Here is a 144179-nt window from a genome sequence, read left to right on the forward strand (position 1 = left end):
AGCTCATCAGCAGTAAAGATATTATAATAAAACCTACTGCAAACTTTATTAGTTTGATCAATTTATATTGATTTATACAGTCAGGTCCATAAATATTGGGACATCGACACAATTCTAATCTTTTTGGCTCTATACACCATAACATTGGATTTGAAATGAAACGAACAAGATGTGCTTTAACTGAAGCTTCAATTTGAGGGTATTTACATCCAAATCAGGTGAACGGTGTAGGAATTACAACAGTTTGTATATGTGCCTCCCACTTTTTAAGGGACCAAAAGTAATGGGACAGATTAACAATCATAAATCAAACTTTCACTTTTTAATACTTGGTTGCAAATCATTTGCAGTCAATTACAGCCTGAAACGCATAGACATCACCAGACGCTGGGTTTCATCCCTGGTGATGCTGTGCCAGGCCTCTACTGCAACTGTCTTCAGTTCCTGCTTGTTCTTGGGGCATTTTTCCTTCAGTTTTGTCTTCAGCAAGTGAAATGCATGCTCAATTGGATTCAGGTCAGGTGATTGACTTGGCCATTGCATAACATTCCACTTCTTTCCCTTAAAAAAACTCTTTGGTTGCTTTCACAGTATGCTTCGGTTCATTGTCCATCTGTACTGTGAAGCGCCGTCCAATGAGTTCTGAAGCGTTTGACTGAATATGAGCAGATAATATTGCCCGAAACACTTCAGAATTCATCCTGCTGCTTTTGTCAGCAGTCACATCATCAATAAATACAAGAGAACCAGTTCCATTGGCAGCCATACATGCCCACACCATTACACTACTACCACCATGCTTCACTGATGAGGTGGTATGCTTTGGATCATGAGCAGTTCCTTTCCTTCTCCATACTCTTCTCTTCCCATCACTCTGGTACAAGTTGATCTTTGTCTCATATGTCCATAGGATGTTGTTCCAGAACTGTGAAGGCTTTTTTAGATGTTGTTTGGCAAACTCTAATCTGGCCTTCCTGTTTTTGAGGCTCACCAATGGTTTACATCTTGTGGTGAACCCTCTGTATTCACTCTGGTGAAGTCTTCTCTTGATTGTTGACTTTGACACACATACACCTACCTCCTGGAGAGTGTTCTTGATCTGGCCAACTGTTGTGAAGGGTGATTTCTTCACCAGGGAAATAATTATTTGGTCATCCACCACAGTTGTTTTCTGTGGTATTCCAGGTCTTTTGGTGTTGCTGAGCTCACCGGTGCGTTCTTTCTTTTTAAGAATGTTCCAAACAGTTGATTTGGCCACACCTATGTTTTTGCTATCTCTCTGATGGGTTTGTTTTGATTTTTCAGCCTAATGATGGCTTGCTTCACTGATAGTGACAGCTCTTTGGATCTCATATTGAGAGTTGACCGCATCAGATTCCAAATGCAAATAGCACACTTGAAATGAACTCTGGACCTTTTATCTGCTCCTTGTAAATGGGATAATGAGGGAATAACACACACCTGGCCATGGAACAGCTGAGCAGCCAATTGTCCCATTACTTTTGGTCCCTTAAAAAGTGGGAGGCACATATACAAACTGTTGAAATTCCTACACCGTTCACCTGATTTGGATGTAAATACCCTCAAATTAAAGCTGAAAGTCTGCAGTTAAAGCACATCTTGTTTGTTTCATTTCAAATCCATTGTGGTGGTGTATAGAGCCAAAAAGATTAGAATTGTGTCGATGTCCCAATATTTATGGACCTGACTGTAGGTATGAGCATCCCCTGAAAATTCACTCACAAACCACCACTAGTATATTTATCTGTATATCTGTATATCAGTTTAAGTTTTCTGAATGATTTTTTGCTTTATTTTATTCGAGTTTATACCAGATATAATGTTGAAGGTTTGGCATGTTTTTAGGGTTATTCAAGTCATTTTGTTCCTTAGACAGTGACAACAGGACAAAACCACTCATTTTAGAAGCGTTACATAGGGTAAAGTGACAAATGTGTGAACCGTTTTGTGAGTTTTTACTGTAATCTAACAGCGCTAGAATGCAATAAAACATGTGCATGTGTTTTTGAATCTATATGTGAAATCTTGCTGAATTCAGTCTCATTTGAATTCTACCCATTATTTTGTGTGAGAATTTTTTTTTCTCACATAATAGTGTGCATTCAAATAATGCTCTGATTTGAATAACAAACACTGAATGGGTCTTATACTGCTTTGGGGCTGCTCAAATTTAACTGCTTATATTTTCCCATGCTAAAAGCATGAGATTGCTTATTAGGTTATTTTTGCATTAACCCTTGTGCATCAATTAAAAAAAGTTACACATAGGTTCATTATGGACAAAAATGGCCATGTCCAAAAACTGTCATAAAAATATTATAGATTTATATTTTTTTCCACTTTCACTGACATAATTTTTTTTAACCAGCATCAGCTCTAATCATAATGACCAAACATTCATTCATTTTTAGAATTTTAACCCTTTAAACGCTGGTTTGTTTACATAATGCCACTGTTGTTGTTTTTTTAGGAAAAAATGAAAAATAGTAACTATTTTCAATTTAATAGATGCTAAGCAGAATTTTTTTTTCTTTGATTATTAGAGCCTCGGATATGTCAATGATTAACAACAACATTCATTTTGATGCTTTCATATTTTTTATGCAGTATCAGATTTAAAAAAAAAAGCTACCACTTAGGTCCATAATGGACAAAAAATGGCCATGTCAAAAAAGTGTCATAAAAATATTATAGAATAATATTTTTTTCTACTTTCACTGACTTATATTTTAACCAGCATCAGTTCTAATCATAATTACCAAACATTCATTTATTTTAAGAATTTTAACACTTTAAACGCCGGTTTGTTTACATAATGCCACTGTTGTTTTTTATAAAAAATATAATAATTATAATTATTTTCAATTTAATAAATGCTAAACAGAATTTTTATTATTATTATTAGAGCCTCAGACACATACAAACCACACTCTGAAATCCATACCAACACACTCACACAATTATATATTCATAATGTATCTAATTGGCTCTATAATATGCATAAGCCAAAAACAGCAGAAAACAATAACAAAAGCGATGATATGCCAAACCTGAAAAAATGGCACGATCTGGTAAAAAATATTTAAAATGTAAATTTTGAAGCCTTGCCAACATAATGAAAGCATGTTAAACAAGATTGCATAATTTTATAGTTAAATGGCACTGGGATTAAAAATCGCAGTTTTAATGGGTTTCAATGTGCCATTTTTGTCCAAAACGACGCTAAGAGGGACTATTTTGTGTAACTAGTGCAAAAAATATTTTTTTAAAGAAAATAGGGTGAAATATTAAAATTCAAATAAAAATTCACACTTGTGGAAAATTTTATGCAGTAAGCATTAACACAGACAAAGTTATCAAAAAAACAAAACTGAAAAAGCCAAAAATGTCCACAAGGATGCACAAGGGTTAAGTTTAAATTATGCATAACTATTGTAACATATATATAATTGACATACTAAATGCAATGTAGTTCCATTCTGTAACCTCTTCAATATGACTCATTAGAAGCGCAGTACATTTTCTAATCACTTTTCACAAAACCAATCCTTTTGGCGAGAAATATGCTGGAGAAGACGTCAGACAGTCCTAGTTAAAAGAACAATCTGAAACAGACAGCACTCTCCATGTGGTTACTGCATAAACACACAAATCAGCAGCATGTTCTTTTTAGTTTTGTGCTTCAAGTCTCACAAAGGAAAGCAAGCAGTAATGGGGGGGGGGGGGGCAAGAGTGGAGAGAAAAGAAGGAAAAACAACACTAGTGGTGGGATCTGATGTGTTCGATCTGGGGCAGTAAACACAAGACTCACCTTTAGGACTGAGCTCATTTAAAGCTGACATTAAGGGCCGAGAATAGAGAGCGAGAGAGGGAGGGGTGTAAGATGAGAGCATGCAGGGCTGAGCCGACTCTACCGCATTCTCTGTCTGGTTAATGTGGGTAGGCTGTAATAAAAAGCAACCATTTTGAGCTTCCACAATTAACAGATTAGGGTGATAAAGAGGTGCATGACTGCAAGGCAGGGCTGCCCCCTTAGGCCTCAGGGCGTCATGGGGAGGGAGTGGGCTGCTCTCCTGATGAGGGGGCCAGATAATCTCCTTCTCTCTCCCATTCTTAACCTCACACTCTCCCCCTCACAACATCGTGCCCTGGAGCACCTCGTCAAATACCTGCTCAATATTCAAGCGAAAAGAGAGTCAAGCGACATGTCTGCAGAGGAAAGATACAAAAGCCGGGCGGAAACAAAAAATGTGACATCTGCGAAAATGATTGCGAGTAAATATGTTTGAAAATTATTGTTTACAGTGACAGTGGTAACAGTTTACAAGATCTGAGCACATTTCTGTTTGCATTGAGGCAGATGGGCCTACAGCGATTCATTAGCAGCCTGTCAAAAGCTTAATTCCCAACTTACTTGTATTAAGTGGATCTGTTCAACAATGGGAGGAAGGCGTTTATTTGGGATAATGATCACGATCAATTTGCTTGGGATAAATCGCTCATTTTATGTCATTCTGTCCTTTTTTCAATCTTTTGTATTTATTTTTTTCTTTATCCTGCTCTTTCTAGTCCGTGACTGTAAATATTTACCACACATTGATGGTTCCTTGATTTTGTGTCTTTGGGCTGTAAGTTTGAATTTGCTTTTGTGTGACTGAATGATGATTTTAACCTTCGAAAAAGCTTGGAGAGTCATGATGATGTCATGGTGATGTCCTGAGGGAAGCAACAGAATCTTTCTGCAGCCAGAAGAATTTTCCAGAATCAACCAAAGTTCTGGCTTTCATTGGAACCCAATGAAGACCCTCTCCTGAAGATTCTTTCAGACTCAAAAGAGCGCAACAGTCTGGTTCCGGAAGTAAACATCCCATAAATTTTTTTTTTTCAAAGGTGAATTGATTTCTAACGAGAACTTATAAACCTTTAAAGGACAGACCTACCGGGAGCTCCGAGGTTGTTAATTGATTTCATATGCTTCTGCTGAGGCCATCAGTCCAGTTTATTTCTTTTCATTTTTATGAACAGTATAATAGCATGAGTAATAGCAGAAAAGTGCACCAAAAGAGCTCTGCAGTGACCGCTCACACACATTTAGCACTCAAACTACATCTACAGTTGTATACGGTATATCTGAATATTTTGCAATTTAATCAAATATATATTTCTCCTAATCATCAACTTTAAATCAACAGTTTTATATTTTTCCATTGTTTTTAATGTCATTTGCAATGCTTCATGGGATTGTAGTTCATTCTCTCATTAAAGACTTTAAGTACACAGTCTTGAATCTTTGTCTTTTTGTCTGATTTTCAAATATTTTTGTGTTTCAAAGTTTGCAATGCGATTCACCTCGTTGGTTTGGTACATGGCTTACAATTCTTTTATGAAGGATTTTACAAAATCCATATGAAAAACAATGAATGGGAAAAATACTTCCAGAATCAAGACAAAGGCACTGTTGTGCTCTATACAATTCTGTTGACGACATAGGCTCTTCATACCTGCATACATATTGTTATGTTGGTCTGCATATGTTTTCCTGTTTATATCCAGTGACCTTATTGACAGTCAATACTGGCAGGTGCGTGCAGTTATGGGCATGCAAAGTGAATGGTTTGAATGCGACATGCAAATGTGGCTGACACAAGGCTTTGAGAGGTGATATTTAGCCACCGTCTTTAACACTGTGAAAAAAGGACACAAATAGAGGCTAATAAATGAGTCCCTCTCCCCTTGAGTCTCCATCGCCACTGATCTGATCCACTCAATCAAATGTGTTAAGTCATAATTAACCCCAGCTCCCAATACTCTAATTGAACCCTATTAGACGGAGCGTGTGGTAGCGGCACAAACACAGGAGGAGACCGACTGACAGCCGTTGGATTGGTAAGCAAAGTACAGCAACACCCTACACAGTGAGAAACCAACACTTACTTATCAATGAGATTTTCCAGTGCTCTTTCTCTCTCTCTGTTGTCTCTCTCTCTCTCTCTCTCTCTCTCTCTCTCTCTCTCTCTCTCTCTCTCTCTCTCCTGCTGCTGCTCTGGGGCCTCAGGCTCCTTCCCGCCATAAAAGTAATGGACTCTTTTAATGAAATTTGTGTTAAACACAGTGCTTGTGTTTTGTGATAGGCCACCAAAAATAAAGGATGAGATATTTATTTTGCGTTTGATTGCAAACACTGAGCTAATGCAGCTCTTAGTAAGTGAGGTCAAAAAGAGACTCAATGGCTTCTTTTCCACCATTGGGCCAGTGCAAGACAGGACTATCAACTGATCAGCCGAGGCCAATAGCTTCGTCAAGCCATGAAACCAAAATCGGGCCAATGGACCCGCAGCGTTGTCCTAAAACCTCCATCAATACGCCACCCTTGTACCAATGACACACACCCTGCCCATTTCACAAGCAAGAGGGAAACTCAAGCTGATTTAACAGATTTTGTAGACAAAACCCTCGAAATGAACACAGATTTGTTCTGGGCCCGCAACTGAATTACATTTTTTCAAACCGGTACTATTGTGCGCTGGGTACACAACTTGACAATTTGGCAACGATACACTTAATCACGTCTTCATTTGGCAGATGCCGCATCGATCTGACATTGCAAATTTTCAGCAGCCCAAATATTCAAAAGAGTCCTAATTTTGTCTGCTGACCAGTACTGACCATTCTCCATTCTTCTTTGATCTGTTGAGGTAAGCTGGTAGCTAGATATGGAAAAATGGGAAATGAGTATCTTGGTGCTGAAACCTCTGATCTGACTCAGCGAATCTCTGCCTTTGACTATTACCCTGCCTCAATCCCCAGTTTGCCATCTTTGGCTCAAGGGTAATCGGCAGGCCAGGGTGCTTGGCCTTTGGCCCCGAGGAAGCCCAGAGGAGTCACAATGAAACCTCGTAAGTGAACATGGGAATGCAACTGGCCCTGGCACGCACTAGCACACCGTTTTTTGTGGATTTTGACACAAATTATTTCTCCTAGAAAGCAATTAGATAATATGGAGAGTAAATGGAAACTTTTATATAAACTTCATAACTTATATCAACTATAGTCTACTGCTTCTCTGACCCCAGAGCAGTTTCAGAAAAAATCTCAATAATTTCTCAAACTGTGCTCCTATTTTCCAGGATACCAAAGTCTGCAAGCAAAAGTTAGAAATATCAATAAGGCAAACATTTCTCACCAAACCGTTTGTGTATATTTTAATTTCTCTTAAAGATTACATTTTTTTTTTTGGTAGAAAAAAATCTGTTCCTGATATTTTATACACAGCTGATACATAAATGAAATCTGACTGAAAACTCTTTTAATTCTCTTTAGCTATAAAAGAGTAACCAGTTGTCATTAATTATGGTATACAGCATATTAGAGGTTCTCAACCTTTTTGACTCCAAGGCCCCCATTGTCCAGGACAATATTCAAAGGGCCCCCTGATGTGCTTCTTCTGTAACAATGACAATGACAAAGCTGCTTGTTTTAAAACTTTAACAAAAACTAGATCGGTACATAATAATAATTCATCGATTCTCATTAGATTGATTCATGATTCCAGAAGATTCAAGAACTGTAAGTTCTTCAATAAAACAGTTGTTGAATAAAGTATGAAATATGATATCAGTATTTTATTTTTAGATGTATTATAGCAAGCTAGATTATTATAGTTTAGTTTATTAACTTATTTTAAATCACTGTGTCATTTTGAGACCCCTTTGGAAGAATGCTGAGGCTCACTAAAATGTGTCTGCAGGTTTTAACAAGTGACATACAGGTATGTTGAATCATGCATTGCAAGTAACCAAGCCATCTCCCTTAGACAAACCAATCTTACAATATAATTTGATCAAATAAACCAAAGCAAGGTCTGCCTGCTCTTATATTAAGAATTATTCTCCACACATACTGATGTCCTGAACTTCCCTGAGACGCCTGTGTTTCTTTTAGCGATTGTGTTTCCGGACAGGTTTGGTGTTTCATGCTGCTGATATGATGCAATAAACGAGGTGTGGGTTCAATGGGAACTGTTGGGAAATACCTTCATTGACTCATTGATATCATCATTGACCTAACATTGATAATTTCATATAAACGTCTTCTGCTCATGCCCTACAAGAGTTCTGAAGCAAGGCAAGAATGAGAAGAAGCAAGTTGACACATAAGATTAATCTTAAATTGCTTAGTACAAAATTTTGCAATAATAACGCATCATAAGCCTTAATGTGATATGTTATTACCACAATGCAGTAGCTTGAATGCTATGTTCCTCTAATGAGTGATCCTAAATGTCTCAAAATCCAATGTCTCAGAATCACTATAGGCCTATCTATCCACAATATTCTCAGTGAGTCCACTATATTTCGCAAAGTGGACGGAATTTCCGGTTGGCAGCGGAAGTGGGATTGGTTGGCATTTTGTGTGTAGCTGGTCACTGCTTGCTTGCATTATGTGAATAGATTCTTGCTTTTTACATTTTGTTAAATGTCTCAAAAATGTCTCACACAGTAAAGCGCTCCTGTATTGGATTGACTTAGGAACATCTGTTTTTGGAATAATTGGAATAATTTGTTTGTGTGCTCTTTTCACTTTATTGGCAAGAATTCAACAGCGGGGATTTCTTATGTTATCCACCATTACAGTCCGACTGCGGTAGATGTCCTGAAACGGAGCACAATGAATTACATATAAACGATAGCATTATTGTGCTAACAGGTGTGTGGACTGTACATGTGCTGAAAGTTCATTAGACATTTTGAGAGTTTGTTAATTTCTATTTAGCATCTTTTTTTTTGTGAATGCTTCACATGTTTTGAAATGGCATTATTACTGAGGATAAAAAGGAACTGTGTTTTTTCTGAACTGTCTGTGAGTAGTGATGATGTTTTCATGCTGTGATGCTAAATGAATACATTCTACAGTGGAAGACCATAATTATTAGATGAGACATGCAGTGAGATGTTTTATCATGTTTGAAATTATTTGTATTATGAATTTCCTCTTTCCTGCATTTTTCCTGCCTGCAATTCACTTTCTTTTGAGTGTCATTGCAGAATGTGCATGTCTTCCCTTAAAGGGACAATGTGATTTGGAAAACAGTGTGGACATTTCAGGTTTGTCTGTTCAGTTTCTTCCATCAATGGATAAAGACAAAATAATTAAAATGCCTCTATTTGTGATTTTTTTGGCCATCATCCTGAAACCCATAATCATTGAGAGATAGGCAAGGAAGAACAATATCACCTCGCTATAATTCTGTGATCATTTGTTCTCAAGTTTCTGTCATTTTTGATGCTGCATTAGTACATAACATAATGATTGTTTACACTTAACCGGAAGTTCCGCCCACATCACCCATAAAATATCATGGAACTCATAAATACTGTGGATAGAAAAGACAAGAAAATCACCATTCCAGGTTGTCTCTCCAAATGCAGCTAGGACAAATAAAAGAGGAAGCGAAAAGGTTTGAGTTTCTGGAACTCTCTGGAAATTTTCAAAACATCTCTTGAAAACCTTGACTTTTTCCAAATGTAAAATCTAAAATATTTACAAAATAATCTGTCCTGCAAATCAATGAGAAATAGCAAAGCACATCAAAACAAAAGATTGGGAATTAATGCTTTCAATCAAATGATTAATGCTGAGCTGCAGGAAGTCTTGTTGATGTGCTTGGCAAATTGTTTCAGATGTCTCAAGTCCTGTAAGCAGGTTGGAAATCTTCTCTAAATGCACAAGTTTGCGTTCAAATGAATGTATTTTACCAGAGAAAGGTTTACATTTTGATCATGACCTCTAATTGAATTATTCCCAGCTGCTATTATACTGATACCAAAATTATACCAATAAGTGTAAAACAGACTTGTGCATATTCCAAACAATTGGTGGTTAAGTGTCTGGGTTGAATTTTAATTTAAACTAAAAATGTCATCTAGAAATCTCATGAAAACATTTAGCATAAAACAAAAAAAATAATAAGTACATGCATACAAATAAACTAAATGTCAATTTCCAATTCAAACACATGGTTGAGATGACATGAAAAAATAAACTCATTTCAAATATACCTATGACATGGTTAATTTTAGGGGTTTAAACTATGATGAGCTGGACAAAATTAACCTGCTGAGCAAAATGTCTTAATACTTTTTCCAATTCTATGTAAACATTTTATTTGATATATAAGTTGTGGCCAGGAAAACGATGCTTTTGTGCACAAAATTGTTTTGGCCCTTTTAATTCCAGTTTCAGATGTATGACGTTTGAAGCCGTGAGCTGAGCTTTTTCTGTAAATAACTGTCACATTTAAATAATTAGGTGATTGCTCATAACTGCCTGATATTTATTTTCTTCTGGCTTGCCTGAACAGTGGGAAAATAAAGTTGCTCTACTCAATTTTAATAATAAAATAAATCGCTCATAAATACTGCGTAAATAGAAATATATAAAACCAAAAAAAAGTTAGGATATATATATATATATATATATATATATATATATATATATATATATATATATATATATATATATATATATATATATATATGCCTAACTGCATCAATTAATTTTAACAGTATTCTTCTGAGCTTTCCTATATCGGAAGTATCCTTTAAACGCATATAGCTACACACATTTTATTGAACATACTGCAATCCAGCATTCTGATCAGAAATATACGACTGCCTTTCTTTTTTCTTTCACCACAAACTTTTATTAAAAATAGCGATTTCTATTCGGTTGTGTGCAATACAACCCCTGTGATGTTTGTTTAAATAAATATATCCGGTCGAGGTGCAATAAGCCCAAGTGGATGTTGTGTGTATTGTGAAAAATGAAGAGAGGAGCACAAGTGATCTGGCGAGCCCGTGTGTTTAAGTCGTTTATCAGGGTCGGGCGGCGCCGCCTGCAGCTATGAGTCGCCTGGAGGAAGATTCAGACCATCGTCATCAAACTTCATCATAACAGCACAGCTGCGCTCTGATGGAACAGATAGAGCCACATGAAATCGTGCTCTTCTTTAGTGTGAAATTATCACGTCTATTAATTCTTCTCTCTCTCTCTCTCTCTCTCTCTCTCTCTCTGTCTCTCTCTCTCTCTCTCTCTCTCTTCGTTATCCGCTCTGCACGATTTCCAAGCAAATGGCAATTTTACTGAAGTCATTTTTCATTGTTGACTCACAGGAAAATAAGGTTAAGACAAGGTAAAATACACAAAACAACAAATCTTTACTGTATTCACAAAAAACAATCCGCTAAATTGAGGGTTCACAGTCTAGATTTGAACTAGTTATAATTTCATGAGAAATAACTTACAAATTTTTTTATTATTATTAATTTGTAAGTTATTTCTCATGAAATTATAACTAGTTCAACATTGCCGCAGGGCTACAAATGTCTGATACGTGGAAATAACTGTGGAGGATGTTTGCATGTTTTTATTCTGACATTTCAAATGTTTATTAGACGTGTCTTCTGGTTCTCAGGTCGTATAATTGTTGATAAATTAGTCATAAAATTTATTTGAAAACTTTCGTGAAAGATAATTCAAGCGGTCATTTTTCTATTCTATATCTGTTGATAATATAATAATGTATGTTGAGGATGCGTTGTTGATTGTTTACTATTAATACTGATGATTGAGTGACCTGCCATGTGTGACCTGCAAGTACATCTGAACTATTTACGTCATTTTTGTAACTCTGTAACCCTAATAAGAGCAAGCATATAAAGGTACCTCTGAAAATGAATTGCCATTTCTCAACACGATAGGGCCCATATAATACACTTTTTTCTAAAATTTTACTTTTATTTTCTATATAATAACATGAAGAAATCATGAAAATAACACTGAAAATATGCACAGATGTTGATGCCAGACTGTACACTGTACACCATTGCATATCCTCAGATTTGCAGGGACCACCTTTTCAATACTTTTCACACAAATTTGACCACTGATTGCTCCTCTCCCCAGCCTCTTGAATGTTTGTATATCCCAGGATACACAATCTAGGGTTAAAATAATTTTAATGGCTTCTGATTCAATTGTTAATAATTTAGTCTTCAAGCTTTCCTGAAAACTTTTGGGAAATATGTTTTCCAAGCAGTTCTCTTCACTTTATTTCAGCTCTGACACTCATCTAACCTTTGGCACTTTTGATAGTCACTCACATCACCCAACATTATTTAATTTGGTGAAGTCCACACCCCTCGTGTTTCTATCCGTGGCCTTGACGGTCCACGTTTCGATTTCTGACGAACAATATTGCGTTGAAATGAGATTATTTACATTTGCATTCATGATCTGAGCTGTTTTGTGCAAATTACCAGAAGTAGCTATGCCAATTCACGTCACATATAAAGATCATGCCTAAACACAGAGGAAAATATGACGAAAACGGAACAAGAGACCCACAGTAATTATAACTGAACGGAATAAGAAGAGAAAAAAAGAAAAGAAAAGAAAATCATGCCTAATATGCCCCACTCACTCTGAAGGAAAGAGCTCTTTGTGTGGGCACACGGTAGCATGACATTATAGTTTGGATGTACTACCCCTCGCTAACAGTCTTGTGGGAAAAAATCATGTTATTTATCTCTAAAACCCATTGGGAATATATTTGGAGGTAAATTGCATGCAGTAAATGAGTATTTAAAATCGAATTCCAACCTGATGTTGAATTTAACAGTTTGTATCAACATTGTTTCATTCGATTAGTTGGGGACAATTCAGGATATAGGCTAATCCAGATGTCCTTTATTCAGTGTCGGCATTTGGCAAATATCACAAGATTTGACTTTTGATAATTGCATAGTGATTATTTTACTAGTAAATGAAATCGACCCCATGAGGCATCGGTTTGATGGGGGGTTGGTTATAAGGTCGGATGAGCACCGCGACGAACACACAATTCCAACCAATGAGCAAATTCACAAAACAACACATGAATAATAAAACGCAATACTGAGCTGCGAGTCCTTTCGGACGCAATGGATATGCTCTCAATGAAGCGTGAAGCGGTTTGTTAAATCTTCACATCACTGGCGAGGTTGTTCTGAGGTTTGATAAAAAGAGACAGCCCTCAAAAGCGGTTGATTGAAATGGCGTGTGCCTGGTTGACGGGAGCCAGAGCGGGACAAAGCCCTGCAAAAGCACGGCCACTCCAGCAATTATTCCTGCACGCTGAATTTGGATTAGTGCAATGGAAAGAAGCATATGTTTTGCCCGCGGCGACACTCCCCCCGGCTGGCTTCAGAGAGAGAGAGAGAGAGAGAGAGAGAGAGAGAGAGAGAGAGAGAGAGAGAGAGAGAGAGAGAGAGAGAGAGAGAGAGAGAGAGAGAGAGAGAGAGAGAGAGAGAGAGAGAGAGAGTAACAAACCGTCTAGGACGCTTTATTTTTAGGTGCACACGAACATGTTTGAAGACCTTGGATGGAGGAGGTCAGGGTTTTACATTTTAGTTTGATTTACTTTCTGTGTGTTCTATAACTTTAAACGCTTTTGGAATGTTGTAAATTATAAAGTAGCAGTAAAGCTCAAGACTTAGGCTGCATCTAAACCCCAAATGTATGTAGGCGTCCACTTATTTTGGATAATTGGTTTATTCAAAGTCGCTTAAAGTCATCTAATCGATTACCTGAAGTCTCAAGTAATCACGAGTGATTTGATGAAGCTTCTGACCTCTTTTGACATTAAGGAGGCCCGCTCTGTTTAGTGGGTTGGGGTCAGTTGTGGGGGTGATGGGGGCTGAGGTTACAAGACCTGCGCAATTAACCATTTTGCGCTCCATTGAACACGTAGGCTATATAATCGCGTCATTCGATTGGGGACGTGTTTCATTTGTCCAGAAGCTTGCAGTATTTCCTTCCTTAAACATTCATGTGTATTATTGATGGATGTGCAGTCAGTCTATATTATGAGTTAATATTGGTCATAATAACTTGCAATGACAATCAAATTTCACAGGTTTTCTACGATATGTTTGCCTTTGCTCTTGTCATTTTTCCATGATTCATAGTTTTGGGTTATTAGAGTAAACAGATACACTTTGACATGTCACGTCCATTCAATCCATGTTTTCTTAGCGGAAATGAATAAAGGAATAGTTTTGTTTTAGGACGGAACAACGCCTGTTTGGCAAACCAGCGGGTTAATCGCTTGGTATTAATTAGTCTATCACGACTAATGTAGCTAAAAACCTTTAAAACTAGAAAATACTGCCAAACTTGGAAATGGCAATGTATCGTGTCGAGGCACTGAAAGTAATTAAACATTAGCCTACTGAAAGGCTATAACAAAAGAAACTGGCCTAAATACGGCATTGAACACGTGGTGTCTTGTTAATGCCCAACTATATCTTGAAATGAAAGAAAGTGGTCCAAGACCAATACGCATGTGATTACACGCAATATGGCGCATTAGAAGGGGCTCTGTGATCACCTAGTCAATAGTGGTTCTCCTTTGGTTGAAAACTTCAACATATCGCATATTAGAGAAACGTCCTCATAGATCATATGGCTTAAGGACACTCACTGTGCCACAACTTCAATCTGCCATTATGAAACATGCTACAGACTTGTCTAACCTGCCATTGGAGGGAAAAGAAAACGATGAGAAGGAAGAGAGAGTGGTGGGTCCATACAGAAATCTGACATATGGCCAAATTAACACCAAATATACATTTAGAGTTCATATATTTGGCATATACAGTAGCCTATGTACACATTCAAATTGTATATGTGTGTGTGTGTGTGTGTGTGTGTGTGTGTGTGTGTGTGTGTGTGTGTGTGTGTGTGTGTGTGTGTGTGTGTGAGCGTGTATTTATCACTTTGTGGGGACCAAATGTCCCCATAAGGATAGTAAAACCCGAAATGTTTGACCTTGTGGGGACATTTTGTCGGTCCCCATGAGGAATACAGCTTATAAATCATACTAAATTATGTTTTTTGAAAATGTAAAAATGCAGAAAGTTTTCTGTGAGGGTTAGGTTTAGGGGTAGGGTTAGGTTTAGGGGATAGAATATAAAGTTTGTACAGTATAAAAACCATTATGTCTATGGAAAGTCCCCATAAAACATGGAAACACTACATGAATGTGTGTGTGTGTGTGTGTGTGTGTGTGTGCGTGTGCGTGTGCGTGTGTGTGTGTGTGTTATACGTGACACACTAATTTTGTATTGTGTTCCATTAATGTACAAGTATGTGACTTTTATATCAGTGACAACCATAGCCAATGAACATGTATTGCCACATATCAGATTTCTGTATGAGGGCGTTAATTTATCAAACGATCAGCCAAATATCCTTGGTTAAAGTAACCATATGTATTTAATAATTCAGTCATTTATAAGTGTAAACTATAGTACAGGGTCGTGTGAAATTAATATAATTGATATTTCATAATCTTTCTATTGCAATTCATGTGTCAAGCTCAAAATGCATTGGCCTATTCGTTTAAAGTTGAATTATCAGATGAGGTAATGAGGTAAAACGCATTAATTGCGTTTCTTTTGTGTCCCTTCATCTGTAATAAACTGTGCAAGCAATGAGAAAATCAGTTAAAGTTACATGTATTTACGAGTGGTCCGAAGCTCTCGTTTATTTACAAACACTATGCGCACTACTTTGATATCAATGCTTGTGGGAAAGAGATTAAGGACATTTTATTGTTTTCTGATGTTTCACTTTTCTGACAGCGGTTTTCAAACCAAAACGAGAGTTAAGTGCTCATCAAATCCAATCGCGCCTGCGTAAACGTCCCTCATTTTCAACTAACCCTTCTCTGTCACACAGTCTGTTGTGCATCATTGCATGAGCTGCAGTGTGTGTGTGTGTGTGTGTGTGTGTGTGTGTGTGTGTGTGTGTGTGTGTGTGTGTGTGTGTGTGTGTGTGTGTAACCTATATTTACACGCGCTCATTCAAGACAAATCATTCTAATGTAATGTTGGAAAATTCTGTACAATTCAAGCCAGTAAATTAATAATGATTTGGGGGAAACGACACGAAAGGACACATGTGCTAATTATTACACCGAAATGAAATGTAATTGATATAGCTGTTGCGGGATGTTCAAATAGTCTCATTGCATGAGAATTATTCACAACCCGAATTCAGCCGAATATTGCAGAGAACTTCAGTTTCACCTCTCGGTGTTTTATATAGGCTATTTAAATTTTGCTGAATCGATGTATCGTTGTATTCAACTAGTTCAACCAAAAAATACATTGAAGTAAAATACAAAATGCACAAAACAACGAACGCTGTGTGTTTTAATTAAACGCGATACGGATGTTGGTGTTTATAAATGAATGTGAATGAGTAGGCTACTAACGTGCTTTTGTGATATAGCTGCTGTTTCAAATGCTTTCGTTGCGCTCAAAAACAAAATATCATTGGACCTCTAATACATTTAATAAATGACATTAACGTTAATGACACACATGCACGTTAAGAAATTCCTAATTCCAAATGAATACTGTTTAACATGATTGTTTTCCCTTAAAATTACTATTCATGCGCTTTTTTTCTGCGCCTGCATCAGGAGGAGCAGCCGGGTATCCTCCTTTCTGAGAGAGCTATTGTGCCCGAGGTTAGAATCCCACACACAATCTGAGAAGCAGCCAACAAAAACAGTCTTGACAGACAATGCCTCGCCTCACCTGCTGCTGCACTGTGCATTACAATTATGCCAAGGACATGTACAGTTAGGCTTCGTTCGTGTTATTTGAAAACAACTGCATCTCAATCGAACTGACTGTATGAGCAAAGTAAAAAATATATGGGAAAAGAAAAAGTCATTATGGTGAAAATATTGCGCATGCAGATCTTTCCTCAGTTCCGCGACAGACGTTGAATGGGCATGCTGCTTAGATGTAGCAGCGAATCTAACACGCTCCAGTGAAGATTGATTTCCAGGCAAATGCTATCAATAAGCAATCAAACTCAACACATTTGAGTTATGCAATGCACAGAAGAACCATACGTGTCCAGACACGACATTATCTGCATGTATACCCAATGACTGAACTAAATTGGATCAGTGTAAATATATATATGCATTGCTCTTGGATGTTGCTTTTTGTTTTAACACTGACATGCAATGCCACAATTTCGTTCAAATGAACTGTAAACTGTAAATTACAACCAGTGATTTGCATTGTAATGATATGAATGAGTGTATCAGAAAAAGTAAGGTGGCGTCTACAAATAAAAGCATGGAAATGGCAACTGCACTAACCTTCAGCTGGATTCCACATCTGACTGGTTTTAAAGAGCGCTCTCGCTCGAGGGCTAAAACTACACACATTCACTTCAAACACGATTGAGAATTCATTGTTTTCTGTGTCATTTGGCTTGGCAAAAAGAGCTCCCTGCCATATTTGAATGATCCTTTGCTCTAAACTTGTTGAAAGTGTATTAGTATTATTATTATTGTTGTTATTATTATTATTATTAAAATACATGAAGGAAACAATGGGTTCAACTGCTTATTGCATGGAGCAATCGTCAAGGGAGAGTTAAACTCAATTACAGTAACCGTGCTGAAAGAGAGAGAGAGAGAGAGAGAGAGAGAGAGAGAGAGAGAGAGAGAGAGAGAGAGAGAGAGAGAGAGAGAGAGAGGAATACACCCCTGCGCAGCAAGCAGTGAATTACAAAAAAAAAAAAAAAAGAAGTAATGATTAAAATCGACATGAAGTGTATCAAATATTTATTTTTTTCTGGGCAACAAAGAACTAGAATACATTGACAGGCATGGGAGCTATTGCCAGCACATGGGTTATGCAATACAGATTAAATCCAATCCAATTTAGACAGTGGACATACAAGATATCATATGGTCCCAAATGTTGTGAATTTATTCAAAAGAAAAATGGAAAGAATTCATAAGACAATATCCATTTATTGCTCTTGTGGTGCTTGAGAGAATAACAAGAGGTGATTGGCACAACACATAAAAAGCTGGTATAAAAACAAGAAGATAGAAACACAAAACTAGCATCGTAAGGGTCTCCGTAATGACAGTTTTCGAATTAAACTGAATGACATAATGATAATATATAGAGAAATGGATGTTTATTTCTTTTCAATTTGTTCACTTGCTTCAATGTCGCCTCAACATGCTACAAGAGGGCTGAACTGAAATGTCCCAGAGAAGAATACCCCAAACTTCTGTTTTCTAAGAACCATAAAACCACATGAAGGACTAAGCGAATATTCAAACCCACTAAAACAGGAGGTACCAGATAAATAAAAAAAGAAGTTTGAACAGACGTACCATATTTACAATTCCCATTAAATTACACATAAATAAATATATACATACATGAACACAGATTCCCTCTTATAACCGCGAATCGTGTTGAAATTCAAAGTTCAAGTTGGTCGCTCGGAGTGAAAAGTCAATAACTTGAATTCATGGTATGGAACTGTAGATTTTTTTTGTTGTTGTTTTCTTTTTTCAAGTTTATTATTCACAATACTGATAGAAAATCATCCTCTTTCAGCTTCTTGTTGTCACATGGCTACAATCGTAAATGGAGAAATTGAAGAGAAATCGCTGGATTTCAGTCCATTGAACTCATAAAAAAGGAGTTCATAAAAAAGTCTTGCTGTGACAGATCTGTACTCCTCTTATTGCCACTTTCTGCTTTTATTTTCATTTAGAGAAATGCCTTTTCCACAATTTCCAAGGTCAATTGTGTTTTTTATTTTATTTAAAAAAAAAAAGGGGGGGGGTGGGGAACAAAAAATCAGACGTGTTTCTAAATGTCAAGATCAGGAGGTGGCGCGTCAATCTTGATCACTAGTGTGTTTTGTCATAATGAAATTGGGATGTGGTGGGTGGACATCACTTTCTGTGTTTCTCATCTTTGTCTCCTTTCGAGCCCGTCTCGTTGTGGTTGTTGGGATTGTTGTTCAGGTACATTTTGTCCATGGCTTTAATGGCCTCCGTCAGATAGTTCTGCAGCGCCGTGAGGGCCGCGCACATGGCTGGAGTCCCGAATCCGTGCGAAATAAGACTGAAGTGGGTCAAACAGCTCTGAATCCCGGGCTCGAGAATGGGCTGTGGACGTGAATTCCCCAAGGGTGAGCGATCTTGCGAGAGCAGGTCCGTGAACTCTTTGCAGATTTGTCTAGAAGGAGACACAATGTAGGATGCGTGTCAGGATGAAGCTAATTACAGCTGAAGGTATGAAGTCACAAATGTATTAGTAACACTATGTGCTCCTTATGTGGCCCTTAATCAATGAGAAGCGTAGCTATTCCATTTGACAGCAGCTCGCTTGGTCAGTGCAGGATCGGAGGGACAAATGGAAAACTCAAGTTGAGTTTCAAACGAGAATCGTATACCTCAGTGAAACGTGTGTATTAGATTATTAGCCTCCAAAACTGCCTAAGGTCCTTTTGTTATTTTTGTGTTATATGTGTTTATCCTTGTGTATCCTTATGTGTAAATGAGTTGATCCTGTTGAGTTGTTTCATTTTGCTCAAAATCTAAAAGAATCTTGTAAAGAATTTGGGAACATACAAATAATATAGGCCTAATGTCAGTCTTATGAATTCACTGATAACTTTGTGCAATTCCGTATTTTTGTATTTCACGTAACCAATCTAGGATATCAGCTCCATGATGTAGGCTAGTAATTTAATTCTTCCCTATTTTTTAGCACATCTAGATACATCTGACAGCAGTCTATTGCAAATTTATTTCAAAGTCCAGTGCGGCAGTAAAAAAAACTCGAAGCAGCCTCACGCAGTGAAATAATCGTTGTCATTTGAATAGTGAGAATAGCACTTACTTCGAAGCCAATAACATGTTTTTTCTTTGGACTTGTTCATTTGGGTCGGAATGCTGTCGGTTCACATATTCAGCTACCGCCTTGGCTGGAAACTCAGTCTCGCATACATAACCAAAATCTCTGGCCAGATGCACAGCTTCACCTGGGAGAAAATGAGAGTCAGTGTGTAACATATTACTTAAATATACTGCAATCAAATGTAGAGCAATTAACCTTCTTTCACGTTTGTCATCTAATTAACGTCCGCGACCGATGAGCGGGACATCACTCTATATCAATCATTAATGCACCTTTAGTTTCATTTCCAAAAAGAAATTGGATTCTGTCAATTCATGCGTCAGAAGAAATGCTTCTTTATGATATGAACAGAACATCTTATAACTGCAAATGATAATGACAGCACGTCATTGATTCGTGATTCTTCTATCAATATATAAAAAAATAAAATAAATACAAAATAAAAAAACATTGTATTTAAGAAAGCAATTTCGAACGGCTAAACGTAAACCATCATCTTATACTTCAGCCATGAAAATTAGGTTACTTCCATTAGGTTACCCCCCAAGACTTTGTTTTAATTTCCTGAAACAGTTGGGTTTTTACTGTGGGCCTTCCTGTCATTAGCCCAGAGTCCGGAAGAACGCATGCGCCAATTAGCATCAAAGCTCAACTCCACTAAACTGCTTTCCATAAAATGGAGCAGATCATAAACAATAACAGCACTTCTGAAAGCCAGTGTCCTCCAACGAAATCAGCGTGTGCGTGCGTGTCCCCCAAACCCCCCTCCTCCCTTATCTCGCAGGAATCGTACATTTCTTCAGGCTCATTACCATACAAGAGCAAATTTCATTGAAGCACGATACATATTACAGTCAGTCTTCAACGGCAATGATTAACAGGAACCAATGAACCGTCTCCAGCTTTCACCTTTAAAACCCACGACACACCAAATACCACTGCACGGAATAATCACCTCCAACTTTGCAAGCAAAATGGATTTATTCAGCAGCAATGGCATCTTCTCAGCGTTACATAATTAACTCATTTATATTTCATAATAGGCTTTCAACCTACAGGTCAACTGCATTAAGCTAGCAAGGGTAAAATTCATATGCAATAATAATAATAATAAGGTTGTTAACCATATACACTTCAGCAACTGCATACAACTACAAAACACACGCACACACACACAAAACTCAAATAATGTTGCAAAAATTAGGCCTCCTGAAACCTGAAGACACTCGATTCGTGGATTTAAAAACAAATGGTGGTGCTCACAGTTAAAAAAAATAATAATAAAATCAAATAAAAAAGTTCCTGTAATCACACAAAATTATTTCACAATTGTAACTCCTGTTTCGTTTCTACGAAAACAGCCTTTTTCTCATATCCTTCATGCATTGTTGCTTGCAAGACAAACTCTCCATTTCACGGATGAATGCAAATGCTGATTTGGAATGGCTCCCATGTAGCCGCATTAAACACCTGCTTTATCATACATATATTCATCAGGAAACTTACCTTCCACCAGTGACGTCAGAAGGGTAACATTGGCGGCCTTGCGTCTTCCTGCTGGTAGATTTAATCCGATTTTATCCAATTTCTCTCGTAAGGATCTTCCGCCGTTCTTAGATTTGGCCCTTTGAAGCAAATGAGAAAAATGTGTCATAATATGTAATTGATTCTATTATTGTTGATTATCTTTATGTCGTCCCATAATACAATGCCGTAGGCCAATTATTATTATTTTTTATATATATTATGTTAATAGCACTGACAACATCCCCTCTATGACCGGAGCACGTATGAACTTGCAGAGGCCTAATAAAAAAATTAAAACAATGAAGCAGTCCTGTGTCCCCAAGAGCCCTGTTTATGTAACAGCTTTTCGAGTGACTTTTCATGCTAGACGCAAGAGCGCTCTTTTGAAAGACTTTTGCATTACGGAGATGTGAAGGAATGTTTAATTTATTTTATTTTTTTCATATTTAGATATTTGTTATTTTTCTACTGTACATTTGTTATTATTCTACGTGATATTTAATTACTCCACTAAGGATACAGTTTTCCATTCAATTGTAGGCCTACTGTGTTATGTATGATGTGGCAGCATGTGCTGTTTGTAATTTGGTAGGCCACTACAGTATAGTAACTTGCGAATCGAGGTTCAATATTTTGTCTATGCTGTGTGAGTCTGATAAAAAAAACATGTTGGTGTGTTTGGCGACTGCAATCGCTTAATAACATGTAATTATTAGTGTATAATGGAAGTCCAGCTCACCTCCTCAAGACCCCGCCGAGCAGAGAGGCGTTCAGGCACTCGGGCGGAGAGAGGCGTCTCTGCACCTCCGCTACTGTGACCTTGTACTTTGATGTTGAGCTGAGCAGAGACAGACGACCCGGAACCGAACAGAACACTTCGTTTGGATTTACCACACCACCAAAAAGTCCGTCCTTATTAATCGGTATGGCAGAGACATTGCTGTTCTTGGATATGGAAACGGGACCTGAAAAATGGAACACGATTAGCCTCCCCTCATTCCAGTATACAGAAGCAACCAAATGGGGGGAAAAGATTAATTTCCATGCAGCAGACAGCTATTGAGTAAGATTAGACATATGCGTTTATATGCACATCATCCCGCACGCCTATGTGAAATCAAAGGCAATATGCTCTTATCAGAGAGGAAGGGAAATAGATAACACAGCAATAGATTTTCATTCAGCTCGTGAATGTAACTGCTGGAATATGCCCCGAGTAATGAAGTGGCCAAGCCATCAAACTATTTCATATTATCGCAATGGTTACTCCAGACCGAGCTCAACGAATATGACAGTGGAACATGCGTTGCACTGCCTCTAGTTTGGCCCTGACTGCACAGTGCAAATGTAAATTATATTTGAGCCTCATGTCAAATTTGGTGGAACATCATAAAACAGAAACTGAAAAAGGAGAAAGACGACAAGACGGGTAAATTTAGATTTATGGTTAATAATAATAGTTATTGTTATTATTGTATTATTTTTATTATACTTAACTATTATAGATTTTAAAAGCCGATGCATAGACAACAATATGTAGAAATCCAATAAAATATATTAAAACAATTATCGTAATTCAACACCAATTTCGGACCCTGAACACTCACTAATTTTCTAGCTCACAAATCCACACATACACACATTTGACTCACACAACGCTCTTACAAATAAGTGTTCAGGCCTAAATCCTGCCACAGTGCCCGCTGTTTCTTCATGTGCTAACCGGAAACAAAAGCACAGGCACTTTTGGATAGATCACTTGTGACATTAATAGCTCATGGGAGACTAATAGAGACGAGAGGAGTTAAACGAACGTGTTTGTGGAATGAGTATCTCTGCAGATTTATATACGGTGCATCAAATTTAAGCTGTCAAATATTTCACGTGGTTAAAACGAAGAAAACCCCATCTCACTGCAGCGCATTTGAAAATGAGAAAACAGTTAATTCCCTTCTTCTTTGGTCAAATGAACCCAAACGAAACAATTAGCGATTTAGGTGCAAAAAATGACCAATCGTGCGGTATAATAATCAGTTTATGTTAACAACGAAGTCTCGATTTCGTTCGTTTCTCACATCATATCTATGTAACATTTAGCAAATAGCATTAAATACTTTCATTTTAGTCACAGAACAAACCAAGATTAAACAAGCACCATAATATCAACACACATATAAGGCCCGTTATGAAACACTTGGTTAAAATGGTTAGTGCGTTATCTCCAGGCAACCTCAAGGCCTACAAATTAACCCGATCCGTCTCCCAGCAAGCACGGGTAGATTTTACAAGCGGAGGGGTGCCAGTGGAAGCACGTTCGGTATTTCAGAGGAAATTGCTTACCTTTCTTGATTACTGTTTGGTCTGGGATGTGAATTCCTTGATCATCAACATGCTGCAAAGATCAAACAGCAAATTAATACAGATTTAAAGAATGAATATATTCTAACCCTAAACTATAATCTGTATATAATTTGCAAACGAAATAAAATGAAGCTCAAAGGGAGAAAAAAATACAAACCCTTAACGTAGATATTTATGTCTGTGAACACCATTACTTGTACGTCAGTTGGCATAAGCCTCTGTTAATTTAATTATAAAAGCTTGAGCGATGTGAAATTAATAAATTATAATACAAATAAAATGTATTTAATTTCAAATCAGTAAACCCAGGGAATAAAACAACGGAAACATAAATAAACATGCAATTGTGATTAAACAGTGCATTTTGTCTATGTATTGCTCTCACAGCTATGTAATTCGCCAAGATCTCTTCAGCAGGCAGACTACAATTAAATTACTGGTGAAAAGGGGGACAGCCAGGAATCACGTCCAAAAATGACAGACAATATTAATCAAAAAGCTCAGTACACCGTTCACTTTGTGTTGCTGGGGGGAACAACAGTGAAGATAAAAAATAAAAAAAAACAATCATTAATTAGTGAAAAAGTGGCTATCATAAACCTTGAAATTAATTTTTGAAAACCCGTTGTTAAAAACGTAAACTTATTTTAGTTTCTACATTCCCTTAAAATAACACAAGACGCTCAACATAGGCCATAGAGAGGCTAACTCTGCAGCCTACATAAATAATGCTTTTGAAAGTATAAAATTAAAGCTGAAATAATTGTATTGTTTTCGCGCGGTATTGTAAAAGTTTACATTTCTAAAAAAAAAAACGTCTTTAATAGATATTTGACTGCTTAAGACTCTTCTAACTCTATTTTTAAATAATAGCTGCAGCAAAAGTATGGTGATGATAATGCAATGATTGCATGTCGTTTTATAGACATTTCCTCACCTGAACATCTTCTAAAGAGTGAGGTATTCCATGGATTTGGATTGAATCCGTGAGTCCGGTATCGATGCCGTGACCCGACGGCAGCAGCACTTCTCTGCGGTACTCTCGGCACAGCTGATGCGGAAGCCCGCGGTGCTGGTGCAGCAGGCTGCTCTCCTGACTCTGCCGCTGGCCGGGCCAGCCCGGGTGCTGCGGCTGCGGCTGGGCGTGCAGAGAGTTGATGGAGTACGGGTCGTTAACGTGAGAGTAAGGGTCCTGAGACTGCGGGTAAATGGGCTGGTAGGGTGGCGGAAAGTATGGCGGCTGGAAGTCTGAGTTGGGCGTGTGAGAGAGCGGAGGAGCGCTGCCGTACGGAGACTGACCCACGCTGCCCAGCTGAGGTAACCGGCCAGTGCCGTTGCTGGTCCCGTCGTGGCGATCCTTGGGAGAGAAAACGATAAACCACCGTTATAGAGCACGGTTTTAATTTCCTTTCTTTCTTTCTATCTATCTATCTATCTATCTATCTATCTATCTATCTATCTATCTATCTATCTATCTATCTATCTATCTATCTATCTATCTATCTATCTATCTATCTATCTATCTATCTATCTATCTATCTATCTATCTATCTATCTATCTATCTTTCTTTCTTTTTAAGAAAAAAACATTAGGTGATTTGTAATCGCACTTATGCAGTAAATAGTCATTTAAATAGAAAGCAGAATATGACATTTTTTGAGCAATAATAATAATAATACGCCTATTATTATTATAGTATAATAACAATAATAATAATTATTATTATTATAGACCCATGGTTCTCAATTTAAAAGTTATTTTGGATTAAAATTGTACATCAATAATTTGTTACTGATTTAGCATTTCAAGATTGAAAGGCGAACAAATAAAATACCCAGAGCTCACATCAAGTATAAAGTCTTTGTAATAGCATTTGATGCTACCAAGAAAAGCTTGCATGATGGTACAGACAAAACGATAGGATAAATGCAAACAATCGGAGAGTAAATGTTGAGCGCGATCTTCAGAGCTTTACCCTCGACAGTCACTCACCATCGCGGAAAAACTGTGCACTAACATCTGCGAAGATTTCCGAGGATTCACAAGACAAGAATTTCGGAGGGACGAAACGAAAAAGAATGCGCAAATGAAATCAAGCCAATAACAAATGCAGGACGAAGTAACGGTGATCGGCGTTCACATAAAGCGATAATCCATCAGAATCTGGGTAAATTCCCACTTTTCTTCTTGTGCTCTTTAAATGCACAGTTTTTCTCTAAAGTTTCTTAGATCCCTTTGGCGTCTCCCGGCTCTGTCAGTGAGCTGTTCCCTCGCTTGAGCTCATGTTAGCACATTCTGTCTCTTCCCATGCACTCCTAATAGTAGATATTCATGATTATTAATATTACACGAATACTTAATAAGGGAAGAATGGTCGGAAATCGAGCGTGAAGCGAGGAAGCAACTCAAGGCAGACTGCACTAAATGACGTCCATTGAATGAGGAATCAGTATATCTAATCAGAGATGGGGAGAGAGAGGGAGTAAGTGAGTGAGAGAGAGAGAGAGAGAGAGAGAGAGAGAGAGAGAGAGAGAGAGAGAGAGAGAGAGAGAAAGAGGGACATTCTCCTGCCTCTGACGAATCAGAAAGAGGGGGGTACATTTTAAAAGGTTCGAGGGCAAGCAAACGTGAAAGAAAGAGAGAACGAAGGGGGAAGAACGCAAGGAAGTAAACAATGAGCACCTCTGATTCTGGTGAAAATCCAGCAAACGCCGAGGGCATCTGGCATGGCATATTTTAAGCTCACTGGACTAGAATCCCTCACCGCCACGAATTTAGCAAGGGCCACGACACATACGACACATCTCACAGCCGTAGCAAATATTCACAAAACGTTCCACATGTATGATCTCTCACAATTCCCTCTCAATCACACAGGCGAATATTCTAAAACTGAATGTAGTTTTTTATTTTATCAGTGCGAAATAAAAAATAAGGGCATGCGTCCAGAGGTTCTTTCCAGCTCATCCAGAAACCAGCGAAAACACGTTTTACTGGCTTCTCCGAAACTACTCCCATATACTGTATTACTGCATTTACTACAAACAAATCAGACGAAATAAGACATGAAGAACCTTCATAGGGAAAATAATTTCACTAAATATTTCGTAATTTTAATCGTTGTTTTATTGTGTTTATAACCAAGCAATCCTACGTTTGGTAAGTTTATTATGTATTGTCTTTATATATATATATATATATATATATATATATATATATATATATATATATATATATATATATATATACATATTACGATGTTTCGATATTTATTTATTTTTCTGGTGAAAATCTATGCGAAATTAACTTGTAATTATTAATAATAATAATAATAATAATATTACGCTATTATCTATTTATAAAATTTAACAAGGCTATTAACATGATGATCTGGAGCTTGCAATATTGCAGATGTATTTATATTTAGCATTTTTTTCTTTTAAATGCACACAAAGCAAGACTAAAAATGAAAATAAAATCTTATTGCATGAAAAGTAAAAGCACTCAGAATTTGGGTAAATATGCTGCAAAATATTGTATTGAAAGCCTGCTTAAGCCGCTTACCTCGCAGTCTTCATATTTAATATTATCAGTTAATTTCCAAAGCATTTTCATTGGTTGTGGATAGAGTGAAGTGTGCCTTGGCTTGAGTTTGACACAGTGCACACTGCACAGGGCTCGAGCTGCGCGCTCAGATCTCCCTCTAATGGTGGAAGAGAGAGACTCGCGCGCTACTGTAATAATGCTCATTAGCATATCAAGAGACCAAAGCCAATGAATATACACAGGTAGAAACTGCAACGCGTATTTCCAGTAACATTGCTTTTACTGGGGTTATTGTGTATTTCAAAAAGTGACAGTAAATACATGGGTTGATATTAATGGGGAATGAGGACGGTTGTCACCATTTAATTTAATTGAACTATCGGATTCATTCTTGCAAGCGATGCTGCAAGAAATACACTGAACCATGTGACAAATATTGATCTTTTTCATGGGCCACGCGCTTCACTGTGAGCAAAGTGTTAGAATCCATAACCGAAGAACAGTTTGTAAAAGCATATTTAACTATATTAAACTACTGCGACAAGAAGTGTTTTTTCAGCAGGCAAAACCACACTGCTTCCATCCTGAAAATTATAAATTGTTGTTTTAGTCCTATAGTGAGCCCGGCCTGTAAACCCTCTCAAAATTGTTATGCAAAAGTGGTCGATTCTGTAGCTCTATTTAGAACATGTAACAGTGCAATTTAATAAATGTAAATAATTAACACAACAACATGGCTTGTTAAATGTGAATGAGGCCGAGAGACAGTTCGCCGGTCTAAGGCGTCGTCTCTCTCTCTTATCTCCATTACCATTTTTGGTGGGGTGATCCAGTTGTCATTAATGAGAGGCCGAAAGAAACTAAGACACAATGACGATTAAGAGAGGCAGAGAAACGAGCAATAGAAATGGATGGTAGTGCTGCTTTGTTGTGTGGGGGTCCACATCATTGAAACTAATCGCACAAAAGAATGGCAAATCTTGGTTTCATCCCCAACCCTGAGAAATGTGCTTTTAATTGTGCAATATTCACATTAACATTTTCTATAGCATATTTACTTAAGCGCTATTTTCAGAAATCAAATGATTAATCATATGGTTAATATTTCATTTCGAACTTTTTATTTATTTTTACATTGATGTACATAAAAATTAAAAAGCTTTATTATTACTCTATTAAAAATAGGCTTAACAGAGAAATCCCGTCTTTACATTTAACGTAACAAGGGAAATGCTTTTATGCATGCAAGTACACAATTTATCACATTGCAATAATATGTAAAGTCGTTTGTCTATAAATAAATAAATTACATTAAATCTTACAGAAAATGCGTTTCACAGTCACGGTCTCAAACTCAAATCTGCCTGAACGAACTACTACTAACGATTTGTTTGAATCAGTTTCTTTGCAATTATTAAGACTGGACCATTGGTGTCTGGAAAACTTTGTTGAAAAGCTACCTTGGTCAAGACGTACTTCAAAAGCAACATGCAAAAGTAAAAGCGTGTAGCCTACTTTCATCACCCTTATATACTGTACCTTATAAGGAAAATAGCCTACCTGCCAGTCTCCAATTTTGCCCATAAGTGACATTCTTGTGTCTTCTTGGTACATCACACGGTGTTATCTCATTGGGTCTTCTGTCCTTAAGCAAAATTCCACTTTAGCTGAACAAAATCTACTCACCTGGCCATAAAAACAGAGAACCACCTAACGGCGCATGCGCACTGCTACTGGCACGTGTAAGGTAACGACACCTGGAAAGGGTAAAGGCAGTGTTGAGATTTCTGTTGCAGGAACACGAACAGAAAGAAGCAAAAGAAAGCCCTTCTGCTGTTCAGTCTGATTCACCTGCTGTTTTTAGAGTCAATATGTTATAATTGACATTCTTAGCCAGTCAGCACGCAAATAAACATGCAAGTTTATCTATTTATACGTTTAGTTGAAAAACTACACTGTAAAAAAATACAGTAGAATGTAAACAACTTTACAAAATAACCTGTACATTTACAGTAAAAAAAATCATTCATAAACTTAATATTAACCTTTTGAAACTGTAAAAATCTGCTTTTCACTTTAATGTTGTTAATCATGTAGTGATTAGAGCACATGATAACATGAAGTTCATCAATAGTGACTCTTCCAGGAGTAATGATCAATAAACATGTATAGACAGTGCTCAGTGTCACTCACACAAACAATAAACACCATCAGGACATGTGAAACTAAAATAATGCTGTAAACCTGAACTAAACTATCTCAAACATAACTCAGAACACCCCAATGCACATAACTGATATTAAAAATAAGAGGAAACTATTCCCATAAAATATAATGAAATGTGATGGGTCATGCAGGAAATTCTGGGAACAACTGATTACAGTTTTTTTTACTGTAATTTTAACAATAATTTACTGTAAAAAGTACATTTATCTCTTGTTAAACATAATGTACATTTTTAACATTAACTGTACAAGAAAATCATACTTTTACATGTAAAAAATATTTTATTGTAAAAACGACTGTATTTTGTTTTAAAATATTGTAAAAAAAAAAAAAAAAATCATGTAAATTTTACTAATAATCATTAATCAATTTACGTTTTTTTTTATGTAGCATATTTACAGTCTCTTATCCTTAAAATGACAGACATTTTTACAGTGCAACTTTTTTTCTGGAATAATTTGACCATCCATTTTTATTTTCACAGAAGGCGCACAAAATTAGGACAGATGACAATTATTAAACCACGTTTCACCCATACAATCCAGGATGGGAAGATTATGCTTTATTTATTTCTATAGACCTACAGAAATTATTTTTAAACACAGATCTTCTGGTTTGTCAGTGTGTTCGTTTTTGTATGTGAATGACCAAAATGTAAAAGATTTAAATGACCACGTGCGTGTCTCCAGGTGAATCTGGGTCAGATAAGGAATGAGTAAACAGATTACAGCTTTATAAGAGAGGCTTTAAATTGCATTTGACTAATTTGAATCACTAATCATTTTCAATAAGGAAACAGAGAAAGTGAACTACAAGTCAAATTAGCGCTACACCGACAAACTTCATTGTTGCTTAATAAAAAACATGCAGAAATGCTTTTTCTTATGAAACAGAATTCTCAGTCTGGCTATAATTTACACGACACATACGTAAATCTAAACACAAACAACTGCTTAATTTAGTTATGTTCTCTAGAGACTTGACGACAAGAAGACGACAGATTTGAATAATAAATAATCCGTCATTTCTATTCTAAGAGTAGGCTAATGAAGAGTAGGCTATGAAGAGTGCTTCGTTATAATATTATAGCATTATTATTAGGCTACTGCACGACACTTATACGTAACAAAACCAGCACCCGGTCAAAAGAAACGAGATGTCTCATACAGAGCCGTTTGATGCAGCTCCGTCAAAAAGCTTTATTTTTATTTTTGTATTTTAGTGTATAGGCTTGGAGGTTTGCTGTAGCTATTGATGTAGTTTTCTTTTACTCAACCAAGACACCTATTAGTTCTTGACTAGTATCATAACTAACAAGACTACTTTATTTTTCATTAACTTCAAACCAGCTTCGCTTTTTGTGCCAAGCTTGAAATGGGAAAGACGCGTCAAGTGAATGTTCGCTCTGAGAATCAGCTGCTGTTGTCTGGCGCCCTCTATTGGACAAGAGAAGACACCCTGCTGTGCATGATTACCATGGCTATGGTGATGTAATGTGGATATATGAGCAATAGTTATGGATACAATATTGTAAACTAAATACAAATACTTTGAGGTTGTTTGATTAACAAATTTAGATTAAGAACAACCACTTAACCAAATAACCAAAAGGGTACACCTCATAGTATCTAAATTATTGATATATATATATATATATATATATATATATATATATATATATATATATATATATATATATATATATATATGTCTATAAACGTGTATCCATTGTGGTTGAATCAGTCAGTCAGTGTGAGAGCACTTTGAACATTATTCGTAGCAAATCTCTCTCGCTAAATATGTGTTTTATAGGGGCTTTTAGTCCTTACAACAAGGGGGTTTATTACCCCAAATACTACCCTATCAATTATTGGAATTTTACTGAAAAACGTTTGATTTAATCACCATGAACAAATCTGAAAATGACAAATAAGTAATTTGCCTCGAAATAAATGTGATAATTTCAGGGATTTGCATTATTTGCAACACGATAAAAGCGATAAAATTTTAGATCAAATGACCTCAAAATCAACCTTTACACGATGACCTCGTGGGTCAGGAAAAGTTTGCAGTGTGACAAACAGGAAAGTGCTCTGCTAGTTTCTGTTGCTGTTTAGTGTTTTGGGAGAAAATCTAAATTAGCCTAAATTTAGCCCCGGGGAGCCTTTAGCCCCGTTGTAGACCCTTCTTAGATGATTTTACACATGTATAAAATCACAGTTGAAAAAACAAACAATTGGTCATCTATTATTCTCATAATGACAGACACTTATACACCTTTATACCTTTATCAAAAACATATGTTACTGAGCGAGATATTATAAAAGTATTTAACTAACTGAAATATAAAAATAGAACATGAGGGGACTGAGAGCAGCGAGCGGGATGTTTCACGTGTGAGTGTCTGGCTCCATCTAGCGATGATAGTGATATCACGTGCTTCAGAAGTATACGCCACATCCTGATGCCTTCCTTTAGCGTTTCCTCTGATGTTTTCAGATACCTCCCGTTTAAAGGTTAAACTGGGCAAAAACATTAGTAAGAAAATAACATGAATGGAATTTGTTGTATGCTTTAGACTTGATTCTGTTTGCAAATCTGTTTTCTAAAATAGAACCAAAGGATAAAGAATCCTACACTCGCCCAGTGTTGTGTGCGAAGGAAGAGCATGAGGCCACATGTGTGAGCAGTGGCCTCCGATTCTGCTGTGATGTAGTTACATGGAGAGCAGGTGTTTGTTCAGTGGGTGATTGGTGTTTGGAAATTAGAGAAAAGGAATTGTCAGGCTCCTAGGTTTGGGAAAGATCAGCTTTCCTGGAGTCTGGACTGCTTCCAGCTAGGCTGTATTTTACCATGGCAACGACAATGTCCCATCTCAGCTACCAGAGAGTGTATTGACGCCACAATGTGCTGAAAGTTTATCAGAAACTTTTAGTGTATGTTCATGTATACTCATCGCCTGCCTTTGCGAATGTTTCACGTTTTGAAGTGATGATGTTTTCAACTGTTTCATGCTGTAATGCTCAATAGATGAACACTAAACTGGAAGACCATAATTATTTATGTGTAATAAAATGTTTTATGATGTTTGAAATTAATTGACATATGATAATCCTCTGCCCAGCATTTTTCCTGTCTGAAATCCACTTTCTTTTGAATGTCTTTGCAGGATGTCCATGTCTTCCCTTAACGGGAAAAAAGTGATTAAGAAAATAATGTGGACATAAATTCAGTTTCAATTACAATTATTTGTACAGAGCTTTTCATAATACATATTGTTTTAATTGCTTAACAGAGAACATTTAACTTTTGTGTACAATTTGTCCAAAGTATGTACAAATACATTTTTTATTTGTGTTTTTTGTTGTTGTACGGTACAGTTTAATGTGCGGCTGCTAATGCACCTTGATTTGCTACACAATAACAATACATATAATCCATCAGTTCTTAGTGAATAACAGACAGGTGAGGCTGAGAACTGTAAAGTGGTATTGGCACTCAAGAAGTCACAGTTGGTGTCCATGTAGGTTCAATGTGTGGGTAGCATTATTTGCCTGCTATTTGCACATTATAACGTGTAGGAGTTCCAAGGTTATCATAAGTAAACCTCTTTGGTGGTCGTCAGTGTCTTGCAGAGAACTGTTAGCTTCTCTGTCCTTCCTCAGCTCTACTATCTGATTCCAGCTTGGAATGGTTTCTCATCAGCTAAGTCTTGTTATCCATCTGTTAAGGTCACTGATTCTTCAGTGTTATCAGGAGGGTCATGTATATTTAGTTCAGGAGGATGTAATGAATTTTCAAGACGAGTTGACTGTTTTTAAAGAGTGCCATCTTTTAAAGGGTTATGACTGAATTTGGTAGGGTTCCTGTTGGTAATAGTACTCATCCTCACACTCGCTGGCATCCTCTGACTCAATTTCTCTCCTTTCAGCAGACAGAGCTCCCTTGATTTTTTGTTGATGTCCTCGCTTTGGTTTAGTTCTTTGCGTTGGATCAATGTCAAGAGGTAAGTGATCACATGGTAAGAGAAGATTGTGATGCAACACCTTTGATTTTCCTTTTGCCCTGCTCAGGCGTCGCAGGTCTGTACATCCCACTTTGTTGTCATAATACCTTTTTTTTCTTTCACTGTAATTTTCTATTATTAGTTCTCTGGCATCTTCCCACCAGACCATTCCCCTGGGGGTGGTAAGGGATTGTGCCACTGTACAATTGAAGTTGTGTGATGAGCTGATTTTCAAATTCTCCACCTTGGTCATGGTGTAGTCTTGATGGGAATCAAAAATTCAGTGCAGAATCATTGAACAGATTTTTATGTTGTTGCGTGGTTGTTCTTTTGAAGTGATCGATGATGACAAGTATATATTTATATCCTCCGATGCATTTGTCCAAGTGAAGTCAGTCAATTGACACAAGTTCAAATGGAAGAGTTGTTGTGATGCTCTTGAGAGATGCCCTTGTCTCTCAGCTTGGTTTCTTTTGTTTAATGCAGGAACATGTTCATAGGACATTGTGTTCTATGTCTTTATTTATGTGTGGCCAGAATAAGCAGTTTCTTATCAGACTTGGTGTGCAGTCAACACCCTGATGTCCAATCTCTTGCAGTTCCTTCAGAACAGTTCCCTTATATTTTGCTGGCAATACAAGCTGCGTTCAAGATGTTTTTTTCTGTAGAATATCATACTAATTTAGTATCAGTTTGGCGCATTCTCGCAAAAGGTTTTTGGATAGTGTACTTGCTGACCACCATTGCTGAGAAGAATGCCTGGATCTCTTTGTCTCTATCCTCCCTCTGAGCTTGTCGGATTTCTTCTTTTGACAGGGGTTTGAAGGATGCAGTGCTGATCTCCACACATGCTGGCACACTCTGACAGGATACAGCGAAAGACCATGCCAAGTTGGAGTCATTCTGGGATTCCACTGCTTGTATCATGGCTCTTATGGAGTCTGATGAGAGCTCCTCAGTACATTCTTTCATGGTTGTTTACAGGAAAGAGTCAGCATCAACATTTTATTTACCTGGTCGATAGCGAATGGTAATGTGAAAGTCTGCGAGTACAGCAACACATCGACATCCATTGGCATTCAACTTTGTCATGAACAACATGTGGGTTAGGGGGTTTGTTATCTCTGAACACAGTGAAGGTTGGTGCATAATAGAGATAGTCTCTAAACGTTTCTGTTATAGCTCATTTGAGGGATAGAAGCTCAAACTTTCCACTATGCAAGTGGTCATTTTTCTCAGGAGCCATCAAATCCTTGAGCCATAGGCTGAGGCACACTTAGATTGCCATTCTGGCTTTAGTACATAATATCAACCAGACATTTATTGGACACATCTGCATGGAGGACAAATGGGTGTGAAAAGTCTGGGAATCCCAACACAGGAGGCTGGACCAGGCAATCAGCAATTCCCTTCAGGAGATCGTAGGAGGATTTGCAATCCTGGAGATGTCAAGTCTAGTAATTGTTATTTGTATATCGCTTTTCACAACACACATCATTTCAAAACAGCTTTACAGAAAATTATGCTTTAACAGAAAAATGTGTAATATATTAATGTCTTTGAGTTATAATAGAGTGGTTTAATAAAAAAACATGTAAACTGCACCTTAAAACAAATAATTGAAAATAATTATATTAATATTTAGACCTCCAAAGAGCAAGCTTAAGGTGACTGTGGCAAGGGACTCAAAACTCTATAAGATGTTGGTTAATGGAGAAAACTAGCCTTGGGCGAAACCAGGGTCACATTGGGGGCCATTTCCCCACTGGCTAAACAGCATGAATATAATGCTAATATTAGTTATTTACAGTATGTGCAGTACCAGTCAAGATTTAAAATTAGTAAACTGTTAAGTTTAAAAGTGTTAGGGGCCAATGTTTAAACAAAAAAAAAATTGATTAACTGTAAGATCGTTGACTAAAGTCTTCAAATTTACATTCTTATTTAACTGTGGAAGCGCAAACAGATGCATTGTCCTTTGTTATTTTGCTGATGAAGGCTGCCAAATAATTGATTGCATAATGTATCCCATCTATGTATTTTTAAGAGTGAAGTCCATCCTTTAACCAAGGTGATGCAGTCAGAGTTGGACATCAGGCAGGACCAGAGCTGGATCTTAGTAGGATCTGGTATCCTCAGGATATGTATCCCGAGGATATGCATCCCGAGGGAAACGAATAGAATAATTTTAGCGCTGATGCCATTCAATTTAAAACAGGGTTATAGAATATGAGAAGTGTTTCTGGTTCCGGCAGACCTAATTAATGCAGCATAACTATGAGCTGATAGATAAATTAGGTATATGTCTGGCTGGAAAGATGAGTCTTTAGACTAGACTTAAACTGAGAGAGTGTGTCTGAGTCCCGAACCATCTTTGGAAGACTATTCCATAGTTTAGGAGCCAAGTCCTTAATATATTAGTGGTAATAACTTAGCAGGCCTAAAATTTTCCTCATCTATCCCACAGTGCTTGTTTCTTCTCCTTGAGTGCTGTGATAGTGACTGTGTTTGTAGGATCCATATGCTACCTTCCGCTGAAGTGATTCTACCCAGGTAATGAACCTAGTTCTTGAACAGCTCACACTTACATGGTTTTCACTCCATGAGCTTGTAACCATTGCAGCTCCTTTCTCACTGCACTGATGTTCATCGGAGGACTTTGTGAAACCCAGTACAACGTCTAAGTAAGGCACACATATTTCATCCCTGAGTCTTTCAAGACATTCCTCTATGAAATGCGTAAATTCAGGAGGTGCATTCACAAGACTGATGAGAATTCAAGGTGTGCTGAATGCTATCAGTGGTCTACACTCTGACACAAAAGACACCAATTCAAGAATGTGATGTAGCCTCGTGTGATTGGTGTAGCCAAGATCAGCTGGTCTTTAAAAGATGCGCCAATCTGCTGTGCTGCAAACTACTATCTTAATTTGTGTGTGTTAAATATTGTTACTGTGATCAATTGTTTTGACCCTTCTGCTAACACGGTTTACAATTTTGGATTTTTTATTGGATTTGTTTGCTGATGTGTAAATATAACTTGACCCTAGACAGGCTGTCAGGGTGATACTGAGCTAAAGACTTTTATTGTTGTCTTGTGATAAAAGTCATGCTCAGCAGCTCACAAATTGTAGGCAAATTATAGATTTGCTTTGTTCTTATAATGTTTAAAACCTCTTCTAAAGTGTCTTTTTTAGGTCTTTAGACACACATAGCCTATTAAATGATAAAAAATGTATTTTCATCGCTGATTCAGTGACTCATTTCACACAAGAAGCTCATTTGTCATCACCTTCTGGCATCACTAGAAATAGTCACTGAATCATTAAATTGATCTGAACAAATTTTTGTGAACGTAGTCAAAACATTTGAGCCACTTTCAAATATTGCATAGAGTAAAAAATAAAACTGTGTACATGCACAATTGTTAATATTGTAATTGATTAAATAATTAATTCTGGACCAGCTTGTGCTCAGTCTTTTATTGTCATGTGTGAAATAGAAGCAAATGTTCCCTGTCAAAAAGCTACACTTTGATGCTGCTCTGATTTATCACTTTGGGAACAACTTTATGTGTAACCAGCTGTGAATATGTGTGCAACACGTCAATTAAATTTATAGCCTCTGCTGGTGACATCATTGGATGCAACTGTAGCAGGGCTATAAATAGATGCGTCTCAGGTACATCGTCAGAGCTTTTGTCTTCAGATCATTCTGTGAGTGTTGTGCTTCTTGACTGTCAGAACTTTCTATTTTCCTCTGTTAGGAGTTAGAATATTTAGGCTGTGCGCAGAAACCTTTCGCTTTCTCTTTTCTTTAAAAAAAAAAGAAGAAAAAGAATGACTGATAAACAAAGCAAGTGGTGTGTGTTCCCATGTTTACACTAAGGCTGAAACGGACACACACCAGTTTTGTTTTGTGTGTTTGGGGGAAGAGCATGCTGCTCTTGCGTTGGGGCGGGTGTGAGCATTGCAATCTGTTTACAGTCAAAATGCTTCGCAATCATCTTGCTTACTTCCAAGGGCCAGCGCCCACTCTTTCATCTTGGGGCTCTTGCATAGATCTGGCTGAGGAGCGAGACGGGTCTGTCCCTATCGCTCGCTCTCTCCCCAGATCGATCTGATCCTTCTCATAAGCCTGAAGCGCGCTTCACCGCCTCTTTGGTTCATGGGGGGGACGCTGAACCTCTGAACATTCTATGCACAAGGACAAAGTTTTCCCTCTTGATGCCCGGTTTCACCTTCTGGCTTATTTGGTGATGCTATGAATGTAGTTATCACCAGGTTTCAGGAGACAAAGAGTCACGAGGAAGCCTTTGGGCAGTTCCTTCCTTGCCACACTCGGGGGAGGTGCCGTCGGCCACACAGCCCCGCCCCGGTCTTCTAGAAGGGAGGCTCAAAAACAAAGCGTGGCAAGTCGCGCTTCCCCTCCTAGAGACTGGGGGTCGGCTCGTCGCCCTCAGAAGCCCCCAAAGCAAGACTTCAGGGCAGTAATTTCTTAGAAGAAAAAAACCATGACAGTCTTGCAACCAGCCTTCTGGGGGTAGCCCACCTCGTGTAGGGGCGCGTGAAGCATTCACCTGTACCTTCCCGATACTCCCACACAACCTCTCCATTCCCGTCGCCTCTGGTGTTTCGGGAGTTAGAGGTTTCCAGCAAAATGTTGGGTGTTCCGTTGCTTCCTGCCTTAGTCCAGGACATGGAATACTCGACATCCCCTCAACAGGAAGTGTCAAAATCGATACCCTTCTCAGAGAACCTGAGCACGAAAGCTACTGCCAGGTATTTCTATGTGGGTTCTAAGAACACTAGAAAGAGGCTACAGAATTATATTTGATCGCCGTCTTCCACGTTTCAATGGCGTGGTCTCCACTACCGTGAAACCGGAACAAGCATGTCTACTGTGGAAAGAACTGAAAAATAAATCTCTTGGTCTAAGGGGCCATAGAACATGTTCCCCTTCCAGAGAAAGAGTCAGGTTACTACAGCAGATACTTCCTGGTTCCCAAGAAGTGTGGGGGGTTGCGTCCCATTTTAGACCTTCGAGGCTTGAATTGCTCAATCAGGGCGTTCAAGTTCAAGATGCTAACTGTTATGACAGTCGTGTCTCAAATCCAACATCACGATTGGTTGGTCACGATCGTTCTCATGGACGCATATTTTCATATAGAAATTCTGCCACAACACAGGAAGTTCCTGAGATTCGCTTTCGGGGGCGAAGCTTTCCAATATCGGGTTCTTCCATTCGGCCTAGCCCTATCACCCCGCACATTCACGAAATGCAAGGATGCAGTACTGGCTGCTTTGCGACTCCGGGGAATCCGCATTCTGAATTACATAGACGAATGGCTGATACAAGCACAGTCACAAGAACTGGCAATTCAGCACAGGTATATCATCTTAGCTCATCTGGTTTCTCTGGGTCTGAGACTCAACGTCAAAAAGAGTATTCTCTCTCCCACTCAGGAAATTACCTATCTGGGCGTTGTATGGAATTCGATCATGATGCAGGCACAATTGTCTCCCGCTCCAATCGTGTCCATTCAGAACACCCTGAGCAAAGTCAAGCTAGGCCAAGGTTGCACTGTTCATCAGTATCAATGAATACTAGGTCTCATGGCATCTGCGTCCTCGGTGATCCCTTTGGGCCTTCTGCACATGAGACCGTTTCAGTTGTGCCTTAAAGCCAGGGGATTTCATCCAAGGGCCAGTTCAACAGACTGGCACGGCAGATTCTCCTTTGGGCCCAGGGCAAGCTCCTGTCAGTCAGGGCAGTTTATATCTCTGGATGCCTGAATGTGGGAGCAGATTCACTGTCCAGACAGAAAATACCGACGGGGGAGTGGAAACTCCACCCCGAGGTAGTGGAACAAATCTGGGTGAGATTTTACAGGGCAGAAAAGGACCTCTTTGCCTGTCAACAGACAATGCAATGTCCCCTCTACTACTCTCTGAGTCACCCAGCCCCCCTGGGTCTGGACACGATGGCGCATACATGGCCCAGAATGTGCCTGTATGCATTTTCCCTGGTTTCTCTGCTCCCAGGACTCTTGCCCAGAGATCACCAGCAAGGGTCCTGCCTCTTACTGATAGCGCCTTGCTGGCCGAACAGGGTATGGTTCTCGGAGATAATGCCTCTCCTTGACGGCTCGCCTTGGGTAATTCCGGACAGGAGGGACCTTATGTCTCAGGTGCAGGGGACAATATTTCATCCCCGGCCCGAGCTGTGGAACCTTCATGTTTGGCCCAACTGGGTACCAACTGAGGGACACTGGGCTTTCACCTGAAGTTATCGATACCATTCTAAGTGCTAGGGCTCCCTCTACTAGAAGAAGTTACGCCAATAAATGTGGTGTCTTTGAAAGATGGTGAAGTGCACATAATGCAGATCCAGTTAACTGCCAGATTGCTTCAGTTCTGGACTTTCTGCAGGAAAAATTGTCAGCAGGCACATGCCCTGCCACTCTCAGGGTTTACGTGGCCGCTCTATCATCTTGCCACACATTGATTGACGGGGTGCCGTTGGGGAGACATCCTCTGCTCGCTCGCTTCGTTCGTGGAGCCATGAGATTGAAACCTCCTGCTAGAACCAGGATCCCTTCATGGGACTTAGCAATAGTCCTTGAGGGTCTGGTTGAGATCCCCTTCGAACCTCTAGAATCTGCGTCTGATAAACTTCTGACCATCAAGATGGTTTTTCTTATGGCAATTACTTCTCTAAAAAGAATTGGGGATCAGCCTGCTTAGATTTTGCCACAGGAATGGCTAAAGCAATTTTGCACCCTGATCCTGACTACCTGCCAAAGGTTCCTTTCTCGACTGTACATCCGGTCACTCTCGAAGCCTTCTGCTCCCCGGCGTTGTAAACGACAGAGCAGGAAAGATTTCACAGACTTTGTCCAGTCCGTGCCCTTCAGACTTATCTCCACCGCACTAGTAAGTCAGGGCAACTATTTGTTTGCCATGGGGGCCGCAACAGGGGGGCGGCCACCACCAAGCAGACTATGTCGCATTGGGTAAGGGACGCAATTGTCCTGGCCTATGAGGCGTGGTCAAGCTTCGCCAGTAGTTATCAGGGCTCACTCTACCAGAGGGGTGGCCTCCTCTAAAGCCTTGGCTAGAGGTATCCCTCTGCAACGTTTGTGATGCAGCAGGCTGGTCCTCTCCACACATTCATAAGATTTTATAGTTTGGATGCTCATGCCACTCAATCACTCACTCTTGAGTCAACATCACAAGCTCATGTCTGAGACCTCTCGCACTCTTGTGAGCACAACTATACAACCGTAAGGGGTCCGGACATCCACAGTGTGGCGGCATGGGTATTCTCGTTCCCAAAGCGCTAAATCAGCGCAGCATAAAAGTGTAGCTTTTTGACAGGGAACGCCTCGGGTTACTTAACTGTAACTGAGTCATTCCAGGATTGGAGAACAATTTAGGCATCAGCACTTATGAAACATTTACCCCTTATTTGATACTTTTCTGTTATGTATTAAACAAAAACAGGTAATAAACCATCAAATAATTTGATTCATCAAGCTCAGGAATCAAAGGTACACTTTTAATGACATGTTTTGATTATTGTGTGATATGCTTGCCGCAACCCTGTTACTCTGGAACCTGAAAATGTGTATTTTAAAATATTGTTTGTAATAAATTATTGGCCATTAAGTAAAAAAAAAGTAATATTCACACTGTATACTCATTTAATTTCAGATAAGACTTGACTTATATCAATTTAAGCAACTTTTGAAATCTATATTTTCCAACTTTCAATAATCACATGTTTATTTTTACTAAATTTAGTATTTATTTTCAAATATTTGCTCAAATACATTATGCATATAATAATTCAAAGTTTTAAAATGACAATAGGCTAAACCCTTGTGAGCTAAAAAAAAACATTTAAGATTATTTTAATAAAAATTATATGGTAACAGGGTTGAAATTAGATTACAGGGTTGCACAAAAGTAACAGGGTTGAATGGATACATTACTTTTGATTGTAGATCATTGCATAATTATGACAAATACATACTCAGGACCACAGGAATGTTGTCTAATAATATTTCATATTTTTAAAGAAAGATAACAGAATGTTAACCACCAATTCAACCCACCCAACAACCTGGAACTAAAATGAATAAGCATGTCAAAATGAACTAATTACTCCCGTTATGGCCCATTCTCCATTTTTTCCTCTGGGCACACTGCTCTCTCACACTATGAGAGAGCAGTGTGCCTTTTTTTGCCTTTTCCTCTTGCCTGTTTCTACATCTTTCCATCTTTCCAAGTACTGCTGTCAACTCTGTTCATCAGCATCACGCCTGGTACGATAGTGCCTCTGCTTTTCAGCAGCACTCAATGGTTTTGAAGAACTCTATAGAAATCAATTAAAAAAATTGTAAATGTGTATTAATCTATTGAACATTTTCTGAACATGATTTAAACCCAGTTGAGTTAATAATCTCATCCAAGTAATTGATGAGACCTTAACATTTTTAGCCTACCAGGCGAAAATAAAAGATAACAAAAAGGCACACATAAAGACAATAATATTTTTAAAACATGTAGATTATGCTAAATTAAACACACATTTAATTTTGCTATAGATAATAGATTCAACCCTGCTACTGTAGTGCAACCCTGTTACTCTAATTATGGTAACAGTGTTGCAAGTAACAGTGTTGCAAATCAATGCTAATTTTAGCTATTTCTCAGGATTAGCTAGCTAGCAATGTAATGTTTCTGTCAATGCCGAGGACAAACATATTTATATAAATAAAGAAAGAAAACTTTTAAATGAATTTGTCTTATTATGATAACATGAGTAACAGTGTTGCATTGGTTAGAGTGACACACTCAAACAAGGCTGAAAAGATGGGAAAAATGTGAACAATAGAGCAGAGAACTTACATTGGGTCTACCCATGGTGTTGGCTAATGGTTGGATGATGTAATCTTCTCTGTGTCATGTGACTTACTATTTTTTCTCTTCCTGTGCCAGGCTAAATGGGTTTCTGTAACAGGGTTGCACGCATGTTGTGGGACACAAGTTCAGTGCATAATTACTATTATTTGAAATTTGTTGGCAATTAAACAAATTGTTTTAATAATTACAAGAGACATATATCAACAAAATTATACCAAAAAAAGTAGATTTAAAACATATTTTAACAGTTATATTTGACATGAAAGTTGGTCATCAAGAAGGTGGGACAAGAGAAAAATGCTTTTTTAGGTGGTCCTGGAGAGTTATTTCATATTTTAAATCATATTTTGTAACCACTTTTTCTAAAACTATTTTTACATTTTGTACCAGGAAAAGTATAATTTACACCACAAGTGTAAATTTGTATATTTTGTGCATGAATTATTTGAAATTTCATGGGTGGGACAGAAAATGTCCTCCAATTCTGGAATGTTCTAACCCCTGTTCCCTGATAAAAGCTGATATATATATATATATATATATATATATATATATATATATATATATATATATATATATATATATATATATATATTGTTATATATTAATACTGCACTGACAGCTGTGTCCCTCCAATTTAAAATTACTGCTACACCCCTGAGTGTAGTAACTATTTTTAAAAGGGTAGCTTCACCTCAAAATTGGTCATTAACAGAATAAGTAAATATGTAGAATTTGTACATTTTAACATTATTGATATTATTTTTTAAATTAATTATATTCTGTTCATGTTCATTTCTATGACGTTTAGCTTATTTTCCTGTCTATTCGCCAGTGTACTGGCCATAGAATGTCTATGTGACCACCACATTATGCTATTTTATGCTAAGGTTGTAGGGTCAACTATGTAGAAGGGCTCTGATACTTGTTGAGCGCAAGTGCGTGGTGCGTGAGGTTTCATTGGTGTTTCCGCTTTTAACGTTGTGACATCAGGAGGAACTAAACGCTGCACGAGCCAAGAGCACGCTCAACAGCAAGGACATCAGACTACAAACAGAGACTTTCAGTCAGCGAGTATGGACGATAATATTCATATTTAATTGATTAATATTGTGTATTTTCAAAGCTTACGAGGATCGCCATGCATTGTGTTGAATATACATCGTTGCAGCCTTTACCATCTTACACATCTAGTAGACTATGGCCAACTGCGCGCGCTCTCTGTGTCATTCAAACTGTCATTGAATATTCAGCGTGTGTTCTGTCAATGAATACAACTGCATTCTGCGTCTGTAAACTATCAGTATGTGTGTTCAGGTGTTGATGATGGCAGTAGATTGGGCTGGTTATGGATATGCCGCTCTGGTGGCATCTGGAGGAATTATTGGATATGTCAAAGCAGGTAATGAGACCTCAAAAGATAAAACTTTCATCATTAAGAGCAATTACATTTTTAAAGATTCCCACAATATGATCATTTAAAAAATTAAACAAATTGTAACAGAAATCTTAAAAAAAAAAAGAAAAAAAAGTCAAGTTGGTAGAAATGTAATCTCTGTGTTTGTTTGTTTTTCGTAAAAAAAAAAAAAAATGTTTTATCGATTTAACGACTTTAAAAATGTCACGTGGTGTAACCAAGGAAAATATCAAATACTTTCATTGCACTTTGAAAACTTGTACACCAAAAAGTTGTATTTTTTTTTTCAAATGTCATGAATTTCAAATATGTTGAGTCATGAATATCAAGAGGTTTTCTTAGGGTTACTACAGACGACCTGAAGAAAATGTGCCCTTTCAAAAACAAACAAAGTCAGAATATAGAGGATTTAAAGGAATCCTGGACTGTTACTGCAAATTACATTTTATACTTTAATACTTCATATTTCTTTTGTCCTGTAGGCAGTGTTCCGTCCCTGGGCGCAGGGTTGCTTTTTGGGAGTTTGGCTGGTTTTGGAGCCTACCAGACATCACAAGATTCTAAAAACATTTGGCTGTCTTTAGGTTGTGATTTTCTACATATTGTAGATTTGTTTTAGCAGTCAAAAATTTAGTAATTTGTTTGATGTTTTTTTAAAAAAAATGAATGGCAAATAAAATCACATTTACCATGTCATGAATTGTTCTTTTTCAGGCACATCTGGGACTCTTGCTGCTATCATGGGAATGAGATTCTATAACTCACGGAAGATCATGCCGGCTGGTCTCATTGCTGGAGCAAGGTACCTTACAGATTCACTTGTTTAATACTTAAGTTATGAATCACATGAATAAGTTCATTCAAACATTTTCAATTCTTTCATTTACTCACCGATATTGTTTCAAAACGTATGATGTTCTTCCCTGGAAGAGAAAAGGTGAAACTTTTAATTAAATGTTTCTTATTCAATTAAAGTTTATGAATTTTTCTGTCAAGCTAAAAAAATAAAAGTATCATACAGTTGAAGTCAGAAGTTTACATACTCCAAATACATTTAAATTCAGTTTTTCACAATTTCTGACATTTAATCGTAGAAAACATTTCCTGTCTTAGGTTCACTACTTTATTTTAAGAAAGAATGATTTATTTCAGCTTTTATTACTTTCATCACATGCCCAGTGGGTCAGAAGTTTACATACACTTTGTTAGTATTTGGTAGCATTGCCTTTAAATTGTTTAACTTGGGTCAAACATTTTGGGTAGCCTTCCACAGGCTTCTCACAATAAGCTGCTGGAATTTTGGCCCATTCCTCCAGACAGAACTTGTGTAACTGAGACAGGTTTGTAGGCCTCCTGGCTAAAGTTTTTTCAGTTCTGTCCACACATTTTCTACCAGATTGAGGTCAGGGCTTTGTGATGGCCACTCCAATACCTTGACTTTGTTGTCCTTGTTTTTTTTTTTTTGAAAGACCCATTTGCAACCAAGCTTTAAATTCCTGGCTGATATCTTGAGATGTTGCTTCAATATAGCCACATAATTTTCCTTCCTCATGATGCCATCTATTTTGTGAAGTGCACAGTCCCTCCTGCAGCAAAGCACCCCCACAGCATGATTCTGTCACCCCCATGCTTCACGGTTGGGATGGTGTTCTTTGGTTTGCAAGCTTCACCCTTTTTCCTTTAAACATAACGATGGTCATAATTGCCAAACAGTTACGTTTTTGTTTCAGCAACTCAGAGGAAATTTCTCCAAAAACTAAGATCTTTTTCCCCCATGTGCACTTGCAATCTGGCTTTTTTTATGGTGGTTTTTGAGAAGTGTCTTCTTCCTTGCTGAGCAGCCTTTCAGGTTATGGTGATATAGGACTCGTTTTACTGTGGATATATAAATGCTTGTCTACCCGTTTCCTCCAGCATCTTCACAAGGTCCTTTGCTGTTGTTCTGGGATTGATTGGCACTTTTCACACAAAACTACATTCATCTCTAGGAGATAAAATATGTCTCCATCCTGAGAGGTATGATGGCTGAGTGATCCCATGGTGTTTATACTTTGTGTACTATTGTTTGTACAGATGAACGTGGTACCATTTGGATATTGCTCCCTAAGATGAACCAGATTTATTGAGGTCCACAATTGTTTTTCTGAGGTCTTGGCTGATTTCTTTAGATTTTTCCATGATGTCAAGCAAAGAGGCACTGATTTTAAAGTTAGGCCTTAAAATACATCCACAGGTACACCTCCTATCAGAAGCTAATTGTCTAAAGGCTTGGCATAATTTTCCAAGCTGCTTAAAGGCACAGTTAACATGTATGTACATTTCTGACCCACTGGAATTGTGATAGTCAATTAAAAGTGAAAAAAATCTGTAAACAAAATTACTATTAATTGGCAAAATTACTCATGTCATGCACAAAGTAGATGTCCTAAATAACTTGCCAAAACTATAGTTTGCTAATATGAAATATGTGGAGTGGTTAAAATGTTTTAATAACAATAACCTAAGTGTATGTAAACTTCCGACTTCAACTGTAAATGTAGTCCATAAGACTTGTGCGCTACACTGCAAGTTGTATTAGCCTTCTTTTTCAAATATGCACAAGGGAGTATGTGATCTCTGGCAGAGGTGGTTTAAATTTGGGTCCGTTCTTCACACAAATGTATTGTATGACTTCAGAAGACTTGGAATATAGACCGTGGTCCCATTTGGAACTTGACACACGGTCATTAAATTTTATATGAAAAAAAAAATAAATGTAACGAAGATTCTTCAAATATCCTTTGTTTTCTGGAAGAAAAAAGACTAGAGTAAAAAATGACAATATAAATTGAGTGAACTAAAGGATTACATGTTTGTTTTGCAGTCTCCTGATGCTGGCTAAACTTGGAGCCGGTATGCTACAGAAACCTCAGCAATCATGATACACAAATTATGTGATTTCCTTAAAACTTGCCTACTTTTCTTGTCATTAAAGACATGTCATGGGTATTTTGTATAATCTGTTCAATAAAAATGTAGTTTAAGGTTCATTTGTGTGTGAACATGAGTCTTCACCCATTTCATGCATATAAAATAGTATTTATTGATTGGAGCTTGGTTCAACCAAATCACTGTTGCTATCTACATTATACTATGTTCATGTTATAGTTCTCCATACTACTAACAGAAAAAATATGTTGACATTTGATACAAGGAAATAAAAATAACATTACCTTGCAGAACGAATCACAAGTACACATACGAAAAAAAGGAATATACATTTAACAAATGCATACTATAAAAAAGTCAAGAGTTGATAAAAAAAAAAAGAGATATGTGGAATAAATCTTTTCATTCCATTGTAAATGGACATGCTTGCATTAGGAATACATTCATAAACTGAACAAGAATGGATAATAAAATGGATTGACAGCTGATATTTTATGTTTATTTAACAGATTTAAGCAGCCGTTGGCCTGGTATTTAAAGGTGGTGTTGATCAGTTGCAGCTGCTCATACACAAAGCTATGACGTTAGCCGCAGATGTGTTTATACAGTTTTCTTGAGTGTTGAAACAGGCCTCAGTGTAAACTTATTAGGAAGCTCTTGCTCGCATGACATGCACTATCGATGACTTCCATATTTTGAGGCCCAGTCGACTCGTCCATGCACGGGCTGAACTGGTGGCGCACGAGTGAGGAGATTGGCAGAGTTTTTGCTCAGCGCTGAGTAACTGCTTCCTTTGAGTTGGGTTCTGTCACCTCTCCTTTTCCATCCATCATAATCTGAAAAGAGAAAAACAGCATTTCACACTCTTAAAAATCACCAAACCAAAGTGTAAAGCTGCTTTTTAAAGGAACGACAGATGACAAAGAAAAGGCAGGGTCCGAAATCAACACTCGCCAAGCCATGTGAGTAAATATTGGCTTTATGTAAATAAAAACGACTCCGCAGTTCACCAATAATTTTATTTGGAACTGTAACAATAAATGGTTTAAATCAGTGGTGCTCAGATGGTGGGTGGCAAACAAAAAATGGGTTTTGGACATTAGGGGAAAATAAATGCAAATAATAAAATCTCACTAACTATATAATCTTTTAAAAGGGAGGAGAAATCCCTTCCCATATTTTTGGTTGATGTCAAATGCACCACAAATTCATCTCGTCACTTGATAATATGGCTAATAATTATGGAAGCCAATTTTAACAACATGAAAAATGTTCTTAAAGATATGACTTTCATAATTATGCCTTTTTATCTACAAATTATGACTTGGTCAACCCTCTATAGACATGGAGAAATAATCACCGTTGGCTAGTAAATTTGAGTTTTTACTCGCCAGACTTTTGAAGACGTAATACAACTGAAAAAAGATATTAAGCATTCTGAGAAGTTGCAAGTTCACATACAGTATATAGTATTCATATACATGACTATACATGCACTATATTATGTGATAGTGACAATTGTATTTAATATTTAGCTTTTCATCATCATATTAGCCTTTTATTCCACATTATATCAATTGATATGATGTCATCATGTTAACAAAATATTCACAAGGTTGGAATCTAATAATGAAAATAAAATTCCAAATCTAATATACAAAAGGTGCATTCAGTCATTTTTTTCCTTTTTTAAAAAAAGTTTTAAAATGTGTTAAATTCTTCAATATTTACAGTGATTATTGAAGATAAAATATTTTATAATGACATTAAATATTGATACATTTACACATTAATTACACTTACTGCATAACTACATTTTGTTAGGAGAGAGAAGTTACATGGTTGTTTTAACCTTTGTCTTTGAAATGTGTGATTAGAATGAATTTTTACTTTTTGATTAACAACTGACTGTAAATAACAAAGGATATTAAGAGACATGAAGTGCGTGGATCAGACCTTTGGACATACATTACACAGAATGAGTCAATGCAAATTTTACTCGCATAACGCGTAGAAATAATTAATGTACAAGTTCTCAAACTCAAATCTTCAAGTTTTTCAACACTTTTAACTTCCAGCAGACATGCTACACTGGTCTGTGGCCCATGCTGTAAAACAAAGAATGTTGTGAAAACGGAAAAGGTTTAAGTAAAATCAGAGTTGACGTGATTAAATGCAATAAAAATGTACATAACATATCTCATATCTGCAACCAAATAAGGTCACCAAATATGAGACTATATTTTTTTAAAAGGTGCTGTAAGCGATTTCAGCCATTCAAGAATTTTTACAAACTGAGCAGTTGGATTAGCCATGCCCCCTTTCCCCAAAACCTTACACTCCAAATATACCTAATGAGCTTTATTGAGACCAACACGAGCAGAAATGGTTGTCAAAAACAACAGAAGAAAAATAGTGCCCTCAACTGACAACTGTTATGAGCAACATGGTATAGAAATGGCATTAAGCCTCAATAATTTGCTACAACTACAATACTATGGGAACTTACTAAACGATTGACAGGCAGAAAGCGACATTGTCCGCAGATTGCGGACACATTTTATTTTTATTGCGGTTTACTGAGTTGTCACAGAGATTGTTGAGATATCTCAAAATACTTCATTAATATTTGTAATATTTTTCAGGGAGTAGGAAATGTTTTTGCATTCCTTTCAATGAAATTGAAATTGCTTCCAGCACCTTTAAATGTTTAGGCTTAAAGTAACACTTTCAAGTCATTTTAATAAGGAACACAGAAAATTTGACCAAACAATTTTGGCCAAAATTAGCTTCAGAAAAGATGACTTGAAATTTCACTCTATTCGACTAAAAAATATCTGATGCAAAATAATCTCACATATACAAGTGAATAACTAGCAATATATAGAGGGCTGTTAGTATCTTTTGACTTTTAATCTCCATAATTTTGACATCTCAAAATTATGACTTTGAATCACAATTACGAATTAGTCAAAAATATACTTAGTCATTGCAAGATAAAAAGCCATAATTATTAGATTCAAAGTCAAAATTAGGAGATTTACTTATGAGATACTTTTAGCTCATAATTATGACTTTAAAACTAATAAATGTATTTTATTTCAAAATTATGACTTAGTATTTCATATGACTTTCGATTTCATAATTGTGACTTATCTTGCAATTATGATTTTTTATCTAATAATTGACTTTTTATCTCATAATTATGACATTTTATGTCAAATATAACTTTGAATCTAATAATTTATCTAACAGTTATGAAATAGTATCTCATAATTATTACTTTTTATCTCATAATTATGTCTTTTTATCTCAAAGTTATTACTTTTAATCTAATAATTATGTATTTTTATCTCATAAATATTAGTATCTCAAATGAACTTTTATTTATTTTGTATGTGGCAGAAATGGGCTTCCATAAATACTAATACAACACTCCTATATCATGTTAAAGGTGCACTCAGTAACTTTTGCGTTTGTGTCATCTTGGACCTACAGTGACACTTAGTGGTGTGGATGCAGCATCAAATCAATAGTTTTCAATTTCAGATGCCATTGCAGAAATGCATTATTCACAGTCAGTCATGATTACTTTAATCAATGAGAGTGAAAGTGTCCAATAACAGGACGGTTACTGAGATTAAGCAAGTAGTATTCGGCTGGTCATGTGATTCTAAAATGGCAGCCCCCATGTGCGGACCCTCTCCATGTAGAATAAAACGGCTTTTATAAGGTTGCTGATATGACTGCAGTCTTCATTTTAATGTGATTGTTCATGATTTCATATCTATGTTTCAGACCCATGTTTTTGCATTTTGTTTGGCTTTTGAACTTCATGGTAATAACAAAAATGTCTCTAAAATCCAATGTTGAAATGTATTTATAAATTTTGTAAGATAAATAATTTTGGTACGGTGTTCAGTCTCCATATTAATATCTTGGTTTTTAAGTAAAACCAGCTGAGAACCACTGCTTAACTTTAAAGACATACAAACAGTTTACTAAAGAAAACATGTCACAATACACACACATCTTTTTACCTCTGTGGTAAATTTTAAATCGTAAATTTGATCTAATGGTTTTATTTCCTCCATGTGGTGACACATTATTAGAGTATAGTCTTCACACAAAGCCATCAAAATGAAAATATGAGTGAGAAAATCTTGATGTACATTTAGTTTTTGTGACACGTGCAGTTCCACTGATAGACAGAGACTGACCTGCAGTGTTTGTAGCTAACAGCAAAAATAACTGTCATCAGAGAAAAATATTTTTTAAATAAAATAATGCAAAATACAGTTTGATGGCAAGTAAGAAATATTTATGGATGGTAAGTTTTCAAAATTCATCCCCCATTGGCAAGTGTGGCAAAAAGTGAATTTGGACCCTGTAAAGAGGTGTTGATTGACCCATAACCCATAACTGTTAATTATCTGAGCTTTACCTTCAGAGCTCTCATTGACTGAAACAGTAGAGGAGGGTTTGGATTTTGAAGCTTTAACTTTGCCAGCTTTAGAGTCAGCAGTGGCTGAGAGATCAACTAAGAGCAGATATAAATGAAGATCACAGACACACACAGAGAGAAAGAGAATGAATGAACAGATAGACAGATCTCTAATTAAATAAAGAGCTATGAGACATTCTGGAATACAGAATATATGTAATGTAGAAAATTGAGAAAATGTGAATTTAAGAAAACTGTTAGTCACAAAGAGTCAGAGCACACAGTAGAGCAGCTAGAGAACTGTGCTCTGTTTCAAAACAGCAAGCTGCTTACATAAACAGCAATATAATGCATCACTGGCTCCAGATGTAAAAAGGGTCTTCGAAAATGGAAGCAGTATAATTAAGCTGCCTTCTAAGATGTCATTTTTGGCAGCACTGAATGTATCCTTCATGGAGAAGGCCATCCCAGAATGCATTACGATGGGCTTATTTAAAGAATCCAAGATGGCGGACAGAGGGAGTGAAATGAGAATTATAAATATACTTATTTCATTAAATTCAGAATATATATATATATATATATATATATATATATATATATATATATATATATATATATATATATATAAAACATTTGTAAAATATAATGGAAAATATTTGTGTGTACTGTATATTTTTATGCTTACTAGAGTATCGTGTTGTTGGCAATATACCAATGTAAAACTCTATTGGAATCCATTTTGAGTAGAGTCTCTTGTGTGCTTCATGTGAGGAGTTGCTGACAATGTAGAGTGTAACTAATTAGTCATGTATGAGGTTCTGTGATGGTTAACATGCTGCCTTAGAAGGTACCTGCCTATGTGGACAGCTCACTAGATTTTGGAACAGAGCTGTAAATTCTTATATGTTCAATAGTAAATTTGAACTCTTACGTGCATGCTGGTTTCCGAGAGGGCCAAGCTGAATCCTTTGTCCTATAGATCCCACTTCCTTCTTATGGAATGATGGGATGTATCCTCCAGACAGATTGTATGTGGTGGTTACAAAGTTTCCTATAAGCAGAGGTCACAATTTACTTAATAAAAAAAAAGACAAGAAACATAAAAGCAAATAAACAGGACACAATGACTATTCTGTCTTATATCAGTATTAAGTCGTCCTCAATGATTGGACCTCTTTTTCCTCGCAATGTCTTCCAGAAATTTGAACACAAGAACAAAACCCATATAAAACAGATAGTTCAGGCTCAATAATTTGGATGAGCTACATTCAAAGCCATCAATGACTACTGAGGACTATAGAGGCTGTGCAATACAGTGATTTTACCATGATTAAGGGGTGTCTTTAAAACCCCCTTCCATGTGGTAAAACCACATTACCATATGGGAAATAGAACAGCACTACTGGGATGTCAATGGCATGTGTACCTTTGACCTGTTCACTTTTCTCTTGTGTCCTTTCTTTAGGTTTATCTGTGGCTTTACATCCGCTTTCCGCTGAGTCCATGAAAACAAAAGTGTGAACGAAAGCATGCAAGGAGAAATGATGGAAATACAGCAAAAATGAAATGTAGATTAGACATGAAATGATCAAGAAGAGTGATCAGGAATTTTACCAGAATGGGGAAAAAATGAATGGCCACTTGATCCTAAGATAGCCAGATATGAAAGACTAACACCAGCCTACCACTTCCCTAATATAGTCCATAGTAGGTTTATATACAACAAATATTTTACATACAACTAGAGGTTGACCTATATGGGTTTTTCTAATGGCAGATACTGATTTCCAGAGAACAGGTTGGCCGATAGGCAGGGTTCGAGTTGAGGGGGGATGCCATCCCCCTTGTTGAAAGAAATCACAAAAACCATCCCCCTAGTAAAACCATCATCTCCACTAACTATCCCCTTAAATCAATTGTGTCACATTATTGAGCTAATCATGATAATAAATAATTTAAATTCTCAACGTTTGATAAATAACAGAATTTAAAGAATGGCTAGTATTGTCGTATATCTAAAAGGTATCGCCAGATGCAGATTGTTTAATAATACCCAAAAATCGACCTCTGCGCTATATCGGTCGACCATTACCTACAACAAAAATAATCCAAGGTTTAGTTTCAAGAATGGCTCATTCAAAGGGATATCTGACCCAAAAATAAAAATTCTACCATCATTTCCGCACCCTAATGTCATTCCAAACCTGTAAGACTTTCTTCCGTGAAAAACAAAAGATGTTTATCAGAATGTTAATGTTGCTCTTTATCATACAATAGTGAATGAGGGTGTATGCTGTCAAGCTCCAAAAAGTACTATAAAATATGTGAATAACGACTTCAATTTCAGTCTGTTCCAAACACAAAGCAATCATATGGCTTCAGAAGACATGGAATATAACACAAATCATATGGATGATTTTATGATACGTTTATGATGCTTGTCATTGTGCCATTACATACAGTACCATTCACTTTCATTGTATGGTAAAGAGCAGCTTGAAAAATCAAGCTGGATTAGAACATTCGAGTAAGTAATGACAGAACATTCATTTCTGATTGAACTATTCCTTTAAGTGATTGAACCACTGTGTTCTAAGAATGGATGAAAATGTACTAAGTCAGAATGAGGAAAATTACATTCATACTATAGAAAGAATGTCAGTTTCAATTGAGGTTTGAGCTCACCTGGGCTGATTCTGGACAATGGAACTCCTCCAATGGGAGCGAGAGGTTTGGTCATGAGTTCTGATGTGTCCCATAAGTCTTTATCAGACTCCTTGTTGCTCACAGATGGTGTGTTCTTACTTATTAACCCTGAGATTCATAAAATTGACATGTCCTCATATTAGAATGATTGATAACACTTTACAATAAGGTTCCATTTGTTGTTAAAATTAGTTAACATGAACTAACAATGAGCAATACATTTACAGCATTAATCTTTGTTATTGTTAATTTGAACATATATTATTATTTTACACACCCTACCCAACATAAAGACAGGTCTGAATCAATGGGACATGAAAACAGCACACTTGTGAAAAGTATTTACACCAGTGAAGTTACATAATCCAGCAGATCTTCTGCACATGTTTCTCTAAGCAACACACAGCTGAAGTGAAACAGAGAGGGCTCTTGCCTGGCAGGTATCTGGACTGGCGCAGGTAATGCTGTCTGGCTGAGGAGGTGCTCTGGTGAAAAGAGTCAGGCTGGTTCAGTCGGCTGGGGTTTGGTAATTTGGTTACGGTGCTAAACTTATAAAGGGGTTTCTGGTCCTTGGGCCTACAAAGATTTTCGTAATAGAAAAGGAAAGAGTGAAATTTCAATTGGAACAACTGATATGAAAAGTGCAATAATGTAACAAAAGACTCCGTTCCCAAACCTTGTGAGGTGCCTAAATAGGCAGCATTTTTAGACATCATTGGCATGATCCCAACATGAAAGCTGTTTCAAACAGCAGATAGCAGCTTTATGCTGCCTTCTAAGATACCTCATTTTGGCCAAATTTCGTCACTGATCACGTTCAGTCTATATAGTCTAGAGAAATTGTATTTTATCAACTCCTCTCTGTAAGCATTCAATCTTATTAAAATGGACAACTTTACACAATATTTGTTTGTGCTGTGTATTTTTATGCTTTTACGAGTGTCACCTCATTAGCTTAGCAACATGCTCTTTAGAGGAGTTATGTTAAAACTTTTACAATAGGAAACCAGTGTTGGGGGCCGTAAAAAAACAGTATTTAAAAATCGGACAAAAAGACAAAGGCAGAAGACTGTACTTAACGTCTTTAAAGAGGGAAAGAACTTCAATACAATGAAGCATTGCAAATGATGAAATTGAATGAAATACTACAGAAATATTCAAAAATTGATTTTAAGTTGTGGATTATAAGTACAGAAACAATATTTTTAAATTGTATTGCAGATATAAGTAGTTTGAGAGTGTAAAGAAACCGACTTGACTGCGTCATTCACTGTGGGTCATAGGAGTGGGCGGTCACTGCAGGGCTCTTTTGGTGTGCTTTGTTTGTCGCAATTCTCAGATGTTTCTCTTCAGGATCATGGCTAAATTAGACCTTCACCAGAAATGATGCTGTTTAACACAATACTTGAAAATGAAATAAAGCAGACTGATGCTTCAACATAAGCATATACCATTGCTTAACAACTTCAAGCTCATGGTATGTCTGTCTTGAAAGGTTTTGAAGTTATCGTTAAAAATCTATTTCCCCATGGAAAAAATGAGTAAGAAGTTTACTTCTGGAATCAGACTATTGCGCTCTATTGGAATCAATTGTGATTTGAGTCTCTCATATACTGTGCGACACGCTTGCTGCCTATGTAGAGTGTTTCATATTAGTCACTTACGTATGAGGTTCCATTTTATTTTTGATGCTGCCTTTTATGGTAGTTGCTTACTGTACGTTGATAGTAGACAGCTATGCAGTCAAACAGGGTTTGGAGCAACAGTATAGTGTTTATTGAACTGTAAGTAAATACTGTTTATGTTGAGTTGTGATTGTAAAGTGGTCTTACTGTGGAGTAGTTTTCTCATCTTCAGAGCCTTTGCTGAGTTTTTTCGAGAGGGATACAGTGGTATCGGAGCACTCAGACTCATCCCAGCTGTCAGATGGTTTCATGCCGGTCTGTCCCCATCTCCTCCGTCCGTTCTTCAGCCCAATCAAACTGTTCTCCCCCCCGACCACCTTGTGTGTGGAACACAAAGCAGAATTCTGATTATGTTTATATGGAAACTCTTTAATGAAGTGAATCTTAAAGACCCCATAAAAATCTAATTTGAGTTGTGTGGCTTTTAGTCCATTTATTTTCATTGAGGTCATCTATTTGCTAGTGTACTCCTAAAGTTAGACAAAATACACTTTTAGCAGATACAGTACATGCATGTAAAATGTACAGTCTTTCTCTTCCAGAAAAAGTGGATCAAAGAGTTTCAAGCTCTTGCACACAGGGGGATTTACAATAGTTTATACATAAACCCTCTCTAGAATGATAATTTCCCTCCCCCAATACAACCTGCTGTATATTTGATATATACCATTTTTATTGTACACTGTTGTGTGTATTGTATACTGTAAATTATTATTATTTGTATATTGCGTTGTGTGTAATTATGTATACATATTAGATATGTAAATTGTGTTGTGTAAATGTGATGTTTACTGTAGATTGTATATATGTTCAATCACTGTCATGACTGCTATGTTGCTTGGAACTGCACCAAAGACTTTCAATAAAGTGACAATAAAGGGATTTTATTGAATCCGCCACCAACTAGCAATGTGTGTGTTATCTGTTCAGTTGGATCAGACTCTCTGCGATTCTATGGGTCACCTCTCGCCACTCTTTTAGGTCAACTAGTAATAGTAAGCAGCAAATCCTGGTTCATGGCTGTGACAAACTAAAGCCTATTGGCTATTTAAAAAAAAGCCATCCCATCTGTAGATATAACACATCCCAACTTCCTATTTCAATTCTAAATATGTCAACAGAGGAAAACTGCACTTGTCAAGGTGAAGTTTAAGCATTGTCAGCAGGGCTTGACATCAACACCCCCAAATGTGGGTAGATCACGGCAGTGGCTTGTAACTCCATCACTCTTACTAGCCACTTTGGCGTGTGACGTCTTCAGGGTTTTTCCTGCATTTAAAATGCTGTAAATGTCGGGCCGCAACAGAGGCAAATTTAATTGTATTCATCTCATTTTCAGTGCTTAATAAGCACTAAACATACCTCTCATATCTTAAACACGTATCTGCGTGAGGCTAACAAATTGTGGTTTCACATGTACCACCGCAGCAAGCACACGAGCGCGCTCCAGAGACAGGATAGCCAGAGCTCTGGGATAGCACGAGTCGATATCAAAACAGACACCACAAAACGTATGTACCCCATTTGAATTCTACAGATAATGCAGTACTTTAAAGTGCTATATGGAGGAAGACAAACATTTCAAACTGCTAAACAGCTCCGACATTATAGACAGCACTCACAAGGTAAAGACGTTGTTTTATTAATACTGTAGCACTAACTGGTAACTAGTATAGATTTATATTAAATCTATTAGGCATATCTATAACATTTTATTTTTATTAACACTGTGAAAGTTGAAAAGTTTCTAAATGTGTTTAGGCGGTTAGCTTTTTTAGAACAAATAGTACAGTTTATGTTTTAGAAAGACTATCTTTACCTCCTGTTCTATCCTACTCCTTATCTAACTGGCCACGTTTGCCTTCAGATATTCCAGGAGATCAGTGAAAACATAAGGCCTGTATTCTGCTAAACTCTTTTCATTCTCATTCAAATAAAATATCCAATAAATGGATGCAGTAACTTTCTCCAGTTAAACGTAATCACTTTTTGTGCGATGGAGGATTTTGGCTAGTGAATGCTGAGTGGCTAGTTACATTGAAAAAGCACTAGCCACAGTGGCCAATGAGCCAAAATGTTAATGTCAAGCATTGATTGTCAGTTGGTACTTCATTGTGTCAGGAAAGGCAGAAGTTGATCCATAAATATTTAGTTTATTCAAGGTAAATTATGTCACAAAATACCATTGATACCATTTCTGAAGGAATATCTTTCAAATTTTGTTTGATTTTCAACTTGATATCCATGTACCACATCTGTGACATGGTGTAGATGACCACAGATAATAATTTCGACTAATCCCCTAGTTTGTAAAAACAAACTAATCATGTATGTACAGTAATACAATTACAATGGAAGACTATGTGGCAAGTTTGAAAGCTGAAATGTCAAGCTAACATTTTAGTTAAAGCACTTGCATGACTTAATCCATAAAAATTTGTTTTTAAATCATCCCAATGAGGTGGATCTATTTTTCTAGGTGGATGAAATTCATTATTTGTCACTTTGTGGAGTTTGCTTCATAAATGTAATAAATATGAAAATTGTATAAATAATTTTATAATAATATACATATAAAATAAAAATAATAATTGTAAAAACATCAATAATAATTTGTAAATATATTAATCGAATTAATGTAATATTCATTTAATATGTACGTTGCAAAAAACCCAGAATATTTCTTAAACGTACTTTCACTTGAAAATACATTGTATGGTAGAATTAAGTTAATGTCAGGAGGGGATCTTTTACCCTGTGTGTGTATGGGGCGAGTGGGTTGGCTGAGAGTTCTGTCTGACAGAGAGACTGAGGTAAAGGAATCTGCTGCAGTGGCTGATGGGAGGTTCTTCTCTGGGCTTTAGTGTGAGATGACAGCACTGGTTCTGACACAGACTGCAGCTCTGATCTGGGTTCACTGGGCTGGGCCATCTTTATCTGAGCCTTCCGGACATCAGGGGTCATGGGATGGGGACCCAGCACTTGACCCACTTGGAAGTAGGGATATCTGAGCGCCTGAATAGATACATAAATGATAAGTGAATTAGAGACACATACATTCATACTCATGTATTATAAGATCAGATTAATTAAAATGTTTAGTAAATTTACAACTGAATTTACATTTTTGAAAAGTAGCAAAGGATTGTTCTAAAAGTGGTTCCGTCAGTCAAGTTCTTTCACACCAGACTCGCTTTGTGCATCGTGGCATTTCCATGCTGCTACAAGGTTGAAAGCACAGATTTTTCTAGAATGTCATTGTTAAAGGAATAGTTCACCCAAAAATGAAATTTCTCTCATCATTTACTCACCCAGATTTGTAAGACTTTATTCCTTCAGCACCACTCAAAGATTTTTAGAAGAATATTTCAGCTCTGTAGGTCTTCACAATGTAAGTGAATATTGAAGCTCCAAAAGCATATGAAGGTAGCATAAATGTAATCCATTCAGTGGTTAAATCTATATGTTCATCTCAAACCGCACACTTCTTCAACATTGCATTTTGTAGTGCAAGTAGTGCAAGTGGTTAACACTGAAAATGCAGCAAAAAGAAGTTTACTTTAGGTACCCGGATGATGCATTTTTTCAACCGTCAAAACAGAGTGTGGAATGTTGCACACTTCATGCACTCAACACACACGGCTTGCCGTACATAGCGGAAGGGGCGGAGTTACCTGGCTGCGCTGCTGGTCTGAAAAAATTATTGTAAATAATGAAGAATGTAGAAGTTAGCGAAACTTCATTGGATACAGCACCATACACATGTGAGTTGAATGCTTACCATTACCCCAAACTGTGTGAATATGTACATTGTTTAAGATACAAGTGTTGAACTGAGGTTGGCTAAGACGCTATAGCTAGTGGCAACACATCACAAGCTTTTGAAACGTCACTTCTGTCAGCTGTTAAAAGGAAAAGTGTTCCATTTGGGACGATACTACACTTTGAAAATTCATATACTACATGGGTGATTGCAATGTATACTTTGTTAGTGCGTAGTGTATATTGTGGCGTCTTCAGAAGCGATAAATGTGGGTGAGAAACAGATATACATTTAAGTCCTTTTTTTAACTATAAATCTCCACTTTCTTCTTCTCGACAGGGAGGAAAATGTATAATAAAAAGACTTAAATATTGATCCATTTCTTACCCACACCTATCTTCTCGCTCTTTTGTACTTAAGTGACCTTCTACGACGCTATATTCCATCACGTTCATTATGATTGAAAAATTCTGGCCTGTTAGTAGTTCCTAGAATATCAAAATCCACAAAAGAGTTGGGGCCTGGGTAGCTCAGCGAGTATTGAATCTGACTACCACCCTTGGGAGTCACTAGTTCTAATCCAGGGCGTGAGTGACTCAAGCCAGGTCTCCTAAACACCCAAAGTGGCCAGTTGCTATGGAGAGTAGAGTCTCATGGGATAACCTCCTCGTGGTCGCTATAATGTTGATTAATATTCCGAGGTTACCAGAGCCCTTCAACATTTTTCGTACCCATTCACTTGCACTGTGAGGACCAACAGAGCTGAGATAGTCTTAGAAGTCATACACATCTGGGATGGCATGAGTAAATTATTAGATCATTTTCATTTTTGGGTTAACAATTCCTTCTATGTTTGTTTTCACTTGAAAGGCTAGTTATTTAGACAGGGGTGTTCACATACATTTGGACATGTAGTGTACTATGTTTATTTACCTTTGCAGCTGAGGGTCTTTTCTTTGGGTCCCACTGCAGCAGGTCTCTCATCAGGTCTATGGCCTCATTGGTGGCATTGGGGATCAGGGTTTTCAGCGGTGTAGGAACACACTGAGGAAAGCGGAAATTCATTGCAGCAGCGAGTTGATAACCCTCCGGCCAATCAGACTGCAGTGAGAAATGAACAACAAGATTTACTAATGTGCATGTAGCTCACACACTCATGCATACAATGAATTGTAAGACAAACTCTACAGAATCAGCATCTGAAGGCAGCATCCCAGCATTAGCTGACTGAAAACAGCTCGATTAAGGTAGTCAGTGTACCATTGGACAATTTAAAAAAAAAAAAAACGTTTTGTCTTGAAAATGGAACAAACAATATACAGTTCATTAAACATATTTCGGTTATCTCTCGTGAACACATTAAAACAATTTACTTTGTTTTAATACATAAAAAAGAACTATCCAAAAACAAGAATTCATATTTTTGTATTCATTCATAGAAAATGTGTTTATAACTTGAATATTTGATTTGCACATGTGGGCGGGCCTGACACTGATTGGTCAATGCACACAGTCATCTGTTCTTCCTCAACCCCATGCCTTAAAATAAGACTTTCCCCAGAGTTGAAAATTTGCCAATTATTTTTGCAGATAGATTCTAATCTTTTTTATGAAGTAGAAAAAAATATATTTTTAAATGTCTTACTGTTGCGTGTTTATTGCAGTGCTATCTCTCATCAAGCAACATGCTATCTCTAAAGCAGCGAAGGTGCTGTAGCACCTGTTGTATTGTTACATGGGGAAACAGAACAATGGCACCACAGTAAGTGCAACACACAGCAATCCTACACTACTCCACAAGGCACCTCAGAACGGGATCAAACCTATCACTTTCCGCTCCACAGTTTAGCCCACAATCCACTGCAGTTACAATGTAACAGTGCATTACAAACACCACAAGGAGAGTAATTAGTGGAAGTGTGAATTGTGTTTCTAGACCAAATTATTAAAAAGTTTAAAGCAAAAAAACTATGAGCTGCTGGTGGTGCTTAGAAACCCCTCTTAGAAACCCCAAACCTTCTCTGGGGGCTATTCATACTCACACCTATCAGTGTGACAAATGTCCAATGTACAGATCATAGTGCAGCCTTAAACTCCCATTGGGGAGAAAGAGGAAGAAAAATAATAAGAACACCTGCAAGCAGAAATGATTGGGAACAAGCACTGCAACTATTCCATAAACACAATACAAAGGCCTTAAGTACAATAGAAATTAAACTGTTATACTTGTCTAAGTGGAGAATGAATTCATGACTTTTGGAACTATAGTCCAGAACTTTACATACTGTGCCATTCAGTTGACACATCTCAGACAATGCAAAGAGACGTGCTGAGTTTAGAGTCAGCACATAAAGTATGGGTTATGATTTGAACAATAGGTGGCGCAGTCTCCAAACTTCTCAGGTATCACAAGAACATTAAATCTGACAATGCATTCAAAAGATATATCACTTTTTAATAAATCTCAATATGGCAGAGAGGCAGTATGGCCGATACGGTACAAACTGGTATGGTTGAAATCCTTATGACTTCAATGAATCCATAGGTTCATTCAAGAAGCAACAGTTCAAAATTTACAGGCAAAAAGAGAAATTCTTCACATTTATTGACCCTTAGGTGGCACTGTCACCAACCTTACCAAAACCAAAGCATACCAAGGCTGCACTCCACTTCACTTTAAACATCCACTCGCTAACTCCCCTTAGCACATCCCCTCGGGGGGAATCTCCACCACTATTTTGAAAGTCTGTTCCACTTTGTTTAGTGGGCGAGGGAAGTTTCTGCTGACAGAGCCTCATTTCCTTGATTTTGACAGAGGGAGCAAGCCTACACAGATGTCCACCTCAGGCAGCTCCATATCCCACAATGCAACTAGATTGTGACTTCACAGCACAGATCACGCTTAACCTACCGCACACAACTCTCATTTGATGGAAGTGAAGTTGGGTCAATTAAGCAGTTATATTGAGATTTAACAGCATAATTCTTGTACCTACATTAAACTGACTGTTTGTTACACTGTTGTTATGCATTCATTTTAATGTTCAGGGTACTGCCAGTAGTGGGCACAAGCACAACATAAGCAATGATGTAAATACATGACAGAGACGGAGGGAAGGAAATTTAGATACAGCATCATTCAGCACATTGATTTTTACAGTTTAAAAGTTTCACATCCTTCAAACTTTATCCGATTTATCCAAACAATGTCTTGAAATATTTTCCAAACCAAGTCATATGGAAATTATGATACAGAATTTAGATTTTCACCTTTGTTTAAAAGTTACAGCAAAGTTAGCAAGGTCGATGTGAAAATGGATTTGAGGCTGTATCTCGGGAACACTTTGTCCTATCGAAACAAAACTTGCTATGCATCATGAGAACCATGGTCTGAGGGCACATACATAGTTTCTTGACAACGTCACCTATGGGTTAAGAAGTTTGAAAAATTGCTCTTTTTTTGCCCCAGAACTTTTGAACAGTATGTCCTAAATTCATTGGGTTGGTGACCGTGGATTCATTCGGATTTCAAAAATATCAGTTTTTCCTATATCACCCATATTGCCCTCCACCATATTGAATTTTATTAAAAAATTATATATATTTTAAATGCATTGTCGGATTTGAAAGAAAATAGATATGCGTTTCAGTATTTGTGTAACTGCTGATCTCTTGGTATTTTCAAGCACAACAGTCTCTAGAATTTACTCTGAATGGTGCCAAAAACAAAAAACATCCAATGAGTGGAAGTTCTGCAGATGGAAACACCTTGTTGATAAGAGATGTCAACAGAGAATGGCCAGTCTGGTTTGAACTGATAAAGTCTACGGTAACTGTAATAATCGCTCTGTACATTTGTGGTGAGAAGAATATCATATTCAGAAAACTATTCGGTGATGTGAGTTGGCGCTGTTTTGGCAGCACAAGGGGGACCTACACAATATTAGGCAGGTGGTTTTAATGTGGTGGCTGATCTGTGTATGAACTTTTCAACTGGCCCTCGATGAAGAACTCCACCTGGCATATATGGAAAAATATCAAATTTGGCAAACTAATAGGGGTGGGTATTAAAACTCCCCCCATTACCTTGTCCACCATCTTGGGTTATGACGTTTACGGTTTAAACTTGTCATGGAAAATTATATTTGGCACACTGATAGGAGTAGGTACGAATAGCCCCTTGACCAAACTTGGGGTCTCTAAGCTAAACTCCATAGTGCCACCACCAGTTAAAATATGTCCTTTACTGTTGCATATAACTTTTAAACCCTTCGGTCTAAAAATACAATTCCTGCTTCTTCTGGTTACTTTAATATGGTAATGGCAATGGTCCTTGTACACTGATACTCTGGCTATTATGCCTAATACTGAAATGAATACCTTCCTTTTGATGAATGTTAATGTAATGGCCATGTACATGAAGTGCAATGGATTGTGCTCTGGACCGGAGTTCATAAAGGTACAGGTTTGAACCATACTTTGGGAGAATCATAAAGCAGTGTGCATTTACAATGTACTGTACGTCATAGCCACACTGTAGGTCAGATAGGCCTGTAGGCCATTTAGGTGCTTGGCCCTGTAATTTGCTGCTTGCAGCTATATTTGTTGCTATTATCATTATTAATATCAGATAATTAAATCAAGCCAATTATTGCTTGGGAATATAAGTTACTGAGTCTTTTTAAGATGGGATGGACTAAGTTGATTGTTTTTGTTGCAGTGATTATTAAATATACACTGGATGTGAATAAGCCTCACGGGACTTCATTATGGTTTTTGGTGGGTTTAGACTATTCACCCTATGTGCCTAGTGTGCAGCCATCTTGAAAATGTTGTCTCACAAACTTCCAGTCTAGCGGTTGCTATATACAGTTGATATCTATGGTGTTTGTCAAAGTGGAATTAGCCAGCTAAGTGGATTTACAGGTTATACAGTTGTCAAAAGCTATCATGAGTATTTTTTAAAGTGTTCAGGGGATGTCATAACAACTGGAAGCAGAGCAGGGAGACTTTAAAACAAGAATACTTCATTCATAAATCCACAAGATCCTACCTTTATGCAATGGATATACTGATAAGCCTCTGTGCTCATAAAAGTCCACGAGACAACACCAAGTCATTCAAAATATCTCTGTATGAGATCTCTGACCATCTTCTCATGTGATTCAATCATCGTGTTATAGTTAAGGTGAGCAGACTGGTTGAGTGTTAAACTGGGACAGGGGAAGGGGTGCAACTATATTTATACACACATAAACATATATATATGTGAAAGTGTATGTTTTGTTTTATATTCGGTTTACAAAGATTTTAAATCACATTAAAGCCTCTTAAAAATGTAAGGTGACAAACCAATTTTAAAAAGTACAATAGCAATTTTATTTAATGTTATGAACTTGCATGGGCAATAATACGAGCTGTCGTGGTTGGAAATTTCAAGTCAAATACACATTTGACATAGGTAATAGTAGTACACCAAAAGGTTTCATCTAACCTGATCTCAGAGAATCATGTTGCTGGTTTCAACATATAAAGCAAAAAATCCAAGGCACTCACGTGTGGTTAAAAAAAAAAGGACAGTGGCTAGAATAGGCTTAATCACGTAGCTCTGTCTGATAGGAGTAAGGCGGGGTTGACCTCATTCTTATGGATGATGTCAAATTTTATAAATACACTCCTTTAAATCACCAATAGAGATTGGTAGAGAGGGAACCGCTATTTGACATCTGATACAGTAGATAGACAGATTTGTTTTGGTAGATTAATATTTCTTCATCCTGTGTTGATGTAATGAAATAAGCTTGTGTCCCGTCAACAGCATAAAACAACGGGAAGCCCCGCGAGTGCCGTGATTCATCATGAATTCCCCTTTTTTTCTCTGCAGCAAGCGTGCATTCACAGGAAAAATATGCTATGAACTGTCGGATGCTGTGCGGTCCAGAGAGGGCATATATAGTTTAATAAATGATTCTGCTGACTATTGTTAGAAATCCCCAATTCATACATGCTACATGTTTTTTGCCTGTGGCCAGGGAGCACAGAGTTTTTAAAACCTTTATATCCTGTTGTGAAATGGGGAGCATGGTCATGTATCGGTCAGCAGGAGAGGGAGATCGGTAAGGCCTAACTAAGCTTGGAATCTCTGAACTAAGATATATTAAACCGGTGTAATTTAATTTTTTTTCAGTTTGTGGGAAAGGTAACCGCATCTATGTTTATAATAATGAAAACCCCCCTCGCGATTCAGGCATTACCTTTTTTAAAGGTCAAAGTGAACATTATAATATTATATTATTAAAATACATCGCCTCAATTGTGATTTAGGCAATACCTTTTTAACCAGTCAATATCAACATTTTAATATCTATAATATTATAATCAATGTTTTAAAATACATTGATTAATTTGTGAATAAGGTCAATGTTATAATATTCTAATATATTGTTTTTAATGTGGATTGATGACAACAGCTATGCTTCGGGTCGTTTGTGATTCACTCTTAGGGATTTAGAAGTTCTCAGGAGAACTTCTGTGCTGTTGTAGGTTTATGAGATACTTTTAGCATTAAAATGCTTCATGAATTACTCTTAGATGAAAATTTTAGGAGTCCTATATTTAGGAGAGACACACCCCTAATTTTTAAGAGTTGCTCCTAAATTTCTGCATTAGGATTCTGCATAAGATTTTTAGTGAATATGGGACCAGATGTTAAAGAGAGACAGCTGAATATCAGTGTCATTTTATTTAATCGGTTCATGGTTGTCCCCTAACAATAAATGAGTTAAGCATTTCACAAAAACATGGTTATTTATATTTTCAGCTTTACTGTGTCAATAGGAAAAATACATTTTAGACTCCAAACATTTCTTTTGCAAATAGAAAAAATTAGAATAGAAGAACAGGGAACCCTGCAAGAGATGGCATGACCCAAACAGAGCCCCCCCACTAAACATAGAGTCATTCTGAGATTAAATAAAGAGACAGAAGCAATTGAGACAGCCGAAAAAGATAGAAGAACTGTGACGAATTCTCCAAGATGCTTGGAACATCCCATATGCCAACAACCAAGAAAAACTGTGTCTAGGTGTACCTAGGAGAATTGGTGCTGTTTTAAAGTCAAATGTGGTCACACCAAATATTGATTTAGCTTTTTTATGTTTACTGGACTTTGTATGACATTAAGTGATATGAAAACTATTTATGGCATTATTTTTGAAGACATCCTCACTTTATACTGGCAGCCATATCACCCTGCAGCTCTTGCCTGGTTGCCCACTAAAGCTAAGCAGAGTTGAGCCTGGCCAGTACCTGGATGGGATACATCCTGGGGAAAACTAAGGTTGCTGCTGGAAGTGGTATTAGGAAGGCTAGTAGTAGCTCACCCTACGGTCTGTGTGGGTCCTAATGCCCCAGTATAGTGACGGGGACACTATACTGTAAAAAGGCACCGTCCTTCGGATGAGATGTTGAACAGAGGTCCTGACTCTCTGTGGTCATTAAAAATTCCAGGAAACTTCTCGTAAAGAGTAGGGGTTTCCTGGCCAAATTCCCCCCATTGGCCCCTATCTATCATGGCCTCGTATTAATCTCAATCCCTGAATTGGCTACATCACGCTACTCTCTCCTCCCCACCAATAGCTGGTGTGTGGTGGGTGTTCTGGCGCACTATGGCTGCCGTCGCATCATCCTTATGCTATGTAAAGCGCTTTGAGTGCCTAGAAAAGCACTATATAAATGTAAGGAATTATTATAATTATTATTATGCAAAATTTTTCACAAGTGCCTAAAACTTTTGTACTGTATATATAAAAATAATAAAACACACACATTTAAAACTATAAATCCCTTTTCACTGCCCCTCCCCGAGGGCCTTCCAAAAAAATATAGGTTGTGTCCCCATCTTCTGATTGGCATCACCAGCAGGTGGGTGGGTCTTTAAGACCAAGCCTATAAAATCTAGAGGAGGTCCAATAGAATCTATGTAAAATATTAAATTGCATAAGGCACACCCTTGCATCTCCAGATACAGACATGATATGTTTTAGAATCACAGCCCAAACTCCCTCCTGCAATACCAAGTTTAAATGTTTCTCCCATAATCTCTTGATAGAAGTTAAAGCTCGATCCCCCAGACTCTGAATTAGCAGGGAGTAATACACTGATGCCTCATGACCTTTTCCAAAAGCAGTAATCACCTCTCCCAGTATATCTGCCGCTATTGGGGGATTATGCTATTCCCCAAAATAGTACAGAGCATATGGCACAGTTGTAAATATCTAAAGTATTGAGACCTGGGAATCCCAAAATTATGTACCATATTTTAAAAGGATCTCAACCCTCCCCTCTCATATAGGTCACAGAGTGTATTAATCTCCCTCCCAATCCACTCTTTCCAGCAGAAAGGGGACTTATCAATACTTAATTTTGGGTTCAGCCATATGCTTGAATCAACATTTAAATAAATATCTGAATTAAACACTGCGAGATAATGGGGTGTAACTTAACCTCTCCAGTTAGATTGCTAGAAAGGCTTTGCAATGACGAAATAGCGGAAAAAAACTTCCTGTTCAATACAAAACCAGGGAGGGGCTCTTTCAGGTTGAAGCGACCAGTGAGCCAAATGTCTAAGACCAAATGCATAATAATAAAACTAAATCTTGGGTAGGCCTAGCCCACATTTGTCAATCGGCCTATGTAATTTATTAAAATGTAATCTAGGACGCTTACATGAAGGTCTTCGATATACTATCATATTTCTTGAAATAAGAGAGGGGACATCTACAGGGAGAGATTGTAACAAGTAGTTACATTTTGTAATACAATTCGTTTTAATAACATTAACCTTCCCAATCGTAGATACATGTAATGAAGCCTGCCTGCCAAAACCACTCAAAAAACCTTTTATTAAAGAATCCAAAATAACCATGACTAAATCAGACAAATTTGCTGGGAATAAAATGGCCAAATAATTAATGCACTGTTTGGAAGGCACCCATCTGAAAAGCCGTTCCCGGCAGTACGCTGTCAGAGACAATGTTTCGGATTTAGACCAATTAACTCTGTATCCCGAGAAATTAGAAAAGGTAATTCTGTGTTGGCAAGGCATAGATCTAATGGGGTCTGAGATGAATAATAAAATATCATCTGCATAAAGCTAAAGCTTATGCGGCATACCTCACGCCACCACCCCTGAAAAATCATCCTCCTTTCTTATTGCGGCTGCTAATGGTTCCAGGGCAAGACATAACAATAAAGGGGAAAGAGGGCAACCCTGCCGGGTGTCCCTACCCAGAGAAAAATAATCTGAAATTAAATTATGGTATTTTTAATAAAATTATAGAAAACACAAAATCAACATGGTTACTGTCATGGTTGCAATATATAGTAAAATGATGACTACTATATGGAAACTATAGTATTACTGTTGTAAAACCATGGTTAATTGTATCAAAACCATGATTTCTGCTAGGAAAACCATGGTGAGAGCAGTTATGGTTATTACAGTCATAGTTGCTACAATACTACTATAGTATATAACAGTATGTAATAGTAATAAACTATGGTTAATTTTCATTAGGGTCCTTAAAACAATGTTGTTTAGCTTATAATTTGATAAATACTTGCATTAATTCTTCTGTTAAAACTTGTGTATTATTTGAACTGTAAAGTTGTTTAAATGTTTACAGTCATTTTAAGGTTTGTTGACATTACATCATCATGGTAATGAAGTTTTAAAATTGGCTATAACTTTATACAGAAAAGGTTTATAAGTTATTTTATCAATCCTGTATGTCTTGTGGTTATACTTTTGAAAAAGTGAGTATTTTAACATAAAATAAATGGCACCCATTAACAAAGAAAAGGAGGAACAAGTCAAAATTCATTTTTGTGGTAATCAATATTATGCCACAAATGCTGTTGATTGAGCTTAACCCTCTGGGGTCTTAGGGTATTTTAGGCCCTGGAGAAGTTTTGACATGCCTTGACATTTGTGCTTTTTTCAGTTGCTTAAAAACATATTAATGGCTAAAGTCTGATTACACTGTATTCAGCACAAACTGGGCTACAATAATATGTGAACAACATGTATGTACAGGTTTGTATTTTTGAGAAAATAACGTTTATGCATGGTTTTTGAAAAAACAAGACTTTTGAGAACTGGATCTTGTAGCCTAGAGTTTTTGCTACAAAATGATGTGAAAACCATCCTGATCACTCATTCATACAAAACAATATAGTAATTTAACTTTTGTAAGACACTTTTAGTGTTGAAAGGTCATATGCGAGGAGGTGTGAATGATCATTAATATGGATTGTAATTCACACATTAGAGACAAAGACCCCTCCCCTGGGCCTATCAATGAGGGATAGAGATTCAATTTAAATATATTGTAAAATGCAATTTGTGATCAAAGCTGAATTTCCAGCATCATTACTTCTTCAGTGTCACATGATCCTTCAGAAATCATTATAATATGCTGATTTTCTAATATGGGCATATTTAAAGTGCATTTTACTAATTTAACCCTAACACATATTTGCAAGCACAAGCTTTGTTGATGATAATGAGCCATTATAAACACTAGATAAAATCTAATCTAAACATTCACATTATTTTTATATCATATTACATATCATATTTATATTATACAGCATACAATTTAAATACCTGCTTTAGCAGAAACGGCATTTAAAATGTAACTAAAACTTGCTTATTAGGACATATGTCAATACTCTGAATCCTGGCTGGCAAGTCTGGAAACAGTCCCACTAGTAAAATATGTACATGTTTATATAAAATAGCATGTCAACTAATGAAAACTAATTGACTTACTCGTCTGAAATTGTATCCTCGGCTGGATAAAGTCTCTCTTAAAATTACAAACGTTCATTGGAGTCCCGCTCTTCTTCTGAGGAAAATGTTAACTCTTCCATACTATCCTGGAGCTTTCTCGCCTGTGTATCGTTGCAAACGCGCCGAAAAATGAATGAAAGGTGTTTACAACCTCACTGTCAGGGGCGTGTACCATTTGCATTGATCGTCTCAGCACATTATGAATGGCGCGCTCTGCTCGTGGGTGGGATCACATTACAGATAATTAGATTGTACAGTTTTTACTGGTCTTCACTTTGTTTAAAACAGATTGCATTGCAGGAGAATATTTTTTTTAAATTTTAATTGTTTTATTTAAAAGTAGAAATCTTAAGATTTCTTTAGACATATGTTTCATGTTTGTGTATTAAGTATTCGCAGAGTTTCAGTTCATTTTAGTGACGTGTTTCAGATATATGCTCGTGAACACAGAGACTGCTGAAAGCTCACCCTTTTTATTTTCTTTATTTTACAAAAGCACAAGATTTTGTTGTTATTGTGAGTGTACACAAATAAAAGTAGACCCTTTATAGTCTCTAATGATGTCTTGCACTTATCTGTATACCCAAAAATGACTGAGTATTTTAAGTTGTTTCTGCTGTATGTCTAAAATATCCAGCAGGACGCGCCGCCACGTCCGTCGACCCCAGAGGGTTAACTTCTATTGAACCCTGAATATTCCTTTAATAAAAAAAACTGTTTCTCTCATTACTACATCAACATTTTAACTTAATTATAAAGCATTTCAAACTCTACTCAACATATTTTTAACATTCGGAAGCTGTAGCCTACATTAATATAGAAGGAATAACCTTGATATTAAAAATGCACACACTTGCAACCAAGCTTGCATGCAGATTTGTATTATATAGGTTCAGAAAAATATATTTTCAGTTCTTCTCTCCTTGCTCACTGCAAAGACAACATCTCTTAGGCCTTAGTCTATCATAATCCTTTCATTTATGTACTTAGTTCATTAGATGAGACAACATACTATATACTTTATAGTGTAATGATTATAACTTTAAGCCTTATTCACTCAATATTCCAAATGTATTCCTTTATTAGTTTGCATTCTTTTAGTGTTCATTAGAATTTATTTTATTAAATTTGACCAATTAAAATTTATATTCCTTCTATAAACCATCTGATTTACTGAAGACATTTTCCATCAGCGGGATCAGCCTGCACCAATTGGAGGCTCCACCGAAATAAAGTTGAAATCGGATCAACTTTGTGATTCCTCTAATACAAGGCAAATATTAGGAAGGAGAGTTTTCATCTTCTATTCTTTTAAAATCTCTGTTGATTGATTGTTGAAGTCTCGTGAGTTATACTCTTTGCTGCAGATGGAGAGAGAGAAGCAAAGAAGCAATAATCTCCTAATCTGAGGACTGATTGGGCTTGATCAGTCCCATGAATTTGACATATTGTGGGGTGAGAAAGTATAGAATCTTTAAGAGATTCCAAGCGGCACATCAAGGGATATGGGAGTAGCAGCCCAAGTTTTGGTATGCACCAATATGGGGTTCGGAATAGTTTTATATTGTGTGAAACACTGTCAGAGTATTTCAATACAGTGTTCCAGCCATATCGATGGAATATTCGCGCAACCGTTAACGGAACCGAAAGTCACGAAGATCATCCGATTCCGGTATTTTGAACAGGTTCTCTGATCCCAACCCTATTTTGGACCAATATCCTCAAATCATGATGGCCCTTTTCCACTGTTACTGACAGCTCCAACATCTTTGCTTGTTAAAATCATGCCAGGTTTGACTCGATGGATGCATTTAACGCAAACTTAACGCTTTCCCTGCTTGCTCTACTAAACCCACCCACCAACAACATGCTTCATGCTGCTAGAATGATAACACTACCTTCCCAGCTCTGACAGGTCCACCAATGTAATGCTGCTTCTAAGGAAAGGAAATTCTCCTTCTACAAAAAACAAAACAAACAACAACAAAAAAAACAATAATAATACCAGTCACTAACTTTGCTGGTAGGGTTTCCCTTCCGTGAATTTTCTCTCTCCCCTGTTTCTCTCTTCTCTTTCTATTATTCTTTCTCTTTGATAACATGTACTGATTGATGCTAACTGTATAGTATAAGGAGTTTCCAGATCTAGTTGTGTGATCTACCATTTGATGCATTACTAGCCATACTGAGGCATAACCTCTTTCTGAGTGATCATGCTTTTCTATCTGTGTTGGTTGTCCGATCGATCCGAACACCACCACTCTTCGGGGCTGGGTCTATCACCACTCAAGCATAGCACTTCCACCACTAATGTTTCACTCTGGGTCCAGGATACAACCTTTGACTTGATTCCTCCATTCAAGACACACACACACACACACACACACACACACACACACACACACACACACACACACACACACACACACACACACACACACACACACACACCCCCACCCACCCACCCACCCCCCCACCGGTTGTGAGAAAAAAAACACATCAACACCTTCCATCCATTTTACAAATGGATGGTTATTTCCTTTTAAAGCCACTCATAATTGGCAAAGTTTAAAATCTGTAACGGTGGTGGCCGCCCTAACATAAATACATTATTTTAAAGAGCTCGTCGGGCGCCAGACAGGATTATTCCCGTCAAAAATTTGATTAAACCAGGATAGCAAAAACAAAGAACCACCTGTTACACAATAAATCACAATAATAGTCTCAGAATATTTCAGTTCAAAGGGGGAATTTATTCTATAATGTCCAAAACAATAGTAAAAAGGACTGGGTTATAATCCAAGCAGAAAACGTGTCACGTTAATCCACGTTTGCAGATTTGTGTCCACTTTCATTCATAAATTGCTCCAAACAAAAAAACAAAAAAAAAGGGAAAAGAGAAACAAACATTGGATTAGAGAAAAAACACATCAACATCAACTTCCTTTAAAGTTTAAAATCTGTGGCACTTCACTACTGTCGCATTAAGGATGGATTAGCGTTTACACAACAAATGTGATATGGTCACATGTGCTTTTGACTACTGCCATATGTGGATTTATGATTCAAATCACAAAACATTTGGCACCCTGTTTACACCTGTATTTAACCCTGACCACTTGTGATCAGATCACCTGAAATGCATCTTAATACCATGTAGGAGTCAATTTTGACCAATTCTTTCTAAAGGAAAAACTAGTAAATGGTCATCCAAGGATGATACAAAACAAGGAAGGAGTGGAAACTCAGTTTCAGAGGTCTGATACCAGATGCATGTAGCAAGGATTAAGGACTATAACTGACTGCAAAAGTAAATCCTCTCCAACAACGAAAGACACCTTCTTGGCCAGTTATTCCACTTCTATGCACTCTTTGAAGGAAATGGTAGCCTACAGACTAACTGAACTAACACCAGCCCTCAGCTTATACAACAGCTACAATAGAGGTGGAAAGTAGTCTTAGACTTACTGAGCAGGATGTTGAGAATTCCTTCAGGAGAATAAACTAGAAATGCTGCTGGACCACTCAGAACAGATTCTAAAAGGTGTGCTGACAAGCTAGTGCCAGTATTTCCCCAAAAAATTGTATGTGTCCCTGTGCCAATCACATATAATAGGGCTGGGCGGTATGATGATATACATTGTGGCGATTGAATAAAATGCCAACCCCATAGAGATGTTTCTATATCGTCTATATGACAGTATTTAAATAACTTTGCATGCGATGCTCCTCCTGGCTGCGCGTGAGACTGATAGCGAGAGACAATCATAGCAAAATATGAACACAGAATGCAGGATGACTCCAAATAAAGTCAAACTTAGGAGAAGGAATCGATGTTTAAAGGTGCCGTTTTCTCCCGTTCAAGGATGAAATCACTCTTTCAGACAGCTTTCTCTTTATAGTGTTGCTGACACCTTAAAACTTTTCTTTCCCACATCTTTAGATTGTACAGAGTAAATTCTCATAGGAATTATTAAATAAATTACACCTTAGTCAATCGTGCATTTATAACTAGGAAGCTAAACATATCGTTGCCAAAAAAAGTTGATAAAAAAAATAAAAACACTTTACAATAAAGTTCCATTCGTTAACATTAGTTAACGGATTAGGTATCACAAAGAAACAATTAACAAAATATTTTTTACCGCATTTATTCATCTTTCTTCATGTTAGTTAATAATATAAAATTGTTCATTGTTAGTTCGATGCTTCAACTTTCTTTGCACCAAAACTGCATCTCGTTTCATCTTGGCAAAATAATAAAAGACATTATTCTCTCCGTTCTAGTCAGAGAGCATTCTCTCTTTCTTAGTGGTGTATAGTAAACAGACACACACTCCTAAACTATGGAATAGTCTCCCTAACACTGTTCGGGATGCAGATACTCACTTAGTTTAAGTCTAGACTAAAGACTCATCTATTTAGCCAGGCATACACCTAATTTATCCTCCAACCCACAATTAGGCTGCTTTATTTAGTTCTGCCGGAACCAGAAATATTTAACATGATTTATAACTGCAAAAAATGAAATGGCATCTATGCAACTATTATTCTATTTGTATCCCTGTCTCAACCTCGGGGTTCATACCAGAGCCGGTGAGATCCACCTCTGTTCCTGCTTTGTGTCAGACTCCACTGCTATCTGTCTCTGAGTGATGATGACTAAATGCAGCCAGTGCCAGCAAGACATCACTTCAGTCTACTACTAATGGACTTCAGAGGATGAACTGATTTCCAACCATAAGACATGGGATATTTCATATGCCATTGTCTGAACCTTGAATTTAGGAATTATTTGATTTGTATACACAATGATGACTCCTGAGACTTTATAGATATTAGTTTAATTATTTGTTTTTTTAAATGTACAATTTTCTATAAAGCTGCTTTGAAACGATGTGTTTGTGTAAAGCGCTATACAAATATAAATTACTTGACTTGCAATTGTGCTCATTGACAGTGGAACTTTGTCACACTTGCTGGAAATGCAGCCGCTTGCTTATGTTCTGCAAAATAAGGTGGATACTGTTTTGAATGTAGCCTACGATGCTTAAATAAAATACAGCATATTGCAAGAAATTCACTTGCTTGGAGAAGAAATTATAAAGAGAGTGGGTGATTTTGTGTTTGGGTCAGTTTGGGCTTAAAATTTAACATTACCCATCGGTTCACATGGACTGTGTCTGTAATCATGTACTGTCAGAGTATATACAAGGAAAAACACACTTCTCAGCTGGTAACAAAGTAAGTCCTTCAGGTATGCAGGTGAGTAGTATGAATATATTCCTAGACATAGTGCATACGGGAATGTGTCTATTGTCCTGTGACCTTAATATATGACATAGTAACAAAAAATGCTAAAATAATTTAAAGAACAAATTGTTATTTTATTTTACATGTGATCATACCTTCTTTACTGTACCAAGAACCTGACAGATCTTGAAGATCTCATCCACCTCACTGTTGCCAGGAAACAGCGGTCGCAGCGTGTAGAGTTCAGCCATAATGCAGCCCAAGGCCCAGATGTCAATGGGAGAACTGTACAGCGGCGATCTCAACAGCACCTCTGGAGCACGGTACCTAAACACACACAAAATAGTGTTGTCAAAAGTACCGGTACTTCAGTACCAAGTCGGTATTTAAATAAAAAAAGTTACCAGTGTTTGTGCAGTACCGATAGTACCAACTCTATTCGGAACCATGTCTGACACACGACAACCATTCAACCGTTGTAGGCTGCAATCTTAGTGTGGAAGAGCTGTGTACTTTAAATAAATCTGACCGCTCAAAGTGCATTACATGGGTAGAGTTTGTGCAATATTTTTAAATGAACTTCTTTGATTTAAGAAGATATACAATACTTATATGGTGACAACCATGTTTTCCTCCAATGAATATTATTAATAAGAGAAGTCCAAAAGAATTTCCCTCTTGGGGAAATTGAAGTTCGGGAATGTAATCATTGCTGAATAAGCTTATTATTACAAGATTTACTCAACAACGAAACTCCTTCCAAATGCAGTTGGGGCAATTGTTTATGGTATATCTCATAACTTAAAAGAAGATTTCATAAAATAAATTACACCCAATGGAATGGCTTTTATAAAGGAGTGGAATTCTTTAAAGGAAAACGGGTGTTGGTAAATCTTCATGAGATCCTATATGATAACAGATCACCTTTACTATCAAATAAATACTGCTAATACTAATAATAGTATTATATTTTTACTGAACCATTTGTCCCAAACAATTGACCTGTTTTCTGTCTTGATATCACCATTATTCCAAAGAACTGTCTTGTTGAGGGAAAATTTGTGATTGTACAATAAATTCCAAGCTAACAATGCTTGCTGGTGAAATTGAGCCAATCTGATTTGCCTATATAATAGTTACATTTCATTAGAATGTAGCCACCAATATGTGTGACTTTCAATGATCACACTGACGAACTGTTTATCCGGAAATGTGAAACTTCCGGCAAAGAACATGTCATAATAAAAGCATGATTCAAAATAAAAGCTAGATGTTTGAAATTGAAGAAATTAAATAAAAATACATTACAACTGTATAGTAAAATGTAATATTCTCTGTAATAATAATAATAATAACAATAATTAATCAATTTATCACAAGCAAGACAGAAAAGTTTTATTTTCACTTATTACAAGTTATAAGAATTACAACTTTGATGATTAAATAAAAAATGTAATGATTAAATCAAATTAAACATGCTCTAGAAAATAATAATAATTATTAAACTATAATCATTACAATAATTATTAAAAATAACTACAATTATTCAATTGTACATTATCATACTGGCATATTTTTGCTGTGATATCGAAATTGGTATCGAGAACCGGAAAACACGAAACACTTGGCAGCCCCACCCAGCTGTGCTTTATACACTGCGAAAGAGACTCCACTACAGACACACAAATACATGCACATTCTCACATTGATGTCACCGCAAATTCACGTGCAATAGGAATGATTGTAAATACGAGTTTCCCCACTCAGAAGTTGCACATGAATGACCCCTCAAGTCATAATTAGAACTGGGAAAATCAAAGTTAATTCTGATACCCGAGTTTCCAAGATGGGAGGAGTCGGAATCTTTCAACATGGTGGAGGAGACTACAGTTTCTGTAGTGAATTTTTCTAAATACAGCTAATTATTAACAATTGCCACTTAAGTCCTAATTAGTTAGTGCTTTCCTCATGAATATTTAATGAGTCTTATAAGTGAGCTGCTGATATGGAGCATGCATATACCAAGGACTTGATTGAGTCTGGGGCTAAATGTAAGTTCTATAATAACAAACAAACAGTAAGTCGAGAAATGTAAATGAATTTTACTATTGTTTATTGTACATGCAAAGTATAGGTTGTTATAAGCTGAATCATGGTTTCAGGAGTTTATTAAGGCTAGTTTATTCTCTCAATTTGTTTTAGGCATGTAGAACATCTCCGCCTTTTTGCATCAGTGCCTGTATTTGGTGCTTTAGGTGCAGAACTTTAATGAAGGAAACTTCTCCAAGATGTAATCAAAATTTGTCCGTTGTAGACTATTTGACATGCAAGATCACAGAATAAAACACATAACAATAAACACCTTAAACTTATTATTATAGCTTAACTGAATAAAAAGGCAATAATCATCAAAACTGCATTTACATATGACTTTATTTGTATATTTGAGCGTCAATACCAGGACTCTGGGATGATAGAATTACATACTAGTGACGTCATTACGTGATGACGTTAAGCCGAATATTTTTTTTTTTTTTTTTATCAGTTCATTGAAGCAAATTGTCCAAAAATAATTCTGATTCCCATTACTACTGTATGACTATGCAGCTCAAAAGCTTGCAGTCGCAGTTGTCTTCTTTAGGCTTCTATAATTGTTGGTTGAAAGGCGATAAAAAGATCTGTTCTGGGTTTCTTGGTTTTGCTTTTTGGCTATTTGTCATGTTTTTCATAGCAAAATCAAACAGATATTTCTCCCCGATTTTCTCAGAGGAATGAATGAGTAACTTTGGTAATAGGGCTTCGCTTTCTCCCAAGGGTGGGCGGGGACTTGTTGCAGACAGTATCAATTTACATTTTCGCACAGCGGAAAATGCGGACATTGACGGAATGTTCAAATGAGCAAAGACTATTCAAACTCCAACTACCAAATGTTCAAATGTAAACATACCCACACAAGACCTTTTAAGTAAGGAATAATTTATGAAGGACTGTTGAATTATTGAAAAATAATGCACACCCGAGGTGGTAATGAGGTCACGACGTGCAGCGGAGTGACAGTTACACCTCGGGTGTGCATTATTTTTCAAGAATTCAACGGGCCAGAGTCAAGTATTCTGATTATACCACAGTTACCACAACTTAGGACATCGTTCAGGGTTTTATCTCAAGACATTTTCTGGTTTTCGTCCCTAAAAACTTCTTGTGAGTGGAACTACACGGATTCAGCGTCTTGCTTTGATACAGTCTGAGCCTTCGTCACTTTAGAACTAGCATCGGAGGACTGTGAGGCTTGCGCTGCTTTACCTGAGCACTTTCTGGAGTAATAAGGTAGTGTATGTGTGTGTTTTTTAACCTATGTTAAGTGCATCAGATGTTGTCTTTGTTTTAATTGGTTATTTTATTGTGGTAGCCTGTAGGGCGGCTCTTTGAAATAACTGAAATAATTTGGTTAAGTGATATGGAACCATTATGCGGTCAAGACCTGGAACTACTTTATAGCTGTGCATTTTGTCGCTGAAATGCACATAAAACAGTATAGAATTGATTTTGACTTGATGCAACAGTAACATCTGTAAAAAGTTTATTTATATATAATTTATATAGGGCTCAATTGAAATATTCTGCCTGTGATCCTACTTATAGAGTACAGTCATCTCTTTGAATTTCTAAAGGCAAACAAAGCCAGTTACTTTTTCCTACAATCTAAGAGTAGATTTTAGAACAGATTTTACACCAAAGAAAAACTGATTGCTTGGTCCATAATAATTATGAAAAGTTGCCATAGTTCCTCCATTACTGTCCATAGTGTTAAGTGATATTTGTAACTTGATCACAGGTAGTCACTGGTAAAACCAAGCATTGCTCCTCACTAAGAAAGGAAGTAACTTCAACAAACCAAACTATAGCATTTATGTTTATGTTGTTTATAATGGTGTGCTGTACAACATGGTTTAAACTCATTAAATCACCAAGGCAAGAGACACTAACTGTTTCATAGGGTTTTTCCACAACCAAATTCGAATGAGTTTCATGCCACGCGTCCCGCAGCGCTGTTAATTAATGATTTGCGCTGCGTGGGCGAGACTGCTCTGCACTCACGCAGCTCTGTTTATTAAGCTGGCTGATAATTGATACAGGTAGTGGCTAGTGGTGTTACATTCCATTTCTCATACAATACAGAAACAGATGCATTGCGCATAATCAACGGGAGTTGGCAAATCTCTGTAGTCGCTCTTGTGTGACCTCTAAAAAAAACTAGCAATATGTAACATTGACATCCATCGTTTAAAAAGGATACTGCAGTCCAAATTCTAAATATTGTCTTCCCCGCCCAATCCTCCCCAGACTCTATGATCACATGGGTTGCCAGGTTGAGGATTCGCAACAGGAACGAGCAAACTGACAATGGCAAGCAATGAGCCTTACACTGCAAGTTGATCAGCTAATGTATATGTTTGCAATGTTTTTACAGTTTGCAAATTATAAACCAGCTCATGGATTTTTTTTATAACTGTCAATGTTATTGCTGGCTTCCATGGCTGCAGTGTGCTGTGTTTGAACGCTAACTTGTTTAAAATCTGGCAACCCTGGTTTAAAGCAGTTCAATGGAAAGGAGGCGGCTAGAACCGGCCTGGCAATATAAACAATATTTTAATGATAAACTTAAAAGACAAACACACACACACACATGACGGACATGTCCGTAAACGATCTCTCTCTCGTCGCACCACCGTCCGCAATCGGCCTTTATCCCTCTCGGAGACTTAATTAGCCTGATAAGGGACCGGGTGTGTATAATCATGACCCGGCCCCGCCCTCCGCCATGTCACACCTGGGTTTCGAAATACTATTGGGAAATGGGCAGGATCACACAGGCCAAAACACAAACAGAAATTCTGGCCCGGAACGGACATTTCAAAGTAGAATATACTGGCTATAGTATTTTTTTCGTAGAAGAAATTAGTATTTCAACTTAGCATGTTTCCTAAATACCTGATAACATATTATGATAATTTTATGCTTTAGTACAGTAAATATATTACATATTGTGTATGTGTATGCACTCGCGAACAGCCTTTAATGGGCTGCCATACGATGGCGTCTCTGTGAATACGTGTTTGTATATGGTGAGGTCCCTTTCGATTCATACAGGTGTCCCATTTAACTGCATGCAGTACAAGTGTACAACTGACTGGTGCTGGCAAATCTTATGATGCGTCATGGATATTAATGAACCATGTGAAATGCCAATAGATAATAGCAGAGCTCGTTATAGCAGCACCATCCCTAAATGCATACAGGGGAAACACTGATCAATGTTTTCCTACAACTTCATTAATCTAATTTTTAAGTACTCTACTGGATAATGCAACAGCACAATGGATACATTCGAGTGAAAATCTTCACAGAACAAGAAGCTAGTTTTCTTTGCACATTTTATCTGGATTAAGATCTCTTTTGTGTTCACTTTAAGATGGCGCCACACTAGCAGACTCAAAACAACTAGTCAAGGGTGTCACACATGCAGACTAGCAGTCTCTTCAGTCGGAGGTACAGCAATTCTGTTCCATTGTGCGGTTGTGAGGAAAACTCTACGTAGAGTCAACCCACGGAAGGCTGCTGGACCAGACAACATTCCTGGCAGAGTGCTCAGAGGATGTGCAGACCAACTAGCAGATGTTCTTACCGACATCTTCAAAATCTCTCTGAGCAGCGCTGTCGTTCCAACGTGCTTCAAGGCCACCACCATCATCCCCATGCCAAAGAAGTCTTCAGTGTCCTGCCTCAACAACTACCGTCCCATCGCACTCACACCAATCATCATGAAGTGCTTCAAGAGGCTCGTCATGAGGCACATTAAGGTGCCTCATGGCACCTTAATGGTACCTCTTGCTGTCTGGCAAGAGGTACCAAAGCATTCGGGCCCTCACGGCCAGACTGTGTAACAGCTTCTTCACCCAAGCCTTCAGACTCGTCAATACTCAGAGACTGGTTTGACTGACACACACACACACACACACACGTCCTGAGTTGCACTTTAATTACTGTCACTTTATAACTGTCTGCTACCTCAATAACTGCTATGTGCATAGAACACCATCTCATAGTGTTATGTTTATGTTTTTAGAAACTGTCATCTTTTTGCACTACTGTGTAATGGTCGGCGCTGCACTGTCTCTCACTGTGCATACTGTCCTGTTCATTGTCAGACATTTCTTGTACTGTCCCGTACTTTTTGCACATGTTTGCAAGTGCACTTTATATAGGTATTTTATTTAGTTGTGTAGTCTCATGTGGTCCTGTGTTTGTCCCATGTTGTTTTTATGTAGCACCATGGTCCTGGAGGAACGTTGTCTCTTTCGCTGTGTACTGTACTAACTGTAACTGGTTGAAACGACAATAAAAACCACTTGACTTGAATTCCATGAAAATGTCAAAAATACCATTGAAAAATAAATTAAGCAAAAGTAACAAAAACCCTTTTAAATTGTTCATTAGATGTATATTTTACTGTGTTATAGCGCTATAATGGATTTTTTTTTTAGGAAATGGCATTGTTTATCCACCTTGTATGAGGGGTGCACCTAAAACAAATTAAGACATATTTTATAATTGCAAAAGAGGGATCGAAGGACTATTTATTTTCACTTTGTTATCAAAAATAATTTTTCAGAGACAAGGGATTATCTGAAAAATATGCACACAATTTTTTTACATTATAGGAGCCACATTTATTATGTTGCTGTGTCACGTCCGTAACATTTTAATGGTTACGTTTATTTCAATCAAACAATATTCATTCCAAAAGTTGATACTTTCTTTACAATGTAACTTTTATGTTTATGTAAAGTATGATGAACAAATGTTCTCCATTTGTTACTTGAAACACTTATATGAGTTACAGACATGACGTTAAAGATGTTTCATATCATATGAATGTCAATGAGAGAATCACAAACCTCCACCGCTTGTTCTTTACCATGATGTTTGTGATAGATCACTGACTATTGCTTTGATCTGTGACTTGTTTCAAGCTACTGAATTCATAGCTAGCATTTGGGAAGGGACAATATTGACAAACTTTTCTAGTTGAACTGTAATATAAGAAGCATAATCTAATATTGCTGTGCTACTCTGCATGTCCCGCCTAAACTTTACACCAGCCAGGACACCACTCGCTTGTGCAGCGCTGTCTTAGGCGGTCAATGCAGACTTTAAAGGGTTTGTTCACCCAAAAATGAAAATGATCCCATAATTGACTCACACTCAAGCCATCCTAGGTGTATATGACTTTCTTCTTTCAGCCAAACACAATCGGAGTTATATAAAAAAATATCCTGGCTCTTCCAAGCTTTATAATTGGAATGAATGGTACTTTAGATTTTGAAGCCCAAAAAAGTTATCCATCCATTAAAAAAGTAATCCACATGGCTCCAGGGGGTTAATAAAGGCCTTCTGAAGCAAAGCAATGCGTTTTTTGTAAGAAAAATATCCATATTTATAACTTTATAAACTATAATCACTTGCTTCCGGTAACGGCCGTCCGAGTGCTCACAAGAGAGTCGAGTCCCGGCGTAACACACAGGCGTAGCGTAAGCTCCATCGAGAAGTGATGAACACAAAAGTGCAGAGGATAGAGGAAGCCAGTGAACGCGCGGATGGCCGTTACTTGAATATTATATGTTTTGGACAAAATGCTGCCTGTTTTAGATGCAAAACATGACAGAAGACGTACGCTGATTGATATCTTTCTTCTTGAACTTTCCCCACTACGGTCAAGTGTAGTAGTAGTACTGTTTGTGTTTGAAGGTCCCTTTCTCTCGACTTGTTCTCATTCTAACCAGTAATTTTTAACACAGACAATTAAATATGAAGATTCAAATGCAAACAAATACTGAAACGTCCTCAGATGTTTGTGAGTGACACTAAAATACGGGAACTAATACAGAGTGCAATTCTATACCCTTAAATACAGGATGAGGTGGCAACATAACCTGTCTATTCAAGGATCAACTGTCTTTTCATAGTATGTATGCACACAAAACCAATGTTCAATTAAGTTGTTTACTTGCTGGATGAAGTTAAGCAACAATCACACAAGTAAGATTTTTTAGTTGGAATATACAGTTAACAATACATATGAAGAAGACAAATTACTGTTTTAGTCCATGTCAACATACTGAGAGAAGACAGAGCTTTCAAATGCTTTTTTTTTTTTTTTTTTAAGTGTTGAAACAAACAACATAAAAATATCTACAGCCCTCCTCGCTGTCAATCTTACAGAGTGCTGTCCATCTTACCATCGTGTGGAGACGTAGTCTGTGTAAGGAGGCCGTGAGCGGATCTCTCGAGCCAATCCAAAGTCAGCGATTTTCACCAGCTCTGGACCCATACACAACAAATTCTCCGGTTTCATGTCACGGTGAAAAAATCCTACAGGATCACGCCAATGAGAATGTTATCATCAACATACATGTGATGAGATTATCAACATGCACATTTTTGACTGAACTCAGTTGCTTCCACCCAGTGCAAAGAGACTCAGAGCCTTCATAACACCTTTAGAAAGTCATTAATAAACAGAACACAAGACTGCAATTAAAGGGTTAGTTCACCAACAAATGTATGACTGCAGCAGCTCTGAAATCGTATTTGTCGTTGCGTTGTTAACACCATCCAAAAGCAACATATTTTCATTCAACCTAAGAAAATGATGATAAGATTTTAATTTGTGGGTGAACTTTTCCCTTAACATCAATCATAATCGTCAATACAAATTAAAATGACCAATTAGTTAAGACTAATCACAGATCACTACTTCAGGATGTACTTGTGGATTCTAATAAATGGTCATTATAGTTCATATCAAGTGTTATGAAGGTCCTTAATGAATTAGAAAAGAACAAATGAAAGTGTAACGAAATAGAGAATCTTACCATGCTTGTGTACAAATGCCAAACCAGAGATAACTTGAAACATGATGTTCCTTATTTCATTCTCAGTAAACATCTTATTTTCCCTGATGTCAGAGGATTTCACACACAAACGAGACAGAAAATAGGGTAAGGGAGAAAGAGAGGCAGAGGATAAGAGAAGGACAGCCCCAAAAGCATTCCACCCACAGGATTTGTGAGCCTCACTGCTGTTCAGATTGCTTACAGCTCATGTGAAGGTGTAAGCAGTTACATTCGAGAAAGATACTTCTCAAGATGCATTAGCTCTTTGAAGGGGTCATACCATAAAAAAACATTCAAAGAGATCCTTGTTAAATGGAAACATGCTTTCAGAACAAGCCACTGTCCACATTTACACATCAACAATGACAATTTGGTGTTCAGAAACTTGGCCCATCCAGTCATGGTGAGTTAACACAGAGGAAGAAGGATAGATTCTGATTTCTAAAAAGCAGAAGAAATTATGATTTGAGTAATATATGGTCAAACTTGGTGCTGTTGCTGGCTGTGTGTAGCACCTGCTGCTCTGCAGATCCTTGTGAAGAATCCCAACGTTAGAAACAAGTAGCTTAATCTGCTTGGTTGTGTTCTTAAAAATCTGTTCATTTACATGAACAATAATTTTCGACATGTATTATTCTTGGTTAAACTTTTTTAGGTTTATGACCCATAAACAGTCAGCGTGACTGTTTTTACGTAAATTTGTTGTGATATATACGGTTTATAATATATTTCTTTTTCTGTGGAATACAAAGTTATATCTAAAAAAGTAAAGCATGAACAATAGATAATATGAATTTGGCATAGACATCATCTATGTAATATATATAAAAAGTGAGTTATATTGTTTAGAACTGCCAAAACTCAGCACACTGATGCAAACTTCACAACACACAACAGGTTTTCATGTCAGTGAGTTTAGCCTATGTAAGACGCATTTTAATTACCACAGAAGCATGTCAATTCTTAACTATCACCAAATCGCAGAATGAGACGCTTTTGCTGCTTCACGGTTGCTTTAGGAAAGTGGATAGCCACAGTCTACCGGCATATAAATATTTTGGACGATGAGAGTTTAAGAGATTTAATGCCCATTGCAATGAATGCAACCTATGGGGTGACAAGTTATGTCAATTATTCAAAATTCCACTTAGACTTTGAGAAACATTTAATGTAGCTTGAATTGGAGATATTTTAGTGAATTTCTATCTTTATACAGTGGAAGGCTCTGTTTGGAAAATGTTAATAAAGCATTTATTGTAATATGTTTTTTTTTATACATATATATAAATGCATTTGGACAGGAAAAGTATATATAGTGTCAAATTTCAGCACTTTCAAAATCTGCAATGAATTGCAATTAACTACAAAACCTTATGCGATTAATCGAGATTAATACATTTATTGACTGAAAGCATTAGTATTTTTTTAACTAACATTAAATTCAACTAATGTTAATACATAGAACCTTTTTGTAGAGTAATGTTTATTTGCAGCAAGATCCCTCATTTTAACAGTTCAACTTACCGAGGGAGAGAGAGAGAGAGAGGCACTATCTGTCAATAAGGCATTTGAAAAATCTTTACAACCATTGAGATTGTATAGGGCGAAAAAAATAAAAAAGGATATGACCCCTTTAATCGCTTATGATACATTGCATTTGATGGGACGTCATGGGCCTTTACTGTTTTACAGAATTGACTTTGTACAACAGCCGAGATTCACACATCCTGTAACCAGAGATACAAGTACAACTGAGACTTCAGCAGTCGTGAACATGTCTGAAACTGGATTATTGGACATGAATATGATGGCCCTGTGACCTACCATGCTTATGAATAAATGATAGTCCCTGCAATATCTGAAAGCTTATATTCCTGATCACTGACTCAGGGAACAATTTGGTTCTGGAGACAGAGAATTAGCACAGCTGTCAAATAAGCAATGTGCTCTTTACACAGACACAATAAGTTCAAAATATTCAGAGTCATGTCAAGTGATACTTAAAGCATTATTTGAATATCAAAGACATCATGAACAGAATGCAGGCAGATGAATATGGAATCATTCATACCTGTCTTTCATCAGCTGGTAGAGGTTTTCTTTCATATATTCAAAGACGAAGTACAAATGATCATTCTCTCGTATCACCTCCTTTAACTTAACCACATTAGCGTGATTCAGCTTCTTCAGTGACTGCAAGATACAGATGAATAATTATAGTTCAAACAGTCAATATACAGTCAAACTTGGCATGCCGACATCGGTTACGAGACATATGAGAACCAATGAAGTCAAACCTGTCTTGAAACATCCAAGTTGTGAATGAGATTTGATATGGTGGAAGGGGAAATGTTTAATTTACATCAAGCTAACGTGTGACATCAGAAGACTTTGAATATAGTTGAATGGACTACTTTTAGGATACGTTTATGGTGTGTTTTGTCATTCTTGGAGATTCACAGCCCCTGGTCAAGGTTGGAAATGAAAGTCATAAGAGTTTGGAACAACACATGAGGGTAAATGATGACAGAATTTTCATTTTTGGGTGAATTACTACTTTAGCCCTTTAAGCTCTGAGGGTGTTATTAAAGATTTCCTGTTTCAGCGCACACCCAAAATTAAAGGCTTATACTGTGTGTGTGTGTGTGTGTGTGTGTGTGTATGTGTGTATATATATATATATATATATATATATATATATATATATATATATATATATATATATATATATATATAAACAAAAAAAGGGTCAAGGAAAACTTTTTAAATGTTTAAATGATGTAGATTATGATCCATTCTGAGACTCTGAGCCTAACAAACTACTAAATAAATCTGAAAAAAAAAGAAAAATGACCCAAATATTTTCTTTTATTCTTATTTGACATAATATATATCTGGATATAAATAAAGTGGCTCCTAAAAACTGCTTTTGTTTTGTTCCCAATCACATAAACTGCATCAGAGAAATATTTTGTGTTGATACGACAAAGCAATCAGAAGTTATAACATTAAAAATAGAATTTATCAGTGTCCAAAAACAGCTCCATGTGCCCAAATGCCTCTCAAAACAAATCAAACATAATAATTGTACATAAGAACCAATTACACATGCGAACACAACAATGACTAAAGGTTTGTATAGCATAGAGGAATGATTTTAGTAATGAGTACATTTTGACTCAATGAGTCTTCATCAACGAGTCTGTGTCATTTACATGGTGACCATATGTAACATTGTGCTTCATGTGGATTATATAATGATCCATGCATCCGATTATCTTGTGTGAGGGCTTGTTTGAAAGATAATCACCCCCTCTAAATAATGTTTTGTGATATTTTATGTTCCGTTTATTTTACGTGAAGTTATAAGTGAAAGCGTGTCATATAAGCAACACCAACATAAATGTCAAAGACATATACTTAGCCATTACTCGGAATAGTCTTGTCTGTCAGTAAAACAATAGGCTGGTTCCTTTCCAACAACATATGCCACATGGCTATTCGATGATTGTGATGTTTTTACTGATTACAATAATATGTACAGTGCAATTTTTTTTTTTAATAAATGATCAAAACAGAACACTTCTGAATTGTCTGCAAATTTCAAAGCACTTGTTCAGTTCATACGACAAGATTTCAAATTATACCAAGTTTAGGTTGGTCAAGACTATAATTAATACTTAGAGCGGGCCCGCATCCAGTCTTAAAGGGCTATAAAGCCTGTATGCCAATCTTCTTACCTTGACCTCTCTGAGATTCATGCACTCCTCCCAGGAGTAGAACTTCCTCTTCATTCTGTGAGAAACACAATGACTTCATGATTTCTTTTCCCAACAAACAACCAAATCAGCCTGATATCTGAATCTACCACTCCATTATTAACGTTAAATTATTAATGCAAAAACATGTTATTTCACATTTATGAATCATTTTGTACTTACAATACATCTACTGTTCAAAGTTCCAAGCTTAAACAATTTTTGTCAAATGTTTTATTGGAAAAATGTGTTTAAGGGTTTGCTTTCTACTGCAATAACATTTTTAAGGGACTGTTGGTGCATTTTCAACACTACATCTATTATTTTATCATTTAAAACATAACTAACTAATAACTAACTAATGCAAAGACATTTAGAATTTTTTTTGTGTGACTTGTGTCTTTAATGTATGGCACATTTTCAAAACAAAAGTTATTGTTTTATACTTTGAAACCTAACAAATATCTTTTTTGAGAACAATGTGTGTGTATGTGTGTGTGTGTGTGTGTCTAAAGTATGCGGTATTGGAGAGCATTTTCGGTGGAGGAAAATGGAGGTTTGGTGGAGGTTCTTCTCACTACAATTGTACAGAGCAGTTATCGAAGTTACCGCAGACTTTATCAGTTCAAACCAGTCTGGCCATTCTCTGTTGACATCTCTCAACAACAAGACATTTCCATCCACAGAACTACCGCTCACTGGATGTTTTTTGTTTTTGGCACCATTCTGAGTAAATTCTACAAACTGTTGTGCGTGAAAATCCCATAAATACTCAAACCAGACCGTCTGGCACCAACAATCCAAAAAACTGAGATCACATATTTTCCCCATTCTGATGGTTGATGTAAACCATAACTGATGCTCCTGACCCATATCTGAATGATTTTATGCATTGCATTAGATAATCACATGGATGATTGTTGGTGTCAGATGGGCTGGTTTGAGTATGTGTAACTGCTGATCTCCTGGGATTTTCACACACAACAGTCTCTAGAATTTACTCAGAATGGTGCCAAATAGGGATGTCCCGATCAGCTTTTTTGGCCCCCAATCCCGATCCTATATTTAAATATCTTTTCAAGTCCTGATCTGATACTTGTATTTGCCTAGATAATAGAGCTGCAGACTGTTTTTTTTTTGTTTGTTTACAAAAATAAGATACATTCAAAAATAAGAAAAATATATTCATAACAAGCTCTAAAACTGCTCCAGTGAGAAATCATTAATATCTACGGTCTGTTTACTGTCTTTGAGTTTTGCTGTAACACAAATCACTAATTATTAAGCAAATGCATTAAGACATGGTGTCGTTATTGAAGGTTAAACGGTTATATTTATTATTAGTGGTATTGAGACCAACCTTAATCTGATTTATATTGGGATGAGTGACTGATGATGAGATATTGATGCACTTGATTGAAAAGAGAGTAAAGCTAAAAGCGCTCATGACTGGTCAAACAGTTTTATCACTCAACACAACGTCTAATTGTCACAACTCACAACATGTATCATGTATTTGCATGTTTATTTGTTGTTTAATTTGTTTTAAAACCTGTTAACAGCCTATTTACTGTGCAACGAGTCCGAATAACTACCATAACGACTCTAGAAAATGGGCAAATTAATATTCATACACGTGTAATTCTTACACATTTTCAAAAATAAACTGGCACATTCATCTCAGTTACATCAGGTCTGAAAGTTTAAATTCGTGAATGCTTAGAATTGCCAACAACTCACCATCTATAGGCCATTCTGTCATGCTTCAAGGGCTGAGAAAGCCCTCATTCATTAGAGGAGCAGTGTATGTGAGATTGCCAGCATGCTGCAAAAAAGATCAGCCCTAAATCTAGACACGATCGGCTGATCGCCGGTAACGGATTTAAGACAAATATCGGCTGGTTTGGATCGGTGGCCATTCGATTGAGACATCTCTAGTGCCAAAATCATACAGTGAGGGGCAGTTCTGTGGATGGAAATGTCTTGTTGATGAGAGGTCAAAGTTTACAGTAACTCAGATAACCGCTCTGTACAATTGTGGTGAGAATAGAATCTCAGAATGCTATTCTGATCCACGGTTGGTGCTGTTTTGGTGGCACGAGGGGGACCTACACAATATTAGGCATGTGGTGTTAATGTTGTGGTTGATGTGGTGTAATATATATATATATATATATAATAAAAAATATTCAGATAATTAAAATGCATTACATTCTTGTAGCAGAAGAGTTAATTGAATTCTAAAGTCGTTTTTTGTATTGTCTTGTCAATGTATTGTTTACTACCATATTATTAATCATAAGTCAATCATTGGCATACAATTCACAGCAATCCATTTCACAAGTGAATTTGTCAATCAGTTGGAGATTTATTATGAGGACTTGTTTAAGAGCCTGTCAATCTACACCTGCGTCAGACATGCTTGTGTAGCGTCTCGGGTGCGTTGCATCATAAACATAAAATGTTTTGTTCACGGTTTCAAGTTAAATACAGTTTAATACTCAATCTTTAAACACATTTTGAGATCCTTTAGTTTGCATTTGCGCTCCTTCAAGTGTTTTGAACACAAGAATGTAACGCATGTTTGTGTTGTTCTTCCTACTGAAGTGTTTTCTTCACTGTATAAACTGTGCGTTGCTCAAACAGCTGAAATTTCACTTACTGCCCTCTGGAGTACACAGGTGGTACTACAAGCTTGCATTTCTCAGGAATCTTCCTTATTATGGTGCGATTAGTTTTATTTTAGAGTTATTTTTTGTCCAATTAATTAAATCAACAGCCCTAATATATATATATATATATAATGCAACATCATCAGTGTCCAAATACTTAGGTCCACTATATGCATTTTTTTTTTTTTTTTTCATTTTAATGCCCAACCCTAGTCTATATGAGCTTATCCTCTTTCGGAGAGAAACTAAAAGAAAGTCTTTCTGAAAATCATTTTCAGTTTCATTAAGACAGTAAGTCACCTGCAGCTGATAAACAGGACCAAATGTAGGTCCAAGAGGAATTATGTAAGAGAGAGTGGTGCTGATTGAGACACGGTCTTGGCCACTTTCAACCCTTTCACTGTCAAAGAGTATCAATTTGCATAGTAACCGCCTGTTCCTGCACGGTTCCTATATCTCAGTGGCATTTATAATTCACATCACCTTCTGCACCCAGATGTGTGTGCGCAGTGAACCTGAGGACAGTCAGGGTGAGACGGGTTTGTTATGATACTCACTGTAAGAGATTACACACAAATGCCATTTACAGATAACACACTCCACTTCCAATGGTTTGGAAATCTATCCTTAAAGAATAGAAACTCCCTAAATCAAATTGTTAAATGGTCTAGTAAGCTGATTGGTGTGTCACAGTTTAGTCCAGTGTCCCTGTACACTAGACAGTTACAGCGGATAACTGGCTCAATTTTAAATGATGATGCCCATCCTCTGCACAGGGAATTTCAGCTTCTTCCATCCAGACGGAGGTATATAGTCCCAAAGTGCAGAACAAAGCGGTATAAAAATAGCTTTGTTCCAGCAGCCATCAATCAGAGGAACAAAATGCACAGATGACACAGAAGCTATGTTTATTTATTTTATCTATTTTTTTTTTTTTTTTGTCAAATGTGTATTGTCTGTGTTTGTCGTAAACATTGTGTGGATAACTCTGACACTGCAAAACAAATCTACCTACGGGTACAAATAAAAGGAACCTGAACCTGGAACCTGGAACCTGAACCTGAACTCCAACTCTGTGCTGATGCTGTTTTGGTTTGTTTGTGTTCAGGTTTTTCAAATGTTGAGGGTTTGACATGGATTAGGAAGGGTGTAGTAGACATGAACGAGTTAATGTTTTGATTGTCACGTGATGATGGTGGGGGTGTCGCGGGATTACGTAGGTATGTGAATATTAGTCACCTGTTCACTGATTAAGATAGGTGTGAGGGGGTGAACAGGGGCGATGTATTCTTTGTTGACCACTAAACTTTGTACCATCAAGAAACATCAACCAGCAATAAAGAATTGCTAGTAAAAGATCAGCCACCTCATCGATGTTTTTATTTATGCGTCACAAGTGCATAAAGTCCCTGTCTTAGTCTCTCAGCGGTATCATCATAGGATTGAGTGGCCGCTATATTATGTCAACAAAGAACATTCTCAGCGGACGCGCTAAGCGGATTAAGTTCACATCGCACTACGGAAGACAGGATTCTGCTCAATTAAAAGGAAAGGAATCCTACAGCCACAGAAGTTGAAACGCCAGCGAAACTTGATCAGCAAAGCTCCAAAGAGAAGCAAGCAAACAATCACAGCCAAGGTAAGCCTGTTGGGCTTTGTTCTAATCAGCTGTGCAGTATTGGATTGCACGCAGATTGAATTGTGATCGCTATCTATCCATTGGGGATGATCGCGCGGTTGTGTTATTGTTTGTTGTTTGGCTTCAGTTGATGTTACACAGAGCTCTGGTGTTTAAAGCTTATTGTTGGCGATCCGTTTTGTGTTGAAAAATAATGTCGCGTTGTTGACGGCATTTGTTTACGTGCCGCCGACATTGTGTTATTGGAGGATTTGAATGAATATACGAACATTGTTGACTTGTGAAATAACACAAACATGAGTGAAGTGAGTGTTGATGACGTCACTGGCTTTGAAATGGATTGCGGTAAAAGAGAAACTAAACTTACTGCAAAGGCCTTGGCGAACAAAATTTAAAGTTTGCAAATGAAACGAAAATCAAATGTAAACAAACTTAAGAGCCAGATACCAGAGATGAAAAATCTGATGAAAAGAAAGGAAAATGCCTTCCAGATGCAAACTGAGTTTAAAACTCTTGTTCAGCTTTGTGAAAATGCCAGCAAGATGCATGACATGGTGATTCCTTTACTTCCTAAAGATGAACAGGAAAAACAAAACAAATGGTTTTGGAGTATTATGAAATACAGCAACACATTTAAAGATGCAGTTCAACATTGGTTGAGTGAACCAGAAGGATCATTGGAGAATGTTATGTCTGTTCAATCTTGTGCTGGTGCAATGCAGGAAGAGTTCCCCAATACTCAAGTGCTAGTTCATGCTTCATCCATGGTTATATCAGATAACTTACAAGATGACATCAAACCAAATGACAGTGTATCAAATGTGGGGAGTATATTATCCAAAATTCAAAGCTCAACAACGGAAAGAACATCTGCGGCATCATCTACTTCTTCTGTACGTCTCAAAGCAGAGGCTGAGTTAGCAGCATTAAGGGCACAACACAAATTCTTGAAGGATAAACATGAGCTGGAGGATCAAGAGGAACAGCTACGGAAAAAAAAGGAACAACTTAATTTGCCTGGAGAAATTGCAATTCAAATGGCCAAACTGAATGTTTTGAAATCTCAGAGTGTGTCCAGCAGTAAATCTGACCGTTCAGGAAGGAAACATTTCAACTTAGAGAAGGAACAAAAGAAAATACAAAGTCTTAATGCCAGTGCTAAATTATTTGTTCCTCCAAAGCTTTTAAGAGAAAAAAGATCAATGCATGAGTGTTTGGAATCAGGTGCAAGGCCTAAAGAGAGAATTGTACAACAACGGGTATTTTCACAGCCTCAAGGTGCGTACACACTGCCAGCGAAATCGCGCGCAACAACGACTCAATATCATTCATTTTCAATGCGAGCACAGCGACTTCCGGCGACACGAGCTGTCGCGACCGTTGGCGCTAGATGTGGGCGTGTCCAGCGACGCGACAAAGTTGAGAAAAGTTCAATTTTGGAGCGACTAACGGAAGCGACAGCCAATAGGAGAGACGACGGGAGAGCTCACGTGATCCTTCTCTCTCTCTCTCTCAGGTCCTGCAGTAACGGAAAGATGGATGAAAGGCTAATTCTTGCTGTTAGAAATTTTCCAGTGCTCTATGATATGTCTCTTCCCACGTACAAGGACATTTTTAAGAAAAATACTGCGTGGAAAGGTGTATCTGAGATCGCGGGGATTTTATGGACCCAGACAGAACGGCATTTGCATTTTCGCCGCAGATAAACAGCCGCTCTGGCAAACAGCACGCCTGGTTTCACATTCATCTTTGAAATAAAGCATTTTATGTACTGATTCCATTTATATTTAGTCTTTTCCCTCCAAAATGTTTGTTTTTAGTGGCAAGAAAAGAGATTCGCTGTCAACAGCAATGGAATGACATCCGTGAATATCATTTATAAACGTTACTAGGCAACCAGTAGTGGGAACACCCACTAGCGACTTCACCGCCAGCCACTGGCGACCTGCAGCGATAAAGTCGCTGGCAGTGTGTACGCACCTTCAGCCAGTGGAACAACATCCATCTAGATGCCAAACAGTGGAACGGAGATCACAAGGAAATGTATTAAATTCCCATGATGTATCCAACGATGGAGAGCAAAATAACATATTGGGAATAATGAGAAAGCAAAATGAAATAACAACACTATTGTTAAAACAGCAATGTTTATCATCCTTGCCCAAAAAAGATCTTAATGTGTTTGATGGTGATCCATTACAGTATCATGCATTCATGAGAGCTTTCAAAAATAGCGTTGAAAGTAAGACCGATAACGACAGTGATTGCCTGTACTACCTTGAACAGTATACTGTTGGTTTTCCAAGGGATTTGATACAGAGTTGTCAGCATATTGATCCACAAAGAGGATACATTAGAGCCAAAACTTTGTTGCAGGAACATTTTGGCAATGAACAGAAAGTTGCATCTGCTTATATTAATAAAGCTCTTTCATGGCCTCAAATTAAAGCTGAAGATGTGAAGGCTTTGCAAGAATACAGTCTTTTTCTTAGAGGCTGTGGTAACGTCATGGAGGAAGTGCAGTAGGGCCTATATGTATGATTTGGATATGCCTGCCAATATGATGATAATTATAAAGAAATTGCCCTACAGACTCCGGGATAAATGGAGAACAGTGGCTTGTGAACTACAAGAAAGACACAGACGCAGAGTTTCCTTCATTGATATTGTTCACTTTTTAGAACATCAAGTCAAAGTTGTAACAGACCCAGTATTTGGAAACATACAGGATGTTTCTGTAGTAACTAATACAGATTTGAAGAGACCAAAATCACAATTTTGGCCTGGAATAAAAGGAACTAGCTTTGCTACCACAGTGGTTGCTGCGAGCAAAGAAAATGAATCCGAAAATACAGCAAAGAAAAAGGTTGGATTTGAAATGAAAGAATGTTTCTGCTGTAGAGGTGCACACACATTGGGTATGTGTCCGCAGTTGGGAAAACAATCCCACAAAGAGAAGATTGGCTTCTTGAAAGAAGGTGGAATTTGTTTTGGGTGTTTGTGTATTGGGCACATCAGCAAAGAGTGCAAAAAACGTCTTTATTGTGATGTTTGTGGTCTTAGACATCCTACTTTGCTGCATATCTTTTCCAAAGCAAAGACAACCGATATAACTGAGAAGAAATCAAAAATGGCAGTGGATGATGTCTTAGTATCTAGTGGTCTTACTGGGGCTGGTGATCATGATTGTAAACTCCCGATTGTGCCTGTACAGATCAAGGCCAAGAAAGGCAGCAAAATTGTCACCACTTATGCCTTTTTAGATCAAGGGAGCACTGCTGTGTTTTGTACGGAGAGTTTAATGAGAAGACTCAACCTCACAGGAAACAAGGTGCGGATACTTTTACGAACTATGGGGCAAGAAAATGTCGTAAGTAGTCATGTTTTGTCTGGACTGAAGGTAGCTGGCTTGAATGGCCACAACTTTTGTGAAATACATCAAGTTTATACACAGGAAAGTATGCCTGTTCATAAAGGGAATATACCTAGAGGAAGAGATCTTCAAAGATGGCCCCATTTAAAGAGTGTTCATTTACCTGAGATTGAGGCAGGGATTGAGCTGCTGATAGGGACAAATGTTCCTAAAGCATTGGAACCATTGGAGGTAATCCGCAGCGTAAATGATGGACCCTATGCAATCAGGACAATGTTGGGATGGACTGTGAATGGCCCACTCTCTGGAGACAGTGAGAACAAAATGGATTGTGCTCAGCCAGAAGTCACTGTCAACAGAATTTCAGTTGTGAATTTGGAAGACATATGGCAACAGCAGTTTAAAATGGACTTCCCAGAATGTAGCCAATATGAACAAACTGGCTATTCAAAAGAAGATCAAAAATTTATGGAAATGGTGACACATTCTGTCAAATTTGTTGATGGGCATTATGAGATTGGTTTACCTCTGAGAAAGAGAGTTAAAATGCCAAACAATCGGAAAATTGTGGAACAACGTGCCTTGCATCTAAAGAGGAGACTTCAAAAGGATTCAGGGTTTTTTTCTGACTATAAAACCTTTTTGAAGGATATGGTCTCCAAAGGTTATGCAGAGCAAGTGCCAGCAGAGGATAGGACACGTAGTGATGGAAAGATCTGGTACATCCCACATCATGGTGTCTACCATCCTACTAAGAAAAAAATCTGTGTGGTATTTGATTGTGGAGAAAGTTTTCAGAGAACATCACTTAATGCTCAACTCTTGCAAGGACCAGACCTTACCAGCTCACTCATTGGAGTGATAACAAGATTCCGAAAGGAACCAGCGGTGATCATGGCAGATGTAGAATCAATGTTCCATCAAGTAAGAGTGTCAGCTGATGATGTTGATTTGTTAAGGTTTCTTTGGTGGCCAGATGGGGACTTAAGTCAAGATTTAGTTGACTTTAGGATGTGGGTACACCTCTTTGGAGCAACATCATCTCTTAGCTGCGCAAGCTTTGCACTTAGGAAATGTGCACAAGATCATAAAAAGCAGTTCAACAGGGAAACGGTGGATAAAATCTTACATTCCTTTTATGTTGATGATTGTTTGGTTTCAGTCGCTTCAGTTGAACAAGCGGTAACCTTGTACCAGGAGCTTGTATCCATATGCGCCAAAGGTGGATTTAGGCTAACAAAATGGATGAGCAACAGGCGTCAAGTGCTAGACGCAATACCGGAGGATCAAAGAGCAAAGTGAAGGACTTGAGTATGGATTGGGATTCTCCATCAGTTGAGAGAGTGTTGGGAGTGCAGTGGTGCATTCAGTCTGATGTATTCAAATTCAAGATTGCAATCAAAGACAGGCCTCTGACCAGAAGAGGAATCTTATCCATGATTGGTTCCATCTACGATCCGTTGGGAATTGTGAGTCCTGTAGTGTTGTTTGCAAAAAAAATCTTGCAAGATATCTGCAAAGGAGATTCAGGATAGGATGATGTCTTGCCTGAATTGGTTGTTAAAAAATGGACCACATGGCTGCAAGAACTTCACCATCTGGAATGTTTTGAGCTCCCCAGATGTTTAAAACCTCCCAACTTTGGTGACATCACAAATGCACAGTTGCATCATTTTTCTGATGCGAGCCAGGATGGATATGGAACAGTGACATACTTGCTTTTACACAACATGCATTCTCAAGTACATTGTGCTTTTATCATGGGAAAATCAAGAGTAGCACCAATTAAGTCTGTTAGCATTCCTCGTATGGAGCTCATTGCTGCTACCATGGCAAGCCGAATGGATGTGTTATGGAAGAAAGAACTGCATCTGCAGCTTCAAGATTCTGTCTTTTGGACGGACAGTGCTTCTGTTCTCAAATACATCAAGAATGAGACCTCACGATTTCGAATATTTGTAGCCAAATCGAGTGACAGAAATCCTCAAGGCCTCTCAAGCTTCACAGTGGAGATATGTAGACACAGCAAGCAATCCAGCTGATGTTGCTTCCAGAGGATCAACTGTCCACGTGTTTCTTAAGAACAAGACATGGACCTCAGGTCCTGCCTTTCTTCTTCTTCATGAAAGTAAGTGGCCTGCTAATCTCAAAGAACTTGAGAAGCTTGAAGTGGATGACCCTGAGGTCAAGGAAAGCATTGAGGTTAACTTTGTTCAGCTCAAAGAAGAGGATGATGTGCTTTCACGTTTCATCCATCACTTTTCTTCTTGGTTCCGTTTAAAGAAAGCACTGGCTTGGATTTTAAGATTTAAGAATCTGCTCTTGTCTTTTAGTAAGAAGAGGAAACAACTGAGACTTGATTTTGCTCATTTTAATTCAAATGAACAAGTAATCTCTGTGGAAAGAGAAATGGAGACTTTCAAAGGTGAACTTGCACAATCTCACCTCTCAACAGAAGAACTTGAGACTGCTGAATTGGAGATTATTAGGCTCTCACAAGAAAAGATGTTTCCTGATGAGCTTGCTAGCTTAAAAAGAGGTGAAAGCGTAAAGAAAAGTAGCTACATTCAGGGACTTTGCCCTGTTCTTGATGATGTTTTAAGGGTTGGTGGACGATTGAGTAGGGCATCAATGCCTGAAGAATCCAAACATCCAGTCATTTTGGCCAAGAATTCTCACATCTCGGATATCCTCCTGAGATACATACACCAGGAGGTAGGACATGCTGGTCGTAATTATATGTTGTCCAAATTACGACAAAAGTATTGGATTACTGGTGTAAGTACAGCAATAAGAAGAGTATTGTCCAAATGCATCATCTGTCAAAGACTGAATTCACTTCCAGGATGCCAAAAGATGGCAGATTTGCCATCAGAAAGAGTTACTCCGAATGAACCTCCATTTACCCGTGTTGGGGTAGATTATTTTGGACCTTTTGAGGTAAAGAGCAGAAGAAGCGTTGTGAAAAGGTATGGAGTAATCTTCACCTGTTTAGCCATACGAGCCATACATACTGAAGTGGCACCCTCGTTGGACACAGATTCTTTCATAAATGCACTGCAACGTTTCACTGCAAGACGTGGACAAGTCAAGGAACTTCGATCTGATAATGGAAAGAACTTTGTTGGAGCAGAACGTGAGTTAAGAGTCTCCATAAAGGAATGGAATCAGTGTAAAATCAATGATGTCCTCCTTCAGAAAGGAATTAAATGGACGTTTAACCCCCCAACTGGATCACATTATGGAGGGGTATGGGAGAGGTTAATTAGATCTGTGCGGAAAGTCCTGAATTCTACCTTAAAGGTGCAGAATCTAGATGAAGAAGGCCTACACACCGTTCTTTGTGAAGTGGAAGCTATTATTAATGGTCAGTCCAATTACCTTAGCATCCACAGACTCCAGTGACTTGGAAGCATTAACACCAAACCACCTGTTGCTTTTGAGGACTTCACCATCTTTACCACCAGGAGAATTCAAAAAGGATGATGTTTATGCTCGCAAACGATGGAAACAAGTCCAGTACATGTCCGATTTGTTCTGGAAGAGATGGGTGCAGGAGTATTTACCGCAGCTGCAAGAACGTCAGAAATGGTCAAGAGTCAAACGCAATTTTAAATCAGGAGACATAGTGCTTATAGTGGATAACACAGCACCCGAAACTCTTGGCTTATGGGACGCATAATTCAAACTTTTCTAGACAGAAAAGGATTTGTGCGTCGTGTGCAAATTAAGACTAAAAGCAGCTGTCTGGACAGGCCGATAACCAAGGTCTGTCTTTTACAAGAAGCAGAAGATGGATAACTTCATTTGTTACCTGACTTTTTTTTTTACTTTGACATTGGCCTATGAGCTGGACAAAGATAAACTGGAAATAATACTTTAAATATGAGTATTAACACCTTTTTGCTTGACTTTTTTCAAGATTTTTCCTTTTTTGGAAGAAGAAATGGACATTAGCCTATATGATGTTGTTAATGCATTGTTAATTTGAAAAATTCATGTCTCTAATGAAAATGTAATCATTATTTGATAATAATTAGGGGCTGGAATGTAGTAGACATGAATGAGTTAATGTTATGATTGTCACGTGATCATGGTGGGGGTGTCGCGGGAGTACGTAGGTATGTGAATATTAGTCACCTGTTCACTGATTAAGATAGGTGTGAGGGGGTGAGCAGGGGCGATGTATTCTTTGTTGACCACTAAACTTTGTACCATCAAGAAACATCAACCAGCAATAAAGAATTGCTAGTAAAAGATCAGCCACCTCATCGATGTTTTTATTTATGCGTCACAAGTGCATAAAGTCCCTGTCTTAGTCTCTCAGCGGTATCATCATAGGATTGAGTGGCCGCTATATTAAGGGGTTAGGGGTCAAACACGTTAGTAACCCAAGAGGTCGATTCATTTCAGCCACTTTAGGAGGTAATTATGGTGGAAACCACCAGGACAATTAGAGTAAACCATAGATGCATTTCTCAATACAACTAAAGAGTCCTTTCTATGTGAAAAACAACCAGTTGTTTTTTGTGTTTTGATGTTTACATTTCTGTAAAGAATGTTAATTAGAGAGGACTTGAATGGCTTTATCTCATATGTGTGATAAGAAATAAATATTTCTTTTTTTTTTATCAACAACTGACTGTATAGTACAGAAAAGTTATTAAAAGAGACATTATTCAACGACAAATGGGTTAAGTTTATCTCGTCTTTAGACACACATTACATGGGACAACTAGCCCTTCCACAATTATTAAATAATCGTCTGATCGCATTTTTTTTTTTAAATAAACCAGATTTTTCAGCAAATATATACATTTTAAATAACTCTGAGTTTTAAGCAAACATATAAATGCCATGAATGGAATGTATATGCGTCTCATACTTTTGAACTGACCCACACCACGAACGTCACCCAGAGCAGCTCATGAATTGCACGTAAAGATTAACAACGTCTCAAGAACTATGATATGTGTGCCATCAGCAGAGGCTCGCGCCAAACTCCTGCATTAATATAAAAGTGGTCTAAACTTATCTTAAACTTTGATAGTGAACGTAAAGCAATGTTGTGTAAAGTTAAATCTTGTTGTGGCAAATGTTTCTGAATTCCGGTCATTGCTGGACCATTCATACATATAAGCAGTGTTAATGACATGCAGTGACACAGAGCCCATTTACTCGATTTCTTTTGAGATTATAAAATGAAGAAACGGAACCTCAAAAGGTCTTTCTTCATGAGAAATAAGTGCATGTGGGTTTAAACTGAGAGACTTTAGGACAGAAATATTTTATTAGTGAATATAATATAATATATAATTTTGCTATTCAGGTTGGCTGGGTTCAAAAAAAGAAAAACAGTGTACATTTTAAATGGACCAAGACTAAAGTTGACCAAAAAGACAGACATATTTGTAATGTTTAGAAATATTATGATATTTCAAAAAAAAAAAAAAATGTCATGTCATTCACAAGTTTTAAAGCATTAAAATGGAATCATACATCCCCAATTTATTATTTGATATCTATATTTAAAGTTAATATTAAAAAACGACTTTTTAAGGTGTATGAAACACGAGTACATATTAAGAAATTACCATTTGTTTGATCATTATTTATGACATAAAACAGACAATGAATCGTCCTAATCCATGGGTAAAGGGGCAACATCGGGCTTTAAGTAATGCATAAGGGGCCACATTTTACTCCTTTTGAGATACAATGTTCTGCATTGATTTGGTTCTTGTATTTTTTAAGCCCAGATATTGTTGCATACTCAATTTCCTGAAGTGTATGTGTGACTAATGGGACTATTCTGCAATTGCCTAAAAGGATTGTATTGCTCTACTAGATACTTTTCTATCAGGCATTAAAAACTAAATAAAGGCTGAGCTTATTATAAATGATTTATTTTAACATCTTGTAAGGTATGGCAGAGGATCAGTGGCCTCAGCAGATTCATGAATAAGAAAGAACCCACTGTTAAAACCCCTCTAATCACTGAAATAGTGCCAACTAGTCTCCACGAGCACAATAAATGTATTGACAAAGAGACAATGAACTATTGACAGGAAATCCTCGTGCCTGCTAAGCCCCCCTTTCCCATATGACTCGCCTCACACCGCGTGCTTCACCATGTGAGAAAAGGGCACGTGAAAAGCTGGCAACAGAGAGTGTGTGTGTGTCTTCCATTTAAACCTCGAAAGGTTTATTCTTAAGGAAATACGTGTAATCCCTGTATGTTGTGTATTTCTGAGGTATATCAAACTCGTTAGAACTGTTTCGTTGTGTGTTTTAAACTCTGAGGCCTCATATTTAATAGCCTAAGGGTGTATATCCACTTCTAAGTGTACTAAATACACGTTTCTTGGTATCAAATTAAACCTTACGACTTGTCCTAGCTGAATATGAATATAAGATTACCTTAGAATTGTGTTCTGCTATGTTTTACCATCTTTTGATTTATTCACACCAAAGTCCTGACCCCGAGTCATAAAGGATGCAAATGAGCCTTGACGGGACAAAGGAACCATCTCATGATTTAAAATAAAGGGGACTTTTACGACCTCCAAAGGAATGTTCAGAGTGCAGACCCTCAATTAATTCTTACTGAGAAGGAGAAATGAACCCTTTTAATCCTATATATTCTATATATATATCCATGTGATAAATGTATTGACATGTATCTAATGTTCCATCTCATGATTTTCCTAAATGTTGTTTGGTCTATGTTTTCTTGCAAACTCTAATGGGTTAATGTTTCAGACTTTGCATACTATGGTTAATCGAAATCATATGTGTGGCATATTTGGTCTCTATAACTTGGTATTTTGAAGATCGAAATGACTGTGTACATGATATGTCGATAACAACAACATATTAGTATTACAAGAATATTTCCTAGTTTCTTCACTGGCTACCACCCCTCTTAGAACAAAGAGCAATAAACCAAATTCCCGCCTGGAACTTCCACCCTTCTTATTGGTCGAGCCAATGAGAGGTGGGACACGTTTTCTAAGGTTATAAATTGCATCCACAACGGCCCTTCTCTCTCTCTTGCTTCTTGCCCTCTTGCTTCCTGTCCTCTTGCTTTCTGGTCCTCTGAGCCTTGTGCTCTCTTACTCTCTTGGTCCTTCCTGAGAAGTCCTAATGAAGATGATGCTGAACTAGCAGGCCCCCAAGGACTCCCAAGCGTGCGCCAGGCTACGGCCTTGTCTTTCCATTCACCAAAGATCCTCTGACTCCCACTGGTTCTCTCTCATCAAGACAACATCAAAGATCAACTGGAGCCTCAACAAATTGCATCAGGACAGTTTAATTCAAATGGGACATGCAAGTATCAAACTTAGTCTCATTATTTGATACATTAAGTATCCTTACCCCCTTCTAAAAAGGGCGTGTCAGAACTAATATGATGGTTTGCTCAGGCTGTTGATCTGATGAATTTCAAACAATGCTATAACTTCTTGCCTTCCTGTATTCTGCTTCAGCCCTCTTTCCCTTGGTAAACTGTATGCATGTATGTGTATGTATGTTAGAGTAGTTTAAATGTTTAGTCTAGTTAATAAAGTCTTGTTCATGTCACATGTAAAGTTGTCTGTGTCTCAAGCTCATATCTAAAGTCACTAATCATAGATTTTGACTACTTGCTCTTAATACTTAGTAAGAAAGACATTTCCCATGCCCCGGAAATGTACATTTCTATTAATTAATTAATTAATAACCAATATTGAGTGTTCACGGGATGAACCGAGTATTTGGTTGTAACGTTAATGTAGCTAAATCAAGTTAACCCGATTAACTGATCCAAATATTCATAATCGATTATAACAAGTTATGATTGATTATTAATATTTCATAGAGCTGATTCGCTACAATCTCTACTAATTTACTATTCAATTTTACACTCTCTACATCAGGGATGTGTTTTAAATAAAAAAGCAGGCCAGTTTACATCTTTTATTCTCAAAACATTACCCGTTTCAGTGTTAAAAGGGTCATGATGCGGGTCTCATCAATAGTTTGTCCGCCAATGGTTTGGATCTCCACTGAGCACACAACTGAATAAAACAGACTGCATGACTCTGATAAATGATTACTTTAAGAGTTCGACTAAAATACAGGTGGGAAGGACTTCAACATTTCTATACTGCACAAATAAATAACAAATAGTCATCTGCTTTTGCTTTGCAATGGTTACCCCTCAGCGTGTCAATGATCTATGTTTATATTCTATTAAAGTTCATCACTGAGAAGGTTTGCCTGCAAACTTAGTAGTACCAAACAGCACAAGCAGCCTCAAGAATGGACACAGAGTGGCAATATGACACTATTCCTTGAGCAAAATTACACACTAGAGATTGTTAAGTTTGTTCAGAGTGGAAAGCGACAACTAGGAAGACGCGTATCTCCTAGACGCATCTCATATCTGCCAACCCTGAGCATGTTAAATGATTGTAGAGGCAAGTTAGGTCCCAATACATGATAACTTTAATATCCAATGAAAACACACTTTTAGGATAAATGAGCCATGGCCCAGATTAAACCACGTGGCTGGCCATTTCAGGCCTGCTGCCCGTACATTGCCCATGTCTGCCCTTATCACAATTATTTGTTTGAAAATGAATCATTTTATAATGGTGACAGCTCTTACTCTCAACACGCAATAAAAGGATCTCACTGCTGAATACTTCCCCACTATACTATACAAATCACTGGTAAGTGAAATCTGAAAATTTGCCTGTCAGTTGCCAAAAATATAAATTTAGTAACATAGTGAGAAATTTGGTTGCAAATGAAAGTGATTTTCTCTAATGGTAGAGGGTTATTGAGAACGTTCAAATGAAGATAACCAATACCAATACCCAAACTTTCTTAAAATTAACAAAAACGCTTTTTAAAACCCACTGTACTTCCAAAATATGATTATATATTAAGTATATAAACATTTATATATTTTGTACAAATTTTCAATGAGCTCATAAAAACTGCATGCAAAATACAAATTATTAAATAATTAGCAAAACTGCTGTTTAAATGGAGCATAATATGTCACACCAAAAACATATCAACTACCCAAACATTTATTTGGTTATCTCTAAAGCTCACTAAAGACCACTAGAACTTGGAAGGTTTGAAACCACGAGGACCCTTAATACAAAAATGCTGTCTGTAAAGTCATTGACTGAGATGCAGGGCAGATGCCTTACGTTTTGGACACATCTAAATATTTGACGCACCTTTTGATGGCCACTAGTTCTCCAGACTCGTTGCTTTTCCCCATCAGGACGCTGCCGTAGGTCCCATCACCCAGCTGCTTGAGTGTGGTGTAACGATTCATCTTTACCTTTATCAGAAGAAACACAGTTCTGACAGATGGCTGTCTCTCTCTCTCTCTTACTCTATCATACCTGTCCTGTAGATGATTTTAAGAGAAGTCAATCAGTGAACGCCACTCCATCCCACTGTTGGCACAAAAAAAAACAGACAATAAATATGTAACACACGGTTTAGTATTGAGATTCATACGGCATCTATTGTGTTTCATGTCATGTAGGTGTAATTTATTGACCATACACCATGCTTTTAAGTATTATTAATGCCAAATGTGTTCAAAGAGCTCATTATTCCTAAAAATCAATACTGTAAGAGTACGGACACATTTATATACATCTAAATAACCTTTGGTTTTATATAGCATAGTCAAGTGATGGACTGATTTATCGGCCAAGTCGATTAGTTGTCTAATATTTGGCCATTGTTGGCATTGGTCGTTAACACTGAAAAACCCTTATCGGTCAACCATTAGTAATCATTTTGTGTTAAATGATTTCAAGAAATCTCTACGATGCAAATACCTCCAATCAAACATCTACAAATAAAACCCTTGAGGTACACAGTGAAGCTTCTCAGTGTTGTATTTTGGCCTTTGACATATTAAGAAATGCCATCTCATATGTTGACTCATATGTTGTCTTATGGGCAAATGAGTCAGCCAGTACGCACGCACAAACGCACGCACGCACGCACAAACACACGGGTGCAATCTCAGTAGGGCTTCTCAATGGGAAAGTTCCAGGCTTTCCACATGTTCCACAGTAACCCTAATAAGCAATATTAAAGGGTTAGTTCACCCAAAAATTGTAATTCTCTCACCATTTACTTGCCCTCAAGCCATCGAAGATGTGTATGACTTTCTTTTGCAGAAGACAAACAAAGATTTTTAGAAGAATATCTCAGCTCTGTATGTCCATACAATGCAAGTGAATGGTGATAAGAACTCCAAAACCTCCAAAAAGCACAAAGTCAGCATAAAATGAGACCCCAGTGGTTTAATCAGTGTGTTCTGAAGTAATCCAGTTGATTTTGTGTGATAACAGACCAAAATAAAACTCCTTTTTCACTGTACAGCTTGCCAATGCAGTCTCTAGGTGCAATCATGATTTCAAGCTCAATTAAACTTCATATAGCACCACCTCGCACTCTGCTCTAGGATTGGGCAATATGTACAAAATATTGACTCGATAATCGTTTAAAAATATTGTGATATCCAATTATATCGTAAACCCCCCTGCAGAGGGACGTTGAATATTTTTGCTTTATTGATTTTTACCTGCCGACATCTCCTGGTGACCATATGTAACATTGTGCTTTGTGTGGATTATCTAATGATCTATGCATCCGATAACCTTGTGTGAAAAGATAATCGCCACATCTTAAGTAATGGTATGTCATATTTTATGTTCTGTTTATTTTTATTGAGTTATAAGCGAAAATGCAGCTTATAAGAAACACCCGTTCACGTGAAACATAATTGTCAAAGACATATACTTAGCTATTACTCACTATATTTTTGTCTGTGGGTAAAACAAGTAGTCTGGTTGCATTTTACTCTTTGAGAGCTTTCCAACAACATGTGACATGTCTATATGACGAGTTTAATGTTCTTTTTTATCCAATTTTCTCCCAATTTGGATTGCCCAATTCCCACTACTTAGTAGGTCCTCGTGGTGGCATGGTTACTCACCTCAATCCAGGTGGCAGTCTCAGTTGCCTCCACTTCTGAGACAATCAAATCCGCTTATCTCATCATGTGGCTCATTGTGCATGACACCGAAGAGACTCACAGTATGTGGAGGATCATGCTACTCTCTGCAATCCACAGACAACTTACCATGCGCCCCATTGAGAGCGAGAACCACTAATCACAACCACGAGGAGGTTACCCCATCCCTAGCAACCTGGCCAATTTGGTTGATTAGGAGACCTGGCAGGAGTCACTCAGCACACCCTGAGTCACTCAGCACACCCTGAATTTGAACTCGCGACTCCAGGGTGGTAGTCAGCATCAATGCTCGCTGAGATATCCAGGCCTAGAGTTTAATTTTTGTAATGATGGCAATAATATGTACGGTGCAATTTTTTTAATAAATTATCAAAACAGAACACTTCTGATTTGTCTGCAAATTTCAAAGCACTTGTTCTGTTTTGGTCATAATGTCTGCAAGCACTGGAAAGAAGAGCTTCTAAGCTTCAAACGATCCCTATTTTGTGTCGTTTTCTTTCTCGGGGGCCCATCCAAGCTTAAAGTGTTAACCTGTAGAGACCCAAGCATTGACATTGATAATGTATTTTCTTTTTTCCTCCTTGAATGTGTTTTTAGGAAGTCACTGGTTATGAATATCTTGATTTTTTTGACCATATTTTGTTTTGGGGTGAATTTTTATGACATTGGCCAATTGATTGATTTAGCCAAATCAAGACTGAATATTATAATATAAAAATATTGGCTTTGGTATGATACCAGCACTGGTACCTCGGTATAGAAACTAAATCAATACTATAAATCAACAAATAAAAAGCCTCAGATTTTTTATGAAATTACACAGAAAATTACTTAATTAAAAGAACTGCATAAAGTCTCAGGCACAAATTCTGTCTGGTTGAGTTTTTGGCACGGCGCTGGTAGACTGTCCATGTCTCACAGCAGCGTGGGTAGGACGATTTCCTGGTACACCATCAGCTTTGTCCGAATACTGATACCCCTTCTGTTCCATACGTTATCACGCAGTTTCCCGAAGGTTGCACTGGCCTTTGCTATCCTCTGATTTCATCATCTATCAGGACACAGCGGGACAAAGTGCTTCCAAGATAGGTGAACTTGTCCACTGCTCTCAGGCTTTGGCCATTGACAGAGATGCTGGGTTCCACGTACTGCTTTCCAGTGGCTGGCTGGTGCATCACTTCGGTCTTTGTTGTATTGATGGTAAGACCGATGTTAGTGCAGGCTTCAGAGAACTTGTCCAGCTATGTTGACTGTCAGCTTCTGAGGCAGAGTCGAGGGCACAGTATCAGCAAAGAGCAAGTCTCTGAAGATGTCTGTCATAGTCTTGTCATAGTCTGTCATAGTCTTGTCATAGTCTACAACTTCCAGTGCATCCAACACCTGTTGCTTCGTTACTTAGTTATACAGACATTTGCGCTTGTACAGGTGAATGATGGAAGCATCCGTGAAATCCTGGGAGATCTTCATTTGCTGCCTCATGACCAGTTAGAGCTGATGAAGTTTCTCAATCAGGGCAGTGCAACTTTCCTTGTAGACCTCAGCTGGAATGGCGTACAAATCTGGTGCTTTGCCACTGGACAGAAGATGGATCGCCTTTTGCAGTTCTTCAAAAGGTAGGAGGGTCATCTAGGGCTGTGTTGACTGGTACCTGCGGCAGCCGACCTATTGCCTCAATGTTGACTGCTTATGGACGATTTAGAATGCTGTTGAAATGTTCCACCCATCTCTCCAGTATTTTCTCCTTGTCAGTGATCAGTATAGTTCCATCTGAACTGAGGAGAAGGTGGGTACATAGACCTCTTTCAGTGCTTTGTAGAAGTTCTTCATGTCGCACCTGTCTGCGACATCCTTGAATCTCATCTGCCTTTGTACACAGCCAGGAGTCCTGCATCTGTCGCAGCTTCTGCTGGACTGATTTTCTTATGTTGCTTAAGGCATCCTTCTTGGAGGTGGGTGTTGAGTCACTGAGACAGGCTCTGTAGACATGATGTTTTTCCTCCAGCAGCTGTTTGAGCTCTGTGCAGTTTTTGTCAAACCAGTCCTTGTTGTGTCTGGTGAAGTGCCCCAGGATCTCTGTAACAGTTCTGTAGACAACATCACGCAGGGCTTCTCAACTAGCTTCCAGGTCCTCACTGTACAGGGAGGTGGTTTACAGACGCTCTCCCAGAGTGTTGGCCAAGGACTGGCTAATGGTAGCAATCTTTAGTTTGATGAAGTTCAATCATCGAGGGGCCTTTGTTTTCTGGGGGCAATGCTTGGGTTGAATGTGGATGTTCATATTTCAGCACCACACAAAGATTTGTCACCCGCATATCCTGCCTGTCTTTCTTCCTGACGATGACATAGTCAATGAGATGCCAGTGCTTTGAGCGAGGGTGCATCCATGACTAGAGGACGACCGATTAATCTGCCGATTTTTTTAACATAATCGGCCATGGCCAATATCCAAGTATATCAAGCCGATTATTAGGCAGGCGCATCTGTTGGCAGCTTAGTGTTGTTGTGGAACACGTGTTGGACGCACACTGCCCCAGAGTCATTTTCCAGCATAATGAGGAAGGAGCTAAGTTCCTTGGAGAAAACGGTAAGGATTAAATTTGTATAACTTCTTTATATAGTTTTATTTAATTAAAAACTTTTGATATGTTACTGCCAACTTCGAGAAAAAGCGCGACATGACGTTTGGCTACTTTGGATATTGATAGCGTAGTTGAAGTTACGCTATCACAGCAGAAGGGTTGCTATCATGTCACAATAAGTAAGCAAGAATTTTGCAATTACAGACAGTGAATCTGAAACTTTTATTTGTTCTGTTTGTGTGTCTTATATTTGAAAGGGTTGTCACTCAATGCAGAGAAATAAGTAATAAAAAAAGATACCAACGCAGTATAGGCTAGTGAAGGACTGGCTTTGGTAAGCTCGGACGTTATCGGTTCTGCTGTCGGTACTGGAGAAATTAAGAAAATACATTTATTATTGCTATAAAGAGAAAGTTATTTTATCTCGCCAGCCATTTCTATGTATAATAATTCTATGAAACCATTTGTCTGTGATGCAATTTAGGTATTCGCAGTCAGAGAGAGAGAGAGACAGAGAGAGAGAGAGAGAGAGAGATCTTGCGCACAGCGAGCACAACACAAGCCCTGCATAATGAGTGACAGAACTAAACATTCAAACGTAGCCTGGTTTAGATCTGTGATATTAGTCTGATTTTATTTTAGATTTCACCTTCCTAAGATTATAAAAATAATATTTATACATAAGCCGCATTCTGTCTAGCACAACTTCCTTCCCTTCACAGCGGTGCACTGACGTTTCTCCCTAAAACTCAAACTTAACGTCAGAATCAGCACGATCGGTGATTGTTGTAAAATGCAGTCTAGCTACTGTTGCTACTGTACGCGTTTAATAATAAAAAGAGCGCAAGAGATACCATTCCCAAGGCGGCGCGCGCTCCAATACAGACTGCAACGAGACCAGCAAAGTATAGGCTACTTTGGGTTTCATGTGCGTGTCTAAACGATCAACTATACACAAAAATATGTCAAAACGACCGGCTTGGAGATTCACTTAAACAAAGTTTACGTCTTAAATGGACGTAGTTATGGTAATAGTTGGGAGAAAATATGGCGCATCAGGAGCCTATTAGACTCAGTCTTAAAGGGGAAGCTGTCTAATGAACATGCTGATGATTGAGCCATTACTGCGAATCAAACAACAAAAGGCGAAGAGAAAATCACTTACAGCTCTTGAATAACTTCTGCATTAATCTATCTATGATAAACTATGCAGTGTTATTTTACAATTGATTACTTTATTAGATTTCTTTTTAGACCACACCTGAACAGTAATGTTAGTAGACCTTCCTGAAATTAAATCACTGTGCCTATATAACGTTTATCTTTGTTTAATATATATATAACAAAAAGAACCGTTAAGAATACCGTTGAAGTACCGGATCGATAAGCAGTATCGGTAAGACAGTAATACCATTAAAACCTTAACAATACCCATCCCTAGTTATGCCTGTGCTTCTATGTTCTGATGCTCTGAATATTGGATTACGTGTCTGGATTGTCCCTTAATTAAAGCTGCATTTGGATCTCAACCTTCGTGTCTCGGAGCAGTTTGTAACACCTGCTTTGTTTATTTAATATATTTGTTATACATTATTTATACAATATGTTTTTACATTATACATTTTTAATTTAAGTGTACAAGTGCAGATTGGTCAAGTGTTCAATAAATGTATTATCTTAAGTAATCATTTGTTACATTTTATCTTTCAAATAAAAGGTTCAAATAAGAGGTTAAATACAAGCACATAGCGGCCAAAATAAAGTGGCAGCATTAATTGGCCATCGGCCGACCCGGATTTCAAAAGATCGGCATCGGCCTGAAAAAAACAATATCGGTCGACCTCTATCCATGACATCCTGTTGCATGTTGGGATGCAGAAGGTTGTGTTGGTGATCAGAAGTCCATGCTATGCGCAGGTCTGGAGCAGGAAAAGACCATTGCTGTTGCATGTGCCAACCCCATGCTGTCCAATGATTCCTTCCCAGGTTTTGCTATCAGTGCAAACTCTTGCATTGAAGTCACCAAGGATGTGGGAGTACAGCTCTTGTGGGAGTACAGCTTTTCATAGAACTTCCCCTTGACTTCATCGGCATTGGGTCATTGTTGGTGCGTAGGCACTGATGAAGGTGAGATGCTTACGACCTTGGCACAAGGGTAGATTCATTTTCATCTTCCTATCATTCACCCCCTTTGGTGGTCATGCCAACTTGCCGACCAGTGAGGTCTTCACTGCAAAGCCGTATCCAGCCTCACGTCTCTCCTCGCTGCTGCGCCCACTCCAGTAGAACGTGTAGCCAGATCCTCTCTCACAGAGCTCACCTTCGCCAGCCAGCCATGTCTCACTTAGGGCTGCAATGTCGATCTTATACCTAGCAAGTTCTAGCAGGGCTGTTACTGTCATTTCTGTAAAGCAGTATCTGTATGTGCCAACTGCCAACTGTGGGATAGTCTTTGTCTTTTTTTTAATGATGATTTTCACCGCATTGAAGGGGTCCGTGACTCCGCAGCTGCTCCGATATAACGAAGAATAACCCTATGGCCTGAGCCACCTGTGTGCATGTTTGCGGCTACAACTTCCAGTGCACCCAACACCTGTTGCTTCGTCGCTTGCATGTCACCACAGGGCTTGAATGGGATGGATGACAAAGTGATTTGCACTGTGGTGTCATTATTTTTAAAGTGAAGAGTTACATATCGTCAACCTCAATCTCTCGTCTAAGTCCATCTGGTCCAGTGGCAAGACAATGTCGGGATGGAAATAGATGCATTGGATGGCCATCAGCTTTATTTGCAGGGCTCCACAGCACGTTGCTCCATTTCCCTTCATGTCCATTGTAACCAATCGAGTGGTGACTTCCGCACAATCCGCCAGATCCAGTCTTCACATGCTTGGGTAGACAAGCCCCAACTCACCAAGTCGCATGTTAATGGCTTCAGAGAACTATTGATGAGATTCTCACGCAACAGGTAGTACTGGATTACGTGGATTACAAGTAATAGGGGTTAAACCCTGACCTGTAACCCTAGGATGGGAGGCTCAAGGGTTATTCTCATTTTCCTAAGGAGAAGACCCTAGAACTTTAGAGGGAAGGAGCGTGCCACTTTTCCTTTCGCAAGCTACCACTACATACCACCAGGGGCTTGCCTAGTTTTTAATAATATATATATATATATATATATATATATATATATATATATATATATATAAGCAAATTTTATTTTTGGTAAAATAAAATGCTGCACAAAAGAGCTTCACAGTATTAACGAAAACAAATGAAAAAAAATCTGATTACCTTTTGCTGTTAAACAATCTCACTAGTACATAACATGATTTTAATTTGTGTGCTGAATGTTTTACGTAATGACATTTGTACGTCAGATGGTATCGTTTTTTTGTATGGGATAATTTTTACAAGCACAAGTAGGAGTACATGAACATGGTATCGGGCCCGATTCTGATACCAATATCAGTACATCCCTATTTTTGACAGGTTTTTGGCATTTAAAGGAGACTTCTGAATGGGGCAGGACGACACCATGTATAATGTAATGAAGGTCAGGTACAAGAACATTCAGCCTAAATACACTACAGTCATCAAGCAGATCATGTCTGCCAAACATACCAATAAACAACACATAACAGCATTATACTGAGTTTAAAATCCCCATAGTTTACAAATAGATATACAAGATATTCCCAGATATACAAAGCAACCCATTAAAAGCGTTCTGTATGAGAACCCGTAAAGGTTCAGAGCGTTTTTTTCCATCAGTAATCTGGTTTAAAGGGAATTAGTGGATCTATAGTGGACACAAGGAGTTAAGATGCTCATCAAGGTCACTCAAAAGCTCAACACGTGTGAAATAACATGGGAAAACAGAAAATCCACATATAAACATGTCAATAAATGTAAAATGTATGTTTCGACACTGCATTTAAACATTGAGCATAATCTATCAGGATTTGGGGTTATTTACTAGCATTTCAACAAATATAAACAGAATATTATAACAAAATATTAAATACAGACATCGAATAAACTTCATTATTGCATATTGTTGATCATTATTCATGTGAAATGTCATTTCATTTGTTTATATGACTGAATGTTGTGCTCATTATATTTCACCCAGTGTTTATGTATAAACTCACCCGTTGTGATGGCACTCCTCCCTTTTTGTCGTTTCCTTAGCGTGTAGACATGAATGTGTTTGCAGAGTAATCATGCGAGTTTATCTCTGTTAAAGAGGTGTGATTCATCTCCACCCTGACAACCGACATTCGCGACAGCTAACAACACACTGCCAACCGGAAACCCACAATCACGTGGACACGCCAGACAGTTGATGGGGCTTGTAGTCCTACAAGTCGTCTTTGAAAGTGATCATATCTACTGAGTACTGACGCCCGTTTTGTCCATGGTTTATCATTTTTTTCTGACTTGTTTTCATGGTATCATGACTTAATTTTCTCAAGATCTCAGCATGACAAATATTGTTTTCTCGAATCAGGACTTACGTGTAAATCACTGCAGTCTTTTTTTATTTTTATTTTTTATTATTATTATTGAACTTTCATAAAAGCTTACAATGACATTTAACATCAAAATATATATAAAGTTGGATTGCTTCAAAACGTTGTCAGCCACAGAGGCTTACATTTTTTTTGACCTCCAGATGGCAGTAATTTGAACCTGTACAAAAGCTTTGTGTAACAACCCCAATTTCAATGCATTAGTCATGAAAGCCCCATTGCCTCAGAAAGAATAATTTTCCCATTACTACTCCATGGATACCAGATTATTACAGAGATGCAGGTCAGCAGACTTGCTAATCACTAGATAAAACTGAGATAAAATCCATCTTGACCTAGAGAGGCCTTGTTGCAATAAACAGAAGAGGATGATGCTGTGCCTGTGAGGTGATGAGGTGCTGCAGGCACCAAAAAGTGTATTCTCGATATTGATATCATGAGAACAAAACAGAAAATTAAGACGTGATCACATGAAAGCAAGACAGAAAAAAGTAATGAAAAAACAATGTCTACTGATAATGTCAGTAGAAGGCAAAACAGATGAATAGTTTCACATAATCAATATAAATTTGATCTTTTACTTGCGACATAAGAAAATAAATGCCACAGTCTCGCACTTGGACAAACACACTTGAATATATTTTGAAGAAAATATGAAAGAAAAGCAGCTAGTGCGCGTGTCTGATTCGCTGTTTTTTCAGAGGTTCAGTAGCGCTCTACTTCTCATGGAACACGTGCATGTGAAGAGTTTTCACTCTTTATTCTCTGTCAGTCATGTGGAAGCTGTTCACAAGAATAGAGTCGTATACTTTATTATGTGAACACTGCAAATTATCTCTGACCATCTCAGGAGGTGCTCTGAATTTAGTTTCCACAGAGCAGTTCATGTTTTACATGCACTGTGAACTCTGCAGGTTCACTGTATTTTGGCATCATAACTCCAGATATTTGTTGCTGTACATGGTACCCTACAAAACAAAGAGCATGCAACCGCATTCAAAAGTATCCTGCTGGGCAGCACAAGCAGTTCCAGGTCACAAGTACTAGGCTGCAGTCCCTGGGCGGAAGTTGGGGAGGAGCTGAACCATTACATCACCGCAGTAAGTTTCCGACCAGCAGCATTCCAGGATTAATTTTTATGTGGCAGAAGTTATCTTGGGCCTGTTCACATTATGCTCTAGAGAAAGTAGTGCACAGCCATCTTGAAAATTTTGTCTTTGAACTTCCGGTCAAGCAGTTTCTATATAGATATCTATGGTGTTTTTGTCAAAGTGTAATTAGCTAGTGAAGTGGATTTACAGGTTATAGAGTCGCCTGTAAATAGTTATCAGTATTTTAAAGTGTTCAGGGCATGTCATAACAACTGGAAGCAGAGGATGGAGTTTGAGACAACGTTGTGGCGACGTCACAAGTTAGTCGTCCTTTTTATCAGCTATGTATTACTTTATGACAACGTTGTGGCAACATCACCAGTTAGTCGTCCTGTCGTCAGTTATATTACTTAATGACAAGGGTGTTATTGCCATGATTTCATAACCTTTACTTTTACTTATGCACTCGTTCAAGGAACGCCATGGCCACGTCCTCAAAATGTTACCAAATAATACAATATGTACACCGATTTCTATTTATTTTTCATATATAAAATCATCCATCCATTAATTTTCATGCTGCTTGTCTTTAGAGGATTACAGCTCACAGGAGTGCTGGAGTCTATCCCAGCATCTTAGGCTGAAGACAGGGAAACACCCTAAACAGATGGCCAGTCCATTGCATATCAAATCAGCATTCATAAAATATTTCACTTTATTTCATCCCTGCTCTACCCAGATTAAAATGACAAACGTTTCCTTTAACCATTAGCCATCAGTCGGAGGAATGCTCGTACATCACATGATTAATGTTGCATAGCTAATGTGAGGTAAGAAATTATTGAATAATTGCAGATTTTTATATCTCAAATTGTCTAACATGCTCAACCTTAAACTTACATTAATTAGTTCATTTCCTCTACAATCCAATTTAGGGGGCCATCTATCCCATTTTTCATCAAACTCTGTGTTGAAGTCCCCACCCCAAATTACTTCTGCAGAGGGAAATTTTGAATGTAGTTGATTAATATTTTCTTCAATGTCCTGAAAAATTAACCAATTGGTTCTTTTAATGTTTGTGGCATATATTTTTATAAGGATGAATTTAATCTGTTTTATATCAATTAGAAGGATAATCCACAACTTTGATCATCTGTTTTGTGACTTAATATCTGTCAAGAAATCTTACCCCTTAAAATAGCCACCTCTGATGATCTATTTGAAGCTCCAAAAGAAAACCAGATGTCACAACCCCACTGACTCTTCCATAAAAGCACATCTTCTTTGCAGGCATGAGTTTCTTGAATGAAACAGAAATCTGCTTCTTTTCCTTTGCAAAACAGGAATAAAGCTTTTCTTTTTACCATATTTCGTATACACCTGGCATGGAAACATTTTGATTGACATGAACCTGAAGAAAACTTAATAGAACAATTTAGTGAACAATGAAAGAAAACGTTGTATATAAGTGTGTATAAAGGGTAATCTTACACCAACATTCATCAATCACAAATAAGTCACTGGCCTTGAGACCTCCGTTATCCTGAATATAAGTAACAAAATGCTTTATAAAAGCAATTATGCGACCTCACATGATAATCTCTTATTATCAGTGGCAACAAAAAAGAACAATGTAAACATTTTATGTAGCTAAATAAAGAAGTTATGGTAAATAGCCTACAGCAAACAGACTTTACGTATCCATACTGTTTTAATTTGAGACAAAACTCAGAACCCTTGTCAAATAGAGCAGTGGTTTAAGTTTTCATTTCTTTACCATCTACAATTGCCTTGATTCCAACAAAGGCGGCTGTCTTTCCTACTTTTCTTGCTTTTTCAATAGCAGGCCATAGGAGATTCCGTGTAGCTCTATCTTTTGTTGTGAGATCTTCTTTGAAGTACATCTTGTTTTTCTTGAGAAAGTCGTTTCCCTTGACTCCTTTCTATGTGAGGTCCTGAGCTGTTCTGGAGGTGAATCTTATTTTCTCTGGCCGTGGTTTATTTCCCTTGCTGTAGTCTGCACTGGGTCTTCTAAGGCGAAGTGCAATATCCACATTGCTCTTTACGAAGATACGTTCTTCCTTGGCATATTTTGTCCTCCAATTCAGAAACCTGTTTCAAAGTTGCTTCGTTTTTGTTTTTTAGAACTTTGTTCTGCTTCCGAATGTGGAATATTCAGAATGCACCACTTCCATTGCTTCTTTCAACAGGTTGATGCTTGCCGAATTTTCTTTCACCATATTTTTTATCTCATCAGATGACTGTCTGATAATTTGGATGATGCTTTGTTGTACCTGACTTAACGTTAAGTCATCCGTTTCATCACCTCATGCGTGTTTCTTCAGAGGGGGTGCTTTGGATGGTGTATTTGGATCACATGAATCACATTCACCCCCCTTTTTGCTTTGGTTTGGAGTGTGTTTTGCTGAAGTCTATTCTCTGTCATTTTTTGAGCTTCAATGTCCATCTCTTCAAGGTCAAGGTCAAGTTTATTTAAATAGCACCTTAAAAGCACCATGAGTGCTAACCAAGGTGCTGTACAACAAACATAAAATAATACATCCCCCTACACTGAAGATGGAACTATCGGACAGTATTGTAGGTTTCACAAGCCTTGGTTTTCTGCTTTTATATTTCCTATCCATCCAAAGCTTCTAAAATGTTGTATTGTGCTCCCAACGGTCCTCCAAGATATACTTTGTAGAGTGTGAGCTATTATGCCCCCTCAGATTAGTCCAGTTCGCCAGCATAAGTTTCACTCTTCTTATCCATAATGGCATTTCCCCCATTTCAACTTGTATAGCAGCTACTGGTGATGTTTTAAATGCTCCACTGCATTTTCTTAGTCTTTGTGTCTGCTCCACATCCAGCTTATTAAGGTGACTTTCTGCTGTTGACATATAGGCTATACACCCAAAGTCTAATGTAGCTCTCATAAGGGCCAGGAATATATACAACAATGATGCTCTTAATGCTTCCCAGTCTTGTACTGATGGACACCTTGACAGATTGTTGACCTTTTTACACTTGTCCTTTACTTTATCAATGTGGTGCTTCCAGGTCAGCTTTTCATCAAACAATACCCTGAGAAATCTGATCACATTGATCTGTCAAGTGTTTGGCCAAATAATTTCAAGGATACTGCCTAATGGCATCTAGAAAAACATATCACTTACGTCTTTGCTATAGATAACTTAAAAGCCCATTTATTTGCCCACTGTTCCACCATCTCAGTTGCAGCCTGCATTTTCTTCTCTATATTTTACATAAAGCTAATATAATTAATCATGATGTTAAATAGCACTGGACTGCAAAAAACTGGCCTGTGGGTTTACATTCTCTACTTGATATACTTTTGAGTATTCTGTACCAACCCTTACCTCTATTGTCCTGCCAAATAGGAAGTCCAGCACCCAGTTATATAACCTGCTGCCCACACCTAACTTACTTAATTTGATAAGCAGTCCTTTTTTCCACAGCATATCATATGCTTTTTATACATAGAAAAAACTGCCACTTTTTCCTCATTTGTTTGGGCTTTCCTAATTTCGGACTCTAGGCTTAGGATAGGCTCCATTGTATTTCTATCTTTGTGAAACACTTTGAAAAGGAGAAAAAAGGTATCTACTCTCTAGAAAATTTTACTCTCTCAGTTACCATTCGCTCCATAGTTTTCCTTAATTGTGATGTAAGTGCTATTGGTCTATAGTTTGAGGGGTCTGATAGGTCTTTCCCAGGTTTCAAAATTGGCACTATGATTGACTGTTTCCATGCCACATGGAATTTTCCCTTTGTCCCAAATATTAAACAACTTCAACACTGCAAGGAGTGTGCTGTCTTCCATATGTTCGAACATACTGTAACAAATTTCATCTTTTCCCGGCGATGATTATCTTTTATTTAAAATGGCCCCTTTAACTCAAACAAGCTAAAAGGTAAGTCTATGCTTTCTCTTGACATAGTTTTCATTATTTATAACTGGATTCTGTGCTAGAGTGTTGTCCCTACACTGCCTAGCTCTTACTGATCTATTTTCTGAAATGTGAATTTTCACTAATGTTTCTGCCAAAAGCTCTTCTTTTTCTATATTGCTTCCAGCTTAGCTGCTTAGCAACATCAGTATTGTATTGTATCTCTTAATTCCACTCATTCTGATCATTCAAGTTTAGTAATGCAAGTTTAGTTGTTCTTATAGTCTTCCGAACTATTGCCTGTGATATTGTGTACTGAATTAATATTTAAAAAAAAATGGTGATTCTTTAACTCTCTAAATGCCCTGTTCCTTGTTTTTACAGCTTGCCCACAAATGTTCTCTGATCCATACAGTTTTGTTTGTTCTGCTGACTACATAATGACTGCTACCAATTTTTTATTGAATTAATTGCCATTTGACATATCTTCTCTAAGTAAATGTTCACATCTGTCCTTACTAAGTGCTTGAAAGGTTTCCCAATTGGCTTTGTCTAATTTCCATCTTGATATGTTTATCTCCTCTTTTTGTTGTACTTCTATTCCAACCTTGATTCTTCTAGGATAATGATCGCTGCCCATTGGTGACTTACTATACACCTCCCATGTTGTAACATCCACAAGTCCATTTGAATGTTAAAATCGATTGCAAAATCGACTTTCTGTATTTTGAATGCTGTGATACTTAATACTTCTCTCATCATACATCCATTTTCTTACTCCCTCACAGTACACTTTGTGCATTGAAGTCTCGATACCTTATCATTTAATCCTGTATTTGCCCACCCACAGTATTCAATGTATAAAGGCACATTGTATTATATATATTATAATAATTACTTATAGCTATTTCATCCCTTTCTGTCCAGATCTTAGATTCTTAGATTACTATTGATTTGTGTTCTTTTTTTCTAGATTTATGAGATTATACCTGGTACCATTCTGCACAAATATTGTACCACCACCACGTTTCCCAGTCAACATGTCATTCCTTATTGCTGTATAAGCCTGTATTATAAAATCCCACTGAGGTTTCCTGTACGAATATTATGTTAGGTTTATCCTGTACATTTGAGAATATTTTTTTTTTAAATTCCTGACCACTGGCGATGAGACTTCTTGCATTCCATGGTGGAATAATTAATACCATAATGTACCATCACCCAGTGACTGTGAGCTAGATGTCCCTCCACATAACATTTCCTCAAATGCTTCCCATCCTAGGCCTTTGACTCCAAGATATTTTTCTGCTGATTTTACTATTATTTAGATTTTTTCAGTCTTCGTATCTGTTTGTGCAGAACAGTTTATGACATCAACCATAAACAATACAAACTGGTTTCTCCCCATAATCAGTGTGTCTTCCTTTACTTTACTGCATCCCTCACATGGTCTCCTTTAGTTACTCTCTGTACTTATTTTCTCAGTGTGCGATTTGCCTGGCTGCACAAAATACTTCCTTAGCTGCTTCAACATACGTAATCCCTTTGGAAAATTTGTCAGTCGCTGATCTTCTGCTGCTCTCTTACTGGCCTCGCACTCCCGGTAAGCAGGGCTGTGTTCCTCTCCACAGTTGCTGGATTGAAGCTTAGCTCCTATTTCATACTTTCCATATTCATGTTCGCCACTAAATCTTCCACATCTTTGTTTGCCCTTGCACACTGCTGCTATGTGGCCATACTTCTGGCATTTAAACACTTTAATGGTGGGGGAATATAGGGCCTGACAGTAACAGTTTGGTTTGCTTACCAAAAGAACCACCCCTGCTGATTGGCTGGAGTAATGTTGTGTGGATCAGTCTGATCCACTTTGTTTTTGTCCCATTTACAGAGCCAGGGCTGTGTACAAATAATTTTTTTTTTTTTTTGCCCACCCACAGAACAGACAGCTAGCAGACTGTGAAGAGATATTTGCTGAATTTGGCAAAAAAGTGTATTGGATTAGAATTACCGAGTACTCCTTTAAACTTCAGCCTTCACTATGTTTTATATCTGTATATATAGTGTTTACCAATGCACAGTACACTTATGTTTATCTTGCCAATGCAGCTTGATATGAATTGAATCTATCCATTTGATCCTATTATTAATCAAAGTCAACAGGAAAACGTCAGAGTATTTTGCTCTTTAATGCATTTTAATAACAGCATCGTGCTTTCCTAACAATGATGAGAAATCTCACTGTAACAATAACCTTAAGCTGTCAGCTTCTCCACTGATTTTATGGCATTTATACAGATACTTGTGTCAAACATTAATACCTGTAAAATTGTGTCTAAGTAACTTTAACCGCAAAAAAGAAAGAAAAAACAACAACATTTGAATGTACATATATGTATTTACTGTATTTAAAATAATAACGACTAACCAATTTCATGCAAGTTATTTGAGACTAAGTATAAATTGTTTATGATGATTTTTAATCCTTTTTGTAATGTATCATGTACCATAATTTAATTGTTATTAATCTTGATTAATTACAGAAAATTTTATGATTGATTAGTTAAAAAATTGTAATCGATTCCCAGACCTAATACATGTTGTATTCAATCATTTGTGTTCAATCATTTCAAAATATCATTAATGTGTGTATGAAACACTTTAATAATCATATTATGAGATATAAATAAAAGTGATGATGATGATAAATAAAGCAGTTGTTTTTTAGATACCAATCGAATAACAAAACCTTAACGTGAAAATAGTCCATTTAAATCTCTGTAATAAGACTGCTGAACTGTATAACTCTGCAGCTCCATAGCTTGCAGCCTCAGTGGTTTCTATAATTGAAAGTTGATATAAAGTCAGTTTTGGGTTTTTTGGCTTTGACAGAAGTTCATTTATAAATAAACAAATACATTAATAATAATAAAAACAAAAAATAATAAAATTGACGAGAGAACTTTATTTAGACAGAGTAAAAATATTTGAAAATAAAATGTATCTCTAAAATAATTTTTCTGACAATTTTTTTTCCCCCTAAATTTGCAAAACATTCTTGTTAGAGTATTATACTATAAATCAACAGATCAAGTACCACAGCTGTCATCTGTCTCATTGCAAGCATAAGATGTCATGATAACTGATGGTGGCACCTGGTGGAGGAGGTTGGTACTGCATACTAATTGTAAAGTAGGAAGCAAAACATTTTACCTCTTGGGAAAAATAGTTTTTGAGAGAAAAATGTTATTTGAGAGAGAGACAAAAGGTGAAAAAAAGGGTTTGTAGAGAGAATTGTTTTTGAAAAAAAATATTTGATAGAAAAAATAAATATATGTAGGACATTGCTCAGGACACCTAAAAAAAAAAAGTTTCACCTAGTGATTTTTTTTTCACAGTGCAGCTCAGGAAATTAATGTGTAACTATTGGCCTTGGCTTTCCCCTAAGAGTGGGCGGGGCTTTGTTGCCAACTGTATCTATTGGTTTTGAGTTGACAAAACCATACCAATCAAATCAGGCTTAATTGGTACCATGTTGCTGGTCATCAACTTTCTCTCAACTCAGGCTTTGATCCTGACTACTGGGTTTCAGGATTAGGCTAGTTTGAAATGAGCAAGTTCTGCACAGAACCAATCAGCGGTGCTCACCTACAGGTGCATGTCGATTAGAAATCTGTCCAACTTAGGACCTGTCCTAATGTGGACTTGAGGTCACATGGCCTTCATTTGTGCATTCCCGCAAAGTTCATGTGACCGTAGGGTGTCTAATTTGACATTTTAGCACTCAGAATGGTGCTCATGAATGACTCCTTTGTGCCCTCAATACACCCTTTTTCTGAGCCGTCGGATTCACACATCCTCCTTGAGGGGGGTGTGAGCAAGGCGTAATCACTGTGTTTTCATTTCTGCACCCATAACAGATTACACCATTACCACTGCAAGCGTGAGTCGCGAGGTAACGCATCCTAGAGGCGGCAGTGAGTTGATAGTTTCGGTGTAGAGCTTAGCAGCTCTGGGTGCAGTACAACACTAAAATAATCAGGAGATTCAAACTGAACCTATAATACACTACAATTTCTGTCTGCATGCAAGTAAACGCAATAAAATAAATAAAGAATTAATAAACTGCCAGACCTTTTGCCATTCTGTGTATATAGGTGTACAAGTATAGACAGAACATTAACCAATCACAAACAAGTGTGCTGATAAAGATGAAGGGCTCATGACTGCCCACTGTTGTCCTTAAAGCAGCAATAACATCATCTTATTATGGTCTTATTAAAGAAAAAAAATGGTGTAGGTCCCCATAGATACAGTTATTTTCTGCACAGAGGCTCTGCTGTTTCTCGTAGAAGAAACTAGGCCAATGTAAACATCCAACACGACCACCCCACTCATGGAGGATGTGTGGACCGGCCGTCAGCGTGAGCTCCATAGCTCTACCCAAAAGTCCCTGCTGCTGACCCTCTCAAATAATCACAGCGGACTGGAGTTTCCATGCCAGAGGAAAAACATGACGGATGAGGCATTGCGGATTAAATATTGATTTAAATAATAATTTGTAATAATTAATTGATATTAATTGATTTCAAATAAACTGTCAACTATAGATCTTGTGTATGAAGTATCACTTCTTAGTCTGATGTGTATAACATTGTGGCAGAGGGGGTGTGGTCAAGCATCCATCCAGAGTGAGAGAAAGCGGTAATGGCGCTTACACCTTAGCTAGATTATGTCTAACACCTATCTCTAATTCCAGTGAGCATTGGGAGAGTGGCATATAAACGGCCAGGCCACCTGCAGAGGTCTGGGACAAGGAAGCCTACGTTGCTTGTGAAGCTAATGAGTTTATGTTGTGAAGCTAAATGAGTTTGACTGTCAACGTGCCTCTGAAACTGTTGAGTCTGTGAAAGTTGTAAATCAATGAAGTGGCAATTAAAAAATTGTGTCCTCCTTCCCACGTGTTTTGGAGTCTTTCACAATAGTGCCGAAACCTGGGATTGAAGATGGAGGAAGTATGCCCCATGGAGTCCTCGCAGTTGGTAGAGATCCTCCAGTCCCCCGCCGGCCTACACCAGTCCCACCAGCATTGCCTGCTTGAGCTTCGCCAAGTCCAACATCACAGATTCTGTGAGAGCCGACAAGCTCAAGCAGAGGACCAATATGCGATCCGGAGACTCCTCAGCCAGGAGAGAACACCGGCCATGCCACTGGACAACCACAGCCCCCTGCCCCCACCCACGATCTTAAAGATGTGGGTGGAAGATGACCCTGAAGCCTTTCTCGACTTGTTCGAGTGGACCGCGAAGATCTGGGGCTGGCCGCATGACCAGTGGGCAGCCAGGCTCCTCCTGTTGCTGTCCGGGGAAGCCCAGCTTGCTGCTCAACAATTGCCAGCAGCTAACCTCCTTGCTTATTAGGACCTGAAGAAGTTCATCCTGCAGGGGGTTGGCCATAGTCCAGAGCAGTACTGCCAGCTGTTTTGTTCCATGAAGCTGGAGAGGACCGGCCGCCCAAGTGCCTTCACCCAACGGCTCCGAGACGCATGCCGGAAATGGCTGCTGGCGGGGCTTGTGACGTTGTGGGAGTGATCAATAGGTGGTGCTGGAGCAGCTAATCCATCGACTACCAAAATGAAAGGCAGAGTGGCAGCGGAGCTGTCAGACTGGCGGAGGACCATATGGCAGCATACCCGAGGGTGGAAGAGCTCTCCTACTCTCTCTCCCCTCACGCTATGTTTTCCCCATTCTCTTCCCCCTCCCTTCTTCCCTCTCACTCTGCTCAGAGGCCCATTCCCCACGCATGAAGGTTTTCACCACCCCCAGTATCTACAGTGCCCTGCCACCCTCCCCCTTAGTTGAAAGTGTCCACCGACACAGGTGGCATGGTGCCTAGGCTAGCCTGTTGGAGTTTTAGGAATCCGGGACACTTCTGGAATCAATGCCCTGTGATGGAGTTGGGGACAGTTGTCCAGGTCCCTGACACTCTACAGGCTGCCCCCGACTAGGCCGGAGCGTACTGGATACCAGTAAGTGTCAAGGGGGGTACTCACCAAGCATTTTTGGACACGGGTTGCAATCAAACCACTATCTACCAATGCTTGTTTCAACACGAGGCTTTGGGCACAGCTAAAATGGTGAGGGTGAAGTGTGTGCATGGGGATATTCACAACTACTCTGTGGAAAATTATGAGACACTCAGATATTGCGACAGTATAATTCCATTTTATTTCTGATTTCAATTTTATCTGTAAAGAAATTCATGAAGTTTTTACTATAAACTTCAACAGAATATTTGGTTCAGTTAAGGCTTTATTCCTAACAAATGTATCCACAGTACTGAATGAACACCTTGGATTGATGTGGTTACTTTCTATGAGTTTGCTAAAATATGCTGTAGTTACAGACACTATATGGAGTTAATTAACAGAGGTTCGGGAGGAGCATGTTAATTTTAATCGGACAAATCACAGCCTGTGAGCGAGAGTATATAAGCCGCTGCTTACCTGCTTCCTGTAACAGCTCTCCTGAACTTTCCGGAATTCAGCCCCGCCCATTGCCCACGAACAGACCTAGGCAGTCGGATCATCGGATGCAACTTTACTACAAAGCATTCTGCTACACCAAAACAGCTCTTCCATCGAAACAATCTTGTTATTCTACAAAAGCAGCCCCAAGATTTTTGACTTACAGTCTGACGCTATTTGCCAGATCTTGTCAAATAACTACTCTGTTCCCCACTGAATTCACCTTCTAGATGATTTCCTCTTTATCTCGTCCCCCGATGCCCCTCCCGCTGCCCACCTCTGTACTGTCCAGAAACTTTTTGCCGATTTAGGAATTCCAATTTCCCATGAGAAAACTGTGGATGTACTGTGGATACATTTGTTAGGAATAAAGCCTTAACTGAACCAGATATTCTGTCCCTTCTCATCCATCGAATTCCTAGGTATCACCCTTGCCTTATCTGTCGCTGTGCTAAATGATACAGTAACCCTAAACCAATACTGCCTCACTGACCTCCAGCTCTGGTTACTTACCTTCTTTTATGAGGGCTTCCTCTCATTCCCTGAAGACATCTAACTTTTCACCTGGGGGAGGCTTTGGGGGATTCTACGAAGTTTGCTGGTTTGCCTCCACCTGGCCCAAAAAGCTCACCAGCCTTCCACAATCAGCAGCTTCCTCAGCCCTGCACAAATGATATCCAATCATAGTAACAGCCTTTCTGTGGGGAAACGAATGTACTTCAAAAGCATCATAGTCCATTGCGATAATCAGGCTATAATTCATTAAATAAAAAAGGGCTCTTCTCGTGCCCCCGAAATCATGTAGTTTCTAAGGAGTCTAATTTAGATTTCAGCCTGTAACCAATTAATTATCTTTGGTAGACACATACCAGGATCAAATAATAAAATTGCGGACTCCCACTTTTCCTTTCAGAAATTCAGAGCATTAGCTCCAGAGGTGGACTCAACTATGATCCCAGTACCTCCCTTTTCGGAGCTGCGATTCCTAGACCATCCCCTCAAATGAATCGAGTCATTAAATTGAATCAAAATCACCACTATTGATTATTTTGAACAGTTTCAGTTACAGCAGACACAGTGAACTATGGTGCAATAAACTCATGTCAAACCTTATCCATTCCGGCATCCAGGCACAATTTTACTCGATTTCACAATTCATTCCGTATCGCCACAGCTGCCCAAAAAGGTGTATCTGAACAACAAATTAAAACTCTCGGTTGTAGGTCCTCAGACGCATATCACAGCTACCTCAGATCCAATTGTTTCCACATCATCAATCACTAATCAGCTAATCACTTTTCAGTACCATCTGTCACCGTCACTCACGCCACCACCTGCCGCAATCTCAATAAATCCTATATGCACACGCGCATATGTGTACACGTACGTTTAAGCATGGGGGTACGTACGTGGGCACGTGTACATGTGCATCTATATACTTAAATCAGAAGACCTCCCGTTTGAATCGCAGCATAGCCCTCTCGGTCAAATGCCGCGCAAGGTCATCCACATCCTCGTATCACGGCCTTTTCCCTCTGAGGCGATCGATGGGCTTTCCGTTTCAGACAAAGAGTGGCCCCTGTTCAAATGCATGCTGGGCTTACCCGTTCGAATGCTGTGAGCTCGCTCTCTCTATAGAGCAATCTCCTGTTCGAATCGTTGTTGGAGCCCTCCCTTTCAAACACAACACGACCAGCTTGTGCTCACTTTCCACATTCGATTGCATGCTGGGCTTACCCGTTCAAATGACATGTGCTGTCTCTCTCAATAGATCAGTCTCCTATACTAATCGCAGGGTGAGCCCTGCCTTTTGTACGCAGCATGAGCCAACTCTTGCTCTTTCCCTGTGCGATTGCTTGCTGTGCTTACCCGTTCGAATAACGTGAGCTCTCTCTCTCTCTCCATAGAACCATCACATATTCAAATCGCAGTGTGAGCCCTCCCTTTCGAACTCAGGGCAAGCCAACTCTCATTCTCACCTTCCCCGTTAAAATTTATGCTGGGCTTACCTGTTCAAATGCCACGAGCCACTCTCTTTACAGTCTCCCATTTGAATTGCAGTGTGAGCCCTCCCTTTCGAGTGCAGCATGAGCCAAATCTCGTTTTCACCCTCCCTGTTCGCGTGCCATGAGCCCATCCACTACTACGACAAGTGGTGGTCTCTCGTTCGAATCACAGCGTAGTTCTCTTGACCAGCCATTGTACAAGAACGCATCTTCAAACAAATGCGTAAAGAGCTCCCTCTATACAGATTTTGAGGGAAAGAACAATTCGGAAGTATCTGCCAAGTCAATTTACCAAATAGAATTGTTGCTGGCTTGCTGTCCTAAATACTTCCTGGCGTAGTCATGGTACCGATCTTTCATCTTAATGCCTTTTTGGGGTAATCAGGACTAGAGTTGAGTCTCGAGCTCCAAGCCCTCCAGTACATGGATAGCAAGCCAAATACCCTGTTTCAACACAAGATTACATTAACATACAAACTACTGAAATGGTGTTAATTAACAGAGTTTTGGGAGGAGCAAGTTCATTTTAAACTGACAAATCAAAGCCCGCGAGGAGGAGTATATAAGGCTCTGCTTACCTGCTTCCTGTGACAACTCTCCTGACATCCCACTTCCACCACATCTCCAACTATTCTCTAGCTATGGCATATCGGAGAACCGGAAAGTAAGTTTTCTTTTCTCTCTCTCTCTCTCACTCCATCTCTCTCTCTCCCACTGCTGCTCCGTGTTGGCCTTTTCCTCTCTTTTTTTTACGTTTTGCTAATTTGGCATGATCGACGTTACGGTACATAGGTGCCACATTTTTTTTGTTTCCCTCCCCTTGTCCCCTCCCTCATTCAGGTAGACGGGGATGACCTGCCGGCAGATGGGGTGGAAGGCACACCCCTCCCCAGGGAAAGTGGAGGTGGATGAATGAGGGAGAAATGTGGCAGGGCGGAGGGCAGGGCCGGGTCGTGATTCCGCACACCCGGACCCTAATCAGGCTAATTAGCCCTCGAGAGGGATAAAGGCTGACTGAAGACGGCAGTGCGACAGAGACAGAGATTTATGGACAGCTGTCCGACACCTGTGTGTGTCTTTGTCTTTTTGGTTAAGTTTAGAATTAAAATATTATTTACATCGTCAATCCGGTTCTCGCCTCCTCCTTTCTTTTTTATCCCTTTACAGTGTTAGAGAAGACTGTATTTATATTTAATTATTTAATCAAGTTCTTCTAGACTTTGGGGCTAATTGTGTGTATTAGATGGATCTGAAAAAAGAATAGATCTACCTGAATGATAACGTGGTGTAGATAGAGTAATATTAGCTGATCGCAGCATACAAGAGAGGAGGTAACGATCTGAGATGTCATCGCTCTGCAGAAGAATTTCTATATTATCAGCATCAACTCCATATGACAGAATTAAATCTAGCGTATGATTATGTCGATGAGTTGGTCCTGTCACATTTTGTCTGACTCCATGAGAGTTGAGAATAGCAATAAATGCTAATCCAAATATACCATTTTCATGATCTATTTGTATGTTGAAGTCACCAACAATTAAAGCACTATCTACAGTAACTATAATATCTGATAAAAAAAAAAAATTGCAAATTCACCAAGGAAATCTGAATAAGGCCAGGGTGATCTATATACTGTAGCAAGGGCAAAATCTTTTTTTTTGTTTTTGTTTAGATCTAGTCACATTAAGCATTATTATTTCAAAAGACTTAAACTTATATCCTGTCCTCTGAGTAACACCTAAAACTGTAAATTGTAGCAACACCTCCTTGACCCTTCAAACAAGGCTCATGTTTATAACAATAACCTGGGGAGTGCAGTAGTTTCTACCCATTTTGTGAAAAATCACTCAACATCTTTGGGATTTTGATTTCAGAAGAATAGACTTTATTATCATACAATAAAGCCGAGTTGCCTGCAGAAAAACCAACCCATCTCTGGGTTTTGGTTCACTTAAATGCAGTCCTCTGACAAGGTGGGGCTATTCCTATGCTTTAACCCTGGTCAGATTATGTTAAGAAGTGGACAGGAGACACCTGCCTCACCATATATTTTCTCAGCAGTCATGGGAGCACATATGTGAGGCTATTCATGTTCCTGCACAGACCTCTAAAAACACACACACACACACACACACACACACACACACACACACACACACACACACACACACACACACACACACACACACACACACACAGAGTAAAAGACCTGCTTGACCATCAGAAATAATTTTAGAATAAAATGGCATTGATTACACCTGATTAATGTATACTTAACTTGATAAAAATACACCACAGGAGTAGATACATTTAAACGAATATATTAATCTAGTTTAAGCCAGGTTTTGGTCAAACAGAGCGCATCCAAACTATGATCTGTAATCATTTCATTTACAATTAGTGCTTTAGTAGAAAGAGATCTAATGTTTAGTAGCCCTACCTTCATATGATGTTTATCTTTAATGTTTTTGTTTTCTTTCAAGTTTGACCTTAATCACTTTTCTAAATCATTAGTTTTTCTTAATGATTTTGTGAGAGTTTTGTGTTTGGTAGTTCGAGGAACTGACACAGTCTCTATGAGATATCTAGGTGATACAGACTCTATGTGTTGTAGTTGATGTGACCTGTGTGGCGTGTCAAGGCAGCTAGTATATGTTCGGATTAACCAGTTTTTCTGCTTCCTGGCCTGGGCCCCAGTTGGTCAAATACCATCATTATTAAGCCTATGAGATAAATTACTAGAAAGGAGAGTGACACCTTCCCTGGAGGGATGAAGTCTGTCTCTCTTTAGCAGGTCATGTCTACGCCAAAAGCTCTTCCAATTGTCTATAAATGATATGCTATTTCAGTTCAATTCAATTCAATTTTATTTGTATAGCGCCTTTCACAACACACATCGTTTCAAAACAGCTTTATAGAAGATCAGCATTAACAGACGATAAAACTGTAATGTCTATAAAGTCGATGAATCATCATTGTGTAATTAGATAAAATACGATTCTTAATAATGTTTAAAAATAATTAAATAATAATTGTATTAATTACCTTCTAGAATTGTATTAATAATATTCTCCAGACACTCAGACATCCAGCCATTCAGTGGCACTAATCTACTTTAAACCTCATCACCACGACGAGCAGGGAGGGGGCCAGAGCAAATTACTGTTTTTTACATTACATTGAAACCGGAACAAGCATGTCTACTGTGGAAAGAACACCAAATCTCTTGGTCAAAGGGGCCATAGAACATGTTCCCCTTCCAGAGAGAGAGTCAGGTTACTACAGCAGATACTTCCTGGTTCCCAAGAAGGATGGGGGATTGCGTCTGATGTTAGACCTTCGAGGCTTGAATCGCTCAGTCAAGGCGCTCAAGTTCAAGATGCTAACCATCAAGAGTCAAGTCAAGTCAAGTGGTTTTTATTATCGTTTCAACCATATACAGTTTGTATAGTACACAGTGAAACGAGACAACGTTCCTCCAGGACCATGGTGCTACATAAAACAACATAGGACAAACCCAGAACCACATGAGACTACACAGACTAAATAACATACCTATATAAAGTGTGCAAAAAGTACAATACAGGACGGGACAGTACAATAAATTACTAACAATGAACAGGACAATAGACACAGTAAGAGACAGTGCAGGGCCGACCAGTACACAGTAGTGCAAAAGATGACAGTTTCTAAAAATGCCAAATGTAAACATAGCATACTATGAGATAGTGTTCTATGCACATAGCAGTTATTGAGGTAGCAGCCAGTTATAAAGTGACAAAATTAAAGTGCAAAAAAGGACATATGTGTGTGTGTGTGTGTCAAACCAGACTCTGAGTATTGAGGAGTTTGATGGCTTGGGGGAAGAAGCTGTTACACAGTCTGGCCGTGAGGGCCGAATGCTTCGGTACCTCTTGCCAGGTGGCAGGAGGGTAAAGAGTTGGTGTGAGGGGTGTGTGGGGTCGTCCACAATGCTGGTTGCTTTGCGGATGCAGTGTTTTTTGTAAATGTCTTTGATGGAGGGAAGAGAGACCCCGATGATCTTCTCAGCTATACTTACTATACTCTGCAGGGTGTTGCGGTCCGAAACGGTGCAAGTCCCAAACCAGGTAGTGATGCAGCTGCTCAGGATGCTCTCAATAGTCCCTCTATAGAATGTAGTGAGGATGGGGGGTGGAGCCTTTGAATAAAGTAGAGATGCTGCTGGGATTTCTTGGTAATAGAGCTGGTGTTGAGGGACCAGGTGAGGTTCTCCGCCAGGTGAACACCAAGGAATTTGGTGCTCTTGACGATCTCCACAGAGATCACTCCTTGGAATCGTCGATGTTCAAGGAGGTCTACAATCATGCCAGCTAAACAGACTGGCATGGCAGATTCTCCTTTGGGCTCAGGGCAAGCTCATGTCAATCAGAGCAGTTTATATCCCTGGATGCCTGACTTACTGTCCAGACAGAAAATACAGACGGGGGAGTGGAAACTCCACCCCGAGGTAGTGAAAAAGGCAGAAGTGGACCTGTTCGCCTCACAACAGACAGCGCAATGTCTCCTCTACTTCTTGAGTCACCCAGCCCCGCTGGGTCTGGACACGATGGCACATACATGACCCGAAATGTACCTGTATGCGTTTTCTCCTGTTTCTCTGCTCCCGGGAGTTCTGGCCAGAGTTCACCAGCAAGGGTCTTGCCTCTTTCTGATGGCGCCGCATTGGCCGAACAGGGTGTGGTTTTCGGAGATAATATCTCTCCTCGATGGCTTGCATTGAGCGATTCCGGACAGGAGGGACCTTCTGTCTCAGGTGCAGGGGACAATATTTAATCCCCGGCCCGAGTGATGGAACCTTCATGTTTGGCCCCTGAAGAGTACCAACTGAGGGACACTGAGTTTTCACCTGAAGTTATTGAGACCATTCTCAGTGCTAGGGCTCCTTCCACTAGGAAAAGTTATGCCAATAAATGGGGTGTCTTTGAAAGGTGTTGCAGATCCAGTTAACTGCTGGATTGCTTCAGTTCTGGACTTCCTGCAGGAGAAATTATCAGCAGGCACATGCCCCACCACTCTCAGGGTTTATGTGGCCGCACTGTCGGCTTGCCAAGCTTGATTTGCGGGGTACCACTGGGGAAACATCCTTTGCCTGCTCACTTTTGTTTGTGAGGCAATGTGACTGAGGCATCCCGTTAGAACTAGGATCCCTTTAAAGGATTTAGCTATAGTCCTTGAGGGTTTGGTTGAGATGCCCTTTGAACCTTTGAACCTCTAGAGAATTGGGGATTTGCAGGCTCTGTCCGTCTTGCCATCCTGCTTAGACTTTGCCCCAAGAATGGCAAAAGAGATATTGCATCCTCATCCTGACTACCTGCCTAAGGTTCCTTTCTCGACCGTAAATCCGGTCACTCTTGAGGCCTCCTGTCCGCCGCCATTTACAACACCGGATCAGGAGAAATTTCACAGACTGTGCCCAGTCCATACCCTTCAGGCTTACATCCACCGCAATAGCCAGTGGCGTAAGTCAGGGCAACTATTCGTTTGCCATGGGGGCCGTAACAGGGAGGTGGCCACCACCAAACAAACAATGTCACAATGGGTGAGGGATGATATTGCCCTGGCCTATGAGGCGTGCAGTCAAGCTTCGCCAGTAGGTATCACAGCTCATTCTATCAGGGGGGTCGCTTACTCTAAAGCTTTGGCTAGAGGTGTCCCTCTGCAGCATGTTTGTAATGTGGCAGGCTGGTCCTCTCCGCATACAATTATACGATTTTATAGGTCGGATGTTTATGCCACTCAGGGCTCTTACGTCCTTGAGTCAACATCACAAGCTCATTTCTGAGACCTCTCGCGCTCTTGTGAGCACAACTACACCACCGTAAGGGGTCCAGACATCTGCAGTGCGGCAGCGTGGGTATTCGCATTCCCAAAGCGCTAAATCAGGGCAGCATTAACGTGTAGCTTTTGATAGGGAACATCTCGGGTTACTTGACTGTACTTGACTTGACCCCTGTTCCCTGAAAAAGCGTAACGAGATGCTGCGCTTCATTGCCGCAGTGAGGATGCCCCAGGACGGCTCTCCAGACAAAATACCTGACGATGCATCTGTGGCGCATCTATTTATAGCCCCTGGTACCAGCGCATCCTGATGATGTCACCAGCAGAGTGATTCCAGTCAATTTCATTGACGTGTTGCACACATATTCACAGCTGGTCACTCCTAAAAGACGTTCCCAAAGCACTAAATCAGCGCAGCATCTCGTTACGCTTTTTCAGGGAACAGGGGTTACAGTCAAGTAACCCGAGACGTTTTACCCAGTTGATAGTTGTTCTTCTCAAATATAGAAATGAGTCTAAAAACAAATTGTGCCAACACATGTTTTTTTTTTTTTTTATATCTACTACAATGGACACATAACTGAAGCAACATACATTTTCAAGGAATTTATGATTGGGTTCCTCATATTTTTAGTATATTAACAATACATGTGAAATAAAGTTTACTTTAAACCTATATAGTGTGTGAAATTATCTTAAAGATTTTCTTTTTGCTCCTTGCATGCGGTGTCTGTGTATGTGTGTATATGTCTTTGTGTGTTTGTGGGTGTGTTTATGTGTACTTGCTGGTTGATTTGAAAAATCTATGCATTGTAGCATCTTCTCCAAACTGTTGACCAAAAGTGTGACCAGAGCTGGAAGAATCTGCCACGGGACATGGTGTTTCTAAAAATGCCAATATTAATTTCAGCTTTCCAGTACATGGACACTTTTGGCAATTTAATTTCTCCCATATCCAGGTGGAAAACAACTTGGGTTCTGATACCTCCTGTACTAGCTATTTTGAAACCCAGTGTAAAGTTGTGCATTTTTGGGAGGGATTTGGGAGGATTTTATGGTATTTAGACCTTATTTGGCTTGAAATTATACCATTTATTTTAATAACATAAGCACATTTCTGCTGGAATAATAATAATAATGTGAAATGACAGCTATTTCCAATAGATGCTTCATTGCTCCTTGCATTGTCTGATCTCTATAAGCCAATGTTGTACCAAACTGAGTATATTTCTAGTCATTATAAAAAACATATTTGTCACATTGTAGCATTTATTTAGCTCTGAAATACTTGCACAAATTTCACCACATGGCACACTGATACTAAGTCATGAGGTTTCTTTTAATATGTGTTAAAATGTGTAGCTGACATTAAATTTCAGACAGTGACAGCTGTCACATGCATAATGTCACGATTCCTTTGTTGTCTGCCCTGTGTTTCACTAATCTTTGTAAAAAAAAAAAATACACTTCCCACAATTCCCGGCCCTCATCACTGCCAGCCCTGTGTCATTGTTCTCAGCTGATTGTCGTTTGTTATCATCATGTCTCCCGTGTATTTAAACCCTGCTGTTTCTCCACTCCTTGTCGATCGTTGTATGTTTCATTGAATGTGTATGTTGATGTATGTTATCTTTGCCTTTCGTGGATGTTTCCCCAGCCTGTGTTCTTCTTGGATGTTTTTCATGTTTTTGTTTCATTATTTCCCCTTGTGGATGTTTCTTTTGTTCCTGTTTGTTTTCAATAAAGAACCCGCAATTAGATCCCCACTCCTCATCTGCATACGTAAACATAATAAATTAATTTGTCACCCCACATTTTTAAAAGGCTTAAATGTGATTGCAATAGTTGTAAACGAAATATAAAACAAAACGTACACTTTCACATGTGTGTGAGTTTACATATAGTAGCGCCCCTTCCCATGTCCCGGTTTAACACTCAAAAATCTGCTCACCTGAATAATAACGCGATGGTTGAATGAAATAAGATGGTCAGAGGTGTCGTATAGAGATATTTTGAATGATTTTGTGTTGTCTCTTGGAGTTACTGGAGCACAGAGGCACATCAGTACATCCATTGTGTGAAGGTCAGATCTTGTGGATTTATGAATTAAGTACACTTGTTTTAAATCATACACTTTGACATCAACACATAGACTACATACAAAACGCTTGACCGGAAGTTCAAAGAAATGTTTTTCAAGATGGCTGCATGCTAGTTTCTCTGACGCATAAGGCAAACAGCATGCTTATATTCCTCACATTATAGGGATACTGGGGTTAGTTGTCACACATTTTTTAATCCAGTGTATTGTAAATATTGAGGTTAATGCTTAAAAATGCTTAAAAAAATTCAAGCTTATTTTATAAATGCATAGCTTAATGTCCTTTTCTACAAAAAGCTACTCATGTTGGTCTAAACTCGTAACTTTTATGAAGATGAGAACACATTTAATAACCAATTAATACAGAAAACAAGCTAATTCCAATTAATTCACAATTTTTTCATTGCCACAGTAAGAGTAGCAAAGGTGAAGGAAAATGAGAAAGTTTGTAATGTCCCAGTTCTACATGAATCATCAATATTATCAATATATTGATATTTTCAATATTATTTAAAAACTGATATGTTCGGCTCAGTTTTTTGCTTTTGGGTCGTTGACAAATAAGGTTGTCCGTGGTGATAATAATAATAAATCTTTTAAAAACCTAGTCTAAAAAATTAAAAAATTGCTTCTCCGAAGTTTTAATTAAAACTTAATTAAGATATGGAAAAAGGTCCTGCAAAAATCAATGAATTATTAAGTTTTATATTTGCATAGTGAAAAAGTGCTAGTGATTTAAATGCCAGAACACAGGAATAAACGTTTCAGTGCATCACTTTATTCACTAAAACTAAAGCAATGGTTCAACAATTGTATTTATAGGTACTGTATTCACCCATTATAGGTACTTGATTGAAGATCAATCAAGTACCACCAATCAATGAAGACAGCTGGATTAATGAGGTGACAACAATCTCTTAAAGTGGGAAAGCTAAAATTGCAGACTTGAAAAATAACAGAACAAATAAGACAAATAAATCACAAAGCACATTTACAAAAAACAGGAAAGGTCCATCTGTTCATTCATTCCACCTAGGAGTTAACGATTTCAGTTCAAAAATCCAAACAATTTTTTATCTCTATCTCCCTCTCCTGTGAGATGAAATCCTCTCAATGCCCAGGAATTTCAGATCTGAGAAGAGAATCAGAAGAGAATGTTTAGCATACTTAAAATGTGTATAATAATAAATAAATAAATAAAATGATGAAAAACCAAATAAATTTGAATGAAAATGTAAGGATATCAAGAAATTTCAGGGTTAGGCTTACTACACATGACCTGTTTGTTTATATATATATAAACTCAGCAAAAAAGTAAGCTCACTGTATTTTAAAGATAATTTTGTAAGAATCCAAACAACTTTACAGACCTTTATTGTAAAGGGTTTAAAAAAATGCTTGTTCAATGAAACATAAACAATTAATGAACTTGCACTTGTGGAAGAGTTGTTAAGACACTAACAGCTAACAGACGGCAATTAAGGTCACAGTTATAAAAACTAAAGAGACCTTTCTACTGACTCACAAAAGACACCAAAACACCAAAAGAAAGCCCATGGTCCCTGCTCATCTGCGTGAACATGCCTTAGGCATGCTGCATGGAGGCATGAGGACTGCAGATGTGGCCAGGGCAATAAATTGCAATGTCCGTACTGTGAGATGCCTAAGACAGTGCAACAGGGAGACAGGAAGGACAGCTGATCATCCTCGCAGTGACAGACCACGTGAAACAACACCTGCACAGGATCAGTACAACGAAATATCATACCAGTGGGAAAGGTACAGGATGGCAACAACAACTGCCCAAGTTACTCCAGGAACGCACAATCCCTCCAGTGCTCCGACTGTCTGCAATAGGCTGAGAGAGGCTGGACTGAGGGCTTGTAGGCCTGTTGTAAGGCAGGTCTTTAACAGACATCTCTAGCAACGTTGCTTATGGGCACAAACCCACATTCGATGGACCAGACAGGACTGACAAAAAGTGCTCTTCACAATCGCGGTTTTGTCTCACCAGGGGTGATGGTCAGACTCACGTTAATTGTCGAAAGAATGAGCGTTACAGCGAGGCCTGTACTCTGGAGTGGGATCAATTTGGAGGGTTCAACATGGTCTGGGTCGGAGTTTCACAGCATCATCGGACTGAGCTTGTTGTCATTGCAGGCAATCTCAATGCTGCGTGTGACAGGGAAGACATCCTTCTCCATCATGTGGTACCCTTCCTGCAGGCTCATCCTGACATGACCCTACTGCGAAATAGGGAGAATTACTCCCTCTTGGTTGCTATTTTTCCACTCAGAAAGCTCAACGAATTCCCCTGAGGAAGGACCTTCTTTTTCAGGGGCAGGGCACGCTCTGGCATCCGCATCCAGACCTCTGGAAACTCCACGTCTGGTCCCTGGACGGGACGCGGAAGATCTAGCTGGCCTACCACCTACTGTCGTAGACACGATCAACCAAGCCAGAGCCCCTTCCACCAGGCAGCTCTACGCCCTGAAGTGGCGCTTGTTCGCAAATTGGCCGAAGACCCACAGAGGTGCGCAGTTAGGTCAGTGCTCCTATTCCTGCAAGAGAGGTTGGAGGGGAGGCTGTCCCCGTCCACCTTGAAGACGCAGTAGATGGCAAGTCCCTTGGTAAGCACGACTTAATCATCAAGATCCTAAGAGGCGCATGGAGGTTAAATCCCTCCCGGCCAAGCCTGTTCCCCTCCTGGGACCTCTCGGTAGTCCTCATGGGCCTCCAGATACCTCCCTTCGAGCCGCTAGAATCAGTTGGACTCAGGGCCCTCTCTCTTAAAACTGCCCTGCTGATCGCGCTCGCCTCCATCAAGAGGGTCGGGGACCTGCAAGCATTCTCTGTCAGCGACACTTGCCTGGAGTTCGGTCCGGCAGACACTCTGTGATCCTAAGACCGCGACCGGGCTATGTGCCCAAGGTTCCTACCACTCCCTTTAGAGACCAGGTAGTGAACTTGCAAGCGTTGCCCCGGGAGGAGGCAGACCCAGCCCCGTCGTTGCTGTGTCCGGTACGTGCTTTGCCTACCTATTTGGACCGCACGCAGAGCTTTAGATGTTCTGAGCAGCTCTTTGTATGCTTTGGGGGACAGCGGAAAGGAAACGCTGTCTCCAAACAGAGGCTTTCCCACTGGGTAGTAGATGCCATTTCATTGGCTTATCACACTCAGGCCATGCCCCCCCGCTTGCGGGTCCGAGCTCACTCGACAAGAAGTGTTGCGTCCTCGTAGGCACTGGCCAGAGGGGTACCTCCCTGGCAGACATTTGTAGAGCAGCGGGTTGGGCGACACCCAACACAACAACAATCTCAGGGTTGAGGCAGTTTCATCCCCTGTTTTCTCAGGTCCGAGCCTGTAGAACTCGGTAACACGCTGATGGGCTGGCCGGGTGAATCGCTTGCATATAGCGCCTTTCCCTCGCTTGAGGTAAAACTCTGCTTCTTTTTTTCCCAGGAGATTTCACTCAACTCGAATCCCTGGTCGATTCCTCCCTAGCCCTCATGGGTCCGCAGTTCGGCGGAGGAACTTGCCGACCCAATCCACTGCGGGTACTCAAATCTACCCTGTACTGGAATAGGTGCTCCACAGGGTGAGGACTCCCCCTGTGTGTATTTTCCGCGATATGGTCCCCTTACGAGCGGACCCGCGTTTTCCTTGGGTAAGTTTCGGCTGCCCCCCGGTCGCCGTGTGTAGCAACTCCCCCCTCGCTGAGGCTGGATCTACCACCGCGCCACTTCCACGTGTCGCCTAAAAACACATGTGATGTATTAACCACCTTACCTCCCCAGCTGGGTAGGGGTGGTCTCCGCAGGGTCTTTTCCCCCTGAAAGAATAGGAAATTGGGTAAGACCCCCTTCCCTCAGTGCGTGTAAGGTCCCCGGCTGTCTATTGCTCTATGCGAGAATCATAGAGAGAAAAGAGGCCCAGCCAGGCTTGGCCCGTTCCCAGGTTGGCAAGCGTCGCCTTGTTCCCCTGTCAGGGTAACCAAAAGGATTCCGACGACTTTTGTGGGGCATTGGGGAAGGGTATGTGCAGTCTGATACAGCTGGTCGTCTGGCACGTAAAAACACCTGCCCGCTCCTGTGTCAGACCACCTACACGGCTCAGTGCATGGTGTAATTTAAATTGGACCCCTAGTGTCGCTTCTCCGACACAACGCTTCTCCGACACAATGTCTCGTTCCCTCCATCGGGGAACGGAGGTTACATTCGTAACCTAGACGTTTTGTGTGAATTGCATTGTGTTATTGAATAATTAAAATAATTCGTCACATAGCCAAATTGACTCTTTAATGCATAAAGCAGCTTTAAATTTGAGGCTAATTTGCAAGAATGTATGGTTGATGTGTACAGCATTAAGAACCTACTTTGAAAGGGCACTTTAAGTTTATTCTTTAAAAAAGACTAATCTTCTTCGCCTTTCATAAGTGTCACATAAGTTTCACATCTGTGGAAACAGCCTGCCAATCCCTCGTATGTCGCAATTTCACCAACAGGTGGCGATGTCTATTGACTCTCAGTCAGATAGAGCATTGGTACCCAAACTTTTTTAAACTTCAGCACCCCTTTATATTGTTTTGTTTTTTCAAGAGGCAGCCCAAAAACGGGAAAATAAATAAATAAATATACAATTGAAAACACTCTTCTTTTTAAAAGTTTCAAGTTAATATTAACAAATCAAGTCCAACAAGGCAGTCGTCAAGTGTTTCTTAAGTCAAAACATTTTAAATCTTTTGAAGTAGGCCTATCCTAGTAATTATTCAAGAGCAAGTTATAAAATAAAATATAAAATAGAGTCAACAAGGCTTTAGGTTTTTCGTAACAGCAGCAAATAAACATAAAAAGAAAAAAATCGTAAATATATATATATATATATATATATATATATATATATATATATATATATATATATATATATATATATATATATATATATATAAGCATTCAAAATGTTATTTAATCAAAAAACATTGAATGTGTAATTATTAAATATACTCTAATATACTTAATAATCAGTGGTCTCGAGTATTGAATTAATTAATTGAGAAGTGAATTTAACTTTTGCATTTACACATTTAGACATTTGCAGTATGAAAGACACAGCATAAACACATTTCACTTTTTCACAGGGAAAATGTGTTTATGCTGTGTCTTTCATACAGCAAATGTCTAAATGCAAAAGTTATAATTCACTTGTCAATTATGTAATTAATTCAATTCAAAAATGTAATCGATTGAGAGCCTTAAAAATATATCTTATATATTATGTGAATATTATGCTAATCGTTCTGTCCCCCTCACTTCTAAAATGATTGCTATGCTCCTGCACTTGATTGAGTCAAACACGTTTCTTTTTCTTGTCAATGTTGCTAGCTATTTGTTTAAAATTAACGGCAGTCCAGTAACGGACAGCAGGGGGCTGCATTTACACATCGCACAAATTTGAGATAGAGTCCTCTCTATTTAACCACGTTAATGCTGTTACATTAATTTCGCTTCAAGATTGCGCATATGTTTTTTCCCGTCTACTTACACTGTCATATTAACGGCTGTGTTTTTACACTTAATATCGCGTTAAGAGGGATTATTTTACCAAGCAGCGCATTTGATTGTTCACATAGTATATGCAGTCAGTACGAGACACGAGCGCTCTAGAAAGCATGCGCAGAAATACAGCGCGCCTGTAAGAAAGATGTCTTTCAGGTGTTGTGATCAAATGAGTCTGCCTATGAAATCGAGTCCCCAGGGGGTAAGCGGTGATCAAAAACCTATCGTGTATAAAGCGTCGACTTTGAATGTGTATAAAAAAAAATTAAAAAAAATGTCTTTAGGAAAGTTGGTTTTAACTAAATGTTCTCAAAACTCATACCCGCTCAGGACACAATTATTTTTCCCCTCAAAATTTCTGGTGTGCCTATAATATTGTAAGGTATGTAATATGTAGCCTAATATATTTTGTACTCTTGTGGTTCAATAATTCTGTAGCGTATAACTTGCAAACTGGCAAACGCTACAGAAATGTCCTCTTTTGTGGTAGCAAAATGTCTAAAAATATATTTTATTTTTAAACACTGGACCTAGGTTATATTTATTTGTAAGCCCCTTGCCTTTATGAATCCACATAAAAGTCATCTTAACAGATTTAATAATAATAATTTTGATTTAAAGAAAGCATGTGTCATCTTTTTGTCAGAAGTGTTACTTTATAGTTTTTGGAACATTCTGCAAATGTAGTTACAGGCACAGTTAGGTTTTTGAAAACTGTGATTGTGTGGCATTTGCTCATTTACACCAATTGAAATGGTCAATTAATATAAAATAATTAATGTTAAATGACAAAAAAAAACAACACTGTGGCACAATGAAGGCTATTCATATGGTATCGTACGACTGCACTCGTTTGAATTCGTACGACTGACACTACAGCCACTGAAATCGCTGGACATCGTTTCTATCTAACACGTAAAAATTACTTGCTTCTGTCACACATGACAGATTCCTATCATGTTTACACTCTACTGATTGGTTAAGTTTAGATAAGGGGTTTGGGTATGGGCATAATATTAATATGTCCTTAACGCCTCGTGTGCGGAACTCGTGCTTACTTGCGGATTAGACACCTGGGAATTTGCACGTGACGAAGTCGTACGAGTTTATGCAAACAACATCGTGCAAGACCATAAGAAATAGCCAACTCGTAAATTATGTACGACTTTTCATGAGATTGGGTTGAGTTTGAAAGATTGCAATCATCCAATATTGATTACTTGGATGAGTTTAGAAATAGTTATTCGTTAACCCTTTTGCACGTACGATCACACTGGTTTGATCTGCATTCCTGCTGTTATTTACCAGCAAATGATTGACTGAAGCAGTTGTCATAATGAACAAGCTGCTCAAAAAGTCTTTTCAACATCACAATATATTTATTTTTTTATAATTCAAACAATCACTTAATAAAAGTTTAAAGGCTTACCGTTAGAGCACACTGTTTTGATGCAGTGATGCAGCCATGTTTTCTGATGTCAAACAAAGAATATACAAACTGAGGGTCTGGGAGACACTGACTATCACACCAGGAGTCGCGAGTTTGAATCCAGGGCATGCTGAGTGACTAAGCCAGGTCTCCTAAGCAAATAAATTGGGCTGGTTGCTAGGGTGGGTAGAGTCATGTGGTTCTCGCTCTCGGTGGGGTGCGTGGCGAGCTCTGCGTGGATGCCACAGAGAACAGCGTGAAGCCTACACATGCGCTAGGTCTCCACGGTAACGCACTCAACAAGCCACGTGAAAAGATGCGCGGATTGACTGTCTCAGATGTGGAGGCAACTGAAGTTCGTCCTCCGCCACCCGGATTGAGGGGAGTCAGTACACCACCACGAGGACTTAGAGCGCATTGGGAATTGGGCATTCCAAATTGGGGAGAAAAAAAAAATTATATACAAACTAGTCAGTCAACTCGAGACTTCTCCCATTCCATCACTCATTCTTCATCTGGAGATTTGCTTTGAGTGTATCGCATCTCTACTGTTTGTAAGAAAATAAAGTGATTTCTGGAATACTAAATACAAATTTTCCTGGGATGACAGATATAAATAATAAGATGTTTATCGAGAGCTGGTATGCAGCCAAAGTTTGTGCAAAACAGCCCTAATAAAAGTATTATCCACAATATTTATACCATGATCAATGGAAACATGTAAATTCTTCATACTGTACCCCCCCCATTTTAAGCCAAATCTACACCCTTGAGCACATGCATCATGGGAGCACAGTTTAACAGACTGAAGCCACTGAAAGAGAGTCAAGCACACTTAACAGTCACTGAGGTCAGAGTGTGTCCCGCAGCAGAAAGGCTGAGTGTTTATACCAAAATGAGCCGAATATGAGCAGGTGAAAGCCAATGAGCCATACTATTTGATACAGGCCTATGAAGGTCAGAAATGATGAGCTACTGTAGATACTGAGGATGTAATATGTTAGTCAACATGATGGTACTTTACTGTTTTCTGTTTTTTACATTTTAACCGGAAGGGCTTTGGTCTCACCCAAAACAAAACACACCCTAAAAGTAGCTGTAACTACAGCACCGGTATTACAGTTTTATTTTGTATCTTTGGTTTCAGTTAAGCCAGCAGAACTTTTTGTTATTTGTCAACAGGGATTTCTTGAACACCATTTCTCTTTGCAAAAAAGTGTTAAAAATTCACAGAAAAAACATGCAGAGACTATTTGCACTAATAGCAATAGATGCACTAAGTCCAAATAGTGTTAGATGCTATTTGAACCTTGGTGCAAAAAAGTGGCAGATACTACTTCCACCCCTTTTTAAATACTATCATAAAGTATAGGGGCATCACTGCAGTGTGTTTATTGTGTTTATTTACAGTCCCACAGACACCCTTCACCAACCTCTACCCCTACATCTAACCCTAACCTTCCCTCACAAAAATGAACCCTGGTTTTACACCTGTAACCATAGTATCACAATGGTATTTTGTGGTAAAATACCACAAAATTAAACATGGTTACTATTTTAACACCATATTACTGCAGTAAAATCATGGTTAATTGCATTAAAACTATGGCTTATGCAAAAAAAAACAAATAAAAACACTACAATATTACCATAGTAAAACCATGGTTTTTTTTTACCAGATCAAATTT

General features: G+C 38.2%; 3 protein-coding genes across 8 annotated transcripts; 1 reads left to right on the forward strand and 2 right to left on the reverse strand.

Annotated features, from left to right (window-relative positions):
- Nucleotides 1–17708: 17708 nt before the first annotated feature.
- Nucleotides 17709–28961, reverse strand: tfap2a (transcription factor AP-2 alpha). Of its 3 annotated transcripts, none has more exons than XM_052114318.1 (7): nt 28822–28961; nt 24652–25071; nt 23694–23745; nt 22093–22318; nt 21333–21451; nt 19809–19950; nt 17709–19142 (listed from the first exon to the last, which is right to left on the reverse strand). In XM_052114318.1, the coding sequence occupies exons 1-7, from the start codon at nt 28873–28875 to the stop codon at nt 18857–18859; spliced, it is 1299 nt and encodes a 432-aa protein (XP_051970278.1). In that variant the 5' UTR covers nt 28876–28961; the 3' UTR covers nt 17709–18856. The 3 variants fall into 3 exon arrangements, with proteins under 3 accessions (XP_051970278.1, XP_051970279.1, XP_051970280.1); XM_052114319.1 differs by lacking the exon at nt 28822–28961 and adding an exon at nt 27280–27403; XM_052114320.1 differs by lacking the exon at nt 28822–28961 and adding an exon at nt 25708–26213.
- Nucleotides 28962–43382: 14421 nt separating this feature from the next.
- On the forward strand, nt 43383–46902 carry tmem14ca (transmembrane protein 14Ca). The gene is made up of 5 exons (XM_052114324.1): nt 43383–43497; nt 43741–43825; nt 44323–44424; nt 44555–44642; nt 46704–46902. The coding sequence occupies exons 2-5, from the start codon at nt 43747–43749 to the stop codon at nt 46759–46761; spliced, it is 327 nt and encodes a 108-aa protein (XP_051970284.1). The 5' UTR covers nt 43383–43497; nt 43741–43746; the 3' UTR covers nt 46762–46902.
- An 8-nt stretch (nt 46903–46910) lies between these two features.
- On the reverse strand, nt 46911–113815 carry mak (male germ cell-associated kinase). Of its 4 annotated transcripts, none has more exons than XM_052114313.1 (15): nt 113672–113815; nt 105113–105337; nt 88175–88229; nt 86506–86627; nt 84414–84496; nt 83778–83910; nt 75633–75804; nt 60303–60470; nt 58361–58621; nt 55754–55923; nt 54355–54497; nt 53901–54029; nt 52147–52266; nt 51213–51308; nt 46911–47604 (listed from the first exon to the last, which is right to left on the reverse strand). In XM_052114313.1, exons 2-15 carry the CDS (start codon nt 105211–105213, stop codon nt 47444–47446), a joined length of 1914 nt encoding a protein of 637 aa, XP_051970273.1. In that variant the 5' UTR covers nt 105214–105337; nt 113672–113815; the 3' UTR covers nt 46911–47443. The 4 variants fall into 4 exon arrangements, with proteins under 4 accessions (XP_051970273.1, XP_051970274.1, XP_051970276.1 ...); XM_052114314.1 differs by lacking the exon at nt 84414–84496 and adding an exon at nt 86259–86338 and having other exon boundaries at nt 46913–47604; XM_052114315.1 differs by lacking the exon at nt 51213–51308 and having other exon boundaries at nt 46915–47604.
- Nucleotides 113816–144179: the final 30364 nt, after the last annotated feature.

Source organism: Xyrauchen texanus, chromosome 41 (genome assembly GCF_025860055.1).
Source record: "Xyrauchen texanus isolate HMW12.3.18 chromosome 41, RBS_HiC_50CHRs, whole genome shotgun sequence".
Lineage (NCBI taxonomy): Eukaryota > Metazoa > Chordata > Actinopteri > Cypriniformes > Catostomidae > Xyrauchen > Xyrauchen texanus.

What these genes read in the sequence shown, in the direction of transcription:
- mak (XM_052114313.1), bottom strand. Translation starts at nt 105,213, where the DNA reads ATGAATCGTTACACCACACTCAAGCAGCTGGGTGATGGGACCTACGGC. An exon ending in TGAATCTCAGAGAGGTCAAG is followed by an intron (nt 86,628 to 88,174) that starts GTAAGAAGATTG and finishes TGTATCTTGCAG; the next exon opens with TCACTGAAGAAGCTGAATCA. An exon ending in GGCATTTGTACACAAGCATG is followed by an intron (nt 83,911 to 84,413) that starts GTAAGATTCTCT and finishes GTGATCCTGTAG; the next exon opens with GATTTTTTCACCGTGACATG.
- tmem14ca (XM_052114324.1), top strand. Translation starts at nt 43,747, where the DNA reads ATGATGGCAGTAGATTGGGCTGGTTATGGATATGCCGCTCTGGTGGCA. An exon ending in TATTGGATATGTCAAAGCAG is followed by an intron (nt 43,826 to 44,322) that starts GTAATGAGACCT and finishes TTTGTCCTGTAG; the next exon opens with GCAGTGTTCCGTCCCTGGGC. An exon ending in GGTCTCATTGCTGGAGCAAG is followed by an intron (nt 44,643 to 46,703) that starts GTACCTTACAGA and finishes TTTGTTTTGCAG; the next exon opens with TCTCCTGATGCTGGCTAAAC.
- tfap2a (XM_052114318.1), bottom strand. Translation starts at nt 28,875, where the DNA reads ATGTACCAAGAAGACACAAGAATGTCACTTATGGGCAAAATTGGAGAC. An exon ending in CCAAACAGTAATCAAGAAAG is followed by an intron (nt 22,319 to 23,693) that starts GTAAGCAATTTC and finishes TCCATTTTTCAG; the next exon opens with GTCCCGTTTCCATATCCAAG. An exon ending in AACATGTTATTGGCTTCGAA is followed by an intron (nt 19,143 to 19,808) that starts GTAAGTGCTATT and finishes GTCTCCTTCTAG; the next exon opens with ACAAATCTGCAAAGAGTTCA.